We start from the raw sequence: 144,179 nt of genomic DNA on the forward strand, positions 1-144,179 counted from the left end.
GAGAGGCGGGGTATAAGAACAAATGCCGTCCCAGCAGCCTTCACTTTCTGTATGAAGCTGCTGGGTACAGTTCTAGCTGATTAAAGCCTATTGGTTATGACTCACCTTGTCTCGAGAGTAATTGATTGTGCATCAGGCATCAACCTTTCATTTGTGATAAACCTCCCTTTGTCCGATTGATGTATCTGTATATTTAGTGATCCAGGGAGTTCTCACTTTGGACGTCTTTTCCTCTTTTGAACGTGACTACTGCACACCGGAATTCTCTGCTCTGCTCTTTGTAGGAAACAGCTGCCGCTGGGACCAGTTGGGAACTGTTGATCTCAGGGATGATCTATTGGCTTCTTCCTGTTGTGAACAGCTGGACCCTGGTCGCCGCTGGTTGGCCCTTTCATGTGGTAAACATTTGACACCAGTTGTCACCTGGCAGCTTTTGCCGTCCCAGACAATGGACAGCGGTTGCTGCCACTTGAGCCAGAGTTATGGAATGGAAATATAGCCATCCTCCCTCAATCTGTTCATTCCCGAGCCCCTTGTGATCAGCATGATGATATGTCCTCAATTGTAAAAAAAACTAGTGAAAAAAACTGAGACACTGACTGCAGCTGTAAGTTTCGCATTGTTATTGGGATGTAAGAAAAAAAATATTATATTTATTATTTACACACTTAATAGATATTACACAACTTTCCAAAATTTACACATTTTCTGCCGAGCAATTTCATCTCGAACAAGCATCTTTGCGTTAAAGCAAAGGGACAGATTGAACTGGGAGAGAGAAGGGGGTGGGTGGGAGGAGAACGAACTAGGCGGGGGTGGGTGGGCGGTGCTTTGATAGAAAACGTGCATTCCAAATATTAGAACTATAAATATTCTGATTAGGTTCTGAAAATATTATCATTTAAGCATGCAGCAACCAAGCCAGATTAAACATTTGAGCCATTTTACTTTAGCTGACACGTTTCTGGCCATTTTTGCTGAAAGAAAAGCAGGCGACATGAATAGCTTAGAACCTGAAATCACCATGAATTGGGTAAACATGAGCATTGATTTTTTTTTTGTCTCAACACTCTTGTTTTAAAATTGTAGCAGGAGCCTTGCCAGATCTCTCTGATATCGGCCTCATGTCTGCTAAAGAAACAAACAATACTGCAGATGATGGGAATCTGAAACAAAAACAGAAAATGCCGCATGCAATCAGCTGGCCTGGCAGCATATGTGGGGTGAAACAAGTTAACGTTTCGAGTCTAAATTGCCTTTGTACAGCACTGTGTGTCTGTCTTATTCGCTCTGGTTAGTGTATGTGCGGATTTAAAATTAAGAAATAAGACCTGCTAATTATACACAGGAAATTACAGGAACAACAAATCCGATTATGATACTGATTATTCATATTGATGGCAGTGTTAATAGCCTCACTTTATTCATTGTATTCCGAGGAGTATCACTGACGGAGTGAAACTAGATTCTTCCAGTAATTGGCTGCTGAATGTAATTCACAGAAAGGGAAATATGTCGGAGTGGTTCCAAATATTCACAACGGGCGAACCTGCCCCCAGGATGCAGGGATATGGGGAGGATGCTAAAAGCGGTGGCGAGGAACGTAAGTGGTTCGAATATATGAATACACAAAATGCGAAATAGGTCGTTTGGCCCCTCCAGCCTACTCCATGGTTAAATCAGAGCATGGCTGACATGTCTGTGTTTCTAATTCCACGTTCCCATCCACCCATATCAATTCTGAGAATGTCATTCCAGGATTCTTTTTCCATAAAACGTGTGATTTTCTTAGTAATTTGATTTCATTTGGTGGGATACAGGTGCTAAAAGTTGCAGAAAGGTCAGGTAGCAGAACATGTTAACAGAACAAGGGCCAGTACTCTCTGAAAGCAAAACATGGTTTCCAACCGGAAACTATGGCTCAATCGCGAGATTGACTCCCTACTGAAGGACAGATCTGAGGCGTTCAAGTCAGACGACCCTGACCTATACAAGAAATCCAGGTACGACCTCCGCAAAGCCATCCGAGATGCCAAGAGAGAATATCAAACCAAGCTAGAGTCACAGACAGACTCTCGGCGGTTGTGGCAAGGACTAAACAACATAACGGGCTACAAAGTGAAGCCGAGCAGTATCTCCGGCAGCAGCGCACCCCTCCCGATGAACTCAATGCATTCTATGCTCGGTTCGAGCAGGGAACCAACAATCTGCTGTTGAGTGCCCCAGCAGCCCATAATTCACCCATACCCACCATCACAGCTTCCGAAGTCAGGTCGGCCTTCCAGAAAGTGAACCCTCGGAAGGCGACGGGCCCGGATGGGATCCCTGGTCGTGTACTCAGAGCCTGTGCGGACCAGCTGGCAGAGGTATTTGCGGACATCTTTAACCTGTCCCTACTCCTCCACTCCGAGGTCCCCACCTGCTTCAAGAAGACCTCCATTATACCGGTACCAAAGAAGAACCAGGCAACGTGCCTCAATGACTACCGACCAGTGGCCCTGACTTCAGTCGTAATGAAGTGCTTCGAGAGGTTGATCATGAAGCGCATCACCTCCATACTCCCAGAACACCTTGATCCACTGCAATTCGCATACCGCTGCAACGGGTCCACATCAGACACCATTTCCCTGGCCCTACACTCATCCCTAGAGCATCTCGACCACAAGGACTCCTACATCAGACTCCTATTTATTCACTACAGCTCCGCCTTCAACACCATAATCCCAGCCAAGCTCATATCAAAGCTCCAAAACCTAGGACTTGGCTCCCCACTCTGCAACCGGATTCTCGATTTTCTGACCAACAGACCTCAATCAGTAAGAATGAACAACAACACCTCCTCCACAATCGTCCTCAATACCGGGGCCCCACAAGGCTGCGTACTTAGCCCCCTACTCTACTCCCTGTACACACACGATTGCATGGCAAAATTTGGGAGTATGGAGTTGATGTGCCTCATGACCAACCTCTCGAAGCACTTCATTATGATCGATGTCAGGGTCACCAGACAGTAATCATTGAGGCACGTTGCCTGGTTCTTCTTTGGCACCGGTATGATGGTGGTCTTCTTGAAGCAGGTAGGGACCTTGGAACAGAGTAGAGAAAGGTTGAACATATCCGTGAACACATCTGCCAGCTGTGTGCGCGCCCAGGGACCCCGTCAGGACCTGTCGCCTTTCGAGGGTTCACTTTCAGGAAGGCCGATCTGACTTCGCAAGCTGTGACGGTGGGTATGGGTGTGTACGGGGCTGCTGTGGCAGTCGACAGTGGTTTGATGCTTTCCTGCTCGAACCAAGAATAGAATGTGTTGAGTTAATCGGGGAGTGGTGCACTGCTGCCGAGATTTTGAGAGTGGCTCAAATGTTATAGAATCATACCCTCCCTCAAGAATGCAGGTAAATGGCTCAATTCAATTGATGTAGCCACCTACATCCTGGCTTTCCGTCCATTCATCTATCATTCTCCCTTTTATCCACTCTCCATCTCAATCATTCATTCTCTCACTCCAGTTTCATTTCCTTATTTAAAATAAATTTAGAGTACCCAATTTTATTTTCCAATTAAGGAGCAATTTAGCATGGCCATTTCACCTACCCTGCACATCTTTTTGGGTTGTGGGGGTGAGACCCACGCAGACAGGGGGAGAATGTGCAAACTCCACATGGACAGCGACCCGGGGCACTGTGCCACCATGCTGTCCTGACCCAGTTTTATTTCCAAACTCTTTACCTGCATCACTATAGTCAAATGTACTTAAAAGCAATTCAAGAAATATTTGATGAATCGGATTGAAATATTCTCATTTTTAGACTGACGTAATGTCACGCCGAGCGCCAGGTTTAATAAACTGTACTGGTGAGTCAAGTATTGATTTGAATATTCAGTTAGACCTCAAGCTCAATAGGTGCTTGTTGGAAATAATTTGTTGTGGTCACAAATATAAAAGGATGATTTCAGTTACTGCATTGGGCCTTCGATCCAGGGGACATGTCAGGTGGCTATTTCCAGTAGTTTTTTAAAATTTCAAGATTCCTAACCACCACAGTATTTTGCTTTTGAGAATTTGCCTTGTATTGCTAAGTCCTGTATTAATTTGTTTTGAAATGTCTTTGTTCCACTGCATCATTACCCTTCAATAGGCGGTTAGTAACAGTGTAGGGCCTTGTCATTTACATAGCGTTGATATCTGAAGGCTGAAAAGAAACAATCTGTGCAAAATATGTGTTCGCGAAGAAAGTCGATAAGATTTAACGTAATGAAAGTTTATTGTTCATGTTCTAATTCTTTGAAATATATTTTTATTTGTTTTACAATTATTTACAGTAATATTGCTATGGATAACAATAATAGAAAATAAAAATGAAATCTACAAAATGGGTATACAAAAGGAAATGCAAACCTTTATACACAAATGCCCCCTGTACAGATATTGGGGGGTGGGGGCTGTTTTTGAGCCCCCGGGAGTGGGTTGCCAATCCATACTGTATTGTGTCCCTGCTGCCCTCCGATACCAGGAGGGTGTGTTTTATGTCAGCTGTACGTGCTGCCCCCATTACTGGAATATATCGTTGTGGGGGGGGATTTGGTGTCAGCCGTATGTGCTGCCCCTGTTACCAGTATATATCAGGGGGGATGTTTGGTGTCAGCCATATGTGCTGCCCCCGTTACCAGTATATATCAGGGGGGATGTTTGGTGTCAGCCATATGTGCTGCCCCCGTTACCAGTATATATCAGGAGTGTGTGTTTGGTGTCAGCGTGCATGCTTCGGATTTGCTCTTGTCGACACCCCCAGGTGCACTTTCGCCCTTTGGCTCCCCTGCCCTGCCCTGTGTTTTACCTTGGTGTCTTCACCTGCCTCTTACCCAGTATTATCTCTCCCTCCGTTGTCTGATCTGGTCCTCCCCCTTACTGATAGGTTGCTGGTCGCGAATAGGCAGGTGAATATCCTCCACGTGCTGCGGAAGCCTTCCTCCGATCCCCAAATGGCGTATTTTATTTCTGCCAATATGAGATACTCTGCCAAGTCAGACAGCCAGTGCGACAACAGCTTTGGCTGCTCAGAGACCCCGAAGTCCACTGCTAGAGGGCACGGCTCCATTCGTACCATCACAACCTTGGACATAGCCTACCCGACGAGTCTGGGGCAAGACCAGGGTCTCCCTGGCACCATACACATATGTCCTCCACCTCTGAGAAAAATCCACTCATTGGTGTTCTGGTTAAGTACGCCCTGGGCACCGCCTTTAGCTGAATAAGGCTCAGCCCTGCGCATGAGGAGCTGGACTTCACTCGGTGCAGTGTTTCGATCCAGAGTCCTTCCCTATCTCTATGCCTAACTCTTCCCACTTCTCCCACATCTCGTCCAGTGGTGATCGTATCTCCTCTAGTAGCCGCCCATACATGTCTGCAGTTTCAGTCCCCTCACTCGCCCACGGTCAGCATTCTATCCAGGACTGTTCTGGTAGCTGGGAGAACATCACTGTTTCCTTTAGGAGGATGTCCCTTATTTGTGTAGCTTGTTCCCTTTCAGGAGCTGGAGCTTATCCGTGAGTTCCCCCAGGATCACTACATTGCCGTATGTATGAGTCCCCGACTGTCAGTACTCCTTCGTCCTGTCTCCACCTATTCAAGGCGTCGATAGTCGCGGAGGGAGGGGGGTAATCTGATGCTTCTTGCAGATGGGGGCCATGATGGAAATTGTGGTCTGTTTGCTCCGTGCTCTCTGTGGCTACTACCACTGGGCATCCTTGGGGGAGAATGAGAGTGCTCAGAGGGATTTCTCCTCCATTTTAACCCATTCCATTCCCAGCACCCCGACCCATCCACGTACTCTTTCTGCAGTAGCTACCTGGTGGTAGACTAGCAGGTTCAGGAGGGCCACGTTCCTCTTTCTTTGTAGTACATTCTTTCTGATCCATGGGTTCTTCCCACACGCAACAGCAACTTCTCAAGTACTGGTCCTTTCCCCCCCCTTCCCCCCGTGGGTTCACGGTGAAGGTTTTGCACTTGTTCAGGTTAGGTTTGTAACATGAGAAGGCTCCGAACTCCCTTAGTAATAATAATAATCACTTATTGTCACAAGTCGGCTTCAATTAAGTTACTGTGACCCCCCACTCCCTCCTCCGACCACTCTCCCACCACCCGACCACTCTCCCCCCCCCCCTCCCACCTCCGTCCCCCCTGCCCCCTCCCCTCCTCCCCCCCTTGTCTCTCTCCTCCTCCTCCAACCTCTCTCGCCCCTCCGACCCCTCTCCCCCCCCTCCGTCCCCTCTCCGCCCCTCTCCCCCATCTGCTTCCTCCCCTCCTCTCCCCCCCCTCTCCGCCCCCTCCCCCTTCATCCCCTCTCCCCCTCCGTCCCCTCTCCCCCCCTGTCCCCTCTTCCCCCTCTGTCCCTTCTCCCCCCTCCGTCCCCTCTCCCCCTCTGCTCCCCCTCTCCCTCTCCGCCCCTCCCCCTCCGTTCCCTCTCCCCCTCCTTCCCTTCTTCACTCCCCCCCCGTCCCTTCTCCCCTCTCCGTCCCCTCTCCCCTCTCCGTCCCCTTTCCCCCCTTCTCCCTCCGTCCCCTCCCCCCTCTCCCCCCTCCGTCCCGTCTCCCCCTCTCCATCCACTCTCCCCCCTGTCCCCTCTCCCCCCTCCGTCCCCTCTCCACCCTCCGTCCCCTCTCCACCCTCCGTCCCCTCTCCATCCTCCGTCCCCTCTCCCCCTCCACCCACTCCCGCTCGGTCCCCTCTCCCCCCTCCATACCCTCTCCCCCCCTCCATCCCTTCTCCCCCCTCCGTCCCTTCTCCCCCCTCCGTCCCCTTTCCCCCCTCCGTCCCCTCCCCCCCTCCATCCCCTCTCCCCCCTCCGTCCCCCCCTCAACCCTCCGTCCCCTATCGCCCCTCCGTCCCCTCTTCCCCCTCCGTCCCCTTTCCCCCCTCCATCCCCTCTCCGTCCCCTCTCCGTCCCCTCCGTCCTCTATCCCCCCTCCGTCGCCTATCCCCCCTCCGTCGCCTATCCCCCCTCCGTCCCCTATGCCCCCTCCGTTCCCTATCCCCCCCGTCCCCTATCCCCCCTCCGTCCCCTATTCCCCCTCCGTCCCCTTTCCCCCTCCGTCCCCTCTCCCGCCTCCGTCCGTTCTACACCCTCTGTCCCCCTGCCCCCTCTGTGCCCCCTCCTCGCCCTCCGACCTCTCTCCCTGTCCGTCCCCTCTCCCCCCTCCATCCCCTCTCCCCCCTCCATCCCCCCCTCAACCCTCCGTCCCCTATCGCCCCTCCGTCCCCTCTCCCCCCTCTGTCCACTTTCCCCCCTCCATCCCCTCTCCCACCTCCGTCCCCTCTCCGTCCCCTCCGTCCCCTATCCCCCCTCCGTCCCCTATCCCCCCTCCGTCGCCTATCCCCCCTCCGTCCCCTATGCCCCCTCCGTTCCCTATCCCCCCCGTCCCCTATCCCCCCTCCGTCCCCTATTCCCCCTACGTCCCCTCTCCACCCTCCGTCCCCTCTCCATCCTCCGTCCCCTCTCCCCCTCCACCCACTCCCGCTCCGTCCCCTCTCCCCCCTCCATACCCTCTCCCCCCATCCATCCCTTCTCCCCCCTCCGTCCCTTCTCCCCCCTCCGTCCCCTTTCCCCCCTCCGTCCCCTCTCCCCCTCCATCCCCTCTCCGTCCCCCCCTCAACCCTCCGTCCCCTATCGCCCCTCCGTCCCCTCTCCCCCCTCCGTCGCCTTTCCCCCCTCCATCCCCTCTCCCTCCTCCGTCCCCTCTCCGTCCCCCCCATCCCCTATCCCCCCTCCGTCCCCTATTCCCCCTACGTCCCCTCTCCCCCTCCGTCCCCTCTCCCGCCTCCGTCCGTTCTACACCCTCTGTCCCCCTGCGCCCTCTCCGCCCCCTCCTCGCCCTCCGACCCCTCTCCCCCCCTCCGTCCCCTCTCCCCCCTCCGTCCCCTCTCTGCCCCCTCCCCACTCTGCCCCCTCTCCCCCATCTGCACCGTCCCCTCCTCCCCCCTCTCCCTCTCCGCCCCCTCCCCCTCCATCCCCTCTCCCCATCCGTCCCCTCTCCCCCCCTCCGTTCCCTCTCCCCCCCTCTCCCCCCTCCGTCCCCTCTTCCCCCTCCAACCCCTCTCCCCCATCCGTCCCCTCTACCCCCGCCATCCCCTATCCCCCCTCCGACCCCTCTCCCCCCTCCACCCCCTCTCCCCCCTCCGCCCCCTCTCCCCCTCCCGCCCCCTCTCCCCTCTTCCCCCTACGCCACCTCTTCCCCCTCTGTGCCCTCTTCCCCCTCCGCCCCCTCTTCCCCCTCCGCCCCCTCTCCCTCCTCCGCCTCTTCCCCCTCCGCCCCCTATTCCCCCTCCGGCCCCTCCCCCCCCCTCAGTCCCCTCTTCCACCTCCGTCCCCTTTCCCCCCTCTGCCCCTCTCCCCCTCTGCCCCCTTCCCTCTCTCCCTCTCCACCCCCTCCCCCTCTCCCCATCCATCCCCTCAAACCCCTCTTCCCCATCTCCACCCCCTCCTCCTCTCCCTCCCCCCCTCTCCCCCTCCGTCCCCTCTCCCCCTCCGTCCCCTCTCCCCCTCCGTCCCCTCTCCCACCTCCGCCCCCTCTTACCCCTCCGACCCCCCCTCCGCCCCTCCGACCCCTCTCCACCCCCTCTCCCCCCCTCCGTCCCCTCTCCCCCTCCGTCCTCTCTCCCACCTCCATCCCCTCTCCCCCCTCCGCCCCCTCCCCTCCTCCCCCCTCTCCCTCTCCGCCCCCTCCCCCTCTCCCCCTCCGTTCCCTCTTCCCCCTCCGTCTCTTCTCCCCCCTTTGTCACTTCTTCTCCCTCCGTCCCCTCTCCCCCCTCCGTCCCCTCTCCCCCCTCCGTCCCCTCTTCCCCCTCCGTCTCTTCTCCCCCCTTTGTCACTTCTTCTCCCTCCGTCCCCTCTCCCCCCTCCGTCCCCTCTCCCCCCTCTGTCCCCTCTCCCCCCTCCGTCCCCTCTCCCCCCTCCGGCCCCTCTCCCCCCTCCGTCCATTCTGCCCCCTCCTGCCCCTCTCCCCCCTCCGCCCCCTCTCCCCTCCTTCCCACTCCCCCCTCTCCCCCTCCGCCCCCTCCCCTCGCCGTCCCTTCTCCCCCTCCGTCCCCTCTCCAGCCTCCGTCCCGTCTGCCCCCTCCGTCCGTTCTCTTCCCTCCGTCCCCTCTCCCCCCTCCGTCCCCTCTTCCCCCCTCTGTCCCCCCCCAACTCCGTCCCTTCTCCCGTCTCCCACCTCCGTCCCCTCTCCCCCCTCCGCCCTCTGTCCCCTCTCCCCCCTCCGTCCCCTCTCCCCCCTCCGTCCCCTCTCCCCCCTCCGGCCCCTCTCCCCCCTCCGTCCATTCTGCCCCCTCCTGCCCCTCTCCCCCCTCCGTCCCCTCTCCCCTCCTCCCCAGTCCCCCCTCTCCCCCTCCGCCCCCTTCCCTCGCCGTCCCTTCTCCCCCTCCGTCCCCTCTCCAGCCTCCGTCCCGTCTGCCCCCTCCGTCCGTTCTCTTCCCTCCGTCCCCTCTCCCCCCTCCGTCCCCTCTCCCCCCTCTGTCCCCCCCCAACTCTGTCCCTTCTCCCGTCTCCCACCTCCGTCCCCTCTCCCCCCTCCGCCCTCTGTCCCCTTTCCCCCCTCCGTCCCCTCCCCCCTCCGTCCCCTATCCCCCCTCCGTCCCCTCTCCCCCCCTCCGTCCCCTCTCCCCCTCCGTCCCCTCTCCCCCCTCCGTCCCCTCTCCCCCCTCCGTCCCCTCTCCCCCTCCGCCCCCTCTCCCACCTCCGCCTCATCTTCCCCCTCCGCCCCCTCTGCCAGCTCTCCCCCTCTCCCTCCTCCGCCTCTTCCCCCTCCGCCCCTCTTCCCTCTCCGACCCCTCTCCCCCTCCGTCCCCTCCGCCCCCTCTTACCCCTCCGCCCCCTCTCCACCTCCGTCCCCTCTCCCCCTCCGTCCCCTCTCCCCCCTCCGACCCCTCTCCCACCTCCGTCCCCTCTCCCCCCTCCGTCACCTCCCCTCCTCCCCCCTCTCCCTCTCCGCCCGCTCCCCCTCCGCCCCCTCTCCCCTCCGCCCCCTTTCCCCCTCCGCCCCCTCTCCCCCTCTCCCCCCTCCGTCCCCTCCCCCCTCCGTCCCCTCCCCCCTCCGTCCCCTCTCTCCCCTCCCCTCCCCCTCCGCCCCCTCTCCGCCCTCCGCCCCCTCTTCCCCGTCCGCCCCCTGTCCCCCCTCCATGCTGGCCCGGGGTTTGAGACGTAGAGCAGCATGTCATCAGCATAGAGTGAGACTCTGTGCTCCATGTCTCTCCTCTTGGTGCCTCTCCACCCCTTCACTGATCGGAGAGAGATAGCTCGTGGCTCAATTGCCAGGGCAAATAGCAGCGGGGACAAAGGGCATCCTTGCCTTGTTCCTCTGCGCAGCTGGAAGCGTGAAGAGTTGGTGGTGTTTGTCTGTACGCTCGTAATGGGGGCGCTGTACATGAGTTTCACCCACGAGGCAAATCCTGGCCCAAACCGTTCCAGTACCTCCATTCAACTCAGTCGAAGGCCTTCTTTGCATTCACGGAGATGGTGACTTCTGGTGTCTCCTCCCCAGGTGGGATCTTGATCACAGTCAGCAGGCGCCTGATGTTCGCCGTTAGTTATCTGCCACTCCAAGATGACGGGTTGGCTCTTGGGGGCATAACAGCGTGCCTGGAACACCAGTGCGGAGATCGGAGACCGAGGTGGAGACCCGGTATAACGAGGGCCATGCTGCCACCTGTGCTGTCATTGAGCGCTGCATCCGATGCCTGGACCACTCTGGTGGTGCACTGATTTGTGGTGGTCTGCTGTGCCCTCCAGAACCTGGCATAACAGCAGGGCGACATTTCTGGAGGAGGAGGAGGGACATGTGACCTCATCTGAGGATGTGCCGGAGGACAAGCCCGGGGAATATAGGCGGGAGAAGCCAGAGCATGGAGGACAGGTGGCATCAAGAGGTGGGGACAGCCAGCTGTGGCCTATGGCCTTCAGTGCCCTTGGCTGACACGCTCTGGAGGACCCTGGATGAATTACGGGTGCCTCTGGCATCGCCATGCCATGCTATTCTGCCCTGGACCTTGAGCTGCACCGGAGTCAGAAGGTGTGGGATTTGAGTGAGGTGGAGACCCCTCGAGGTCAGCCTCCAGTGCTCCCTATTCCTAGATGGTGCCCACAGGGCACTGGGGGGTCTCCATGGGGAAGAAGGGCAGCTGCAGGGAGCTCCAGAGGCCTCTGCATCATCTGGCTCTGCCAGTCCTGGCGCATTCACATTGTCTGCACCATGGTGTTGACACCCTCAGCAATGCTCCTCAATGACCAAGACATGCTCCAGAGTGCCTTGGCAATGTCCACCTGCATTTGGGCCATGCTCTGCAGTGCATCAAAAAAGTCCTGCATCTAGATGTCCTTCTCTAGCCATCTGGGTTGGCCACTTACAACTAGGGACAGAGAAACTCGCAAAGCCTAGCGGGTAAAATGGACAAGCCAAGACTCAGGCAGGCTCAGAGCCTGAAATGCATATTTGTCAGCAAAAAGTCCAGACGGTATCGAAACTCCGTCCAATTAGCATTTTAATGGGTCCGATTAGCATTTGATGGCCCATCTTCACCAAGACAAAGAACTGGTACTCAAGCGACCGGGACAGTCCCAGACATTTTGGCGCCACTCCCTGTTCAAGAGAAACGCAAACAATGGGGTCAGTGACTGCCCACTTTGGACACGCCCAGCCATCCAGATCCCCGCCCACTTATTGGCTAAGGAATCGAACGGAGTGATCAGAGATCACCCAATTAGTAAGGCCCAAATTGAAGGACCGCCCAAAAGAGCGCGAACCCCCCCCCCCCCCCCCCGAGTATAAGAAGAAGAGTTTGCCATATGTTCGTCCTCTCTTGGACCTGGTGCCCAGTCACAGCCATCGCCAATTGCAGCAACACCAGAAGCGAGTCCAAGTTCAACGCCCGCTACCAGACGGATGAGCCCAGCTGAGCAGCAGTTACTCCTTCAAACCCGAGAGATCCAGAATTGAACAGCGGCCACTGTTTTCTGACCTAAGCCGGGTGCCCGAAGTTAAGTACAGGTTGTCTTAGTTGATAGGTGTAGTTAACTAGTGGAGTTTATGTTGTGTGACTAATTGTGTGTAAATAAAGTACCCTTGACCTTGAACTAACTAACTGGTGTTTGGCTCTTTGATCGCTAGCCGGTTGAAACTTGTGGTGGTATCATTCGATACCTGGCGACTCTAAGCATTCGAACATAGATGACATAAAAAGGGCAAACTCACTGATTGCCATAATTGGAACAGAGCCACTGAAAAGACTAGAATAAAAGAAACTCACAACAGTTATTGGCGACATCTAACGGGATTCGACCCAGAAGTGACCATGTCACTCCGAGAGAACCCACAAAAGCATTTGAATTAGAATCCAAATTGGCAAAGTAAAAGAAACCACAAGCGAAGCCAGTATCGATCAAACCTCCAGAATTCGGAAGTGTGTAATTTGCATGCGTACTAACAAAGGGATACAAGGTAAACTCGATAGATTTTGTTGCGTGAAACTTTCGGGAGTTGCGTAAACCGGAAAATAGCTTGAGCCGTACCCGTGTTTGCACCACCACTTTATTTCCAAATTTCCAGGAGTCAGAAGTATTTGTAGGGATGGCCATGAAGGCAATGGAACGCCTTATGCATCCACAAGAGCCCGAGGTCGCAGGAACCAGTAGATCAGAACAGTGTCCCGTATAGGAAGAAGAGATTAGGAGATACCTAAAGGGGAAAGGATGGCCCTTATGGTCTGAGTTTTGCGCGAATGAAGAGACAGGTCCTGGCAGCTAGGACAGACTTGGTGGGACAGCCTGACCGAGATCCATAAAAGGCGTTTGACTAAGGTTTGTAAGCCGATGGCAATCGTGTCCTGTCTGGCACAATTGCGAGGCACAGAGGAGGTCATGAGGACGATCCGCAAGCAGCTAGAGGAGAAGGAGAAAAGGTGAAAAATTAAAATTGCTTATTGTCACAAGTAGGCTTCAAATGAAGTTACTGTCAAAAGCACCTAGTCGCCACATTCCAGCGCCTGTTCGGGGAGGCTGGTACGGGAATCGAACCGTGCTGCTGGCCTGCCTTCGTCTGCCTTGGTCTGCTTTAAAAGCCAGCGATTTAGCCCAGTATGCTAAACCAGCCCCTCTGGCTGGCACAATTGCGAGGCACAGAGGAGGTCGTGAGGACGATCCGCAAGCAGCTAGAGCAGAAGGAAAGGGAGATTTAAGTGAAAGCGAGTGATTAAATGTACAGCTCCGGGAACAGTTAGCAGCGAAGGACAAGGAAATGGATGATGTCAAGAGGCTGTCTCGCCCACCTTAGCAGCTTCCAAATCCAATACGCTAAGGCCTACCAGTACACACAACGTGCTGTAATGGTAAGAGAAGAGACAGAGAATCAGGTACAGCAGTTAAAGAAACAGTGCGATGATCTACAAGCAGCCCTCCTAGCACTCCATAGTTCCACCACGGAACAGAGACAGAGTTGGTGGACCATGCCAAATGCAGGCAGCAAATTGCAAGGTTGCAATCCCTACTATCAGTTCAAAATGGGTTTAGAGACACCTTTGGCCCACAGCTAGACCAGGAAGACGACCCCGATTGGCAGGAACTCAGTGAAACGGCCCAACGGTACGTAAGCGAGACCAAGAATCAAAATAGAGCCCCCCAGGCCCCTAAAAGAAAAGCACCCACACCACCGACTGCACAGGCAGCATACAACCCAATGAACCCCATTACCACATAGCGCAGGGTTATCAGAGAAGACCAACCCGATTTTGTGTACACCACCCCATTATCTATCACCCAGCTATGAGATGCCCGCGAGAAGATAGATAATTTCCACCCCACATCAGACCCAATCACTTTTTCAAGTTAGTGAAACAACAAACCCTCATGTATGGTTTAGACTAGCCGGAACAGGTTAAGCTCATAGTTATGTGCTTAGACCCCTTAGTTAGTTCAGCCCTTCCCGACCCACAAAATGTAGGAGGAGGTAGCCTCCAAGAAATGAAAACGGCCATTTTAGACGCCATAGGATATAACAGAGGAGATCCGGTAGACGGATGCAACCGGTGCAGGCAGAAAAAGGGAGAGCATCCAACAGCGTTTGCTGGATGCCTTTAGATCCATTTTACTGCTGTATTTAATGAGTTAGCCCACGCCCATTTATCATCAGACAATACGGCCAAATGGACCCGTACATTGGTATCCCACGCCACAGAGGCAGGACAGAAGGCATGCGCTAGTTACGACCCCTCAGACCCAGCACACAACGAAGTGTGGGTTGTGAAACGATTGGTCTGTACAGAAAAAGACAGAGCATGAGAGAGTAGACGCCACAATGAATCCAGTAAGGGCACACCAAGACCCCGCATGGGTAAATGAAGGCAGAGTTACAGCGCAGCACCCCAAGACACAGGAATGCTATAATTGTGGACAGAAAGGACATTGCGCCCGAGAATGTCAAGCCCCCCCCGAAGCAGCAAAGGAATCAGTACCCAAACGCCATCCCCCCCCCCAGAAACAATATCCGACCCATTCACAGCGTTAGTGCCCGCCCAGATAATTTGGCCATGAGTGGCACCGATTGACGGTGTTCGGGCTCCACAACTTGGGTCTGCGATACCATTTGGGATAAGTCCGGAAGACCGGTAGTTGCAGGCACAGTCCGGGAACACCCTGTAGAGTTCCTTTGAGACACAGGAGGGTCCTGAACCACGTTAAACTCCTCCATCATGTACCAGAAGGAGATATGGCCCACTACGGATACCATTACCCTTAGTGGCTTTACAGGTCACCTCCAGCAGGGACACATCACAGCCCCTATGGACGTACAGCTCGGTAATATTAGGACAAAACATTTGGTTGTTTTAGTAGACTTGCCCCAGGCAGCAGAACACATCCTAGGCATCGATTTCATGAGCGCACACAACCTTTCATTCGACTCAGTCAACCGATGCATATGGAAAATGGCTAGAGCAGCGCGAGCTCCTGCCACGCTCACAGTAGGAGATTATGCCCATAGAATCAGCTCAGTAGGAAAGTACTGGTTTGATCCACAAACCATTACCACCGACAAAGCGGTTAGAGAGGTCTTGAAAAGACATAAAACAGCATTTGCCCAGCACAAGCACGACTGCGGCAAAATCCCAGGTATAGTAAACATTACAGGTCCCGATCCCAAGCCCCAGAAACAGTACGGCTTCCCCCAGCAAGCCGAGGAAGAGATAGCCAAAGTAATTCAAAGTTTATTGAATCAAGGCATGATTCGACCCATTGCATCGACAAATGGCCAGTAAGAAAACCCGATGGATCATGGCGACTGACCATCGACTACAGAGAATTGAACAAAGTGACTTCTCTAGCAGCCCCCACTGTTGCCACAAGTCCCGAGACCATGTTGAGACAGGGACTCCAGTCAAATATTTTTTGGGTATTCAATATCAGTAATGGCTTTTGGTTCATACCACTGGACAAAGCATGCCAGTATAAATTTGCGTTTACCTTCCAGGGACAGCAGTACACGTGGACGTGCCTTCCACAAGGCTTCCACAACTCCCCCTTCATTTTTCACAGACAATTGGCAAACAGATTATCTAAATTTTCTCGCCCTGAATGCCTTGTTCAGTATGTGGACGACTTGCTCCTACAGACTGACACCAAGGAAGAGCACATCTCACTTCTTTCTGAATTATTAGAACTCCTTACAATTATGCAAAATTAACCCCAAGAAAGCCCAATTCCTTCAGGAAAAAGTCACATATTTAGGTACGGTCATCACGCATGGGAAGCGTGAAATAGAACTCAAACACATTGATTCCATTGTAAATTTGGCCTTGCCCCAAAACGTTACAGCACTCTGGTCATTTATAGGACTGGTTGGATATTGTCGGAACCATATAGACGGATTCGCCACAAAAGCAGCCCCACTTTCCGAGCTACTAAAGAAACAGGCCCCATGGAAATGGCTTCCACAGCACACGGATGCCGTGGATGCATTGAAACGCGCCCTGAGCACAGCCCCCGCTTTGCAAGCTCCAGATCCCCACTCCCCACACGCGATAGAGGTAGCGACCACAGACCGAACCCTTTCGGCCGTACTCCTGCAGGAAAGGCACGATCGTCTAGGACCCGTAGCCCATGCCTCACGAGTCTTAGATCCGGTGGAACAAGGATTTTCAGCCTGCGAAAGGCACCTGTTCGCAGTTTTCTGGGCGGTACAGTACTTCTCGTACATAACTGGACTCAACCCAGTAACCATTTTGACCGAGCACACCCTGGCACAGCTTTTATTGGACGGCAGACTAAAAGAGGGCACAGTAAGCCAAATTCGAGCAGGGCGATGGACCCTACTCCTACAGGGACGCGACATCACTGTAAAACGGGCAAAAACGCACACGTTTCTGGCCGATAATTTGCATTAGGAATTCTTTGACGGTCCATGGGGGAATCGTTTTAAAAGATGGAATTTATGTACTCCCCACCCAGGACAGGAATGAGATAATTTGTAAATTCCTTGGGATTGAATCCACCCTTGCCCACCTCAGACCCCTCTGCTGGTGGCCTGATTTGAAAACCGACGTGTCCCATTACGTCGAAAACTGTTTAATTTGTGCTCAAAACAACCCCACTACGCCACACCGGTAAATGGCCCGTGGACAAACCTTCAACTGGATTATATTGGTCCCCTCCCCCCCCTGCAGAAATGGATACAAGTCTGTGTTAGTGGTGATAGACACATTTACGAAGCGTTTCCCTCGAGAACAAACGCAGCCAAGTCCACGGCGAAGATCTTAACAGAGCAAATGTTTACGAGATGGGGACTCCCCCGTAGTATTGAGTCGGACCAAGGTTCCCACTTTACGGGAAGGGTCATGAAAAATGTGATGACGATATTTGGGATTAAACAAAAGTTCCACATTGCCTATCACCCGCAGTCCTGCGGCAATGTGGAGCGCATGAATCGGACGCTAAAGGCCACACTTAGGAAAATGGTGCAGCAGCACCACACAACATGGGACACAGTGCTCCCATTCGCACTGATGTTTATTAGGAACACAGTGTGGAGCTCTACAGGATATACCCCCCATACCCTCATGACCGGACGACCCATGAAGGGTACCGAATACTTATTCGGACTTGATTTGGCCAGCCTCGCAGTCACCGCCCTGACCCATGAGGAAGCAGTCCAGCACATGGTAGAGAATATTAAAGCAGCACAGCTCGCTGCAGCTGTTCGACTAGGCGCTAAACAAAAGCAGAGTAAGGCCTGCTTTGATAGAACAGTACACCCGACAGAGTATACAGTCGGACAGCAAGTAATGATCACCTTATACAACCCTCGCTCATTCCTCTCCCCTAAATTTGCAGGACCCTATTCAATCTCGGACAAAGTAAGCCCCTCAGTTTATAAAATCACATTTCCAAATGGAAAATCAGGATGGTTCCATGTAAATCAGCTTAAGGTCTATGGAACGCAGTGCAGCCACTCGCACCACCTCTCATTGGCGATGACAGACAATGAGGACCCGCCCATTGACAACCCAATTTCGCCCTCCCCCAGCAGCAGCAGCACATCCACAGACACGACCTTGACCATGCCCCCAGAATCAAATTTCACCCTGACGCTTGATTCGGCTGCTAGCAACAGCGACAGCACTACTGAAGCCCCTGATAGACCCGAACAAAGATCCCACGAACCAGGCCCCAGTCACTACAGGCCCAGAGACCCTGACCACGATATGCTCAGCCTCTTTGAAACAATTTATTTGCCCACACCGGAACTTGACCCGCCACCCGACGATAGTGACCGCCCCCTTGCAACCTCCCGACGGAACATGAAGCACTGGCACCGTGACAATTCCTGTCGCCTGACGAGGAATGATGAAATGGACCCCACAACGGCACACGCCGCGTTAGCACGCAAACTCGATGAACGAGTTTGGCACCCGGGAGATGGTGACAACTCCGAGTCTGACTCCCACCATGGTAACCCCTTTGCAAATCTTTTTGAAATGGAATCTTGAGGTGTCCAGATGATGAGAGTCAGGAACCGATTGAGATTTACGGTGTCCTGTACGCTGATGGAACCTGCCCGTTTTTCTTTCTTTAATTTGTTATTTTTAAAATGTTGAATGTTTGTTATTTGTGCGACTATTTGTGTCGATCTCACTAAAATTTTTGATAGTTTATTCTTTCGGTCTCACACCAAAGTTCTTGATGCACTCATAATTACTCTTCCGACGCCACATGGCAGTTAGTGAAACAAGTTTGTCTGGAATCCATGTCGTTACAAATTCTTACCGCTCTTGGAAGGTCACTCAGGCAGTGGAGTAACGGCACTTATCCCCGCCCTGCCTGAGGACCCCCTATACATTTGGTCAGCCAAGCTCGGGTAGTGGAGCAACGGCACTGATCACAACCCCTTCCCGGGGATCCCACCCATTCGTGCCCTGCCATGGATCATACGCACCACCCCATTCGGATACTTGTTTTCTAAACTCTTTTGCTGTTCTTTTCTAGTCCTGTGGTTTAAAGAATGCTTTTTGCCACAACTTTTGCCCTTTCTGACAACCCTTCGGTTGCTATCCCCCACATACTATTTACATGTCAGAAACACTTGGTTGGAAAAACACGTTTGCAGAGGACGGAGAAGTAGTCCGCCCACTCAGCCAATCGACCACAGGCTGCGAGAGTGCTCGTGCTGTGACACAGAATTTTTTTTCTCGGATGTCTTGTCTCTGCAAATGGTGGTTTTAAAAAATAAAAATGAGGGAGTCACATATGGTGACGATTATAATGGGAAATTGACGTTAAGGAGAAACAGACAGACATACGAGATGTTAAACAACACGATTATAACAGATACTATGCTTGTTCCCCTAGGAAGATACTCGACGGCGAAGGAAAGCCCGAATAAGATGAAGACGACCCTGATGATCGTCATCATGATTGTCGCTGGAACAGTCCAGTTGCGCGCGTTACCCATCTCTACCCCCCTCGCCACACAGGCCCCAAACACGACCACCCAACACAACACCCCCAGCCCGGACACTACACCACACACACACACACAGCCACCGATACCCCCATATGGCGTGAGAACCTCGTCAAGTGGTATTCACTGTCCTACACAGTACTAGCGATAGCCATATTGTACAGTGTCATTCACACAATTAGATTGCGAAAATGGAGGAGGAGAGCCTCCCGCCCTCCAGTATACACATTTAGAGCCCCCTTCCTCGGACTCCAGCAAACCCCACACTCTTTCTGAACCTTTCTCCTTAATAAATGCCGCGGTTGTTGTTTTTGTTAATAAAGTTACTTCTCTGTATGTGAATGTTAATGATAGGAAGAAATGTGATGCTGCTGGCGGATTTTTTTTGTATTGTAAGATAAGTTTTTTGATTGTTAAATAGCAGCATGAGTGTAGTCTAGTTAGAGACAGTTAGAGGTTTCCCCTTTTTTACTGAATGTTAAATGGCCCCCTAGAAATTCTTAGACATGTGTTGTTTAGGGAAAATTAGGTAAATGTTTTTGGACCCATAGGACAGAGTAGAGTAGAACCTGTCCTTGGTTAAGGGTACCCGGCATTTCAGAGGACAAAGAAGACCCAGTATTGTGATCCTTCACGCTTCGCGTTGAGGATCAAGAGGACGGAGTGTAGTCATCTGGGATGGCCACTTCCAACTAGGTAGAGAGAAACACGCAAAGCCTGGCGGGTAAAATGGACAAGCCAAGACTCAGGCAGGCTCAGAGCCTGAAATGCATATTTGTCAGCAGAAAGTCCAGACGGTATCGAAACTCTGTCCAATTTGCATTTTAATGGGTCCAATTAACATTTGATGGCCCATCTTCACCAAGACAAAGGACTGGTACTCAAGCAACCGGGACAGTCCCAGACATTTCGGCGCCACTCCCGGTTCAAGAGAAACGCAAACAACGGGGTCAGTGACCGCTTGGGACACGCCCAGCCATCCAGATCCCCGCCCACTTATTGGCTAAGGAATCGAACGGAGTGATCAGGGATTACCCAATTAGTAAGGCCCAAATCGAAGCACCGCCCAAAAGAGCGCGACCCCCCCCCCCCCCGAGTATAAGAAGAAGAGTTATCCATATGTTCGCTCTCTCTTGGCCTTGGTACCCCGGTCACGGCCATCGCCAAGTGCAGCAACACCAGAAGCGAGTCCAAGTTCAACGCCCGCTACCAGGCAGATGAGCCCAGCTGAGCAGCAGTTACTCCTTCGAACCCGAGAGATCCAGATTTGAACAGCGGCTACTGTTTTCTGACCTACACCAGGTGCCCGAAGTTAAGTACAGGTTGTCTTAGTTAATAGGTGTAGTTAACTAGTAGTGTTTATGTTGCATGACTAATTGTGTGTAAATAAAGTATCCTTGACCTTGAACTAACTAACTGGTGTTTGGCTCTTTGATCGATAGCCGGTTAAAACTTGTGGTGGCATCATTCGATACCTGGCGACTCTAAGCATTCGGACATAGATGACATAAAAAGGGCAAACTCACTGATTGTCATAATTCGAACAGAACCATAGAAAAGACAGGGTAAAAGAAACTCACAACACTTCATCGACTGGGACATGTCGAGGCCCTCATTCATGGTCATCACTACTTGAGCCATGCCTTGGACACCACCACTCAAGCAGCTGACATTGTGCTTCAAGCTTTCCACTGCCATCGCCACCCGAAGCAGTTTTGGTCTTGGTGCTATGCATTGCCAGCCCCATCTCCAGCCTTTGGGACGCCTCCAGTCGGCTATGCACTCGCCGGAGTGTTGCTGATATCCCCTCATGAATTTCATTGCTGTGCCCTGTGGTCTGCATCAGCTCCGGTATAACCTTGCCCAGAGGCTCAGCATCTGACTGGGACTTAGCTGAGTCCAGGGATCCAGCAGACCTCCCTCTGCTGACTCCCTTGGATGTTCCTACCTCCACCTGACGTGCATCAGCATCTCCTGGTGCTCACCAGATTGTACCCCAAAAGCCTGTTCACTAGTGTCGCCCGCCAAGGTATGTGTCTATGTGGAGGGTGGGGATGACTGCTGTGATGCCTCGATGGTGGTTTCTTTGGAGCTCTCCTCCGAGGTGTTCTCTTACGTGGCATGGGAGGGTGGGAGAAAGCCAACCCACCCTGGATGGGCCCCTTCAAATGAAGATCTTGCGAGAGAACGGACAGGTGGTCTGTGAGAAGGATGGACATTTTCTCTGACATGAATAATTCACTGAGACAGGTCATCTGGGTGAAAGGGCAGTGGATCCTCCCCTCTGCAGTGCAGGCTAACCTCGCCGTCGGTAACTGCTCTCTCCTCGGACAACCCCACGATTCCAGGGCCTGGATATCTGGAACTCCGCCACCCGTCTGGGCCCTTTCATGCCTATTATGGACGACCTTTTACTCCGGGGTGCAGCTGGTGTATTGTGTGTGTGGGGGGGTCTATGGCAAGTGGCATGTGTGGGCACATGGACGGGTTGTACTGGTGGTTGTTAAGATGTGTTGGAGCACAAGCGCGGGAGGGTGGGGAGGGTGCGCGTTGCCAGCGGCTGACCTGTTTGGGGGGGTGTCAGGGGGAACTGATACCAGGGGGCTGGTGTTAACTTACCCTTGCAGCCCGGTGGAGGTTATTTGTCTTCTTCCTGCAATGGAAATGTGGAGCTTGTTCAAGGAACAGCTACTGCGTGTCCTTGATAAGTATGTACCTGTCAGGCAGGGAGGAAGTGGTCGAGCAAGGGAACCGTGGTTTACTAAAGCAGTCGAAACACTTGTCAAGAGGAAGCAGGATGCTTATGTAAAGATGAGACATGAAGGTTCAGTTAGGACGCTCGAGAGTTACAAGTTAGCTAGGAAGGACCTAAAGAGAGAGCTAAGAAGAGCCAGGAGGGTACATGAGAAGTCTTTGGCAGGTAGGATCAAGGATAACCCTAAAGCTTTCTATAGATATGTCAGGAATAAAAGAATGACTAGGGTAAGAGTAGGACCAGTCAAGGACAGTAGTGGGACGTTGTGCTTGGAGTCCGAAGAGATAGGAGAGGTGCTAAATTAATATTTTTCGTCAGTATTCACACAGGAAAAAGACAATGTTGTCGAGGAGAATACTGAGATTCAGGCTACTAGACTAGAAGGGCTTGAGGTTCATAAGGAGGAGGTGTTAGCAATTCTGGAAAGTGTGAAAGTAGATAAGTCCCCTGGGCCGGATGGGATTTATCCTAGGATTCTCTGGGAAGCTAGGGAGGAGATTGCTGAGCCTTTGGCTTTGATCTTTAAGTCATCTTTGTCTACAGGAATAGTGCCAGAAGACTGGAGGATAGCAAATGTTGTCCCCTTGTTCAAGAAGGGGAGTAGAGACAACCCCGGTAACTATAGATCAGTGAGCCTTACTTCTGTTGTGGGCAACATCTTGGAAAGGTTTATAAGAGATAGGGTGTATAATCATCTGGAAAGGAATAATTTGATTAGACATAGTCAACACGGTTTCGTGAAGGGTAGGTCGTGCCTCACAAACCTTATTGAGTTCTTTGAGAAGGTGACCAAACAGGTGGATGAGGGTAAAGCAGTTGATGTGGTGTATATGGATTTCAGTAAAGCGTTTGATAAGGTTCCCCACGGTAGGCTACTGCAGAAAATACAGAGGGATGGGATTCAGGGAGATGTAGCAGTTTGGATCAGAAATTGGCTAGCTGGAAGAAGACAAAGGGGGGTGGTTGATGGGAAGTGTTCAGACTGGAGTCCAGTTACGAGTGGTGTATCACAAGGATCTGTTTTGGGGCCACTGCTGTTTGTCATTTTTATAAATGACCTGGAGGAGGGCGTAGAAGGATGGGTGAGTAAATTTGCAGATGATACTAAAGTCGGTGGCATTGTGGACAGTGCGGAAGGATGTTACAAGTTACAGAGAGACATAGATAAGCTGCAGCGCTGGGCTGAGAGGTGGCAAATGGAGTTTAATGCAGAAAAGTGTGGGGTGATTCATTTTGGAAGGAATAAAAGGAAGACTGAGTACTGGGCTAATGGTAAGATCCTTGGCAGTGTGGATGAGCAGAGAGATCTCGGTGTCCATGTACATAGATCCCTGAAAGCTGCCACCCAGGTTGAGAGGGTTGTTAAGAAAGCGTACGGTGTGTTAGCTTTTATTGGTAGAGGGATTGAGTTTCGGAGCAATGAGGTCATGTTGCAGCTGTACAAAACTCTGGTGCGGCCGCATTTGGAGTATTGCTTGCAATTCTGGTTGCCGCATTATAGGAAGGATGTGGAAGCATTGGAAAGGGTGCAAAGGAGATTTACCAGAATGTTGCCTGGTATGGAGGGAATATCCTATGAGGAAAGGCTGAGGGACTTGAGGCTGTTTTCGTTAGAGAGAAGGTTAAGAGGTGACTTAATTGAGGCATACAAGATGATCAGAGGATTGGACAGTGAAAGCCTTTTTCCTCGGATGGTGATGACAAATCCCAAATTTCTTTACCCGTCAGTCTGGCCTCAATAAAAGTCGAGATGGATTTGCAGGTACAGCATTAGTTATTTTATTTGACTTGCAAGCCTGACTCAATTCACAGCAAGTACAAAACACATCTTGCTTCGTACACCTCTGGAATCAAGTGAGTCTGTAGAACAAAGGGATCTCTACTACTCACACAACTGGCATCAAGTTTCACATACACGATTCCCATAGGTCATCCTATACCCCTCCTGACCTATCCATACACTCTAATTGGCTCACTCCCAATCCCTTCCTCTGGCCCCTATTACCCAGCATCCTTTTCTCCTCCTCTGGTGGACACACCTCCTCCTTGCTTTGCCATGCGGTCTGAAATCCTTTGTCTGTGAACTCACCAGAATGAGACTGGCCTATCTCTACATTACAGTAACTAATATCTCTGAAGTAACTATTTTATATCACACCCGCGACAACGCAGAATCGCCGAGCAGAAACTTATAGCCAAGTTCCGCACACATGAGTGCGGCCTCAACCGGGACCTGGGATTCATGTCGCATTACATTCATCCCCCACCATCTGGCCTGCGAAATCCTACCAACTGTCCTGGCTTGATACAATTCACACCTCTTTAACCTGGGGTTACCCCATCTCTGGATCTGTAAAGATTTAATCACCTGCTAATGCTCGCATTCCTAGCATTGTTTGGCATCTTTGAATTTGTCTATATATATGTGTTTCTGGAACAGACCTCTTCATTCACCTGAGGAAGGAGCAGCGCTCCGAAAGCTAGTGACATCGAAACAAACCTGTTGGACTTTAACCTGGTGTTGTAAGACTTCGTACTGTGCTCACCCCAGTCCAACGCCGGCATCTCCACATCATGGCTACCATCGACACCGCAAACTGCCGGCTCAAAGTGGAGAGGATCTCCAGGAAGATCGCGCATATAGACACTGACATTAAGTTTCTACAAAGGTGCAAGAAAGCAGACAAGATCCCGAAAGGGCTACAGATCACAAACCCACTCAAGTCGACCTACAACACAGACTTCGCTGAGAGACTCTGCCGTCGCACCTCTCTCACACTCAACCACCTCGTCCGCCAGCTCTACAGCAGACGACGCAACCTGGAAACCAAGATAGAGGCCATTTTCTCAACTTGCGCTCAGGACGCAGCAGACCAGCTGCGGAACACCGCCAAACAGATGAGACAACAATACTATGCCACCTATATGCACACCAAGAACAGAAAGCTTGAGAAACTTGGCATCACCACCGGCAGCAACCAAGCCACCCCCGGTGTCACAGTAGAAAACAATACAGGGAAATCTATTGTCAACTTGTCGGACTATACCCTTCAACCAGACGAAATCGAAGTCCTCAGCAGAAGGCTCAATTTCTGCACCACCACCAAAATGGACCCCATCAGTCTCGCGGCAGACACGGAGGAATTTATCAGGCGAATGAGGCTCCGGGAATTCTTCCACAGACCCCAAGAGGCCAACAGCGAACCCAAGCAGACTACCAATGAACCGGAACAGCAGACCGAGAGATCTGCGGTGCGGCAACCGAAGAGGAAAGAGTCGAATTGGACCCCTCCGGAAGGCCGCTGCCTTAGACTCGACATGTATGCTCAAGCCGTCAGGAGTCGCGTCAATGCCAGATTCATCAGTCGCATTCACAAGACAGCCCCGAACGTCACCCAAGCACAACGCAATGCCATCCGCGCTCTCAAGACCAACCGCAGCATCGTCATCAAACCAGGAGACAAAGGGGGGGGGGGGGGGCCACTGTCGTACTGAACAGAACGGACTACTGCAAAGAAGTATACCGACAACTGAACAACCAAGAACACTACAGACAGTTACCCGCAGATCCGACCAAGGAACACATCCGCCAACTGAACAGACTGATCAAGACCTTGGATCCAGATCTTCAGAGCACCCTACGTGCTCTCATCCCACGTACTCCCCGCATTGGAGATCTCTACTGCCTCCCGAAAATACATAAGGCCAACACACCAGGCCGCCCTATCGTTTCAGGCAATGGGACCCTGTGTGAGAACCTCTCTGGCTACATCGATGGCATCTTGAAACCCATCGTACAAGGTACACCCAGCTTCTGTCGCGACACGACGGACTTCCTACAGAAACTCAGCACCCATGGACCAGTTGAACCAGGAACATTCCTCGTCACAATGGACGTCTCGGCACTCTACACCAGCATCCCCCATGACGACGGCATTGCTGCAACAGCCTCAGTACTCAACACCGACAATTGCCAATCTCCAGACGCAATTCTGCAACTCATCCGCTTCATTCTGGATCACAACGTCTTCACCTTCGACAACAAGTTCATCATCCAGACGCACGGAACAGCCATGGGGACCAAATTCGCACCCCAATACGCCAACATCTTCATGCACAAGTTTGAACAGGACCTACTCACCGCACAGGACCTTCAACCAACGTTATACACCAGATACATCGATGACATTTTTTTCCTTTGGATACACGGCGAAGAATCACTGAAACGACTACACAATGACATTAATAAGTTCCATCCAACCATCAGACTCACCATGGACTACTCTCCAAAATCAGTTGCATTCTTGGACACACTCGTCTCCATCAAGGACGGTCACCTCAGCATCTCGCTTTACCGCAAACCCACGGATAACCTCATGATGCTTCACTTTTCCAGCTTCCACCCTAAACACATTAAAGAAGCCATCCCCTATGGACAAGCGCTCCGTATACACAGGATCTGCTCAGACGAGGAGGAGCGTAACAGACATCTACAGACGTTGAAAGATGCCCTCGTACGAACGGGATATGGCACTTGACTCATCGATCGACAGTTCCAACGCGCCACATCGAAAAACCGGACCGACCTCCTCAGAAGACAAACATGGGATACAACCGACAGAATACCCTTCGTCGTCCAGTACTTCCCCGGGGCGGAGAAACTACGTCATCTTCTTCACAGCCTTCAACACGTCATTGATGACGATGAACATCTTGCCAAGGTCATCCCCACACCCCCACTACTTGCCTTCAAACAACCGCGCAACCTCAAACGAACTATTGTTTGCAGCAAACTCCCCAGTCTTCAGAACAGTGACCACGACACCACACAACCCTGTCATGGCAATCTCTGCAAGACGTGCCAGATCATCGACATGGATACCACTATTACACGTGAGAACACCACCCACCAGGTACGCGGTACATACTCGTGCGACTCGGCCAACATTGTCTACCTCATACGCTGCAGGAAAGGATGTCCCGAAGCGTGGTACATTGGCGAGACCATGCAGACGCTGCGACAATGAATGAACGGACATCGCGCAACAATCACCAGGCAGGAATGTTCCCTTCCAGTCGGGGAACACTTCAGCAGTCAAGGGCATTCAGCCTCTGATCTCCGGGTAAGCGTTCTCCAAGGCGGCCTTCAGGACCCGCGACAACGCAGAATCGCCGAGCAGAAACTTATAGCCAAGTTCCGCACACATGAGTGCGGCCTCAACCGGGACCTGGGATTCATGTCGCATTACATTCATCCCCCACCATCTGGCCTGCGAAATCCTACCAACTGTCCTGGCTTGATACAATTCACACCTCTTTAACCTGGGGTTACCCCATCTCTGGATCTGTAAAGATTTAATCACCTGCTAATGCTCGCATTCCTAGCATTGTTTGGCATCTTTGAATTTGTCTATATATATGTGTTTCTGGAACAGACCTCTTCATTCACCTGAGGAAGGAGCAGCGCTCCGAAAGCTAGTGACATCGAAACAAACCTGTTGGACTTTAACCTGGTGTTGTAAGACTTCGTACTGTATATCACATTCGTCAGTGATGTCTAGCATGATTGGACATAGCTTTAAATTGAGGGGAGATAGATATAAGACAGATGTCAGAGGTAGGTTCTTTACTCAGAGAGTAGTAAGGGCGTGGAATGCTCTGCCTGCAACAGTAGTGGACTCGCCAACACTAAGGGCATTGAAATGGTCATTGGATAGACATATGGACGATAAGGGAATAGTGTAGATGGGCTTTAGAGCGGTTTCACAGGTCGGCGCAACATCGAGGGCTGAAGGGCCTGTACTGCGCTGTAATGTTCTATGTTCTATATGGCGGTTCTCCTGGTCACACTGCCCAAATGGACAGCTGCTGGCACTGCCTCCCAGGTGGCAATGGCAGCCCTGCTGCTGGTCCTCTACTCTCCTCGAGGGAACAGGGTGTGCTGCCTCGCACAGTATCCAGAAACCAGGCCAGTTTGGCATCCCCAAACGTGGAGCAGGTTTGCTTGGTGTCATGCTTGTGTTCTGACTGGGAGTAGCATTTAAAAACAGCTTCTGATCATTACTGGGCGACTGCCGAGCACCAGTCTGGTGAATCAGCTCATGGGATAGCTAGTACCGGTGTGAAGCTCATGGGGATTATTTCGGCACTAAGTGCCGTGAAATATGGGCCGTGATCTCGCTGGCCCGGCTATCGGGAAACACCCAGGTAGTCGCATCCGATCTGACACTTAGAACCTTTTCCATTAAATTGCAGCTCAAGTATCAACATGTGCCCAAGGCAGAACCAGAAAGCAAGACTCGTTGTACACTAGTTAATTTCCCAATATTATTCTTCAACTTGTAGATTAGTTCCCGAGTTACTTGAACAAACTGTCTCCAGTCGTCTAAATGGTTAAAGTCTCAAATGGACATGATTAGAATTTAAGTTCAAATAATAGCAAGAACCGACACAGATACAAGACAAGCCTGTCCACTCTTTCCTCATAAAACAATCGACCCGTTCCAGGTATTAGTCTGGTAAACCTTCTCTGAGCAGCTTCCAATACATTTACATCCTACTGACAGTGCTGTTTGTGAGGGAGTTCCAGAATTTTGATCCAGTGACATATTTCCAAGTCAGGATGGTGAGTGGCTTGCAGGGAAACCTCCAGGTGGTCGTGGTCCCATGTGTCTGCTGCCCTCATCCTTCCAGATGGTAGTGTATAGTTGCTGTCTCGAGACTTGGCAAGTTCCTGCAGTGCATCTTGTAGATGGTACACACTACTGCCATTGTGCATTGGTGGTGAAGGAGTTAATGTTTATGGGGAGGAAGTTAATGTTTGTGGGTGGGATGCCAATCAAATGGACTGCTTTGTCCCTCATGGTGTCAAGTTTTGAGTGTTATTGAACTGCATTCATCCAGGCAAGTACAGACGTCTGCCTTGTAGGTGGTGGAAAGGCTTTGGAGAGTCAGCTGGCCAATTATTCACCACAGGATTCTTCGTATCTGAACTGTTATAGACTGTTATATTTGTATGATTAGTCCAGTTCAGTCTCTGGTCAATGGCAAGTCCAAAGATGTTGACGTTGGGTGATTCAGCGATGGTAATGCCATTGAATGTTGCGGGAAAATGGTCAGATTTTCACTTGTTGGAGATAGTGATTGCATGGCACAAATGTTACTTGCCACGTGTCAAGCCAAACGTGGATATTGTCCAGGTCTTGCTGCATTTGCACATGGACTGCTTCAGTATCTGAGGAGTCACGAATGGTACCGGAAGTTGTACAGTCATCAGCGAACATCCCCCAATTCTGAAGGAAGGTCATTGATGAAGAAGCATAAGATGTTTAGGCCTAGCCTACCCGGAGAAACTCCTGCAGTGATGTCTTGGAACTGAGATGATTGATCTCCAACAACCACAACGTATGATGCCAAGAGCCAAGGTCCGTAGGATGTTGGCCTCTGATACCCATGAGGAACTAGCTAGTTAATGGTTGTTGCCGGTTTTATTTTCCACTGTCGTCTTGACGAAGTGCTTGTACATGAGGGTTCTGTCAAGGATGACACCTCGATTAATAAGGTGGCATCGTCCTTCAGTCTCTGACCATCCAGGGTGGTGTTCAGTTCCGTCTTGGTGCTGACATTGTGAAGGTGGAATGTGCTAGTCTGTTTCACTGGTGAGCCAGCTTTGCAGTATCTGGACCCATATGCCACAGCAGATGAGGACATCTGTGTAGATAAACTACCAAGACCTGGCTGAAGGTTAGACTTTTGATGTACAAGTTGGGGCGAAGACATGGCGCAGTCCAGTTAAATGATGCATCCAGGCGCTGGCCTTGTCACCAATACGCACCTTGAACCATCTGACCCAGCACAGCAGTTCAATGGTATCAGTAAGCAGATTTATTATGACAAGTAGATTTAATGTGCCAGGAGGTATTGCAGGGTGCAATGAGGTGAAGGAGAGTTGCCCCGGCTTTGATATTCCTTTGAAAGTGTGTTGTATCTGATCACATGCTCTGCTTCTTTTTTGTCCAAACACTGCTTCATCGACTCTCACGATATCAGCCACTCGGGTAAAGACTTTCGATCAACGCCCACTTTCTATTGGCAGCAGAAAAGATGCCAAGTTTCGAGAAACGTCCCAAAAAACCGCTCCCGCCCCGCTCGCCGCGCGGAGGCGCGCTCGGGCTCCACGCGGATCGGCCGTTCAACCGCCTGTGCGCGGGACCGTCTGCTCCCATGAAACGTCACAGTCATTCGCATGCGCAGATGTGATGGGTGGCGGATAGGTCTTCGAAAGGGGGCGGGCTCGCAATGCGCGTGCGCTGGACTCGGTTCACCAGCGCGAGCGGTTCAGGGACGGGATCAGGAACGCGCAGAGCTGCTTCCGGCCGGAACCTTTGGTGTTTGCGAGTCGGATTGAGAGGGAAGGTAATTTAAAAAAATCATCAATGTCAATGTTTCAGTCTGAACAGAAAGACCTTTTACAGGATTTAATTAGTGAAGATCTATGAAATTACTGTTATAACATGAAGACAACATTGCTGACTGACGTTGGGCGAGAAAATGGAGCATTTCCGCTTTTCACCCAAAATAGAACCCGGGGAGGATGGAGCCAGTGAGATCAGACAGTGTGGAACCCGGGGAGGATGGAGTCAGTGAGATCAGACAGTGTGTAACCCGGGGAGGATGGAGACAGTGAGATCAGACAGTGTGTAACCCGGGGAGGATGGAGTCAGTGAGATCAGACAGTGTGTATCCCGGGGAGGATGGAGCCAGTGAGATCAGACAGTGTGTAACCCGGGGAGGATGGAGCCAGTGAGATCAGACAGTGTGTAACCCGGGGAGGATGGAGTCAGTGAGATCAGACAGTGTGTAACCCGGGGAGGATGGAGCCAGTGAGATCAGACAGTGTGTAACCCGGGGAGGATGGAGCCAGTGAGATCAGACAGTGTGTAACCCGGGGAGGATGGAGTCAGTGAGATCAGACAGTGTGTAACCCGGGGAGGATGGAGTCAGTGAGATCAGACAGTGTGTAACCCGGGGAGGATGGAGCCAGTGAGATCAGACAGTGTGTAACCCGGGGAGGATGGAGCCAGTGAGATCAGACAGTGTGTAACCCGGGGAGGATGGAGCCAGTGAGATCAGACAGTGTGTAACCCGGGGAGGATGGAGCCAGTGAGATCAGACAGTGTGTAACCCGGGGAGGATGGAGTCAGTGAGATCAGACAGTGTGTAACCCGGGGAGGATGGAGCCAGTGAGATCAGACAGTGTGTAACCCGGGGAGGATGGAGCCAGTGAGATCAGACAGTGTGTAACCCGGGGAGGATGGAGTCAGTGAGATCAGACAGTGTGTAACCCGGGGAGGATGGAGCCAGTGAGATCAGACAGTGTGTAACCCGGGGAGGATGGAGCCAGTGAGATCAGACAGTGTGTAACCCGGGGAGGATGGAGCCAGTGAGATCAGACAGTGTGTAACCCGGGGAGGATGGAGTCAGTGAGATCAGACAGTGTGTAACCCGGGGAGGATGGAGCCAGTGAGATCAGACAGTGTGTAACCCGGGGAGGATGGAGCCAGTGAGATCAGACAGTGTGTAACCCGGGGAGGATGGAGCCAGTGAGATCAGACAGTGTGTAACCCGGGGAGGATGGAGCCAGTGAGATCAGACAGTGTGTAACCCGGGGAGGATGGAGCCAGTGAGATCAGACAGTGTGTAACCCGGGGAGGATGGAGCCAGTGAGATCAGACAGTGTGTAACCCGGGGAGGATGGTGTCAGTGAGATCAGACAGTGTGTAACCCGGGGAGGATGGAGTCAGTGAGATCAGACAGTGTGTAACCCGGGGAGAATGGAGCCAGTGAGATCAGACAGTGTGTAACCCGGGGAGGATGGAGCCACTGAGATCAGACAGTGTGTAACCCGGGGAGGATGGAGTCAGTGAGATCAGACAGTGTGTAACCCGGGGAGGATGGAGCCAGTGAGATCAGACAGTGTGTAACCCGGGGAGGATGGAGCCAGTGAGATCAGACAGTGTGTAACCCGGGGAGGATGGAGCCAGTCAGATCAGACAGTGTGTAACCCGGGGAGGATGGAGCCAGTGAGATCAGACAGTGTGTAACCCGGGGAGGATGGAGCCAGTGAGATCAGACAGTGTGTAACCCGGGGAGGATGGAGCCAGTGAGATCAGACAGTGTGTATCCCGGGGAGGATGGAGCCAGTGAGATCAGACAGTGTGTAACCCGGGGAGGATGGAGTCAGTGAGATCAGACAGTGTGTAACCCGGGGAGGATGGAGCCAGTGAGATCAGACAGTGTGTAACCCGGGGAGGATGGAGCCAGTGAGTTCAGACAGTGTGTAACCCGGGGAGGATGGAGCCAGTGAGATCAGACAGTGTGTAACCTGGGGCGGATGGAGTCAGTGAGATCAGACAGTGTGTAACCCGGGGAGGATGGAGTCAGTGAGATCAGACAGTGTGTAACCCGGGGAGGATGGAGTCAGTGAGATCAGACAGTGTGTAACCCGGGGAGGATGGAGTCAGTGAGATCAGACAGTGTGTAACCCGGGGAGGATGGAGCCAGTGAGATCAGACAGTGTGTAACCCGGGGAGGATGGAGTCAGTGAGATCAGACAGTGTGTAACCCGGGGAGGATGGAGTCAGTGAGATCAGACAGTGTGTAACCCGGGGAGGATGGAGTCAGTGAGATCAGACAGTGTGTAACCCGGGGAGGATGGAGCCAGTGAGATCAGTGTGTAACCCGGGGAGGATGGAGTCAGTGAGATCAGACAGTGTGTAACCCGGGGAGGATGGAGCCAGTGAGATCAGACAGTGTGTAACCCGGGGAGGATGGAGCCAGTGAGATCAGAGTGTGTAACCCGGGGAGGATGGAGCCAGTGAGATCAGACAGTGTGTAACCCGGGGAGGATGGAGTCAGTGAGATCAGACAGTGTGTAACCCGGGGAGGATGGAGCCAGTGAGATCAGACAGTGTGTAACCCGGGGAGGATGGAGTCAGTGAGATCAGACAGTGTGTAACCCGGGGAGGATGGAGTCAGTGAGATCAGACAGTGTGTAACCCGGGGAGGATGGAGTCAGTGAGATCAGACAGTGTGTAACCCGGGGAGGATGGAGTCAGTGAGATCAGACAGTGTGTAACCCGGGGAGGATGGAGTCAGTGAGATCAGACAGTGTGTAACCCGGGAGGATGCAGTCAGTGAGATCAGACAGTGTGTAACCCGGGAGGATGCAGTCAGTGAGATCAGACAGTGTAACCCGGGGAGGATGGAGCCAGTGAGATCAGACAGTGTGTAACCCGGGAGGATGCAGTCAGTGAGATCAGACAGTGTGTAACCCGGGAGGATGCAGTCAGTGAGATCAGACAGTGTGTAACCCGGGGAGGATGGAGTCAGTGAGATCAGACAGTGTGTAACCCGGGGAGGATGGTGTCAGTGAGATCAGACAGTGTGTAACCCGGGGAGGATGGAGCCAGTGAGATCAGACAGTGTGTAACCCGGGGAGGATGGAGTCAGTGAGATCAGACAGTGTGTAACCCGGGGAGGATGGAGCCAGTGAGATCAGACAGTGTGTAACCCGGGGAGGATGGAGTCAGTGAGATCAGACAGTGTGTAACCCGGGGAGGATGGAGTCAGTGAGATCAGACAGTGTGTAACCCGGGAGGATGCAGTCAGTGAGATCAGACAGTGTGTAACCCGGGAGGATGCAGTCAGTGAGATCAGACAGTGTAACCCGGGGAGGATGGAGCCAGTGAGATCAGACAGTGTGTAACCCGGGAGGATGCAGTCAGTGAGATCAGACAGTGTGTAACCCGGGAGGATGCAGTCAGTGAGATCAGCCAGTGTGTAACCCGGGGAGGATGGAGTCAGTGAGATCAGACAGTGTGTAACCCGGGGAGGATGGAGTCCGTGAGATCAGACAGTGTGTAACCCGGGAGGATGCAGTCAGTGAGATCAGACAGTGTGTAACCCGGGGAGGATGGAGTCAGTGAGATCAGACAGTGTGTAACCCGGGAGGATGCAGTCAGTGAGATCAGACAGTGTGTAACCCGGGAGGATGCAGTCAGTGAGATCAGACAGTGTGTAACCCGGGAGGATGGAGCCAGTGAGATCAGACAGTGTGTAACCCGGGGAGGATGGAGTCAGTGAGATCAGACAGTGTGTAACCCGGGAGGATGGAGTCAGTGAGATCAGACAGTGTGTAACCCGGGAGGATGGAGCCAGTGAGATCAGACAGTGTGTAACCCGGGGAGGATGGAGTCAGTGAGATCAGACAGTGTGTAACCCGGGGAGGATGGAGTCAGTGAGATCAGACAGTGTGTAACCCGGGAGGATGGAGCCAGTGAGATCAGACAGTGTGTAACCCGGGGAGGATGGAGTCAGTGAGGTCAGACAGTGTGTAACCCGGGAGGATGCAGTCAGTGAGATCAGACAGTGTGTAACCCGGGAGGATGCAGTCAGTGAGATCAGACAGTGTGTAACCCGGGAGGATGGAGCCAGTGAGATCAGACAGTGTGTAACCCGGGAGGATGGAGCCAGTGAGATCAGACAGTGTGTAACCCGGGAGGATGGAGCCAGTGAGATCAGACAGTGTGTAACCCGGGGAGGATGGAGTCAGTGAGATCAGACAGTGTGTAACCCGGGGAGGATGGAGTCAGTGAGATCAGACAGTGTGTAACCCGGGGAGGATGGAGTCAGTGAGATCAGACAGTGTGTAACCCGGGGAGGATGGAGCCAGTGAGATCAGACAGTGTGTAACCCGGGGAGGATGGAGTCAGTGAGATCAGACAGTGTGTAACCCGGGGAGGATGGAGCCAGTGAGATCAGACAGTGTGTAACCCGGGGAGGATGGAGTCAGTGAGATCAGACAGTGTGTAACCCGGGGAGGATGGTGTCAGTGAGATCAGACAGTGTGTAACCCGGGGAGGATGGAGCCAGTGAGATCAGACAGTGTGTAACCCGGGGAGGATGGAGTCAGTGAGATCAGACAGTGTGTAACCCGGGGAGGATGGAGCCAGTGAGATCAGACAGTGTGTAACCCGGGGAGGATGGAGTCAGTGAGATCAGACAGTGTGTAACCCGGGGAGGATGGAGTCAGTGAGATCAGACAGTGTGTAACCCGGGGAGGATGGAGTCAGTGAGATCAGACAGTGTGTAACCCGGGAGGATGCAGTCAGTGAGATCAGACAGTGTGTAACCCGGGAGGATGCAGTCAGTGAGATCAGACAGTGTAACCCGGGGAGGATGGAGCCAGTGAGATCAGACAGTGTGTAACCCGAGAGGATGCAGTCAGTGAGATCAGACAGTGTGTAACCCGGGAGGATGCAGTCAGTGAGATCAGACAGTGTGTAACCCGGGGAGGATGGAGTCAGTGAGATCAGACAGTGTGTAACCCGGGGAGGATGGTGTCAGTGAGATCAGACAGTGTGTAACCCGGGGAGGATGGAGCCAGTGAGATCAGACAGTGTGTAACCCGGGGAGGATGGAGTAAGTGAGATCAGACAGTGTGTAACCCGGGGAGGATGGAGCCAGTGAGATCAGACAGTGTGTAACCCGGGGAGGATGGAGTCAGTGAGATCAGACAGTGTGTAACCCGGGGAGGATGGAGTCAGTGAGATCAGACAGTGTGTAACCCGGGGAGGATGGAGTCAGTGAGATCAGACAGTGTGTAACCCGGGAGGATGCAGTCAGTGAGATCAGACAGTGTGTAACCCGGGAGGATGCAGTCAGTGAGATCAGACAGTGTAACCCGGGGAGGATGGAGCCAGTGAGATCAGACAGTGTGTAACCCGGGAGGATGCAGTCAGTGAGATCAGACAGTGTGTAACCCGGGAGGATGCAGTCAGTGAGATCAGACAGTGTGTAACCCGGGGAGGATGGAGTCAGTGAGATCAGACAGTGTGTAACCCGGGGAGGATGGAGTCCGTGAGATCAGACAGTGTGTAACCCGGGAGGATGCAGTCAGTGAGATCAGACAGTGTGTAACCCGGGGAGGATGGAGTCAGTGAGATCAGACAGTGTGTAACCCGGGAAGATGCAGTCAGTGAGATCAGACAGTGTGTAACCCGGGAGGATGCAGTCAGTGAGATCAGACAGTGTGTAACCCGGGAGGATGGAGCCAGTGAGATCAGACAGTGTGTAACCCGGGGAGGATGGAGTCAGTGAGATCAGACAGTGTGTAACCCGGGGAGGATGGAGTCAGTGAGATCAGACAGTGTGTAACCCGGGAGGATGGAGCCAGTGAGATCAGACAGTGTGTAACCCGGGGAGGATGGAGTCAGTGAGGTCAGACAGTGTGTAACCCGGGAGGATGCAGTCAGTGAGATCAGACAGTGTGTAACCCGGGAGGATGCAGTCAGTGAGATCAGACAGTGTGTAACCCGGGAGGATGCAGTCAGTGAGATCAGACAGTGTGTAACCCGGGAGGATGGAGCCAGTGAGATCAGACAGTGTGTAACCCGGGGAGGATGGAGTCAGTGAGATCAGACAGTGTGTAACCCGGGGAGGATGGAGTCAGTGAGATCAGACAGTGTGTAACCCGGGAGGATGGAGCCAGTGAGATCAGACAGTGTGTAACGCGGGGAGGATGGAGTCAGTGAGGTCAGACAGTGTGTAACCCGGGAGGATGCAGTCAGTGAGATCAGACAGTGTGTAACCCGGGAGGATGCAGTCAGTGAGATCAGACAGTGTGTAACCCGGGAGGATGGAGCCAGTGAGATCAGACAGTGTGTAACCCGGGAGGATGGAGCCAGTGAGATCAGACAGTGTGTAACCCGGGAGGATGGAGCCAGTGAGATCAGACAGTGTGTAACCCGGGGAGGATGGAGTCAGTGAGATCAGACAGTGTGTAACCCGGGGAGGATGGAGCCAGTGAGATCAGACAGTGTGTAACCCGGGGGGGATGGAGCCAGTGAGATCAGACAGTGTGTAACCCGGGGAGGATGGAGCCAGTGAGATCAGACAGTGTGTAACCCGGGGAGGATGGAGCCAGTGAGATCAGACAGTGTGTAACCTGGGGAGGATGGAGTCAGTGAGATCAGACAGTGTGTAACCCGGGAGGATGGAGCCAGTGAGATCAGACAGTGTGTAACCCGGGGAGGATGGAGCCAGTGAGATCAGACAGTGTGTAACCCGGGGAGGATGGAGCCAGTGAGATCAGACAGTGTGTAACCCGGGGAGGATGGAGCCAGTGAGATCAGACAGTGTGTAACCCGGGGGGGATGGAGCCAGTGAGATCAGACAGTGTGTAACCCGGGGAGGATGGAGCCAGTGAGATCAGACAGTGTGTAACCCGGGGAGGATGGAGCCAGTGAGATCAGACAGTGTGTAACCCGGGGAGGATGGAGCCAGTGAGTTCAGACAGTGTGTAACCCGGGGTGGATGGAGTCAGTGAGATCAGACAGTGTGTAACCCCGGGAGGATGGAGTCAGTGAGATCAGACAGTGTGTAACCCGGGGAGGATGGAGCCAGTGAGATCAGACAGTGTGTAACCCGGGGAGGATGGAGCCAGTGAGATCAGACCGTGTGTAACCCGAGGAGGATGGAGCCAGTGAGATCACACAGTGTGTAACCCGGGGAGGATGGAGCCAGTGAGATCAGACAGTGTGTAACCCGGGGAGGATGGAGTCAGTGAGATCAGACAGTGTGTAACCCGGGGAGGATGGAGCCAGTGAGATCAGACAGTGTGTAACCCGGGGAGGATGGAGCCAGTGAGATCAGACAGTGTGTAACCCGGGGAGGATGGAGCCAGTGAGATCAGACAGTGTGTAACCCGGGGAGGATGGAGTCAGTGAGATCAGACAGTGTGTAACCCGGGGAGGATGGAGCCAGTGAGATCAGACAGTGTGTAACCCGGGGAGGATGGAGCCAGTGAGATCAGACAGTGTGTAACCCGGGGAGGATGGAGTAAGTGAGATCAGACAGTGTGTAACCCGGGGAGGATGGAGCCAGTGAGATCAGACAGTGTGTAACCCGGGGAGGATGGAGTCAGTGAGATCAGACAGTGTGTAACCCGGGGAGGATGGAGTCAGTGAGATCAGACAGTGTGTAACCCGGGGAGGATGGAGTCAGTGAGATCAGACAGTGTGTAACCCGGGAGGATGCAGTCAGTCAGATCAGACAGTGTGTAACCCGGGAGGATGCAGTCAGTGAGATCAGACAGTGTAACCCGGGGAGGATGGAGCCAGTGAGATCAGACAGTGTGTAACCCGGGAGGATGCAGTCAGTGAGATCAGACAGTGTGTAACCCGGGAGGATGCAGTCAGTGAGATCAGACAGTGTGTAACCCGGGGAGGATGGAGTCAGTGAGATCAGACAGTGTGTAACCCGGGGAGGATGGAGTCCGTGAGATCAGACAGTGTGTAACCCGGGGAGGATGGAGTCAGTGAGATCAGCCAGTGTGTAACCCGGGAGGATGCAGTCAGTGAGATCAGACAGTGTGTAACCCGGGAGGATGCAGTCAGTGAGATCAGACAGTGTGTAACCCGGGAGGATGCAGTCAGTGAGATCAGACAGTGTGTAACCCGGGAGGATGGAGCCAGTGAGATCAGACAGTGTGTAACCCGGGGAGGATGGAGTCAGTGAGATCAGACAGTGTGTAACCCGGGGAGGATGGAGTCAGTGAGATCAGACAGTGTGTAACCCGGGAGGATGGAGCCAGTGAGATCAGACAGTGTGTAACCCGGGGAGGATGGAGTCAGTGAGGTCAGACAGTGTGTAACCCGGGAGGATGCAGTCAGTGAGATCAGACAGTGTGTAACCCGGGAGGATGCAGTCAGTGAGATCAGACAGTGTGTAACCCGGGAGGATGGAGCCAGTGAGATCAGACAGTGTGTAACCCGGGAGGATGGAGCCAGTGAGATCAGACAGTGTGTAACCCGGGAGGATGGAGCCAGTGAGATCAGACAGTGTGTAACCCGGGGAGGATGGAGTCAGTGAGATCAGACAGTGTGTAACCCGGGGAGGATGGAGCCAGTGAGATCAGACAGTGTGTAACCCGGGGGGGATGGAGCCAGTGAGATCAGACAGTGTGTAACCCGGGGAGGATGGAGCCAGTGAGATCAGACAGTGTGTAACCCGGGGAGGATGGAGCCAGTGAGATCAGACAGTGTGTAACCCGGGGAGGATGGAGTCAGTGAGATCAGACAGTGTGTAACCCGGGAGGATGGAGCCAGTGAGATCAGACAGTGTGTAACCCGGGGAGGATGGAGCCAGTGAGATCAGACAGTGTGTAACCCGGGGAGGATGGAGCCAGTGAGATCAGACAGTGTGTAACCCGGGGAGGATGGAGCCAGTGAGATCAGACAGTGTGTAACCCGGGGGGGATGGAGCCAGTGAGATCAGACAGTGTGTAACCCGGGGAGGATGGAGCCAGTGAGATCAGACAGTGTGTAACCCGGGGAGGATGGAGCCAGTGAGATCAGACAGTGTGTAACCCGGGGAGGATGGAGCCAGTGAGTTCAGACAGTGTGTAACCCGGGGTGGATGGAGTCAGTGAGATCAGACAGTGTGTAACCCCGGGAGGATGGAGTCAGTGAGATCAGACAGTGTGTAACCCGGGGAGGATGGAGCCAGTGAGATCAGACAGTGTGTAACCCGGGGAGGATGGAGCCAGTGAGATCAGACCGTGTGTAACCCGAGGAGGATGGAGCCAGTGAGATCAGACAGTGTGTAACCCGGGGAGGATGGAGCCAGGAGATCAGACAGTGTGTAACCCGGGGAGGATGGAGTCAGTGAGATCAGACAGTGTGTAACCCGGGGAGGATGGAGTCAGTGAGATCAGACAGTGTGTAACCCGAGGAGGATGGAGCCAGTGAGATCAGACAGTGTGTAACCCGGCGGATGGAGCCAGTGAGATCAGACTGTGTGTAACCCGGGGAGGATGGAGCCAGTGAGATCAGACAGTGTGTAACCCGGGGAGGATGGAGTCAGTGAGATCAGACAGTGTGTAACCCGGGGAGGATGGAGTCAGTGAGATCAGACAGTGTGTAACCCGGGGAGGATGGAGCCAGTGAGATCAGACAGTGTGTAACCCGGGGAGGATGGAGCCAGTGAGATCAGACAGTGTGTAACCCGGGGAGGATGGAGCCAGTGAGATCAGACAGCGTGTAACCCGGGGAGGATGGAGCCAGTGAGATCAGACAGTGTGTAACCCGGGGAGGATGGAGCCAGTGAGATCAGACAGTGTGTAACCCGGGGAGGATGGAGTCAGTGAGATCAGACAGTGTCTAACCCGGGGAGGATGTAGCCAGTGAGATCAGACAGTGTGTAACCCGGGGAGGATGGAGCCAGTGAGATCAGACAGTGTGTAACCCGGGGAGGATGGAGCCAGTGAGATCAGACAGTGTGTAACCCGGGGAGGATGGAGCCAGTGAGATCAGACAGTGTGTAACCCGGGGAGGATGGAGCCAGTGAGATCAGACAGTGTGTAACCCGGGGAGGATGGAGCCAGTGAGATCAGAGGAGTGTGTAACCCGGGGAGGATGGAGCCAGTGAGATCAGACAGTGTGTAACCCGGGGAGGATGGAGTCAGTGAGATCAGACAGTGTGTAACCCGGGGAGGATGGAGCCAGTGAGATCAGACAGTGTGTAACCCGGTGAGGATGGAGCCAGTGAGATCAGACAGTGTGTAACCCGGGGAGGATGTAGCCAGTGAGATCAGACAGTGTGTAACCCGGGGAGGATGGAGTCAGTGAGATCAGACAGTGTGTAACCCGGGGAGGATGGAGCCAGTGAGATCAGACAGTGTGTAACCCGGGGAGGATGGTGTCAGTGAGATCAGACAGTGTGTAACCCGGGGAGGATGGAGCCAGTGAGATCAGACAGTGTGTAACTCGGGGAGGATGGAGCCAGTGAGGTCAGACAGTGTGTAACTCGGGGAGGATGGAGCCAGTGAGATCAGACAGTGTGTAACCCGGGGAGGATGGAGCCAGTGAGATCAGACAGTGTGTAACCCGGGGAGGATGGAGCCAGTGAGATCAGACAGTGTGTAACCCGGGGAGGATGGAGCCAGTGAGATCAGACAGTGTGTAACCCGGGGAGGATGGAGCCAGTGAGATCAGACAGTGTGTAACCCGGGGAGGATGGAGCCAGTGAGATCAGACAGTGTGTAACCAGGGGAGGATGGAGTCAGTGAGATCAGACAGTCTGTAACCCGGGCAGGATGGAGCCAGTGAGATCAGACGGTGTGTAACCCGGGGAGGATGGAGCCAGTGAGATCAGACAGTGTGTAACCCGGGGAGGATGGAGCCAGTGAGATCAGACAGTGTGTAACCCGGGGAGGATGGAGCCAGTGAGGTCAGACAGTGTGTAACTCGGGGAGGATGGAGCCAGTGAGATCAGACAGTGTGTAACCCGGGGAGGATGGAGCCAGTGAGATCAGACAGTGTGTAACCCGGGGAGGATGGAGCCAGTGAGATCAGATAGTGTGTAACCCGGGGAGGATGGAGCCAGTGAGATCAGACAGTGTGTATTCCGGGGAGGATGGAGCCAGTGAGATCAGACAGTGTGTAACCCGGGGAGGATGTAGCCAGTGAGATCAGACAGTGTGTAACCCGGGGAGGATGGAGCCAGTGAGATAAGACAGTGTGTAACCCGGGGAGGATGGAGCCAGTGAGATCAGACAGTGTGTAACCCGGGGAGGATGGAGTCAGTGAGATCAGACAGTGTGTAACCCGGGGAGGATGGAGCCAGTGAGATCAGACAGTGTGTTACCCGGGGAGAATGGAGCCAGTGAGATCAGACTGTGTAACCCGGGGAGGATGGAGCCAGTGAGATCAGACAGTGTGTAACCCGGGGAGGATGAAGCCAGTGAGATCAGACAGTGTGTAACCCGGGGAGGATGGAGTCAGTGAGATCAGACAGTGTGTAACCCGGGGCGGATGGAGCCAGTGAGATCAGACAGTGTGTAACCCGGGGAGGATGGAGCCAGTGAGATCAGACAGTGTGTAACCCGGGGAGGATGGAGCCAGTGAGATCAGACAGTGTGTAACCCGGGGAGGATGGAGCCAGTGAGATCAGACAGTGTGTAACCCGGGGAGGATGGAGTCAGTGAGATCAGACAGTGTGTAACCCGGGGAGGATGGAGTCAGTGAGATCAGACAGTGTGTAACCCGGGGAGGATGGAGTCAGTGAGATCAGACAGTGTGTAACCCGGGGAGAATGTAGTCAGTGAGATCAGACAGTGTGTAACCCGGGGAGGATGGAGACAGTGAGATCAGACAGTGTGTTACCCGGGGAGGATGGAGTCAGTGAGATCAGACAGTGTGTAACCCGGGGAGGATGGAGTCAGTGAGATCAGACAGTGTGTAACCCGGGGAGAATGTAGTCAGTGAGATCAGACAGTGTGTAACCCGGGGAGGATGGAGCCAGTGAGATCAGACAGTGTGTAACCCGGAGAGGATGGAGTCAGTGAGATCAGACAGTGTGTAACCCGGGGAGGATGGAGCCAGTGAGATCAGACAGTGTGTAACCCGGGGAGGATGGAGTCAGTGAGATCAGACAGTGTGTAACCCGGGGAGGATGGAGCCAGTGAGATCAGACAGTGTGTAATCCGGGGAGGATGGAGTCAGTGAGATCAGACAGTGTGTCACCCGGGGAGGATGGAGACAGTGAGATCAGACAGTGTGTAACCCGGGGAGGATGGAGTCAGTGAGATCAGACAGTGTGTAACCCGGGGAGGATGGAGCCAGTGAGATCAGACAGTGTGTAACCCGGGGAGGATGGAGTCAGTGAGATCAGACAGTGTGTAACCCGGGGAGGATAGAGTCAGTGAGATCAGACAGTGTGTAACCCGGGGAGGATGGAGTCAGTGAGATCAGACAGTGTGTAACCCGGGGAGGATGGAGCCAGTGAGATCAGACAGTGTGTAACCCGGGGAGGATGGAGCCAGTGAGATCAGACAGTGTGTAACCAGGGGAGGATGGAGTCAGTGAGATCAGACAGTCTGTAACCCGGGCAGGATGGAGCCAGTGAGATCAGACGGTGTGTAACCCGGGGAGGATGGAGCCAGTGAGATCAGACAGTGTGTAACCCGGGGAGGATGGAGCCAGTGAGATCAGACAGTGTGTAACCCGGGGAGGATGGAGCCAGTGAGGTCAGACAGTGTGTAACTCGGGGAGGATGGAGCCAGTGAGATCAGACAGTGTGTAACCCCGGGAGGATGGAGCCAGTGAGATCAGACAGTGTGTAACCCGGGGAGGATGGAGCCAGTGAGATCAGACAGTGCGTAACCCGGGGAGGATGGAGCCAGTGAGATCAGACAGTGTGTATTCCGGGGAGGATGGAGCCAGTGAGATCAGACAGTGTGTAACCCGGGGAGGATGGAGCCAGTGAGATCAGACAGTGTGTAACCCGGGGAGGATGGAGCCAGTGAGATCAGACAGTGTGTAACCCGGGGAGGATGGAGCCAGTGAGATCAGACAGTGTGTAACCCGGGGAGGATGGAGCCTGTGAGATCAGACAGTGTGTAACCCGGGGAGGATGGAGTCAGTGAGATCAGACAGTGTGTAACCCGGGGAGGATGGAGCCAGTGAGATCAGACAGTGTGTTACCCGGGGAGAATGGAGCCAGTGAGATCAGACTGTGTAACCCGGGGAGGATGGAGCCAGTGAGATCAGACAGTGTGTAACCCGGGGAGGATGGAGTCAGTGAGATCAGACAGTGTGTAACCCGGGGAGGATGGAGCCAGTGAGATCAGACAGTGTGTTACCCGGGGAGGATGGAGCCAGTGAGATCAGACAGTGTGTTACCCGGGGAGAATGGAGCCAGTGAGATCAGACGGTGTGTAACCCGGGGAGGATGGAGCCAGTGAGATCAGACAGTGTGTAACCCGGGGAGGATGGAGCCAGTGAGATCAGACAGTGTGTAACCCGGGGAGGATGGAGCCAGTGAGGTCAGACAGTGTGTAACTCGGGGAGGATGGAGCCAGTGAGATCAGACAGTGTGTAACCCCGGGAGGATGGAGCCAGTGAGATCAGACAGTGTGTAACCCGGGGAGGATGGAGCCAGTGAGATCAGACAGTGCGTAACCCGGGGAGGATGGAGCCAGTGAGATCAGACAGTGTGTATTCCGGGGAGGATGGAGCCAGTGAGATCAGACAGTGTGTAACCCGGGGAGGATGGAGCCAGTGAGATCAGACAGTGTGTAACCCGGGGAGGATGGAGCCAGTGAGATCAGACAGTGTGTAACCCGGGGAGGATGGAGCCAGTGAGATCAGACAGTGTGTAACCCGGGGAGGATGGAGCCTGTGAGATCAGACAGTGTGTAACCCGGGGAGGATGGAGTCAGTGAGATCAGACAGTGTGTAACCCGGGGAGGATGGAGCCAGTGAGATCAGACAGTGTGTTACCCGGTGAGAATGGAGCCAGTGAGATCAGACTGTGTAACCCGGGGAGGATGGAGCCAGTGAGATCAGACAGTGTGTAACCCGGGGAGGATGAAGCCAGTGAGATCAGACAGTGTGTAACCCGGGGAGGATGGAGTCAGTGAGATCAGACAGTGTGTAACCCGGGGAGGATGGAGCCAGTGAGATCAGACAGTGTGTAACCCGGGGAGGATGGAGCCAGTGAGATCAGACAGTGTGTAACCCGGGGAGGATGGAGCCAGTGAGATCAGACAGTGTGTAACCCGGGGAGGATGGAGCCAGTGAGATCAGACAGTGTGTAACCCGGGGAGGATGGAGTCAGTGAGATCAGACAGTGTGTAACCCGGGGAGGATGGAGTCAGTGAGATCAGACAGTGTGTTACCCGGGGAGGATGGAGTCAGTGAGATCAGACAGTGTGTAACCCGGGGAGGATGGAGTCAGTGAGATCAGACAGTGTGTAACCCGGGGAGAATGGAGTCAGTGAGATCAGACAGTGTGTAACCCGGTGAGGATGGAGCCAGTGAGATCAGACAGTGTGTAACCCGGAGAGGATGGAGTCAGTGAGATCAGACAGTGTGTAACCCGGGGAGGATGGAGTCAGTGAGATCAGACAGTGTGTAACCCGGGGAGGATGGAGTCGGTGAGATCAGACAGTGTGTAACCCGGGGAGGATAGAGTCTGTGTAACCCGGGGAGGATGGAGTCAGTGAGATCAGACAGTGTGGAACCCGGGGAGGATGGAGTCAGTGAGATCAGACAGTGTGTAACCCGGGGAGGATGGAGCCAGTGAGATCAGACAGTGTGTAACCCGGGGAGGATGGAGCCAGTGCGATCAGACAGTGTGTAACCTGGGGAGGATGGAGTCAGTGAGATCAGACAGTGTGTAACCCGGGGAGGATGGAGCCAGTGAGATCAGACAGTGTGTAACCCGGGGAGGATGGAGCCAGTGAGATCAGACAGTGTGGAACCCGGGGAGGATGGAGCCAGTGAGATGAGACAGTGTGTAACCCGGGGAGGATGGAGCCAGTGAGATCAGACAGTGTGTAACCCGGGGAGGATGGAGTCAGTGAGATCAGACAGTGTGTAACCCGGGGAGGATAGAGTCAGTGAGATCAGACAGTGTGTAACCCGGGGAGGATGGAGCCAGTGAGATCAGACAGTGTGTAACCCGGGGAGGATGGAGTCAGTGAGATCAGACAGTGTGTAACCCGGGGAGGATGGAGCCAGTGAGATCAGACAGTGTGTAACCCGGGGAGGATGGAGTCAGTGAGATCAGACAGTGTGTAACCCGGGGAGGATGGAGCCAGTGAGATCAGACAGTGTGTAACCCGGGAGGATGGAGCCAGTGAGATCAGACAGTGTGTAACCCGGGGAGGATGGAGCCAGTGAGATCAGACAGTGTGTAACCCGGGGAGGATGGAGTCAGTGAGATCAGACAGTGTGTAACCCGGGGAGGATGGAGCCAGTGAGATCAGACAGTGTGTAACCCGGAGAGGATGGAGCCAGTGAGATCAGACAGTGTGTAACCCGGGGACGATGGAGTCAGTGAGATCAGACAGTGTGTAACCCGGGGAGGATGGAGCCAGTGAGATCAGACAGTGTGTAACCCGGGGACGATGGAGTCAGTGAGATCAGACAGTGTGTAACCCGGGGAGGATGGAGCCAGTGAGATCAGACAGTGTGTAACCCGGAGAGGATGGAGCCAGTGAGATCAGACAGTGTGTAACCCGGGGACGATGGAGTCAGTGAGATCAGACAGTGTGTAACCCGGGAGGATGGAGCCAGTGAGATCAGACAGTGTGTAACCCGGGGAGGATGGAGTCATTGAGATCAGACAGTGTGTAACCTGGGGAGGATGGAGTCAGTGAGATCAGACAGTGTGTAACCCGGGAGGATGGAGCCAGTGAGATCAGACAGTGTGTAACCCGGGGAGGATGGAGCCAGTGAGATTAGACAGTGTGTAACCCGGAGAGGATGGAGCCAGTGAGATCAGACAGTGTGTAACCCGGGGAGGATGGAGCCAGTGAGATCAGACAGTGTGTAAACCGGGGAGGATGGAGCCAGTGAGATCAGACAGTGTGTAACCCGGGGAGGATGGAGCCAGTGAGATCAGACAGTGTGTAACCCGGGGAGGATGGAGCCAGTGAGATCAGACAGTGTGTAACGCGGGGAGGATGGAGTCAGTGAGATCAGACAGTGTGTAACGCGGGGAGAATGGAGCCAGTGAGATCAGACAGTGTGTAACCCGGGGAGGATGGAGCCAGTGAGATCAGACAGTGTGTAACCCGGGGAGGATGGAGTCAGTGAGATCAGACAGTGTGTAACCCGGGGAGGATGGAGCCAGTGAGATCAGACAGTGTGTAACCCGGGGAGGATGGAGCCAGTGAGATCAGACAGTGTGTAACCCGGGGAGGATGGAGTCAGTGAGATCAGACAGTGTGTAACGCGGGGAGAATGGAGCCAGTGAGATCAGACAGTGTGTAACCCGGGGAGGATGGAGCCAGTGAGATCAGACAGTGTGTAACCCGGGGAGGATGGAGTCAGTGAGATCAGACAGTGTGTAACCCGGGGAGGATGGAGCCAGTGAGATCAGACAGTGTGTAACCCGGGGAGGATGGAGCCAGTGAGATCAGACAGTGTGTAACCCGGGGAGGATGGAGCCAGTGAGATCAGACAGTGTGTAACCCGGGGAGGATGGAGCCAGTGAGATCAGACAGTGTGTAACCCGGGGAGGATGGAGCCAGTGAGATCAGACAGTGTGTAACCTGGGGAGGATGGAGCCAGTGAGATCAGACAGTGTGTGACCCGGGGAGGATGGAGTCAGTGAGATCAGACAGTGTGTAACCCGGGGAGGATGGAGCCAGTGAGATCAGACAGTGTGTAACCCGGGGAGGATGGAGTCAGTGAGATCAGACAGTGGGTAACCCGGGGAGGATGGAGTCAGTGAGATGAGACAGTGTGTGACCTGGGGAGGATGGAGCCAGTGAGATCAGACAGTTTGTGACCTGGGGAGGATGGAGCCAGTGAGATCAGACAGTGTGTAACCCGGGGAGGATGGAGTCAGTGAGATCAGACAGTGTGTAACCCGGGGAGGATGGAGTCAGTGAGATCGGACAGTGTGTAACCCGGGGAGGATGGAGCCAGTGAGATCAGACAGTGTGTAACCCGGGGAGGATGGAGTCAGTGAGACCAGACAGTGTGTAACCCGGGGAGGATGGAGCCAGTGAGATCAGACAGTGTGTAACCCGGGGAGGATGGAGCCAGTGAGATCAGACAGTGTGTAACCCGGGGAGGATGGAGCCAGTGAGATCAGACAGTGTGTAACCCGGGGAGGACGGAGCCAGTGAGATCAGACAGTGTGTAACCCGGGGAGGATGGAGTCAGTGAGATCAGACAGTGTGTAACGCGGGGAGAATGGAGCCAGTGAGGTCAGACAGTGTGTAACCGGGGGAGGATGGAGCCAGTGAGATCAGACAGTGTGTAACCCGGGGAGGATGGAGTCGGTGAGATAAGACAGTGTGTAACCCGGGGAGGATGGAGCCAGTGAGATCAGACAGTGTGTAACCCGGGGAGGATGGAGCCAGTGAGATCAGACAGTGTGTAACCCGGGGAGGATGGAGTCAGTGAGATCAGACAGTGTGTAACCCGGGGAGGATGGAGCCAGTGAGATCAGACAGTGTGTAACCCGGGGAGTATGGAGCCAGTGAGATCAGACAGTGTGTAACCCGGAGAGGATGGAGTCAGTGAGATCAGACAGTGTGTAACCCGGGGAGGATGGAGTCAGTGAGATCAGACAGTGTGTAACCCGGGGAGGATGGAGTCGGTGAGATCAGACAGTGTGTAACCCGGGGAGGATGGAGTCTGTGTAACCCGGGGAGGATGGAGTCAGTGAGATCAGACAGTGTGGAACCCGGGGAGGATGGAGTCAGTGAGATCAGACAGTGTGTAACCCGGGGAGGATGGAGCCAGTGAGATCAGACAGTGTGTAACCCGGGGAGGATGGAGCCAGTGCGATCAGACAGTGTGTAACCCGGGGAGGATGGAGTCAGTGAGATCAGACAGTGTGTAACCCGGGGAGGATGGAGTCAGTGAGATCAGACAGTGTGTAACCCGGGGAGGATGGAGCCAGTGAGATCAGACAGTGTGTAATCCGGGGAGGATGGAGCCAGTGAGATCAGACAGTGTGTAACTCGGGGAGGATGGAGTCAGTGAGATCAGACAGTGTGTAACCCGGGGAGGATGGAGCCAGTGAGATCAGACAGTGTGTAACCCGGGGAGGATGCAGTCAGTGAGATCAGACAGTGTGTAACTCGGGGAGGATGGAGTCAGTGAGATCAGACAGTGTGTAACTCGGGGAGGATGGAGTCAGTGAGATCAGACAGTGTGTAACCCGGGGAGGATGGAGCCAGTGAGATCAGACAGTGTGTAACCCGGGGAGTATGGAGCCAGTGAGATCAGACAGTGTGTAACCCGGGGAGGATGGAGCCAGTGAGATCAGACAGTGTGTAACCCGGGGAGGATGGAGCCAGTGAGATCAGACAGTGTGTTACCCGGGGAGTATGGAGCCAGTGAGATCAGACTGTGTGTAACCCGGGGAGGATGGAGTCAGTGAGATCAGACAGTGTGTAACCCGGGGAGGATGGAGCCAGTGAGATCAGACAGTGTGTAACCCGGGGAGGATGGAGCCAGTGAGATCAGACAGTGTGTAACTCGGGGAGGATGGAGTCAGTGAGATCAGACAGTGTGTAACCCGGGGAGGATGGAGCCAGTGAGATCAGACAGTGTGTAACCCGGGGAGGATGGAGTCAGTGAGATCAGACAGTGTGTAACTCGGGGAGGATGGAGTCAGTGAGATCAGACAGTGTGTAACTCGGGGAGGATGGAGTCAGTGAGATCAGACAGTGTGTAAGCCGGGGAGGATGGAGCCAGTGAGATCAGACAGTGTGTAACCCGGGGAGTATGGAGCCAGTGAGATCAGACAGTGTGTAACCCGGGGAGGATGGAGCCAGTGAGATCAGACAGTGTGTAACCCGGGGAGGATGGAGCCAGTGAGATCAGACAGTGTGTAACCCGGGGAGGATGGAGCCAGTGAGATCAGACAGTGTGTAACCCGGGGAGTATGGAGCCAGTGAGATCAGACAGTGTGTAACCCGGGGAGGATGGAGTCAGTGAGATCAGACAGTGTGTAACCCGGGGAGTATGGAGCCAGTGAGATCAGACAGTGTGTAACCCGGGGAGGATAGAGCCAGTGAGATCAGACAGTGTGTAACCCGGGGAGGATGGAGCCAGTGAGATCAGACAGTGTGTAACCCGGGGAGGATGGAGCCAGTGAGATCAGACAATGTGTAACCCGGGGAGGATGGAGCCAGTGAGATCAGACAGTGTGTAACCCGGGGAGGATGGAGCCAGTGAGATCAGACAGTGTGTAACCCGGGGAGTATGGAGCCAGTGAGATCAGACAGTGTGTAACCCGGGGAGGATGGAGTCAGTGAGATCAGACAGTGTGTAACCCGGGGAGGATGGAGTCAGTGAGATCAGACAGTGTGTAACCCGGGGAGGATGGAGCCAGTGAGGTCAGACAGTGTGTAACCCGTGGAGGATGGAGTCAGTGAGATCAGACAGTGTGTAACCCGGGGAGGATGGAGCCAGTGAGATCAGACAGTGTGTAACCCGGGGAGGATGGAGTCAGTGAGATCAGACAGTGTGTAACCCGGGGAGGATGGAGCCAGTGAGATCAGACAGTGTGTAACCCGGGGAGGATGGAGCCAGTGCGATCAGACACTGTGTAACCCGGGGAGGATGGAGCCAGTGAGATCAGACAGTGTGTAACCCGGGGAGGATGGAGTCAGTGAGATCAGACAGTGTATAACCCGGGGAGGATGGTTCCAGTGAGATCAGACAGTGTATAACCCGGGGAGGATGGAGCCAGTGAGATCAGACAGTGTATAACCCGGGGAGGATGGAGCCAGTGAGATCAGACAGTGTGTAACCCGGGGAGGATGGAGTCAGTGAGATCAGACAGTGTGTAACCCGGGGAGGATGGAGCCAGTGAGATCAGACAGTGTGTAACCCGGGGAGGATGGAGCCAGTGAGATCAGACAGAGTGTAACCCGGGGAGGATGGAGCCAGTGAGGTCAGACAGTGTGTAACCCGGGGAGGATGGAGCCAGTGAGATCAGACAGTGTGTAACCCGGGGAGGATGGAGTCAGTAAGATCAGACAGTGTGTAACCCGGGGAAGAAGGAGTCAGTGAGATCAGACAGTGTGTAACCCGGGGAGGATGGAGTCAGTGAGATCATACAGAGTGTAACCCGGGGAGGATGGAGCCAGTGAGATCAGGCAGTGTGTAACCCGGGGAGGATGGAGTCAGTGAGATCAGACAGAGTGTAACCCGGGGAGGATGGAGCCAGTGAGATCAGACAGAGTGTAACCCGGGGAGGATGGAGCCAGTGAGGTCAGACAGTGTGTAACCCGGGGAGGATGGAGCCAGTGAGATCAGACAGTGTATAACCCGGGGAGGATGGAGTCAGTGAGATCAGACAGTGTGTAACCCGGGGAGGATGGAGCCAGTGAGATCAGACAGTGTGTAACCCGGGGAGGATGGAGTCAGTGAGATCAGACAGTGTGTAAACCGGGTCGGATGGAGTCAGTGAGATCAGACAGTGTGTAACCCGGGGAAGATGGAGTCAGTGAGATCAGACAGTGTGTAACCCGGGGAGGATGGAGTCAGTGAGATCAGACAGTGTGTAACCCGGGGAGGATGGAGTCAGTGAGATCAGACAGTGTGTAACCCGGGGAGGATGGAGCCAGTGAGATCAGACAGTGTGTAACCCGGGGAGGATGGAGTCAGTGAGATCAGACAGAGTGTAACCCGGGGAGGATGGAGCCAGTGAGATCAGACAGTGTGTAACCCGGGGAGGATGGAGCCAGTGAGATCAGACAGTGTGTAACCCGGGGAGGATGGAGCCAGTGAGATCAGACAGTGTGTAACCCGGGGAGGATGGAGTCAGTGAGATCAGACAGTGTGTAACTCGGGGAGGATGGAGTCAGTGAGATCAGACAGTGTGTAACCCGGGGAGGATGGAGTCAGTGAGATCAGACAGTGTGTAACCCGGGGAGGATGGAGTCAGTCAGATCAGACAGTGTGTAACCCGGGGAGGATGGAGTCAGTGAGATCACACAGTGTGTAACCCGGGGAGGATGGAGCCAGTGAGATCAGACAGTGTGTAACCCGGGGAGGATGGAGTCAGTGAGATCAGACAGTGTGTAACCCGGGGAGGATGGAGCCAGTGAGATCAGACAGTGTGTAACCCGGGGAGGATGGAGCCAGTGAGATCAGACAGTGTGTAACTCGGGGAGGATGGAGTCAGTGAGATCAGACAGTGTGTAACTCGGGGAGGATGGAGTCAGTGAGATCAGACAGTGTGTAACCCGGGGAGAATGGAGCCAGTGAGATCAGACAGTGTGTAACCCGGGGAGTATGGAGCCAGTGAGATCAGACAGTGTGTAACCCGGGGAGGATGGAGCCAGCGAGATCAGACAGTGTGTAACCCGGGGAGGATGGAGCCAGTGAGATCAGACAGTGTGTAACCCGGGGAGGATGGAGCCAGTGAGATCAGACAGTGTGTAACCCGGGGAGTATGGAGCCAGTGAGATCAGACAGTGTGTAACCCGGGGAGGATGGAGTCAGTGAGATCAGACAGTGTGTAACCCGGGGAGTATGGAGCCAGTGAGATCAGACAGTGTGTAACTCGGGGAGGATGGAGTCAGTGAGATCAGACAGTGTGTAACTCGGGGAGGATGGAGTCAGTGAGATCAGACAGTGTGTAACCCGGGGAGGATGGAGCCAGTGAGATCAGACAGTGTGTAACCCGGGGAGTATGGAGCCAGTGAGATCAGACAGTGTGTAACCCGGGGAGGATGGAGCCAGTGAGATCAGACAGTGTGTAACCCGGGGAGGATGGAGCCAGTGAGATCAGACAGTGTGTAACCCGGGGAGGATGGAGCCAGTGAGATCAGACAGTGTGTAACCCGGGGAGTATGGAGCCAGTGAGATCAGACAGTGTGTAACCCGGGGAGGATGGAGTCAGTGAGATCAGACAGTGTGTAACCCGGGGAGTATGGAGCCAGTGAGATCAGACAGTGTGTAACCCGGGGAGGATGGAGCCAGTGAGATCAGACAGTGTGTAACCCGGGGAGGATGGAGCCAGTGAGATCAGACAGTGTGTAACCCGGGGAGGATGGAGCCAGTGAGATCAGACAATGTGTAACCCGGGGAGGATGGAGCCAGTGAGATCAGACAGTGTGTAACCCTGGGAGGATGGAGCCAGTGAGATCAGACAGTGTGTAACCCGGGGAGTATGGAGCCAGTGAGATCAGACAGTGTGTAACCCGGGGAGGATGGAGTCAGTGAGATCAGACAGTGTGTAACCCGGGGAGGATGGAGTCAGTGAGATCAGACAGTGTGTAACCCGGGGAGGATGGAGCCAGTGAGGTCAGACAGTGTGTAACCCGTGGAGGATGGAGTCAGTGAGATCAGACAGTGTGTAACCCGGGGAGGATGGAGCCAGTGAGATCAGACAGTGTGTAACCCGGGGAGGATGGAGCTAGTGAGATCAGACAGTGTATAACCCGGGGAGGCTGGAGCCAGTGTGATCAGACTGTGTGTATCCCGGGGAGGATGGAGCCAGTGAGATCAGACAGTGTGTAACCTGGGGGGATGGAGCCAGTGAGATCAGACAGTGTGTAACTCGGGGAGGATGGAGCCAGTGAGATCAGACAGTGTGTAACCCGGGAGGATGGAGCCAGTGAGATCAGACAGTCTGTAACCCGGGCAGGATGGAGCCAGTGAGATCAGACAGTCTGTAACCCGGGGAGGATGGAGCCAGTGAGATCAGACAGTGTGTAACCCGGGAGGATGGAGCCAGTGAGATCAGACAGTGTGTAACCCGGGGAGGATGGAGTCAGTGAGATCAGACAGTGTGTAACCCGGGCAGGATGGAGCCAATGAGCTCAGACAGTCTGTAATCCGGGGAGGATGGAGACAGTGAGATCAGACAGGGTGTAACCCGGGGAGGATGGAGCCAGTGAGATCAGACAGTGTGTAACCCGGGAGGATGGAGCCAGTGAGATCAGACAGTGTGTAACCCGGGGAGGATGGAGCCAGTGAGATCAGACAGTGTGTAACCCGGGGAGGATGGAGACAGTGAGATCAGACAGTGTGTAACCCGGGGAGGATGGAGCCAGTGCGATCAGACAGTGTGTAACCCGGGGAGGATGGAGTCAGTGAGATCAGACAGTGTGTAACCCGGGGAGGATGGAGCCAGTGAGATCAGACAGTGTGTAACCCGGGGAGGATGGAGCCAGTGAGATCAGACAGTGTGGAACCCGGGGAGGATGGAGCCAGTGAGATCAGACAGTGTGTAACCCGGGGAGGATGGAGCCAGTGAGATCAGACAGTGTGTAACCCGGGGAGGATGGAGTCAGTGAGATCAGACAGTGTGTAACCCGGGGAGGATGGAGCCAGTGAGATCAGACAGTGTGTAACCCGGGGAGGATGGAGCCAGTGAGATCAGACAGTGTGTAACCCGGGGAGGATGGAGTCAGTGAGATCAGACAGAGTGTAACCCGGGGAGGATGGAGCCAGTGAGATCAGACAGTGTGTAACCCGGGGAGGATGGAGCCAGTGAGATCAGACAGTGTGTAACCCGGGGAGGATGGAGCCAGTGAGATCAGACAGTGTGTTACCCGGGGAGGATGGAGCCAGTGAGATCAGACAGTGTGTAACTCGGGGAGGATGGAGTCAGTGAGATCAGACAGTGTGTAACCCGGGGAGGATGGAGCCAGTGAGATCAGACAGTGTGTAACCCGGGGAGGATGGAGTCAGTGAGATCAGACAGTGTGTAACTCGGGGAGGATGGAGTCAGTGAGATCAGACAGTGTGTAACTCGGTGAGGATGGAGTCAGTGAGATCAGACAGTGTGTAACCCGGGGAGGATGGAGCCAGTGAGATCAGACAGTGTGTAACCCGGGGAGTATGGAGCCAGTGAGATCAGACAGTGTGTAACCCGGGGAGGATGGAGCCAGTGAGATCAGACAGTGTGTAACCCGGGGAGGATGGAGCCAGTGAGATCAGACAGTGTGTAACCCGGGGAGGATGGAGCCAGTGAGATCAGACAGTGTGTAACCCGGGGAGTATGGAGCCAGTGAGATCAGACAGTGTGTAACCCGGGGAGGATGGAGTCAGTGAGATCAGACAATGTGTAACCCGGGGAGTATGGAGCCAGTGAGATCAGACAGTGTGTAACCCGGGGAGGATGGAGCCAGTGAGATCAGACAGTGTGTAACCCGGGGAGGATGGAGCCAGTGAGATCAGACAGTGTGTAACCCGGGGAGGATGGAGCCAGTGAGATCAGACAGTGTGTAACCCGGGGAGGATGGAGCCAGTGAGATCAGACAGTGTGTAACCCGGGGAGGATGGAGCCAGTGAGATCAGACAGTGTGTAACCCGGGGAGGATGGAGCCAGTGAGATCAGACAGTGTGTAACCCGGGGAGTATGGAGCCAGTGAGATCAGACAGTGTGTAACCCGGGGAGGATGGAGTCAGTGAGATCAGACAGTGTGTAACCCGGGGAGGATGGAGTCAGTGAGATCAGACAGTGTGTAACCCGGGGAGGATGGAGCCAGTGAGGTCAGACAGTGTGTAACCCGTGGAGGATGGAGTCAGTGAGATCAGACAGTGTGTAACCCGGGGAGGATGGAGCCAGTGAGATCAGACAGTGTGTAACCCGGGGAGGATGGAGTCAGTGAGATCAGACAGTGTGTAACCCGGGGAGGATGGAGCCAGTGAGATCAGACAGTGTGTAACCCGGGGAGGATGGAGCCAGTGAGATCAGACACTGTGTAACCCGGGGAGGATGGAGCCAGTGAGATCAGACAGTGTGTAACCCGGGGAGGATGGAGTCAGTGAGATCAGACAGTGTATAACCCGGGGAGGATGGTTCCAGTGAGATCAGACAGTGTATAACCCGGGGAGGATGGAGCCAGTGAGATCAGACAGTGTATAACCCGGGGAGGATGGAGCCAGTGAGATCAGACAGTGTGTAACCCGGGGAGGATGGAGTCAGTGAGATCAGACAGTGTGTAACCCGGGGAGGATGGAGCCAGTGAGATCAGACAGTGTGTAACCCGGGGAGGATGGAGTCAGTGAGATCAGACAGAGTGTAACCCGGGGAGGATGGAGCCAGTGAGATCAGACAGAGTGTAACCCGGGGAGGATGGAGCCAGTGAGGTCAGACAGTGTGTAACCCGGGGAGGATGGAGCCAGTGAGATCAGACAGTGTATAACCCGGGGAGGATGGAGTCAGTGAGATCAGACAGTGTGTAACCCGGGGAGGATGGAGCCAGTGAGATCAGACAGTGTGTAACCCGGGGAGGATGGAGTCAGTGAGATCAGACAGTGTGTAACCCGGGTCGGATGGAGTCAGTGAGATCAGACAGTGTGTAACCCGGGGAGGATGGAGTCAGTGAGATCAGACAGTGTGTAACCCGGGGAGGATGGAGTCAGTGAGATCAGACAGTGTGTAACCCGGGGAGGATGGAGTCAGTGAGATCAGACAGTGTGTAACCCGGGGAGGATGGAGCCAGTGAGATCAGACAGTGTGTAACCCGGGGAGGATGGAGTCAGTGAGATCAGACAGAGTGTAACCCGGGGAGGATGGAGCCAGTGAGATCAGACAGTGTGTAACCCGGGGAGGATGGAGCCAGTGAGATCAGACAGTGTGTAACCCGGGGAGGATGGAGCCAGTGAGATCAGACAGTGTGTAACCCGGGGAGGATGGAGTCAGTGAGATCAGACAGTGTGTAACTCGGGGAGGATGGAGTCAGTGAGATCAGACAGTGTGTAACCCGGGGAGGATGGAGTCAGTGAGATCAGACAGTGTGTAACCCGGGGAGGATGGAGTCAGTGAGATCAGACAGTGTGTAACCCGGGGAGGATGGAGTCAGTGAGATCAGACAGTGTGTAACCCGGGGAGAATGGAGCCAGTGAGATCAGACAGTGTGTAACCCGGGGAGGATGGAGTCAGTGAGATCAGACAGTGTGTAACCCGGGGAGGATGGAGCCAGTGAGATCAGACAGTGTGTAACCCGGGGAGGATGGAGCCAGTGAGATCAGACAGTGTGTAACTCGGGGAGGATGTAGTCAGTGAGATCAGACAGTGTGTAACCCGGGGAGGATGTAGCCAGTGAGATCAGACAGTGTGTAACCCGGGGAGGATGGAGTCAGTGAGATCAGACATTGTGTAACTCGGGGAGGATGGAGTCAGTGAGATCAGACAGTGTGTAACTCGGGGAGGATGGAGCCAGTGAGATCAGACAGTGTGTAACCCGGGGAGGATGGAGCCAGTGAGATCAGACAGTGTGTAACCCGGGGAGGATGGAGTCAGTGAGATCAGACAGTGTGTAACCCGGGGAGAATGGAGCCAGTGAGATCAGACAGTGTGTAACCCGGGGAGTATGGAGCCAGTGAGATCAGACAGTGTGTAACCCGGGGAGGATGGAGCCAGTGAGATCAGACAGTGTGTAACCCGGGGAGGATGGAGCCAGTGAGATCAGACAGTGTGTAACCCGGGGAGGATGGAGCCAGTGAGATCAGACAGTGTGTAACCCGGGGAGTATGGAGCCAGTGAGATCAGACAGTGTGTAACCCGGGGAGGATGGAGCCAGTGAGGTCAGACAGTGTGTAACCCGTGGAGGATGGAGTCAGTGAGATCAGACAGTGTGTAACCCGGGGAGGATGGAGCCAGTGAGATCAGACAGTGTGTAACCCGGGGAGGATGGAGCTAGTGAGATCAGACAGTGTATAACCCGGGGAGGCTGGAGCCAGTGTGATCAGACAGTGTGTATCCCGGGGAGGATGGAGCCAGTGAGATCAGACAGTGTGTAACCTGGGGGGACGGAGCCAGTGAGATCAGACAGTGTGTAACTCGGGGAGGATGGAGCCAGTGAGATCAGACAGTGTGTAACCCGGGAGGATGGAGCCAGTGAGATCAGACAGTCTGTAACCCGGGCAGGATGGAGCCAGTGAGATCAGACAGTCTGTTACCCGGGGAGGATGGAGACAGTGAGATCAGACAGTGTGTAACCCGGGGAGGATGGAGCCAGTGAGATCAGACAGTGTGGAGCCCGGGGAGGATGGAGACAGTGAGATCAGACAGTGTGTAACCCGGGAGGATGGAGCCAGTGAGATCAGACAGTCTGTAATCCGGGGAGGATGGAGACAGTGAGATCAGACAGGGTGTAACCCGGGGAGGATGGAGCCAGTGAGATCAGACAGTGTGTAACCCGGGAGGATGGAGCCAGTGAGATCAGACAGTGTGTAACCCGGGGAGGATGGAGTCAGTGAGATCAGACAGTGTGTAACCCGGGCAGGATGGAGCCAGTGAGCTCAGACAGTCTGTAATCCGGGGAGGATGGAGACAGTGAGATCAGACAGGGTGTAACCCGGGGAGGATGGAGCCAGTGAGATCAGACAGTGTGTAACCCGGGAGGATGGAGCCAGTGAGATCAGACAGTGTGTAACCCGGGGAGGATGGAGCCAGTGAGATCAGACAGTGTGTAACCCGGGGAGGATGGAGACAGTGAGATCAGACAGTGTGTAACCCGGGGAGGATGGAGTCAGTGAGATAAGACAGTGTGTAACGCGGGGAGGATGGAGCCAGTGAGATCAGACGGTGTAACCCGGGAGGATGGAGCCAGTGAAATCAGACAGTGTGTAACCCGGGAGGATGGAGCCAGTGAGATCAGACAGTGTGTATCCCGGGACAATGGAGCCAGTGAGATTAGACAGTGTGTAACCCGGGGAGGATGGAGCCAGTGAGATCAGACAGTGTGTAACCCGGGGAGGATGGAGCCAATGAGATCAGACAGTGTGTAACCCGGAGAGGATGGAGCCAGTGAGATCAGACAGTGTGTAACCCGGGGAGGATGGAGCCAGTGAGATCAGACAGTGTGTAACCTTGGGAGGATGGAGTCAGTGAGATCAGACAGTGTGTAACCCGGGAGAATGGAGTCAGTGAGATCAGACAGTGTGTAGCCCGGGAGGATGGAGCCAGTGAGATCAGACAGTGTGTCACCCGGGGAGGATGGAGCCAGTGAGATCAGACAGTGTGTAACCCGGGAAGGATGGAGCCAGTGAGATCAGACAGTGTGTAACCCGGGGAGGATGGAGCCAGTGGGATCAGACAGTGTGTAACCCGGGAGGATGGAGCTAGTGAGATCGGAGAGTGTGTAACCCGGGCGGATGGAGCGGGTGAGATCAGACAGTGTGTAACCCGGGAGGATGGAGCCAGTTAGATCAGACAGTCTTTAACCCGGGGAGGATGGAGCCAGTGAGATCAGACAGTGTGTAACCCGGGGAGGATGGAGCCAGTGAGATCAGACAGTGTGTATCCCGGGGAGGATGGAGCCAGTGAGATCAGACAGTGTGTAACCCGGGAGGATGGAGCCAGTGAGATCAGACAGTGTGTAACCCGGGGAGGATGGAGACAGTGAGATCAGACAGTGTGTAACCCGGGGAGGATGGAGTCAGTGAGATCAGACAGTGTGTAACCCGGGGAGGATGGAGTCAGTCAGATCAGACAGTGTGTAACCCGGGGAGGATGGAGCCAGTGGGATCAGACAGTGTGTAACCCGGGAGGATGGAGCCAGTGAGATCAGACAGTGCGTAACGCGGGGAGGATGGAGCCAGTGAGATCAGACTGTGTAACCCGGGAAGATGGAGCCAGTGAGATCAGACAGTGTGTAACCCGGGAGGATGGAGCCAGTGAGATCAGACAGTGTGTAACCCGGGGAGGATGGAGCCTGTGAGATCAGACAGTGTGTAACCCGGGGAGGATGGAGCCAGTGATATAAGACAGTGTGTAACCTGGGAAGGATGGAGCCAGTGAGATCAGACAGTGTGTAACCCGGGGAGGATGGAGCCAGTGAGATCGGACAGTGTGTAACCCGGGGAGGATGGAGCCAGTGAGATCAGACAGTGTGTAACCCGGGGAGAATGGAGCCAGTGAGATCAGACAGTGTGTAACCCGGGGAAGATGGAGTCAGTGAGATCAGACAGTGTGTAACCCGGGGAAGATGGAGTCAGTGAGATCAGACAGTGTGTAACCCGGGGAGGATGGAGTCAGTGAGATCAGACAGTGTGTAACCCGGGGAGGATGGAGTCAGTGAGATCAGACAGTGTGTAACCCGGGGAGGATGGAGCCAGTGAGATCAGACAGTGTGTAACCCGGAGAGGATGGAGCCAGTGAGATCAGACAGTGTGTAACCCGGGAGGATGGAGCCAGTGAGATCAGACAGTCTGTAACCCAGGGAGGATGAAGCCAGTGAGATCAGACAGTGTGTAACCCGGGGAGGTTGGAGCCAGTGAGATCAGACAATGTGTAACCCGGGGAGGATAGAGCCAGTGAGATCAGACAGTGTGTAACACTCCCCGATCTGCCAGTGTGCCCCGCTCTCATGCTATCCTCCCGATGCCGCATTTGCCCCGATCCACACTCCCATTGTCCACACTCGCCCCGATCTACACTCTGTCACCCGCACGCACCCCGATCCACAATCCTGTAGCCTGCACTTGCCCCGAACCACACTCCCACCACCCACACTCGCCCCGCTCCACTCCCGTAGCCCCCACTCGCCCCGATCCACACTCCTGTAGCCCTCGAGCGCCGTGATCCACACTCCTGCACGCGCCCCGATCCACACTCCCGCCGCCCGCTCGCGCCCCGATCCACAATCCCGCTGCCCGCATGCGCCCCGATCCACACTCCCGCCGCCCGCACGCGCCCCGATCCACACTCTCGCCACCCGCACGCGCCCTGATCCACACTCCCGCTGCCCGCATGCGCCCCGATCCACACTTCCGTATCCCTCACGCGCCCCGATCCACACTCCCGCCGCCCGCCCGTGCCCCGATCCACAATCCCGCTGCCCGCATGCGCCCCGATCCACAATCCCGCTGCCCGCATGCGCCCCGATCCACACTTCCGTAGCCCTCACGCGCCCCGATCCACACTTCCTAGCCCTCACGCGCCCCGATCCACAATCCCGCTGCCCGCATGCGCCCCGATCCACAATCTCGCCGACCGCACTCGCCCCGATCCACACTCCAGCCGCCCGCACGCGCCCAGATCCACACTCCCGCCGCCCGCACGCGCCCCGATCCACAATCCCGCTGCCCGCATGCGCCCCGATCCACACTCCTGCCGCCCGCACGCGCCCCAATCCACACGCCCGCACGTGCCCCGATCCACCCTCCCGCAGCCCGCACGCGCCCCGATCCACCCTCCCGCAACCCGCACGTGCCCCGATCCACACTCCTGCACGCGCCCTGATCCACACTCCCGCAGCCCGCACGTGCCCCGTTCCGCAGCCCGCACGTTCCCCGATCCACACTCCTGCACGCGCCCCGATCCACACTCCTGCACGCGCCCCGATCCACACTCCCGCAGCCCGCACGTGCCCCGATCCACACTCCTGCACGCGCCCCGATGCACACTCCTGCACGCGCCCCGATCCACACTCCCGCAGCCCGCACGTGCCCCGATCCACACTTCCGTAGCCCTCACGTGCCCCGATCCACACTCCCACAGCCCGCACGTGCCCCGATCCACACTCCTGCACGCGCCCTGATCCACACTCCCGCAGTCCGCACGTGCCCCGATCCACACTTCCGTAGCCCTCACGCGCCCTGATCCACACGCCCGCAGCCCGCACGTGCCCCGATCCACACTCCTGCACGTGCCCCGATCCACACTCCTGCACACGCCCTGGTCCACACTCCCGCAGCCCGCACGTGCCCCGATCCACACTCCCACAGCCCGCACGTGCCCCGATCCACACTCCTGCACGCGCCCTGATCCACACTCCCGCAGTCCGCACGTGCCCCGATCCACACTTCCGTAGCCCTCACGCTCCCTGATCCACACTCCTGCACGCGCCCTGATCCACACGCCCGCAGCCCGCACGTGCCCCGATCCACACTCCTGCACGTGCCCCGATCCACACTCCTGCACACGCCCTGGTCCACACTCCCGCAGCCCGCACGTGCCCCGATCCACACTCCCGCAGCCCGCACGTGCCCCGATCCACACTCCTGCACGCGCCCTGATCCACACTCCGGCAGCCCGCACGTGCCCCGATCCACACTCCTGCACGCGCCCTGATCCACACTCCCGCAGCCCGCACGTGCCCCGATCCACACTCCCGCACGCGCCCCGATCCACACTCCTGCACGGGCCCCGATCCACACTCCCGCAGCCCGCACGTGCCCCGATCCACACTCCTGCACGTGACCCGATCCACACTCCTGCACGCGCCCCGATCCACACTCCCGCCGCCCGCTCGCGCCCCGATCCACAATCCCGCTGCCCGCATGCGCCCCGATCCACACTCCCGCCGCCCACACGCGCCCCGATCCACACTCCTGCACGCGCCCTGATCCACACTCCCGCAGCCCGCACGTGCCCCGATCCACACTCCTGCACGCGCCCTGATCCACACTCCGGCAGCCCGCACGTGCCCCGATCCACACTCCTGCATGCGCCCTGATCCACACTCCCGCAGCCCGCACGTGCCCCGATCCACACTCCTGCACGCGCCCTGATCCACACTCCCGCAGCCCGCACGTGCCCCGATCCACACTCCTGCACGCGCCCTGATCCACACTCCCGCAGCCCGCACGTGCCCCGATCCACACTCCTGCACGGGCCCCGATCCACACTCCTGCACGCGCCCCGATCCACACTCCTGCACGTGCCCCGATCCACACTTCCATAGCCCTCACGCGCCATGATCCACACTCCTGTACGCGCCCTGATCCACACTCCCGCAGCCCGCACGTGCCCCGATCCACACTCCTGCACGCGCCCCGATCCACACTCCTGCACGGGCCCCGATCCACACTCCTGCACGCGCCCCGATCCACACTCCTGCACGTGCCCCGATCCACACTTCCATAGCCCTCACGCGCCATGATCCACACTCCTGTACGCGCCCTGATCCACACTCCCGCAGCCCGCACGTGACCCGATCCACACTCCCGCCGCCCACACGCGCCCCGATCCACACTCCTGCACGCGCCCTGATCCACACTCCCGCAGCCCGCACGTGCCCCGATCCACACTCCAGCACGCGCCCTGATCCACACTCCCACAGCCCGCACGTGCCCCGATCCACACTCCTGCACGCGCCCCGATCCACACTCCCGCAGCCCGCACGTGCCCCGATCCACACTTCCGAAGCCCTCACGCGCCATGATCCACACTCCTGCACGCGCCCTGATCCACACTCCCGCAGCCCGCACGTGCCCTGATCCACACTCCGGCACGTGCCCCGATCCACACTCCCGCAGTCTGCACGTGCCCCGATCCACACTCCTGCACGTGCCCCGATCCACACTCCTGCACACGCCCCGATCCACACTCCCGCAGCCCGCACGTGCCCCGATCCACACTCCTGCACGCGCCCTGATCCACACTCCGGCAGCCCGCACGTGCCCCGATCCACACTCCTGCATGCGCCCTGATCCACACTCCCACAGCCCGCACGTGCCCCGATCCACACTCCTGCACGCGCCCCGATCCACACTCCCGCCACCCGCTCGCGCCCCGATCCACAATCCCGCTGCCCGCATGCCCCCCGATCCACACTACGCTGCCCGCACGCGCCCCGATCCACTCTCCTGCACGCGCCCTGATCCACACTCCCGCAGCCCGCACGTGCCCCGATCCACACTCCTGCACGTGCCCCGATCCACACTCCTGCACACGCCCTGATCCACACACCCGCAGCCCGCACGTGCCCCGATCCACACTCCTGCACGCGCCCTGATCCACACTCCCGCAGCCCGCACGTGCCCCGATCCACACTCCTGCACGCGCCCTGATCCACACTCCCGCAGCCTGCACGTGCCCCGATCCACACTCCTGCACGCGCCCCGATCCACGCTCCTGCACGCGCCCTGATCCACACTCCTGCACGCGCCCTGATCCACACTCCCGCAGCCCGCACGTGCCCCGATCCACACTCCTGCACGTGCCCCGATCCACACTCCTGCACACGCCCTGATCCACACACCCGCAGCCCGCACGTGCCCCGATCCACACTCCTGCACGCGCCCTGATCCACACTCCCGCAGCCCGCACGTGCCCCGATCCACACTCCTGCACGCGCCCTGATCCACACTCCCGCAGCCTGCACGTGCCCCGATCCACACTCCTGCACGCGCCCTGATCCACCCTCCCGCAGCCTGCACGTGCCCCGATCCACACTCCTGCACGCGCCCCGATCCACGCTCCTGCACGCGCCCTGATCCACACTCCCGCAGCCCGCACGTGCCCCGATCCACACTCCTGCACGCGCCCTGATCCACACTCCCGCAGCCCGCACGTGCCCCGATCCACACTCCTGCACGCGCCCTGATCCACACTCCCGCAGCCTGCACGTGCCCCGATCCACACTCCTGCACGTGCCCCGATCCACACTCCTGCACGCGCCCTGAGCCACCCTCCCGCAGCCTGCACGTGCCCCGATCCACACTCCTGCACGCGCCCCGATCCACGCTCCTGCACGCGCCCCGATCCACACTCCCACAGCCCGCACGTGCCCCGATCCACACTCCCGCACGCGCCCTGATCCACACTCCCGCAGCCCGCACGTGCCCCGATCCGCCCTCCCGCAGCCCGCACGTGCCCCGATCCACACTCCTGCACGCGCCCTGATCCACACTCCCACAGCCCGCACGTGCCCCGATCCACACTCCTGCACGCGCCCTGATCCACACTCCCGCAGCCCGCACGTGCCCCGATCCACACTCCTGCACGCGCCCTGATCCACACTCCCGCAGCCCGCACGTGTCCGGATCCACACTCCTGCACGCGCCCTGATCCACACTCCCGCAGCCCGCACGTGCCCCGATCCACACTCCTGCACGTGCCCTGATCCACACTACCGCAGCCCGCAAGTGCCCCGATCCACACTCCTGCACGCGCCTGATCCACACTCCCGCAGCCCGCACGCGCCCCCATCCACACTCCCGCCGCCCCCATGCGCCCCGATCCACACCCCGTCTCCCGCACGCTCCCCGATCCACACTCCCGCCGCCCCCATGCGCCCCTTCCACACCCAGTCTCCCGCATGTCAGCACAGTTGCTTCACTCTCCAGAGTCCCAGGCTCGATTTGCAGCTTGGGTCACTGAGCTTTAGTCCGCACGTTCTCCCCGTGTCTGCATGGGTTTCCTCTGGGTGCTCCGGATTCCTCCCACAGCCCGGAGATGTGCGGGTTAGGTGGATTGATCATGCTAAATTGCCCTTAGTGTCCAAAATGGTTAGGTAGGGTTTCTGGGTTCCGGGGTAGGGTGGAGGCATAGGCTTAAGTAGGGTGCTCTTTCCAAAGGGCAGACTTGATCGGCCGAATGGCATCGCTCTGCATTGTAAATTCTATGAAAACCCTATCATAATGTGAGAAATAATTACATGTCCCGATTCCACCTGCCCGTCCCAAACTCGCCCTCATTTGTCCCGCCCTCGCCCCGATTCCACCCGCATCTCATGCCCCTGACCCAATCTACCAGCGTGCCCCGCCCTCCTCCAATCCTCACGACGCCCGCACTTGCCCCGATCCACACACCTGTCGCCCGCCCCCTTCAAGATCCTCCCATCCCGCCTGCACCCCGATTCCACCCCCCTCGCCTAGATTCCACCTACCTCACGCCTCCACCCCAATCAACCTGCGTGCCCCTCCCTCATCCAATCCTCCCTACGCCCGCACTCGCCCTGCTCCACAATCTGTTGCCCCCTACTCGCCTCGATCCACACTCCCGCAGCCCACACGCGCCCTGATCCACACTCCTGTAGCCTGCACTAGCCCCTATCCATACTCCCGTAACCCGCACCTGCCCCGATTCGCACATCCATAGCCCGCACTCGCCCCGAAGCCCACACTCGCCCCAATCCACACTCCCGTAGCCCCCACTCGCCCCGATAACAACTGCACTCGCCCCGATTCCAACTGCACTCGCCCCGAAGCCCACACTCGCCCCAATCCACACTCCCGTAGCCCCCACTCGCCCCGATAACAACTGCACTCGCCCCGATAACAACTGCACTCGCCCCGATTCCAACTGCACTCGCCCCGATTCCAACTGCACTCGCCTCGATAACAACTGCACTCGCCCCGATAACAACAGCACTCGCCCCGATACCAACTGCACTCGCCCCGATACCAACTGCACTCGCCCCGATACCAACTGCACTCGCCCCGATACCAACTGCACTCGCCCCGATAACAACAGCACTCGCCCCGATAACAACAGCACTCGCCCCGATAACAACAGCACTCGCCCCGATTCCAACTGCACTCGCCCCGATAACAACAGCACTCGCCCCGATAACAACTGCACTCGCCCCGATAACAACAGCACTCGCCCCGATTCCAACTGCACTCGCCCCGATAACAACAGCACTCGCCCCGATAACAACTGCAGTCGCCCCGATAACAACTGCACTCGCCCGATTCCAACTGCACTCGCCCCGATAACAACAGCACTCGCCCCGATTCCAACTGCACTCGCCCCGATAACAACAGCACTCGCCCCGATTCCAACAGCACTCGCCCCGATAACAACAGCACTCGCCCCGATAACAACAGCACTCGCCCCGATAACAACAGCACTCGCCCCGATAACAACAGCACTCGCCCCGATAACAACTGCACTCGCCCCGATAGCAACTGCACTCGCCCCGATAGCAACTGCACTCGCCCCGATAGCAACTGCACTCGCCCCGATAGCAACTGCACTCGCCCCGATAGCAACTGCACTCGCCCCGATAGCAACTGCACTCGCCCCGATAGCAACTGCACTCGCCCCGATAGCAACTGCACTCGCCCCGATAGCAACTGCACTCGCCCCGATAGCAACTGCACTCGCCCCGATAGCAACTGCACTCGCCCCGATAGCAACTGCACTCGCCCCGATTGCAACTGCACTCGCCCCGATACCAACTGCACTCGCCCCGATTGCAACTGCACTCGCCCCGATAGCAACTGCACTCGCCCCGATAGCAACTGCACTCGCCCCGATAGCAACTGCACTCGCCCCGATTGCAACTGCACTCGCCCCGATTGCAACTGCACTCGCCCCGATTGCAACTGCACTCGCCCCGATTGCAACTGCACTCGCCCCGATTGCAACTGCACTCGCCCCGATTGCAACTGCACTCGCCCCGATTGCAACTGCACTCGCCCCGATTGCAACTGCACTCGCCCCGATTGCAACTACAGTCGCCCCGATACCAACTGCACTCGCCCCGATAACAACAGCACTCGCCCCGATTCCAACTGCACTCGCCCCGATAACAACTGCACTCGCCCCGATAACAACAGCACTCGCCCCGATACCAACTGCACTCGCCCCGATAACAACAGCACTCGCCCCGATAACAACAGCACTCGCCCCGATAACAACAGCACTCGCCCCGATAACAACAGCACTCGCCCCGATTCCAACTGCACTCGCCCCGATAACAACAGCACTCGCCCCGATAACAACTGCACTCGCCCCGATAACAACAGCACTCGCCCCGATTCCAACTGCACTCGCCCCGATAACAACAGCACTCGCCCCGATAACAACTGCAGTCGCCCCGATAACAACTGCACTCCCCCGATTCCAACTGCACTCGCCCCGATAACAACAGCACTCGCCCTGATTCCAACTGCACTCGCCCCGATAACAACAGCACTCGCCCCGATTCCAACAGCACTCGCCCCGATAACAACAGCACTCGCCCCGATAACAACAGCACTCGCCCCGATAACAACAGCACTCGCCCCGATAACAACTGCACTCGCCCCGATAACAACTGCACTCGCCCGGATAACAACTGCACTCGCCCCGATAACAACTGCACTCGCCCCGATAGCAACTGCAGTCGCCCCGATAGCAACTGCACTCGCCCCGATAGCAACTGCACTCGCACCGATAGCAACTGCACTCGCCCCGATAGCAACTGCACTCGCCCCGATAGCAACTGCACTCGCCCCGATAGCAACTGCACTCGCCCCGATTGCAACTGCACTCGCCCCGATAGCAACTGCGCTCGCGCCGATAGCAACTGCGCTCGCCCCGATTGCAACTGCGCTCGCCCCGATTGCAACTGCGCTCGCCCCGATTGCAACTGCGCTCGCCCCGATACCAACTGCACTCTCCCCGATAGCAACTGCACTCGCCCCGATACCAACTGCACTCGCCCCGATACCAACTGCACTCGCCCCGATACCAACTGCACTCGCCCCGATAACAACTGCACTCGCCCCGATAACAACTGCACTCGCCCCGATACCAACTGCACTCGCCCCGATACCAACTGCACTCGCCCCGATTCCAACTGCACTCGCCCCGATAACAACTGCACTCGCCCCGATACCAACTGCACTCGCCCCGATACCAACTGCACTCGCCCCGATACCAACTGCACTCGCCCCGATACCAACTGCACTCGCCCCGATACCAACTGCACTCGCCCCGATACCAACTGCACTCGCCCCGATACCAACTGCACTCGCCCCGATTCCAACTGCACTCGCCCCGATAACAACTGCACTCGCCCCGATAACAACTGCACTCGCCCCGATAACAACTGCACTCGCCCCGATAACAACAGCACTCGCCCCGATTCCAACTGCACTCGCCCCGATTCCAACTGCACTCGCCCCGATTCCAACTGCACACGCCCCGATTCCAACTGCACTCGCCCCGATTCCAACTGCACTCGCCCCGATTCCAACTGCACTCGCCCCGATTCCAACTGCACTCGCCCCGATTCCAACTGCAATCGCCCCGATTACAACAGCACTCGCCCCGATAACAACAGCACTCGCCCCGATAGCAACAGCACTCGCCCCGATTCCAACTGCACTCGCCTCGATAACAACAGCACTCGCCCCGATTACAACAGCACTCGCCTCGATAACAACAGCACTCGCCCCGATAACAACAGCATTCGCCCCGATTCCAACTGCACTCGCCCCGATAACAACTGCACTCGCCCGATTCCAACTGCACTCGCCCCGATAACAACAGCACTCGCCCCGATTCCAACTGCACTCGCCCCGATAACAACAGCACTCGCCCCGATAACAACAGCACTCGCCCCGATAACAACAGCACTCGCCCCGATAACAACAGCACTCGCCCCGATAACAACTGCACACGCCCCGATAGCAACTGCAGTCGCCCCGATAGCAACTGCACTCGCCCCGATAGCAACTGCACTCGCACCGATAGCAACTGCACTCGCCCCGATAGCAACTGCACTCGCCCCGATAGCAACTGCACTCGCCCCGATAGCAACTGCGCTCGCCCCGATTGCAACTGCGCTCGCCCCGATAGCAACTGCGCTCGCCCCGATAGCAACTGCTCTCGCCCCGATAGCAACTGCACTCGCCCCGATAGCAACTGCACTCGCCCCGATAGCAACTGCACTCGCCCCGATTGCAACTGCACTCGCCCCGATTGCAACTGCACTCGCCCCGATAGCAACTGCACTCGCCCCGATAGCAACTGCACTCGCCCCGATAGCAACTGCACTCGCCCCGATTGCAACTGCACTCGCCCCGATAGCAACTGCACTCGCCCCGATAGCAACTGCACTCGCCCCGATAGCAACTGCACTCGCCCCGATAGCAACTGCACTCGCCCCGATAGCAACTGCACTCGCCCCGATAGCAACTGCACTCGCCCCGATAGCAACTGCACTCGCCCCGATAGCAACTGCACTCGCCCCGATAGCAACTGCACTCGCCCCGATAGCAACTGCACTCGCCCCGATTGCAACTGCACTCGCCCCGATTGCAACTGCACTCGCCCCGATACCAACTGCACTCGCCCCGATAGCAACTGCACTCGCCCCGATAGCAACTGCACTCGCCCCGATAGCAACTGCACTCGCCCCGATTGCAACTGCACTCGCCCCGATTGCAACTGCACTCGCCCCGATTGCAACTGCACTCGCCCCGATTGCAACTGCAGTCGCCCCGATACCAACTGCACTCGCCCCGATAACAACAGCACTCGCCCCGATTCCAACTGCACTCGCCTCGATAACAACTGCACTCGCCCCGATAACAACAGCACTCGCCCCGATACCAACTGCACTCGCCCCGATACCAACTGCACTCGCCCCGATAACAACAGCACTCGCCCCGATAACAACAGCACTCGCCCCGATAACAACAGCACTCGCCCCGATTCCAACTGCACTCGCCCCGATAACAACAGCACTCGCCCCGATAACAACTGCACTCGCCCCGATAACAACAGCACTCGCCCCGATTCCAACTGCACTCGCCCCGATAACAACAGCACTCGCCCCGATAACAACTGCAGTCGCCCCGATAACAACTGCACTCGCCCGATTCCAACTGCACTCGCCCCGATAACAACAGCACTGGCCCGATTCCAACTGCACTCGCCCCGATAACAACAGCACTCGCCCCGATTCCAACAGCACTCGCCCCGATAACAACAGCACTCGCCCCGATAACAACAGCACTCGCCCCGATAACAACAGCACTCGCCCCGATAACAACTGCACTCGCCCCGATAACAACTGCAGTCGCCCGGATAACAACTGCACTCGCCCCGATAGCAACTGCACTCGCCCCGATAGCAACTGCACTCGCCCCGATAGCAACTGCACTCGCCCCGATAGCAACTGCACTCGCCCCGATAGCAACTGCACTCGCCCCGATAGCAACTGCACTCGCCCCGATAGCAACTGCACTCGCCCCGATAGCAACTGCACTCGCCCCGATAGCAACTGCACTCGCCCCGATAGCAACTGCACTCGCCCCGATTGCAACTGCACTCGCCCCGATAGCAACTGCACTCGCCCCGATAGCAACTGCACTCGCCCCGATAGCAACTGCACTCGCCCCGATTGCAATTGCACTCGCCCCGATAGCAACTGCACTCGCCCCGATTGCAACTGCACTCGCCCCGATAGCAACTGCACTCGCCCCGATTGCAACTGCACTCGCCTCGATAGCAACTGCACTCGCCCCGATAGCAACTGCACTCGCCCCGATAGCAACTGCACTCGCCCCGATAGCAACTGCACTCGCCCCGATAGCAACTGCACTCGCCCCGATAGCAACTGCACTCGCCCCGATAGCAACTGCACTCGCCCCGATAGCAACTGCACTCGCCCCGATAGCAACTGCACTCGCCCCGATTGCAACTGCACTCGCCCCGATTGCAACTGCACTCGCCCCGATACCAACTGCACTCTCCCCGATAGCAACTGCACTCGCCCCGATACCAACTGCACTCGCCCCGATACCAACTGCACTCGCCCCGATACCAACTGCACTCGCCCCGATAACAACTGCACTCGCCCCGATAACAACTGCACTCGCCCCGATACCAACTGCACTCGCCCCGATACCAACTGCACTCGCCCCGATTCCAACTGCACTCGCCCCGATAACAACTGCACTCGCCCCGATACCAACTGCACTCGCCCCGATACCAACTGCACTCGCCCCGATACCAACTGCACTCGCCCCGATACCAACTGCACTCGCCCCGATTCCAACTGCACTCGCCCCGATAACAACTGCACTCGCCCCGATAACAACTGCACTCGCCCCGATAACAACTGCACTCGCCCCGATAACAACAGCACTCGCCCCGATTCCAACTGCACTCGCCCCGATTCCAACTGCACTCGCCCCGATTCCAACTGCACACGCCCCGAATCCAACTGCACTCGCCCCGATTCCAACTGCACTCGCCCCGATTCCAACTGCACTCGCCCCGATTCCAACTGCAATCGCCCCGATTACAACAGCACTCGCCCCGATAACAACAGCACTCGCCCCGATAGCAACAGCACTCGCCCCGATTCCAACTGCACTCGCCTCGATAACAACAGCACTCGCCCCGATTACAACAGCACTCGCCTCGATAACAACAGCACTCGCCCCGATAACAACAGCATTCGCCCCGATTCCAACTGCACTCGCCCCGATTCCAACTGCACTCGCCCCGATTCCAACTGCACTCGCCTCGATAACAACAGCACTCGCCCCGATAGCAACTGCACTCGCCCCGATAGCAACTGCACTCGCCCCGATAGCAACTGCACTCGCCCCGATAGCAACTGCACTCGCCCCGATACCAACTGCACTCGCCCCGATACCAACTGCACTCGCCCCGATAGCAACTGCACTCGCCCCGATTGCAACTGCACTCGCCCCGATTGCAACTGCACTCGCCCCGATTGCAACTGCACTCGCCCCGATACCAACTGCACTCGCCCCGATAGCAACTGCACTCGCCCCGATTGCAACTGCACTCGCCCCGATACCAACTGCACTCGCCCCGATACCAACTGCACTCGCCCCGATTGCAACTGCACTCGCCCCGATTGCAACTGCACTCGGTAAGATCCACTTGCCCATCCCACTCTCCCCGATTCCACCCTACGACGCCCGGATTCCATGCGCGCCCCCCGCTCATCTTGCACGCCACACCCTCCATGCTCCTCCCATGCGACCCGCCCTCCCCGCTCCACCTACGCGCCCCGACAACCCCGTTCCACCTGCACGCCTCGCCCACCCCGCCTCACCTGAACAACTCGCCCTCCCACGCACCACCTGCACGCATCGCCCTCCCCGCTCCAACCTCACGCCTCGCCCTCCCCGCTCCAACCTCACGCCTCGCCCTCCCCGCTCCACCTGCACGCCTCGCCCACCCCGCTCCACCTGCACGCCTCGCCCTCCTCGCTCCACCTGCACGCCTCGCCCTCCCCGCTCCACCTGCACGCCTCGCCCTCCCCGCTCCACCTGCACGCCCCACCCTCCCCGCTCCACCTGCACGCCTCGCCCTCCCGCTCCACCTGCACGCCTCGCCCTCCCCGCTCCACCTGCACGCCTCGCCCTCCCCGCTCCACCTGCACGCCCCGGCCTCCCCGCTCCACCTGCACACCTCGCCCTCCCCGCTCCACCTGCACGCCTCGCCCTCCCCGTTCCACCCCCACGCCCCTTCCTCCCCGCTCCAACCCCACGCCCCTTCCTCCCCGCTCCACCCCCACGTCCCGGCCTCCCCGTTGCACCTGCACGCCTCACCCTCCCGGCTCTACCTGCACGCCTCGCCATTCCCGCTCCACCTGCACGACCTGCCCTCCCCGCTCCACACTCAATCCTCGCCCTCCTGCTCCACCCTCACCCTCCCGCTCCACCCTCAAGCCTCGCCCTCCCCACTCCACCTGCACACCCCGCCCTCCCCGCTCACCCTCCCCGCTCCACCTGCACGCCCCACCCTCCCCGCTCCACCAGCACGCCCCACCCTCCCCGCTCCACCTGCACGCCCCACCATCCCCACTCCACCTGCACGCCCCACCCTCCCCGCTCCACCTGCACGCCTTGCGCTCCCCACTCCACCAGCACGCCCCACCCTCCCCGCTCCACCTGCACGCCTCGCCCTCCCCGCTCCACCTGCACGCCTCGCCCTCCCCGCTCCACCTGCACGCCCCACCATCCCCGCTCCACCTGCACGCCTCGCCCTCCCCGCTCCACCTGCTCGCCTCACCGCCCCGTTCCACCCCCACGTCCCGGCCTCCCCGTTGCACCTGCACGCCTCACCCTCCCGGCTCTACCTGCACGCCTCGCCATTCCCGCTCCACCTGCACGACCTGCCCTCCCCGCTCCACACTCAATCCTCGCCCTCCTGCTCCACCCTCACCCTCCCGCTCCACCCTCACGCCTCGCCCTCCCCACTCCACCTGCACACCCCGCCCTCCCCGCTCCACCCTCCCCGCTCCACCTGCACGCCTCGAACCCCACTCCACCTGCACGCCGCACCCTCCCCGCTCCACCCCCACGTCCCGGCCTCTCCGCTCCACCTGCACGCCCCACCCTCCCCACTCCACCCTCACGTCTCGCCCTCCTGCTCCACCCTCACGCTCCACCTGCACGCCACGCCTTCCCCGCTCCACCTGCATGCCTCACCCTCCCCGCTCCACCTGCACCCTCACCCTCCCAGTTCCACCTGCACGCCCCACCCTCCCCGCTCCATCTGCACCCTCACCCTCCCAGTTCCACCTGCACGCCTCGCCCTCCCCGCTCCACCTGCACCCTCACCCTCCCAGTTCCACCTGCACGCCCCACCTTCCCCGCTCCACCTGTACGCCCCACCCTCCCCGCTCCACCTGCACGCCCCACCCTCCCTGCTCCACCTGCACGCCCCACCCTCCCCGCTCCACCGGCGCGCCCACCCTCCCCTCTCCACCCCCACGTCCCGGCCTCCCCGTTCCACCTGTACGCCCCACCCACCCCGCTCCACCTGCACGCCCCACCTTCCCCGCTCCACCTGCACGCCCCACCCCCCCGCTCCACCTGCTCGCCTCACCGCCCCGTTCCACCCCCACGTCCCGGCCTCCCCGTTCCACCTGTACGCCCCACCCTCCCCGCTCCACCTGCACGCCCCACCTTCCCCGCTCCACCTGCACACCCCACCCCCCCGCTCCACCTGCACGCCCCACCCTCCCCGCTCCACCCGCACGCCCCACCTTCCCCACTCCACCTGCACACCCCTCCCTCCCCGCGCCACATGCACACCCCACCCTCCCCGCTCCACCTGCACACCCCACCCTCCCCGCTCCACCTGCACGCCCCACCCTCCCCGCTCCACCTGCACGCCCCACCCTCCCCGCTCCACCTGCACGCCTCGCGCTCCCCACTCCACCAGCACTCCACACCATCCCCGCTCCACCTGCACGCCCCACCCTCCCCGCTCCACCTGCACGCCCCACCCACCCCGCTCCACCCTCAAGCCTCACCCTCCCCGCCCCACCTGCACGCTTCGCCCACCCCGCTCCACCCTCAAGCCTCGCGCTCCCCGCTCCACCTGCACGCCTCGCCCTCCCCGCTCCACCTGCACGCCTCGCCCTCCCCGCTCCACCTGCACGCCTCGCCCTCCCCGCTCCACCTGCACGCCTCGCCCTCCCCGCTCCACCCTCCCCGCTCCACCTGCACGCCCCATCCTCCCCTCTCCACCTGCACGCCCCGCCCTCCCCGCTCCACCTGCACGCCCCATCCTCCCCTCTCCACCTGCACGCCCCGCCCTCCCCGCTCCACCCTCCCGCTCCACCCCCATGCCCCACCCCCATGCCCCACCCTCCCTGCTCCACCTGCACGCCCCACCCTCCCCGCTCCACCTGCACGCCCCACCTTCCCCACTCCACCTGCACACCCCACCCTCCCCGCTCCACCTGCACACCCCACCCTCCCCGCTCCACCTGCACACCCCACCCTCCCCGCTCCACCTGCACACCCCACCCTCCCCGCTCCACCTGCACGCCCCACCCTCCCCGCTCCACCAGCACGCCCCACCCTCCCCGCTCCACCTGCACGCCCCACCATCCCCACTCCACCTGCACGCCCCACCCTCCCCGCTCCACCTACACGCCCCACCCTCCCCTCTCCACCTGCACGCCTCGCGCTCCCCACTCCACCAGCACGCCCCACCATCCCCGCTCCACCTGCACGCCTCGCCCTCCCCGCTCCACCTGCACGCCCCACCCTCCCCACTCCACCAGCACGCCCCACCATCCCCGCTCCACCTGCACGCCCCACCCTCCCCGCTCCACCTGCACGCCCCACCATCCCCGCTCCACCTGCACGCCTCGCCCTCCCCGCTCCACCTGCTCGCCTCACCGCCCCGTTCCACCCCCACGTCCCGGCCTCCCCGTTGCACCTGCACGCCTCACCCTCCCAGCTCTACCTGCACGCCTCGCCATTCCCGCTCCACCTGCACGACCTGCCCTCCCCGCTCCACACTCAATCCTCGCCCTCCCGCTCCACCCTCACGCCTCGCCCTCCCCACTCCACCTGCACACCCCGCCCTCCCCGCTCCACCCTCCCCGCTCCACCTGCACGCCTCGAACCCCACTCCACCTGCACGCCGCACCCTCCCCGCTCCACCCCCACGTCCCGGCCTCTCCGCTCCACCTGCACGCCCCACCCTCCCCACTCCACCCTCACGTCTCGCCCTCCTGCTCCACCCTCACGCTCCACCTGCACGCCACGCCTTCCCCGCTCCACCTGCATGCCTCGCCCTCCCCGCTCCACCTGCACCCTCACCCTCCCAGTTCCACCTGCACGCCCCACCCTCCCCGTTCCACCTGCACCCTCACCCTCCCAGTTCCACCTGCACGCCTCGCCCTCCCCGCTCCACCTGCACCCTCACCCTCCCAGTTCCACCTGCACGCCCCGCCCTCCCCGTTCCACCTGCACGCCCCACCTTCCCCGCTCCACCTGTACGCCCCACCCTCCCCGCTCCACCTGCAAGCCCCACCCTCCCCGCTCCACCTGCACGCCCCACCCTCCCCGCTCCACCGGCGCGCCCACCCTCCCCTCTCCACCCCCACGTCCCGGCCTCCCCGTTCCACCTGCACGCCCCACCTTCCCCGCTCCACCTGCACGCCCCACCCCCCCGCTCCACCTGCATGCCCCACCCTCCCCGCTCCACCCGCACACCCCGCCCTCTTCTCTCCACCTGCACGCCCCACCCCCCCGCTCCACCTGCACACCCCACCCTCCCCAATCCACCTACACGCCCCACCTTCCCCACTCCACCTGCACACCCCACCCTCCCCGCTCCACCTGCACACCCCACCCTCCCCGCTCCACCTGCACACCCCACCCTCCCCGCTCCACCTGCACGCACCACCCTCCCCGCTCCACCTGCACGCCCCACCTTCCCCACTCCACCTGCACACCCCACCCTCCCCGCTCCACCTGCACACCCCACCCTCCCCGCTCCACCTGCACACCCCACCCTCCCCGCTCCACCTGCACACCCCACCCTCCCCGCTCCACCTGCACGCACCACCCTCCCCGCTCCACCTGCACGCCCCACCCTCACCGCTCCACCTGCACCCTCACCCTCCCAGTTCCACCTGCACGCCTCGCCCTCCCCGCTCCACCTGCACCGTCACCCTCCCAGTTCCACCTGCACGCCCCGCCCTCCCCGTTCCTCCTGCACGCCCCACCTTCCCCGCTCCACCTGTACGCCCCACCCTCCCCGCTCCACCTGCACGTCCCACCCTCCCCGCTCCACCTGCACGCCCCACCCTCCCCGCTCCAGCGGCGCGCCCACCCTCCCCTTTCCACCCCCACGTCCCGGCCTCCCCGTTCCACCTGCACGCCCCAACTTCCCCGCTCCACCTGTACGCCCCACCCTCCCCGCTCCACCTGCACGCCCCACCCTCCCCGCTCCACCTGCACGCCCCACCCTCCCCGCTCCAGCGGCGCGCCCACCCTCCCCTTTCCACCCCCACGTCCCGGCCTCCCCGTTCCACCTGCACGCCCCACCTTCCCCGCTCCACCTGCACGCCCCACCCCCCCCGCTCCACCTGCATGCCCCACCCTCCCCGCTCCACCTGCACACCCCGCCCTCTTCTCTCCACCTGCACGCCCCACCCCCCCGCTCCACCTGCACGCCCCACCCTCCCCAATCCACCTGCACGCCCCACCTTCCCCACTCCACCTGCACACCCCACCCTCCCCGCTCCACCTGCACACCCCATCCTCCCCGCTCCACCTGCACACCCCACCCTCCCCGCTCCACCTGCACGCACCACCCTCCCCGCTCCACCTGCACGCCCCACCCTCCCTGCTCCACCTGCACGCCCCACCCTCCCCGCTCCACCTGCACGCCTCGCGCTCCCCACTCCACCAGCACGCCCCAGCATCCCCGCTCCACCTGCGCGCCCCACCCTCCCCGCTCCACCTGCACGCCCCACCCACCCCGCTCCACCCTCAAGCCTCACCCTCCCCGCCCCACCTGCTCGCTTCGCCCACCCCGCTCCACCCTCAAGCCTCGCGCTCCCCGCTCCACCTGCACGCCCCGCCCTCCCCGCTCCACCTGCACGCCTCGCCCTCCCCGCTCCACCTGCACGCCTCGCCCTCCCCGCTCCACCTGCACGCCTCGCCCTCCCCGCTCCATCCTCCCCGCTCCACCTGCACGCCCCATCCTCCCCTCTCCACCTGCACGCCCCGCCCTCCCCGCTCCACCTGCACGCCCCATCCTCCCCTCTCCACCTGCACGCCCCGCCCTCCCCGCTCCACCTGCACGCCCCACCTTCCCCGCTCCACCTGTACGCCCCACCCTCCCCACTCCACCTGCACGCCCCACCCTCCCCGCTCCACCTGCACGCCTCACCCTCCCTGCTCCACCTGCACGCCCCACCCTCCCCGCTCCACCGGCACGCCCCACCCTCCCCGCTCCACCTGCACGCCCCACCCCCCCCGCTCCACCTGCACGCCCCACCCTCCCCAATCCACCTACACGCCCCACCTTCCCCACTCCACCTGCACACCCCACCCTCCCCGCTCCACCTGCACACCCCACCCTCCCCGCTCCACCTGCACACCCCACCCTCCCCGCTCCACCTGCACGCCCCACCCTCCCCGCTCCACCTGCACGCCTCGCGCTCCACCTGCACGCCCCGCCCTCCCCGCTCCACCTGCACGCCTCGCGCTCCACCTGCACGCCCCGCGCTCCACCTGCACGCCCCACCCTCCCCGCTCCACCTGCAAGCCCCACCCTCCCCGCTCCACCTGCACGCCCCACCCTCCCCGCTCCACCTGCACGCCCCACCCTCCCCGCTCCACCTGCACGCCCCACCCTCGCCTCTCCACACCCATGCCCCACCCTCCCCGCTCCACCTGCACGCCCCACCCTCCCCTCTCCACCCCCACGCCCCACCCTCACCGCTCCACATCCCGCTCCACCCCCATGCCCTACCCTCCCCGCTCCACCTGCACGCCCCACCCTCCCCTCTCCACCCCCACGCCCCACCCTCCCCGCTCCACATCCCGCTCCACCCTCCCGCTCCACCCCCATGCCCTACCCTCCCCGCTCCACCTGCACGCCCCACCCTCCCTGCTCCACCTGCACGCCCCACCCTCCCCGTTCCACCTGCACGCCCCACCCTCCCCTCTCCACCTGCACGCCTCACCCTCCCCACTCCACCTGCACGCCCCACCCTCCCCGCTCCACCTGCACGCCCCACCCTCCCCGCTCCACCTGCACGCCCCACCCTCCCCGCTCCACCTGCACGCCCCACCCTCCCCGCTCCACCTGTACGCCCCACCCTCCCCACTCCACCCTCAAGCCTCACCCTCCCCGCCCCACCTGCACGCCCCACCCTCCCCGCTCCACCTGCACGCCCCACCCCCCCGCTCCACCTGCACACCCCACCCCCCCCGCTCCACCTGTACGCCCCACCCTCCCCACTCCACCTGCACGCCCCACCCTCCCCGCTCCACCTGCACGCCCCACCCTTCCCGCTCCACCTGCACGCCTCACCCTCCCCGCTCCACCCCCATGCCCCACCGTCACCGCTCCACCCCCATGCCCCACCCTCCCCGCTCCACCTGCATGCCCCACCCTCCCCGCTCCACCTGCACGCCCCACCCTCCCCGCTCCACCTGCACGCCCAACCCTCCCCACTCCACCAGTGCGCTCCACGCTCCACCTGCACGCTTCGCCCACCCCGCTCCACCCTCAAGCCTCGCGCTCCCCACTCCACCTGCACGCCTCACCCTCCCCGCTCCACCCTCACGCCCCGCCCTCCCCGCTCCACCCTCATGCCCCGCCCTCCCCGCTCTACCCTCATACCCCACCCTCCCCGCTCCACCTGCACGCCCCACCTTCCCCCTGATCCACCGGCGCACCCCACCCTCCCCGCTCCACCGGCGCGCTCCAACCTCCCCGCTCCACCGGCGCGCTCCACCCTCCCCGCTCGACCGGCGCGCTCCACCCTCCCCGCTCCACTGGTGCGACCCGCCCTCCCCGCTCCACCCTCATGCCCCGCCCTCCCCGCTCCACCCTCATACCCCACCCTCCCCGCTCCACCTGAACGCCCCACCTTCCCCCTGATCCACCGGCGCACCCCACCCTCCCCGCTCCACCGGCGCGCTCCACCCTCCCCGCTCCACCGGCGCGCTCCACCCTCCCCGCTCCACCGGCGCGCTCCACCCTCCCCGCTCCACTGGTGCGACCCACCCTACCAGCTCCACCCTCACGCCCCACCCTCCCCGCTCCACCCTCATACCCCACCCTCCCCGCTCCACCTGCACGCCCCACCTTCCCCCTGATCCACCAGTGCGCCCCACCCTCCCCGCTCCACCAGTGCGCCCCACCCTCTCCGCTCCACCGGCGCGCCCGACCCTCCCCGCTCCACCTGCACGCCCCACCCTCCCCGCTCCACCCCCACGCCGCAGCCTCCTCGCTCCACGCCCCACCTTCCCCACTCCACCGGCGCGACCCACCCTCCCCGCTCCACCTGCACGCCCCACCCCCCCCGCTCCACCCCCACACCCAAGCCTCGCTGCTCCACCCCCACGCCCCACCCTCCCCGCTCCACCCCCACGCCGCAGCCTCCTCGCTCCACCCCCACGTCCCGGCCTCCCCGCTCCACCTGCACGCCCCACCTTCCCCACTCCACCGGCGCGACCCACCCACCCCGCTCCACCTGCACGCCCCACCTTCCCCATTCCACCGGCGCGACCCACCCTCCCCGCTCCACCGGTGCGCCCCACCCTCCCCGCTCCACCTGCACGTCCCACCCTCCCCGCTGCACCGGCGCTCCACACGCTCCCCGCTGCACCTGCGCACCCCGCCCTCTCCACTCCACCTGCACGCCCCACCCTCCCCACTCCACCTGCACGCCTCACCCTCCCTGCTCCACCTGCACGCCCCACCCTCCCCGCTCCACCTGCACGCCTCACCCTCCCCGCTCCACCTGCACGCCCCACCCTCCCCGTTCCACCTGCACGCCTCACCCTCCCCGCTCCACCTGCACGCCCCACCCTCCCCACTCCACCTGCACGCCTCACCCTCCCCGCTCCACCTGCACGCCCCACCCTCCCCGCTCCACCTGCACGCCTCACCCTCCCCACTCCACCTGCACGCCCCACCCTCCCCGTTCCACCTGCACGCCCCACCCTCCCCGTTCCACCTGCACGCCCCACCCTCCCCTCTCCACCTGCACGCCTCACCCTCCCCACTCCACCTGCACGCCCCACCCTCCCCGCTCCACCTGCACGCCTCACCCTCCCCGCTCCACCTGCACGCCCCACCCTCCCCGCTCCACCTGCAAGCCCCACCCTCCCCGCTCCACCTGTACGCCCCACCCTCCCCACTCCACCCTCAACCCTCACCCTCCCCGCCCCACCTGCACGCCCCACCCTCCCCGCTCCACCTGCACGCCCCACACCCCCCGCTCCACCTGCACACCCCACCCCCCCGCTCCACCTGTACGCCCCACCCTCCCCACTCCACCTGCACGCCCCACCCTCCCCGCTCCACCTGCACGCCCCACCCTCCCCGCTCCACCTGCACGCCTCACCCTCCCCGCTCCACGCCCATGCCCCACCGTCACCGCTCCACCCCCATGCCCCACCCTCCCCGCCCCACCTGCATGCCCCACCCTCCCCGCTCCACCTGCACGCCCCACCCTCCCCGCTCCACCTGCACGCCCCACTCCCCACTCCACCAGTGCGCTCCACGCTCCACCTGCACGCTTCGCCCACCCCGCTCCACCCTCAAGCCTCGCGCTCCCCACTCCACCTGCACGCCTCACCCTCCCCGCTCCACCCTCACGCCCCGCCCTCCCCGCTCCACCCTCATGCCCCGCCCTCCCCGCTCCACCCTCATACCCCACTCTCCCCGCTCCACCTGCACGCCCCACCTTCCCCCTGATCCACCGGCGCACCCCACCCTCCCCGCTCCACCGGCGCGCTCCACCCTCCCCGCTCCACCGGCGCGCTCCACCCTCCCCGCTCCACCGGCGCGCTCCACCCTCCCCGCTCCACTGGTGCGACCCACCCTACCAGCTCCACCCTCACGCCCCACCCTCCCCGCTCCACCCTCATACCCCACCCTCCCCGCTCCACCTGCACGCCCCACCTTCCCCCTGATCCACCAGTGCGCCCCACCCTCCCCGCTCCACCAGTGCGCCCCACCCTCTCCGCTCCACCGGTGCGCCCGACCCTCCCCGCTCCACCGGCGCGCCCCACCCTCCCCGCTCCACCGGCGCGCCCCACCCTCCCCGCTCCACCGGCGCAACCCGCCCTCCCACTCCACCGGCGCGCCCCGCCCTCCCCGCTCCACCGGCGCGCCCCGCCCTCCCCGCTCCACCGGCGCAACCCGCCCTCCCCGCTCCACCGGCGCGCCCCACACTCCCCGCTCCACCGGCGCGCCCCACCCTCCCCGCTCCACCGGCGCGCCCCACCCTCCCCGCTCCACCGGCGCGTCCCACCCTCCCCGCTCCACCCTCACGCCCCGCCCTCCCCGCTCCACCCTCGCGCCTCGCCCTCCACGCTCCACCCTCGCGCCTCGCCCTCCCCGCTCCACCCTCACCCTCCCCACTCCATCCTCACGCCTCACCCTCCCCGCTCAACCCTCGCGCCCCGCCCTCCCCGCTCCACCCTCGCGCCTCGCCCTCCACGCTCCACCCTCGCGCCTCGCCCTCCCCACTCCACCCTCACCCTCCCCACTCCATCCTCAAGCCTCTCCCTCCCCGCTCCACCTGCACGCCTCACCCTCCCCGCTCCACCTGCACGCCCCACCCTCCCCGCTCCACCTGCACGCCCCACCTTCCCCACTCCACCTGCACGCCCCACCCTCCCCGCTCCACCTGCACGCCCCACCCTCCCCGCTCCACCTGCACGCCCCACCCTCCCCGCTCCACCTGCACGCCCCACCCTCCCCGCTCCACCAGCACGCTCCACCCTCAAGCCTCGCCCTCCCCGCTCCACCTGCACGCACCACCCTCCCCGCTCCACCTGCACGCCCCACCCTCCCCGCTCCACCTGCACGCCCCACCCTCCCCGCTCCACCTGCACGCTCCACCCACCCCGCTCCACCCTCAAGCCTCGCGCTCCCCACTCCAACTGCACGCCTCTCCCTCCCCGCTCCACCGTCACGCCCCGCCCTCCCCGCTCCACCCTCGCGCCCCCCCCCTCCCCGCTCCACCCTCATACCCCACCCTCCCAGCTCCACCTGCACGCCCCACCTTCCCCCTGATCCACCGGCGCACCCCACCCTCCCCGCTCCACCGGCGCGCTCCACCCTCCCCACTCCAACTGCACGCCTCACCCTCCCCGCTCCACCGTCACGCCCCGCCCTCCCGCTCCACCCTCACGCCCCGCCCTCCCCGCTCCACCCTCACGCCTCACCCTCCCCGCTCCACCCTCGCGCCCCCCCCTCCCCGCTCCACCCTCATACCCCACCCTCCCAGCTCCACCAGCACGCCCCACCTTCCCCCTGATCCACCGGCGCACCCCACCTTCCCCGCTCCACCGGCGCGCTCCACCCTCCCCGCTCAACCGGCGCGCTCCACCCTCCCCGCTCCACCGGCGCGCTCCACCCTCCCCGCTCCACCGGCGCGCTCCACCCTCCCCGCTCCACCGGCGCGCTCCACCCTCCCCGATCCACTGGTGCGACCCACCCTACCAGCTCCACCCTCACGCCCCACCCTCCCCGCTCCACCCTCATACCCCACCCTCCCCGCTCCACCTGCACGCCCCACCTTCCCCCTGATCCACTAGTGCGCCCCACCCTCCCCGCTCCACCGGTGCGCCCCACCCTCTCCGCTCCACCGGCGCGCCCCACCCTCCCCACTCCACCGGCGCAACCCGCCCTCCCACTCCACCGGCACGCCCCACCCTCCCCGCTCCACAGGCGCAACCCGCCCTCCCACTCCACCGGCACGCCCCACCCTCCCCGCTCCACAGGCGCAACCCGCCCTCCCACTCCACCGGCGCGCTCCACCCTCCCCGCTCCACCGGCGCGCTCCACCCTCCCCGCTCCACTGGTGCGACCCACCCTACCAGCTCCACCCTCACGCCCCACCCTCCCCGCTCCACCCTCATACCCCACCCTCCCCGCTCCACCTGCACGCCCCACCTTCCCCCTGATCCACCAGTGCACCCCACCCTCCCCGCTCCACCGGTGCGCCCCACCCTCCCCGCTCCACCGGTGCGCCCCACCCTCCCCGCTCCACCGGCGCAACCCGCCCTCCCACTCCACCGGCACGCCCCACCCTCCCCGCTCCACAGGCGCAACCCGCCCTCCCACTCCACCGACACGCCCCACCCTCCCCGCTCCACCGGCGCAACCCGCCCTCCCACTCCACCGGCGCGCCCCACCCTCCCCGCTCCACCGGCGCGCCCTACCCTCCCCGCTCCACCGGTGCGCCCCACCCTCCCCGCTCCACCGGCGCAACCCGCCCTCCAGCTCCACTGGCGCGCCCCACCCTCCCCGCTCCACCCTCGCGCCTCGCCCTCCCCGCTCAACCCTCGCGCCCCGCCCTCCCCGCCCCGCTCCACCCTCACCCTCCCCACTCCATCCTCAAGCTTCACCCTCCCCGCTCCACCTGCACGCCCCATGCTCCCTGCTCCACCGGCGCGCCCCACCCTCCCCGCTCCACCGGCGCACCCCGCCCTCCCCGCTCCACACTCACGCCCCGCCCTCCCCGCTCCACCCTCGTCCCTCGCCCTCCCCGCTCCACCCTCACCCTCCCCGCTCCACCCTCACCCTCCCCACTCCATCCTCAAGCCTCACCCTCCCCGCTCCACCTGCACGCCCCACCCTCCCCGCTCCACCTGCACGCCCCACCCTCCCCGCTCCACCTGCACGCCCCACCCTCCCCACTCCACCTGCACGCCCCACCTTCCCCACTCCACCTGCACGCCCCACCTTCCCCACTCCACCTGCACGCCCCACCCTCTCCGCTCCACCTCCACGCCCCACCCTCCCCACTCCACCTGCACGCCCCACCCTCCCCGCTCCACCCTCAAGCCTTGCGCTCCCCACTCCACCTGCACACCTCGCGCTCCCCACTCCACCTGTACGCCCCACCTTCCCCACTCCACCTGCACACCTCGCGCTCCCCACTCCACCAGCACGCCCCACCCTCCCCACTCCACCTGCACGCCCCACCCTCCCCACTCCACCTGCACGCCCCACCCTCCCCGCTCCACCAGCACGCCCCACCCTCCCCACTCCACCCTCAAGCCTCGCGCTCCCCACTCCACCTGCACACCCCACCTCCCCACTCCGCCTGCACGCCCCACCCTCCCCGCTCCACCAGCACGCCCCACCCTCTCCACTCCACCTGCACGCCCCACCCTCTCCACTCCACCTGCACACCCCACCCTCCCCGTTCCACCTGCACGCCCCACCCTCCCCGCTCCACCAGCACGCCCCACCCTCTCCACTCCACCTGCACGCCCCACCCTCTCCACTCCACCTGCACACCCCACCCTCCCCGTTCCACCAGCACGCCCCACCCTCCCCACTCCACCCTCAAGCCTCGCGCTCCCCACTCCACCTGCACACCCCACCTCCCCACTCCGCCTGCACGCCCCACCCTCCCCGCTCCACCAGCACGCCCCACCCTCTCCACTCCACCTGCACGCCCCACCCTCCCCGCACCACCTGCACGCCCCACCCTCCCCGCTCCACCTGCACACCCCACCCTCCCCGTTCCACCTGCACGCCTCACCCTCCCCGCTCCACCCTCACGCCCCGCCTTCCCCGCTCCACCCTCGCGCCTCGCCCTCCCCGCTCCACCCTCACCCTCCCCACTCCTCCCTCACACCCCGCCCTCCCCGCTCCACCCTCACGCCTCACCCTCCCCGCTCCACCCTCACGCCGCGCCCTCCCCGCTCCACCGGTGCGCTCCACCCTCCCCGCTCCACTGGCGCGCCCCACCCTCCCTGCTCCACTGGTGCGCCGCACCCTCCCCGCTCCACTGGTGCGCCCCACCCTCCCCGCTCCACCGGTGCGCTCCACCCTCCCTGTTCCACCTGCACGCCCCACCCTCCCCGCTCCACTGGTGCGCCGCACCCTCCCCGCTCCACTGGTGCGCCCCACCCTCCCCGCTCCACCGGTGCGCCCCACCCTCCCTGCTCCACCGGTGCGCTCCACCCTCCCCGCTCCACCCTCACGCCGCGCCCTCCCCGCTCCACCGGTGCGCCCCACCCTCCCCGCTCCACCGGCGCACCCCGCCCTCCCCGCTCCACCAGTGCGCCCCACCCTCCCCGCTCCACCAGTGCGCCCCACCCTCCCCGCTCCACCTGTGCGCCCCACCCTCTCCGCTCCACCGGCGCGCTCCCCGCTCCACTGGTGCGACCCACCCTCCCCGCTCCACCTGCACGCCCCACCCTCCCTGCTCCACCCTCATACCCCACCCTCCCCGCTCCACCTGCACGCCCCACCCTCCCCACTCCACCTGCACGCCCCACACCCCCCGCTCCACCTGCACACCCCACCCCCCCGCTCCACCTGTACGCCCCACCCTCCCCACTCCACCTGCACGCCCCACCCTCCCCGCTCCACCTGCACGCCCCACCCTCCCCGCTCCACCTGCACGCCTCACCCTCCCCGCTCCACGCCCATGCCCCACCGTCACCGCTCCACCCCCATGCCCCACCCTCCCCGCCCCACCTGCATGCCCCACCCTCCCCGCTCCACCTGCACGCCCCACCCTCCCCGCTCCACCTGCACGCCCCACCCTCCCCACTCCACCAGTGCGCTCCACGCTCCACCTGCACGCTTCGCCCACCCCGCTCCACCCTCAAGCCTCGCGCTCCCCACTCCACCTGCACGCCTCACCCTCCCCGCTCCACCCTCACGCCCCGCCCTCCCCGCTCCACCCTCATGCCCCGCCCTCCCCGCTCCACCCTCATACCCCACTCTCCCCGCTCCACCTGCACGCCCCACCTTCCCCCTGATCCACCGGCGCACCCCACCCTCCCCGCTCCACCGGCGCGCTCCACCCTCCCCGCTCCACCGGCGCGCTCCACCCTCCCCGCTCCACCGGCGCGCTCCACCCTCCCCGCTCCACTGGTGCGACCCACCCTACCAGCTCCACCCTCACGCCCCACCCTCCCCGCTCCACCCTCATACCCCACCCTCCCCGCTCCACCTGCACGCCCCACCTTCCCCCTGATCCACCAGTGCGCCCCACCCTCCCCGCTCCACCAGTGCGCCCCACCCTCCCCGCTCCACCGGCGCGCCCCACCCTCCCCGCTCCACCGGCGCAACCCGCCCTCCCACTCCACCGGCGCGCCCCACCCTCCCCGCTCCACCGGCGCGCCCCGCCCTCCCCGCTCCACCGGCGCAACCCGCCCTCCCCGCTCCACCGGCGCGCCCCACACTCCCCGCTCCACCGGCGCGCCCCACCCTCCCCGCTCCACCGGCGCGCCCCACCCTCCCCGCTCCACCGGCGCGTCCCACCCTCCCCGCTCCACCCTCACGCCCCGCCCTCCCCGCTCCACCCTCGCGCCTCGCCCTCCACGCTCCACCCTCGCGCCTCGCCCTCCCCGCTCCACCCTCACCCTCCCCACTCCATCCTCACGCCTCACCCTCCCCGCTCAACCCTCGCGCCCCGCCCTCCCCGCTCCACCCTCGCGCCTCGCCCTCCACGCTCCACCCTCGCGCCTCGCCCTCCCCGCTCCACCCTCACCCTCCCCACTCCATCCTCAAGCCTCTCCCTCCCCGCTCCACCTGCACGCCTCACCCTCCCCGCTCCACCTGCACGCCCCACCCTCCCCGCTCCACCTGCACGCCCCACCTTCCCCACTCCACCTGCACGCCCCACCCTCCCCGCTCCACCTGCACGCCCCACCCTCCCCGCTCCACCTGCACGCCCCACCCTCCCCGCTCCACCTGCACGCCCCACCCTCCCCGCTCCACCAGCACGCTCCACCCTCAAGCCTCGCCCTCCCCGCTCCACCTGCACGCACCACCCTCCCCGCTCCACCTGCACGCCCCACCCTCCCCGCTCCACCTGCACGCCCCACCCTCCCCGCTCCACCTGCACGCTCCACCCACCCCGCTCCACCCTCAAGCCTCGCGCTCCCCACTCCAACTGCACGCCTCTCCCTCCCCGCTCCACCGTCACGCCCCGCCCTCCCCGCTCCACCCTCGCGCCCCCCCCTCCCCGCTCCACCCTCATACCCCACCCTCCCAGCTCCACCTGCACGCCCCACCTTCCCCCTGATCCACCGGCGCACCCCACCCTCCCCGCTCCACCGGCGCGCTCCACCCTCCCCACTCCAACTGCACGCCTCACCCTCCCCGCTCCACCGTCACGCCCCGCCCTCCCGCTCCACCCTCACGCCCCGCCCTCCCCGCTCCACCCTCACGCCTCACCCTCCCCGCTCCACCCTCGCGCCCCCCCCTCCCCGCTCCACCCTCATACCCCACCCTCCCAGCTCCACCAGCACGCCCCACCTTCCCCCTGATCCACCGGCGCACCCCACCCTCCCCGCTCCACCGGCGCGCTCCACCCTCCCCGCTCAACCGGCGCGCTCCACCCTCCCCGCTCCACCGGCGCGCTCCACCCTCCCCGCTCCACCGGCGCGCTCCACCCTCCCCGCTCCACCGGCGCGCTCCACCCTCCCCGATCCACTGGTGCGACCCACCCTACCAACTCCACCCTCACGCCCCACCCTCCCCGCTCCACCCTCATACCCCACCCTCCCCGCTCCACCTGCACGCCCCACCTTCCCCCTGATCCACTAGTGCGCCCCACCCTCCCCGCTCCACCGGTGCGCCCCACCCTCTCCGCTCCACCGGCGCGCCCCACCCTCCCCACTCCACCGGCGCAACCCGCCCTCCCACTCCACCGGCACGCCCCACCCTCCCCGCTCCACAGGCGCAACCCGCCCTCCCACTCCACCGGCACGCCCCACCCTCCCCGCTCCACAGGCGCAACCCGCCCTCCCACTCCACCGGTGCGCTCCACCCTCCCCGCTCCACCGGCGCGCTCCACCCTCCCCGCTCCACTGGTGCGACCCACCCTACCAGCTCCACCCTCACGCCCCACCCTCCCCGCTCCACCCTCATACCCCACCCTCCCCGCTCCACCTGCACGCCCCACCTTCCCCCTGATCCACCAGTGCGCCCCACCCTCCCCGCTCCACCGGTGGGCCCCACCCTCCCCGCTCCACCGGTGCGCCCCACCCTCCCCGCTCCACCAGTGCGCCCCACCCTCCCCGCTCCACCAGTGCGCCCCACCCTCCCCGCTCCACCTGTGCGCCCCACCCTCTCCGCTCCACCGGCGCGCTCCCCGCTCCACTGGTGCGACCCACCCTCCCCGCTCCACCTGCACGCCCCACCCTCCCTGCTCCACCCTCATACCCCACCGTCCCCGCTCCACCTGCACGCCCCACCCTCCCCACTCCACCTGCACGCCCCACACCCCCCGCTCCACCTGCACACCCCACCCCCCCGCTCCACCTGTACGCCCCACCCTCCCCACTCCACCTGCACGCCCCACCCTCCCCGCTCCACCTGCACGCCCCACCCTCCCCGCTCCACCTGCACGCCTCACCCTCCCCGCTCCACGCCCATGCCCCACCGTCACCGCTCCACCCCCATGCCCCACCCTCCCCGCCCCACCTGCATGCCCCACCCTCCCCGCTCCACCTGCACGCCCCACCCTCCCCGCTCCACCTGCACGCCCCACCCTCCCCACTCCACCAGTGCGCTCCACGCTCCACCTGCACGCTTCGCCCACCCCGCTCCACCCTCAAGCCTCGCGCTCCCCACTCCACCTGCACGCCTCACCCTCCCCGCTCCACCCTCACGCCCCGCCCTCCCCGCTCCACCCTCATGCCCCGCCCTCCCCGCTCCACCCTCATACCCCACTCTCCCCGCTCCACCTGCACGCCCCACCTTCCCCCTGATCCACCGGCGCACCCCACCCTCCCCGCTCCACCGGCGCGCTCCACCCTCCCCGCTCCACCGGCGCGCTCCACCCTCCCCGCTCCACCGGCGCGCTCCACCCTCCCCGCTCCACTGGTGCGACCCACCCTACCAGCTCCACCCTCACGCCCCACCCTCCCCGCTCCACCCTCATACCCCACCCTCCCCGCTCCACCTGCACGCCCCACCTTCCCCCTGATCCACCAGTGCGCCCCACCCTCCCCGCTCCACCAGTGCGCCCCACCCTCCCCGCTCCACCGGCGCGCCCCACCCTCCCCGCTCCACCGGCGCAACCCGCCCTCCCACTCCACCGGCGCGCCCCACCCTCCCCGCTCCACCGGCGCGCCCCGCCCTCCCCGCTCCACCGGCGCAAACCGCCCTCCCCGCTCCACCGGCGCGCCCCACACTCCCCGCTCCACCGGAGCGCCCCACCCTCCCCGCTCCACCGGCGCGCCCCACCCTCCCCGCTCCACCGGCGCGTCCCACCCTCCCCGCTCCACCCTCACGCCCCGCCCTCCCCGCTCCACCCTCGCGCCTCGCCCTCCACGCTCCACCCTCGCGCCTCGCCCTCCCCGCTCCACCCTCACCCTCCCCACTCCATCCTCACGCCTCACCCTCCCCGCTCAACCCTCGCGCCCCGCCCTCCCCGCTCCACCCTCGCGCCTCGCCCTCCACGCTCCACCCTCGCGCCTCGCCCTCCCCGCTCCACCCTCACCCTCCCCACTCCATCCTCAAGCCTCTCCCTCCCCGCTCCACCTGCACGCCTCACCCTCCCCGCTCCACCTGCACGCCCCACCCTCCCCGCTCCACCTGCACGCCCCACCTTCCCCACTCCACCTGCACGCCCCACCCTCCCCGCTCCACCTGCACGCCCCACCCTCCCCGCTCCACCTGCACGCCCCACCCTCCCCGCTCCACCTGCACGCCCCACCCTCCCCGCTCCACCAGCACGCTCCACCCTCAAGCCTCGCCCTCCCCGCTCCACCTGCACGCACCACCCTCCCCGCTCCACCTGCACGCCCCACCCTCCCCGCTCCACCTGCACGCCCCACCCTCCCCGCTCCACCTGCATGCCCCACCCTCCCCGCTCCACCTGCACGCTCCACCCACCCCGCTCCACCCTCAAGCCTCGCGCTCCCCACTCCAACTGCACGCCTCTCCCTCCCCGCTCCACCGTCACGCCCCGCCCTCCCCGCTCCACCCTCGCGCCCCCCCCCTCCCCGCTCCACCCTCATACCCCACCCTCCCAGCTCCACCTGCACGCCCCACCTTCCCCCTGATCCACCGGCGCACCCCACCCTCCCCGCTCCACCGGCGCGCTCCACCCTCCCCACTCCAACTGCACGCCTCACCCTCCCCGCTCCACCGTCACGCCCCGCCCTCCCGCTCCACCCTCACGCCCCGCCCTCCCCGCTCCACCCTCACGCCTCACCCTCCCCGCTCCACCCTCGCGCCCCCCCCTCCCCGCTCCACCCTCATACCCCACCCTCCCAGCTCCACCAGCACGCCCCACCTTCCCCCTGATCCACCGGCGCACCCCACCCTCCCCGCTCCACCGGCGCGCTCCACCCTCCCCGCTCAACCGGCGCGCTCCACCCTCCCCGCTCCACCGGCGCGCTCCACCCTCCCCGCTCCACCGGCGCGCTCCACCCTCCCCGCTCCACCGGCGCGCTCCACCCTCCCCGATCCACTGGTGCGACCCACCCTACCAGCTCCACCCTCACGCCCCACCCTCCCCGCTCCACCCTCATACCCCACCCTCCCCGCTCCACCTGCACGCCCCACCTTCCCCCTGATCCACTAGTGCGCCCCACCCTCCCCGCTCCACCGGCGCGCCCCACCCTCTCCGCTCCACCGGCGCGCCCCACCCTCCCCACTCCACCGGCGCAACCCGCCCTCCCACTCCACCGGCACGCCCCACCCTCCCCGCTCCACAGGCGCAACCCGCCCTCCCACTCCACCGGCACGCCCCACCCTCCCCGCTCCACAGGCGCAACCCGCCCTCCCACTCCACCGGCGCGCTCCACCCTCCCCGCTCCACCGGCGCGCTCCACCCTCCCCGCTCCACTGGTGCGACCCACCCTACCAGCTCCACCCTCACGCCCCACCCTCCCCGCTCCACCCTCATACCCCACCCTCCCCGCTCCACCTGCACGCCCCACCTTCCCCCTGATCCACCAGTGCGCCCCACCCTCCCCGCTCCACCGGTGCGCCCCACCCTCCCCGCTCCACCGGTGCGCCCCACCCTCCCCGCTCCACCGGCGCAACCCGCCCTCCCACTCCACCGGCACGCCCCACCCTCCCCGCTCCACAGGCGCAACCCGCCCTCCCACTCCACCGACACGCCCCACCCTCCCCGCTCCACCGGCGCAACCCGCCCTCCCACTCCACCGGCGCGCCCCACCCTCCCCGCTCCACCGGCGCGCCCTACCCTCCCCGCTCCACCGGTGCGCCCCACCCTCCCCGCTCCACCGGCGCAACCCGCCCTCCAGCTCCACTGGCGCGCCCCACCCTCCCCGCTCCACCCTCGCGCCTCGCCCTCCCCGCTCATCCCTCGCGCCCCGCCCTCCCCGCCCCGCTCCACCCTCACCCTCCCCACTCCATCCTCAAGCTTCACCCTCCCCGCTCCACCTGCACGCCCCATGCTCCCTGCTCCACCGGCGCGCCCCACCCTCCCCGCTCCACCGGCGCACCCCGCCCTCCCCGCTCCACACTCACGCCCCGCCCTCCCCGCTCCACCCTCGCGCCTCGCCCTCCCCGCTCCACCCTCACCCTCCCCACTCCATCCTCAAGCCTCACCCTCCCCGCTCCACCTGCACGCCCCACCCTCCCCGCTCCACCTGCACGCCCCACCCTCCCCGCTCCACCTGCACGCCCCACCCTCCCCACTCCACCTGCACGCCCCACCTTCCCCACTCCACCTGCACGCCCCACCTTCCCCACTCCACCTGCACGCCCCACCCTCTCCGCTCCACCTCCACGCCCCACCCTCCCCACTCCACCTGCACGCCCCACCCTCCCCGCTCCACCCTCAAGCCTTGCGCTCCCCACTCCACCTGCACACCTCGCGCTCCCCACTCCACCTGTACGCCCCACCTTCCCCACTCCACCTGCACACCTCGCGCTCCCCACTCCACCAGCACGCCCCACCCTCCCCACTCCACCTGCACGCCCCACCCTCCCCACTCCACCTGCACGCCCCACCCTCCCCGCTCCACCAGCACGCCCCACCCTCCCCACTCCACCCTCAAGCCTCGCGCTCCCCACTCCACCTGCACACCCCACCCTCCCCGCTCCACCAGCACGCCCCACCCTACCCGCTCCACCAGCACGCCCCACCCTCTCCACTCCACCTGCACGCCCCACCCTCTCCACTCCACCTGCACACCCCACCCTCCCCGTTCCACCTGCACGCCCCACCCTCCCCGCTCCACCAGCACGCCCCACCCTCTCCACTCCACCTGCACGCCCCACCCTCTCCACTCCACCTGCACACCCCACCCTCCCCGTTCCACCAGCACGCCCCACCCTCCCCACTCCACCCTCAAGCCTCGCGCTCCCCACTCCACCTGCACACCCCACCTCCCCACTCCGCCTGCACGCCCCACCCTCCCCGCTCCACCAGCACGCCCCACCCTCTCCACTCCACCTGCACGCCCCACCCTCCCCGCACCACCTGCACGCCCCACCCTCCCCGCTCCACCTGCACACCCCACCCTCCCCGTTCCACCTGCACGCCTCACCCTCCCCGCTCCACCCTCACGCCCCGCCTTCCCCGCTCCACCCTCGCGCCTCGCCCTCCCCGCTCCACCCTCACCCTCCCCACTCCTCCCTCACACCCCGCCCTCCCCGCTCCACCCTCACGCCTCACCCTCCCCGCTCCACCCTCACGCCGCGCCCTCCCCGCTCCACCGGTGCGCTCCACCCTCCCCGCTCCACTGGCGCGCCCCACCCTCCCCGCTCCACTGGTGCGCCGCACCCTCCCCGCTCCACTGGTGCGCCCCACCCTCCCCGCTCCACTGGTGCGCCCCACCCTCCCCGCTCCACCGGTGCGCTCCACCCTCCCCGTTCCACCTGCACGCCCCACCCTCCCCGCTCCACTGGTGCGCCGCACCCTCCCCGCTCCACTGGTGCGCCCCACCCTCCCCGCTCCACCGGTGCGCCCCACCCTCCCTGCTCCACCGGTGCGCTCCACCCTCCCCGCTCCACCCTCACGCCGCGCCCTCCCCGCTCCACCGGTGCGCCCCACCCTCCCCGCTCCACCGGCGCACCCCGCCCTCCCCGCTCCACCAGTGCGCCCCACCCTCCCCGCTCCACCAGTGCGCCCCACCCTCCCCGCTCCACCTGTGCGCCCCACCCTCTCCGCTCCACCGGCGCGCTCCCCGCTCCACTGGTGCGACCCACCCTCCCCGCTCCACCTGCACGCCCCACCCTCCCTGCTCCACCCTCATACCCCACCCTCCCCGCTCCACCTGCACGCCCCACCTTCCCCCTGATCCAACGGCGCACCCCACCCTCCCCGCTCCACCGGCGCGCTCCACCCTCCCCGCTCCACCGGCGCGCTCCACCCTCCCCGCTCCACCTGCGCGCTCCACCCTCCCCGCTCCACTGGAGCGACCTACCCTACTAGCTCCACCCTCATGCCCCACCCTCCCCGCTCCACCCTCATACCCCACCCTCCCCGCTCCACCTGCACGCCCCACCTGCACGCCCCACCCTCCCCGCTCCACCTGTACGCCCCACCCTCCCCGCTCCACCTGCACGCCCCACCCTCCCCGCTCCACCTGCACGCCCCACCCTCCCCGCTCCACCTGCACGCCCCACCCCCCGCTCCACCTGCACGCCCCACCCTCCCCGTTCCACCTGCACGCCCCACCCTCCCCGCTCCACCCTCACGCCCAGCCCTTCCCGCTCCACCCTCGCGCCTCGCCCTCCCCGCTCCACCCTCACCCTCCCACTCCACCCTCACGCCCTGCCCTCCCCGCTCCATCCTCACGCCTCACCCTCCCCGCTCCACCCTCACGCCCCGCCCTCCCCGCTCCACCCTCACGCCTCACCCTCCCCGCTCCACCCTCACGCCGCGCCCTCCCCGCTCCACCGGTGCGCCCCACCCTCCCCGCTCCACCGGCGCGCCCCACCCTCCCCGCTCCACCTGTGTGCCCCACCCTCTCCGCTCCACCCTCCCCGCTCCACCGGTGCGCCCCACCCTCCCCGCTCCACCGGTGCGCCCCACCCTCCCCGCTCCACCGGCGCGCTCCACCCACCCCGCTCCACTGGTGCGACCCACCCTCACAGCTCCACCCTCACGCCCCATCCTCCCCGCTCCACCCTCACGCCCCGCCCTCCCCGCTCCACCCTCATACCCCACCCTCCCCGCTCCACCTGCACGCCCCACCTTCCCCCTGATCCACCGGCGCACCCCACCCTCCCCGCTCCACCGGCGCGCTCCACCCTCCCAGCTCCACCGGCGCGCTCCACCCTCCCCGCTCCACTGGCGCGCTCCACCCTCCCCGCTCCACTGGTGCGACCCACCCTACCAGCTCCACCCTCACTCCCCACCCTCCCCGCTCCACCCTCATACCCCACCCTCCCCGCTCCACCTGCACGCCCCACCTTCCCCCTGATCCACCAGTGCGCCCCACTCTCCCCGCTCCACCGGCGCACCCACCCTCCCCGCTCCACCGGCGCACCCACCCTCCCCGCTCCACCGGCGCACCCCGCCCTCCCCACTCCACCGGCGCGCCCCACCCTCCCCGCTCCACCTGCACGCTCCACCCTCCCCGCTCCACCTGCACGCCCCACCCTCCCCGCTCCACCTGCACGCCCCACCCTCCCCGCTCCACCTGCACGCCCCACCCCCCGCTCCACCTGCACGCCCCACCCTCCCCATTCCACCTGCACGCCCCACCCTCCCCGCTCCACCGTCACGCCCCGCCCTCCCCGCTCCACCCTCGCGCCTCGCCCTCCCCGCTCCACCCTCACCCTCCCCACTCCACCCTCACGCCCTGCCCTCCTCGCTCCATCCTCACGCCTCACCCTCCCCGCTCCACCCTCACGCCCCGCCCTCCCCGCTCCACCCTCACGCCTCACCCTCCCCGCTCCACCCTCACGCCGCGCCCTCCCCGCTCCACCGGTGCGCCCCACCCTCCCCGCTCCACCGGCGCGCCCCACCCTCCCCGCTCCACCAGTGCGCCCCACCCTCCCCGCTCCACTTGTGCGCCCCACCCTCTCCGCTCCACCGGCGCGCTCCCCGCTCCACTGGTGCGACCCACCCTCCCCGCTCCACCTGCACCCCCCACCCTCCCTGCTCCACCCTCATACCCCACCCTCCCCGCTCCACCTGCACGCCCCACCTTCCCCCTGATCCAACGGCGCACCCCACCCTCCCCGCTCCACCGGCGCGCTCCACTCTCCCCGCTCCACCGGCGCGCTCCACCCTCCCCGCTCCACCTGCGCGCTCCACCCTCCCCGCTCCACCTGCGCGCTCCACCCTCCCCGCTCCACTGGAGCGACCTACCCTCCCTGCTCCACCCTCATGCCCCACCCTCCCCGCTCCACCCTCATACCCCACCCTCCCCGCTCCACCTGCACGCCCCACCTGCACGCCCCACCCTCCCCGCTCCACCTGTACGCCCCACCCTCCCCGCTCCACCTGCACGCCCCATCCTCCCCGCTCCACCCTCACGCCCCGCCCTCCCCGCTCCACCCTCATACCCCACCCTCCCCGCTCCACCTGCACGCCCCACCTTCCCCCTGATCCACCGGCGCACCCCACCCTCCCCGCTCCACCGGCGCGCTCCACCCTCCCCGCTCCACCGGCGCGCTCCACCCTCCCCGCTCCACCGGCGCGCTCCACCCTCCCCGCTCCACTGGTGCGACCCACCCTACCAGCTCCACCCTCACGCCCCACCCTCCCCGCTCCACCCTCATACCCCACCCTCCCCGCTCCACCTGCACGCCCCACCTTCCCCCTGATCCACCAGCACGCCCCACCCTCCCCACTCCACCTGCACGCCCCACCCTCCCCACTCCACCTGCACGCCCCACCCTCCCCGCTCCACCAGCACGCCCCACCCTCCCCACTCCACCCTCAAGCCTCGCGCTCCCCACTCCACCTGCACACCCCACCTCCCCACTCCGCCTGCACGCCCCACCCTCCCCGCTCCACCAGCACGCCCCACCCTCTCCACTCCACCTGCACGCCCCACCCTCTCCACTCCACCTGCACACCCCACCCTCCCCGTTCCACCTGCACGCCCCACCCTCCCCGCTCCACCAGCACGCCCCACCCTCTCCACTCCACCTGCACGCCCCACCCTCTCCACTCCACCTGCACACCCCACCCTCCCCGTTCCACCAGCACGCCCCACCCTCCCCACTCCACCCTCAAGCCTCGCGCTCCCCACTCCACCTGCACACCCCACCTCCCCACTCCGCCTGCACGCCCCACCCTCCCCGCTCCACCAGCACGCCCCACCCTCTCCACTCCACCTGCACGCCCCACCCTCCCCGCACCACCTGCACGCCCCACCCTCCCCGCTCCACCTGCACACCCCACCCTCCCCGTTCCACCTGCACGCCTCACCCTCCCCGCTCCACCCTCACGCCCCGCCTTCCCCGCTCCACCCTCGCGCCTCGCCCTCCCCGCTCCACCCTCACCCTCCCCACTCCTCCCTCACACCCCGCCCTCCCCGCTCCACCCTCACGCCTCACCCTCCCCGCTCCACCCTCACGCCGCGCCCTCCCCGCTCCACCGGTGCGCTCCACCCTCCCCGCTCCACTGGCGCGCCCCACCCTCCCCGCTCCACTGGTGCGCCGCACCCTCCCCGCTCCACTGGTGCGCCCCACCCTCCCCGCTCCACTGGTGCGCCCCACCCTCCCCGCTCCACCGGTGCGCTCCACCCTCCCCGTTCCACCTGCACGCCCCACCCTCCCCGCTCCACTGGTGCGCCGCACCCTCCCCGCTCCACTGGTGCGCCCCACCCTCCCCGCTCCACCGGTGCGCCCCACCCTCCCTGCTCCACCGGTGCGCTCCACCCTCCCCGCTCCACCCTCACGCCGCGCCCTCCCCGCTCCACCGGTGCGCCCCACCCTCCCCGCTCCACCGGCGCACCCCGCCCTCCCCGCTCCACCAGTGCGCCCCACCCTCCCCGCTCCACCAGTGCGCCCCACCCTCCCCGCTCCACCTGTGCGCCCCACCCTCTCCGCTCCACCGGCGCGCTCCCCGCTCCACTGGTGCGACCCACCCTCCCCGCTCCACCTGCACGCCCCACCCTCCCTGCTCCACCCTCATACCCCACCCTCCCCGCTCCACCTGCACGCCCCACCTTCCCCCTGATCCAACGGCGCACCCCACCCTCCCCGCTCCACCGGCGCGCTCCACCCTCCCCGCTCCACCGGCGCGCTCCACCCTCCCCGCTCCACCTGCGCGCTCCACCCTCCCCGCTCCACTGGAGCGACCTACCCTACTAGCTCCACCCTCATGCCCCACCCTCCCCGCTCCACCCTCATACCCCACCCTCCCCGCTCCACCTGCACGCCCCACCTGCACGCCCCACCCTCCCCGCTCCACCTGTACGCCCCACCCTCCCCGCTCCACCTGCACGCCCCACCCTCCCCGCTCCACCTGCACGCCCCACCCTCCCCGCTCCACCTGCACGCCCCACCCCCCGCTCCACCTGCACGCCCCACCCTCCCCGTTCCACCTGCACGCCCCACCCTCCCCGCTCCACCCTCACGCCCAGCCCTTCCCGCTCCACCCTCGCGCCTCGCCCTCCCCGCTCCACCCTCACCCTCCCACTCCACCCTCACGCCCTGCCCTCCCCGCTCCATCCTCACGCCCCACCCTCCCCGCTCCACCCTCACGCCCCGCCCTCCCCGCTCCACCCTCACGCCTCACCCTCCCCGCTCCACCCTCACGCCGCGCCCTCCCCGCTCCACCTGTGTGCCCCACCCTCTCCGCTCCACCCTCCCCGCTCCACCGGTGCGCCCCACCCTCCCCGCTCCACCGGTGCGCCCCACCCTCCCCGCTCCACCGGCGCGCTCCACCCACCCCGCTCCACTGGTGCGACCCACCCTCACAGCTCCACCCTCACGCCCCATCCTCCCCGCTCCACCCTCACGCCCCGCCCTCCCCGCTCCACCCTCATACACCACCCTCCCCGCTCCACCTGCACGCCCCACCTTCCCCCTGATCCACCGGCGCACCCCACCCTCCCCGCTCCACCGGCGCGCTCCACCCTCCCAGCTCCACCGGCGCGCTCCACCCTCCCCGCTCCACTGGCGCGCTCCACCCTCCCCGCTCCACTGGTGCGACCCACCCTACCAGCTCCACCCTCACTCCCCACCCTCCCCGCTCCACCCTCATACCCCACCCTCCCCGCTCCACCTGCACGCCCCACCTTCCCCCTGATCCACCAGTGCGCCCCACCCTCCCCGCTCCACCGGCGCACCCACCCTCCCCGCTCCACCGGCGCACCCCGCCCTCCCCACTCCACCGGCGCGCCCCACCCTCCCCGCTCCACCTGCACGCTCCACCCTCCCCGCTCCACCTGCACGCCCCACCCTCCCCGCTCCACCTGCACGCCCCACCCTCCCCGCTCCACCTGCACGCCCCACCCCCCGCTCCACCTGCACGCCCCACCCTCCCCATTCCACCTGCACGCCCCACCCTCCCCGCTCCACCGTCACGCCCCGCCCTCCCCGCTCCACCCTCGCGCCTCGCCCTCCCCGCTCCACCCTCACCCTCCCCACTCCACCCTCACGCCCTGCCCTCCTCGCTCCATCCTCACGCCTCACCCTCCCCGCTCCACCCTCACGCCCCGCCCTCCCCGCTCCACCCTCACGCCTCACCCTCCCCGCTCCACCCTCACGCCGCGCCCTCCCCGCTCCACCGGTGCGCCCCACCCTCCCCGCTCCACCGGCGCACCCCGCCCTCCGCGCTCCACCAGTGCGCCCCACCCTCCCCGCTCCACCAGTGCGCCCCACCCTCCCCGCTCCACTTGTGCGCCCCACCCTCTCCGCTCCACCGGCGCGCTCCCCGCTCCACTGGTGCGACCCACCCTCCCCGCTCCACCTGCACCCCCCACCCTCCCTGCTCCACCCTCATACCCCACCCTCCCCGCTCCACCTGCACGCCCCACCTTCCCCCTGATCCAACGGCGCACCCCACCCTCCCCGCTCCACCGGCGCGCTCCACTCTCCCCGCTCCACCGGCGCGCTCCACCCTCCCCGCTCCACCTGCGCGCTCCACCCTCCCCGCTCCACCTGCGCGCTCCACCCTCCCCGCTCCACTGGAGCGACCTACCCTCCCTGCTCCACCCTCATGCCCCACCCTCCCCGCTCCACCCTCATACCCCACCCTCCCCGCTCCACCTGCACGCCCCACCTGCATGCCCCACCCTCCCCGCTCCACCTGTACGCCCCACCCTCCCCGCTCCACCTGCACGCCCCACCCTCCCCGCTCCACCTGCACGCCCCACCCTCCCCGCTCCACCTGCACGCCCCACCCCCCGCTCCACCTGCACGCCCCACCCTCCCCGTTCCACCTGCACGCCCCACCCTCCCCGCTCCACCCTCACGCCCAGCCCTTCCCGCTCCACCCTCGGGCCTCGCCCTCCCCGCTCCACCCTCACCCTCCCACTCCACCCTCACGCCCTGCCCTCCCCGCTCCATCCTCACGCCTCACCCTCCCCGCTCCACCCTCACGCCCCGCCCTCCCCGCTCCACCCTCACGCCTCACCCTCCCCGCTCCACCCTCACGCCCCATCCTCCCCGCTCCACCCTCACGCCCGGCCCTCCCCGCTCCACCCTCATACCCCACCCTCCCCGCTCCACCTGCACGCCCCACCTTCCCCCTGATCCACCGGCGCACCCCACCCTCCCCGCTCCACCGGCGCGCTCCACCCTCCCCGCTCCACCGGCGCGCTCCACCCTCCCCGCTCCACTGGCGCGCTCCACCCTCCCCGCTCCACTGGCGCGCTCCACCCTCCCCGCTCCACTGGTGCGACCCACCCTACCAGCTCCACCCTCACGCCCCACCCTCCCCGCTCCACCCTCATACCCCACCCTCCCCGCTCCACCTGCACGCCCCACCTTCCCCCTGATCCACCAGTGCGCCCCACTCTCCCCGCTCCACCGGCGCGCCCCACCCTCCCCGCTCCACCGGCGCACCCCGCCCTCCCCACTCCACCGGCGCGCCCCACCCTCCCCGCTCCACCTGCACGCTCCACCCTCCCCGCTCCACCTGCACGCCCCACCCTCCCCGCTCCACCTGCACGCCCCACCCTCCCCGCTCCACCTGCACGCCCCACCCTCCCCGCTCCACCTGCACGCCCCACCCCCCGCTCCACCTGCACGCCCCACCCTCCCCGTTCCACCTGCACGCCCCACCCTCCCCGCTCCACCGTCACGCCCCGCCCTCCCCGCTCCACCCTCACGCCTCACCCTCCCCGCTCCACCCTCACGCCCCGCCCTCCCCGCTCCACCCTCACGCCTCACCCTCCCCGCTCCACCCTCACGCCGCGCCCTCCCCGCTCCACCGGTGCGCCCCACCCTCCCCGCTCCACCGGCGCGCCCCACCCTCCCCGTTCCACCTGTGCGTCCCACCCTCTCCGCTCCACCCTCCCCGCTCCACCGGTGCGCCCCACCCTCCCCGCTCCACCGGCGCGCTCCACCCTCCCCGCTCCACTGGTGCGACCCACCCTCCCAGCTCCACCCTCACGCCCCATCCTCCCCGCTCCACCCTCACGCCCCGCCCTCCCCGCTCCACCCTCATACCCCACCCTCCCCGCTCCACCTGCACGCCCCACCTTCCCCCTGATCCAGCGGCGCACCCCACCCTCCCCGCTCCACCGGCGCGCTCCACCCTCCCCGCTCCACCGGCGCGCTCCACCCTCCCCGCTCCACCGGCGCGCTCCACCCTCCCCGCTCCACTGGTGCGACCCACCCTACCAGCTCCACCCTCACGCCCCACCCTCCCCGCTCCACCCTCATACCCCACCCTCCCCGCTCCACCTGCACGCCCCACCTTCCCCCTGATCCACCAGTGCGCCCCACTCTCCCCGCTCCACCGGCGCGCCCCACCCTCCCCGCTCCACCGGCGCACCCCGCCCTCGCCACTCCACCGGCGCGCCCCACCCTCCCCGCTCCACCGGCGCACCCCACCCTCCCCGCTCCACCGGCGCACCCCGCCCTCCCCACTCCACCGGCGCGCCCCACCCTCCCCGCTCCACCGGCGCGCCCCACCCTCCCGCTCCAACGGCGCGCCCCACCCTCCCCGCTCCACCGGCGCGCCCCACCCTCCCGCTCCACCGGCGCGCCCCACCCTCCCCGCTCCACCGGTGCGCCGCACCCTCCCCGCTCCACCGTCGCACCCCACCCTCCCCGCTCCACCGTCGCACCCCACCCTCCCCGCTCCACAGGCGCACCCCACCCTCCCCGCTCCACCGGTGCGCCGCACCCTCCCCGCTCCACTGGCGCGTCTCACCCTCCCCGCTCCACCGGTGCGCCTCACCCTCCCCGCTCCACCGGCGCGCCGCACCCTCCCCGCTCCACCGTCGCACCCCACCCTCCCCGCTCCACAGGCGCACCCCGCCCTCCCCGCTCCACCGGCGCACCCTGCCCTCCCCGCTCCACCGGCGCACCCCGCTCTCCCCGCTCCACCGGCGCTCCCCGCCCTCCCCACTCCACCGGCGCACCCCGCCCTCCCCGCTCCACCGGCGCGCCCCACCCTCCCCGCTCCAACGGTGCGCCTCACCCTCCCCGCTCCACCCCACCCTCTCCGTGATCCACCCGCACGCCCCACCCTCTCCCTGATTCACCCGCGCATCCTGCACTCGCACCGATCCAACCCATCCTGTCCCGTACTCGCCTATAGTCCATCTGCACTCGTCCCTGGCCACCCTCATTCACTCCAGTTATGACTGTTTTTAAAAACATTTTTATTGCATATTTTTTGAATGAAACAAAACAAAACCGCAATTTCCGCCCCCCCCAAAACAGCTGACGATGACTAGCTCTTTAAAACACCTTAATGTATACTTAATTTTCACAAGGTGCAAAACGCCAAAGAATCCCAATGCCATACCAACGCATTCGGTGGAGGAACTGACCTCCACTCTGACAGCATCGCCTAAGAGCATTCAGCGAGGCGAAAACTAATACATCCTCTCCCCGCACCCGTCTGCAGATCCGGCAGGTTTGACACTCCAAATATGGCCAGATGCGGACTGGGCTCCAATTCTATGTTTAGAATTGCCGTCATGGTGCTGAAGAAGGAAACCTAAAATCTTACCAGCTCAGGACATGCCCAGAACATACGTACATGATTTACCGGGCCCCTCCCACAATGCTCACACTATCTCCACCCCCTCAAACAACCGATTCATCCTAGCTCTAGTTAAGTACCACCTTCAACTTAGCCCCAGTCTCGCACACAACAAAGTAGCATTCACCCGACATCAGGCCTCACACCACACTGCAGTTATGAATGAGTAGAAATATATTACATCCTTTCGAGCATATAAAAATCAAGGAGCTGATGCCTCAATGTTGGAGCAGTGGTGAATTTCAATCAATATGTTTCTGCTCTATTCCAACCTGGAATGTTTTGATTTTCAGATGACACGTTAACTGAGATGGGGCAATTATCTTGCAAAGCCTGCTGCAATTGGAGAAGCTCAAATGAACAGGAGCATTATAGTCTGGTCTCAGGAAACCAGATTGATGGAGTGGACTGGACAGATACTGAGGAGACATCTCAAAAAACCGGAACCATGAACAGTAGTCTGACTGCAGGAATTAGTACCAGTGAACACAGTCAGATTCAATACCCTGCCCCTGGGGAAGGTGATCAGACTACAGGAACTGGCACCAGTGAACACAGTCAGATTCAAGCTCCTGCCCCTGGGGAAGATGATCAGACCACAGGAACTGGTACCAGTGAACACAGTCAGATTCAAGATCCTGAGGAAGGTGATCAGACCACAGGAACTGGTACCAGTGAACACAGTGAGATTCAATACCCTGCCCCTGGGGAAGGTGATCAGACCACAGGAACTGGTACCAGTGCACACAGTCAGATTCAAGCTCCTGAGGAAGGTGATCAGAGCACAGAATCTGGTACCAGTGAACACAGTCAGATTCCAGCTCCTGCTCCTGGGGAAGGTGATCAGAGCACAGAATCTGGTACCAGTGAACACAGTCAGATTCAATACCCTGTCCCTGGGGAACGGGATCAGACTACAGGAACTGGTACCAATGAACACAGTCAGATTCAAGCTCCTGCTCCTGGGGAAGGTGATCAGACCACAGGAACTGGCACCAGTGAACACAGTCAGATTCAAGCTCCTGGGGAAGATGATCGGACCACAGGAACTGGTACCAGTGAACACAGTCAGATTCAAGCTCCTGGGGAAGGTGATCAGACCACAGGAACTGGCACCAGTGAACACAGTCAGATTCAAGCTCCTACTCCTGGGGAAGGTGATCAGACCACAGGAACTGGCACCAGTGAACACAGTCAGATTCAAGCTCCTGGGGAAGATGATCGGACCACAGGAACTGGTACCAGTGAACACAGTCAGATTCAAGCTCCTGCTCCTGGGGAAGGTCATCAGACCACAGGAACCGGCTCAGGGAAAGAAAATCCTTCTGGAGATATGTTACTTGTGAATGCCGCAAGCTATGATGGAAAAACAGGTTAGTAGAATTAAGTTAATTTTAATATTTCAGAAAAGAATGATTGATTCAACCAGTACACCAAATCTCTGTTGATTCACTAAACAATCAGCATGAAATAGTCGTACAGTTGGAAATAGGGAACTGCTGTTCACGGCTCTCCTTGATGCATTTTCCAGTTTCTCCTCTGCAGACGTAGATTTTAACAGTTCCGTGTTTTTAGAGAAAAATGAATGGGATAGAAATTTAGTCTGCAGAATGGACACACCGTTGAACCTGCACCCAAACACATGACTGAAAAGAGCTGCAAATGTTGCCTTCCTTTCAGTGAAAGAAGCAGGACGTCATTGTCACCTTCACTGCTCATTGGCAGCACACAGATGGTGGCCATCATTTCACTGTTGCTGACGTGATACAATGGCAATGTGACCTCTAAATACATTTTGGCTGTAGACAGTTCCGAGTGATAACACTCAAGGGCCTCATAGTTTGTGGACATAGCATTAGAGGTCTTGTAAGAGGATTACCTCAGAAATAAGGTCATCTTCAATCTATTAGGCAACTGGGTGATATGCAGGCCAGCAGTGAGTGGGCAGAGGTGGTGGAAATATAGTTTCAGAATATGGCTACAGAGAAAAGAAGTCATTGTTCTTGCACATAGACCTAAGATAATCCTTATCCAGGGGCTGGTTTAGCACTGCGCTAATTCGCTGGCTTTTAAAGCAGACCAAGGCAGGCCAGCAGCACTGTTCAGTTCCCGTACCAACCTCCCCGAACAGGTGCCGGAATGTGGTGACTAGGGGCTTTTCACAGTAACTTCATTTGAAACCTACTTGTGACAATAAGCATTTTTCATTTTCATTTCATTTTATCCTACAAACTCATTCATACCATACCCTCTACTTAGCCTTGCCTCTGAGTCACAAGATTTCAGCCTCACGTCTCCTACTGGGCTTGAGCACAATAATCAAGGCTGGCTGAGGTAGTGCTGCATTGTCAGAGGTGCCATCAAAGAAGAGCAGGGGAGTTATGCTGGATATGCATAGAGGGGATTTGAAGAAAAGTTCTTTCACCCAGAGGATGATGGGAATATGAAATTCACTGCCTAAAAGGGTGGCAGAGGCAGAAACCCTTACCACATTTAAGAAGCATATGGATGAGCCATTGAAACACCAGAGCATACAAGGCTCCGGACGAAGTGCTGGAAAATGGGATTAAAATAGATAGGAGCTTGATGGCCGGCACAGACATGATGGGCGGAAGGGCTTCTTTTTGTGCTGTAAAACTCGATGGTGTGACCTCTGTCTTAATCCAGCTCCTCTTAAAGTCAGCAGCCGAAAGCGAATTCCTCCGGTGCACAATTCCCTGGGGAAAAGGGACTACTGACTATTGAGTTTAAGCATGTGTTCAGTGGTCCTCATCAAACCTATAACCTGGATCAGTGGTGACTCTTCCCACTATTCCATTATTTAATAGACCTCCATTTTCTTATCTCTCAGTATTGTTTCCTTGCGCATTATACTTGTATTCTGTGTTGCTCTGAGCACCATGCGTAACACTACATTTACACTTCCTGAGCACAGCCATACCCGTATGACTTCAGTTTGATTGCCCTCTTCTACCATCTTAATACCCAAATTTGTGCAGATGTTGGTGTTATCTGCAAATTTGCTTGCCATACTTCCAAAACTACTGTCAGCTCACTATTTCAGACCATGAGCAATAGCGGACCATGTTCTAGGTCATTGTAAGAAATCATCAAGTTGAACCACATCCGTTAATTATCGAATTTTGGCTGTGGGATTGAAGACTGTTCGGAATCCCAAGTTTCAGATTTCCTCTGATGCAACAAGATTCCAGTGAATAATGTAACTTAAGTTTGGGGAACCTTTTCAAAGGTTTTCTGAAACTATAGGTGGACAAATGTCCACTGGATTTCCCTCGTCTACCCTCTGCAGAAACTACCAAATTTTGTTTTTTTTCAAAACTGTTGTGAATTTCTCGTAGCTTTAACTCTATCCCAGTCATCAGGAAGGAGAATAAGAGTTATCCTTTTAGCACTCCAAACACCCCACCAATTTATATGTCCTTCAAATTCAAGAAGGCAGCTCACCACCAGCTTCTCTCGAATAATTAGCGATGGGCAATAAATGCTGACCTAGCCATGTCCCCTGACAGAATAATAACATTGGTATATTGGGTTTGCTGCTTCACACTGCATTCATCTTTCATTGACACCAAATGCAATTTGGATGATTTGGACATTTCGGTTCAGTCTGCAGGTTTAAGCCTGAACTTTGTCAATAGTCATTTTAATTCTCCACTGCATTTCAACTCTGATCTTTCTGCCTTGAGTCTTCTATTCTAATGAAGCTCAATTTAAGCTCAAAGGACAATACTTCATCTTTTGATTAGGCAGCCTCAGCATTGAGTCCAACAATTTTCAGAGCATAATCCCTGTCCCCATTTTTTGGACTGTTGGTGTGATGATGTTGTTATTCTCATTAACACACTAGACTTTTATTTTGTTCCTCCACTGTCCCATTATCTCTGAATTGTAATCAATTCTCCTCTCCTCTCCTCCCCGCCACTCGCCCTCTCGTCCCCGCCACTTGCCCTCTCCTCCCCGGACTCGCCCGCCCCCATTCCCAGCACTCGCCCTCTCCTCCCCGGCACTCACCCTCCTCCATCCCCGGCACTCACCCTCCCCCATCCCCGGCACTCACCATCTCCTCCCCGGCACTCCCCCTCCCCCATCCCCGGCACTCACCCTCCCCCATTCCTGGCACTCGCCCTCTCCTCCCCGGCACTCGCCCTCAACTCCCCGCAACTCGCCCTCTCCTCCCCAGCACTCGCCCTCTCATCCCCAGCACTCGCCCGCTTATCCCCAGCACTCGCCCCTCCTCCTCGCCTCTCGCCCTCACATCCCCAGCACTCGCCCTCTCATCCCCAGCACTCGCCCCTCCTCCTCGCCACTCTCCCTCTCCTCCCTCCACTCGCCCTCTCCACCCCGGCACTCGCCCCCTCCTCCCCGGCATTCGCCATTACCCTTTTCTCTTTTACTCCCTCCCACTCTATCATAGATCTTCACTTTAGTTCTTAGCCCCTTCCCCCGGTCACTGCCTCTGTACTTGCTAAATACTAATTACATCTCCGATTCTGAAGAAAGGCCATTGTCCTGAAATGTTCAATCTTTCTCTCTTTGCAGACTTTGCCTGGTATGCTAAGCATTTCATACATTTTCTGCTTTTATTTCAGATTTCCAGCTTCCACAATATTTGGTACCTTATATTAGCTTCCTGATTCACCTCAAAATGTTAGTAATTAGGTGGTTATAGAAGTGCAAGTCATACCCAAATATTCTGCCCAAGTCATAAAACAAAAGCAATTTAACTCCTGTCCGTCCACAGTCTCTCTCGCTCTCTCTTGCTCCCTCCCAGTGCACATTATAGACCAGATAACTTGCCTAACAGTCCAATGACAGTAGGACTTCTGTTCCGAGATTGGAGGAAGTTGCAGGGCATAGGCCCAAGAAAGTTGAAGGTATGGTCGCCAGTGTTGAAAACTGAGATCACACTGAGTCAGAACTGACGGAACACTGAAATCTTGGAGGTTTTAAATCAGCAGTAAATTTTTTAAAAGAGTGAGGTGAATCCACAAAATGATTATCAAACAATAACTAGACTTTTAAAATGGATATGTTACTGGAACGGAGTCATTGTTGGTCATCAAGCAGAAGGGTAAATGGGACTTGGTACTATTTACAATATGCTTGCAGAATGTTGGATAAGTACAGCTTCACAGTTGATTCAAGGGGAGGCCAATAGTTGGGCTAGTTGAATCTGCATAAGAACAAAAAATAGGCACAAGCATAGGGGACCATACAATGTGTTGAGCCTGATGGATGATTAAGTAGGATTGAACTTCAACTCCACATTGCCACCGCTCCCCATATCTCTTGATTCCCTGAGAGACCCAATGCCTCAGCCTGACATGTACTTAATGACGGAGAACCCACAACCATTTGAGGCGGAGAATTCTAAAGACTCCTAATTCTTTGAATGAAGACATTTTGGGGCGGCACGATGCTCCAGTGGTTAGCACTGCTGCATCACGGTGCCGAAGACCCATGTTCAATCATGGCTTCGGGTCACTGTCCATGTGGAGTTTGCGCATTCTCCCCCATGTCTGTGTGGGTCTCAGCCCCACAACCCAAAGATGTGCAGGGCAGCTGGATTGATCAGATTCAATTGACCCTTAATTGGAAATAAAGAATTGGCACTTTAAATTTATATTTTAAAAAATGAAGACATTTCTCATCTCAGTCCTTAAACTTTGACTCTAGCCTCGTTCTAGATTCCCCAGTCAGGAAAACAATCTGTGTCTACCCTGTCTTTCCCCTTCAGAATTTTGATTTTTTTTCAATTAGATCATCTCTCATTCTTCCCAACTCCAAAGATTATAACCCCATTTTATTGAGCCTTTCCTCATGGTCCAAACATCTCAAATCTAATGAGCTGTGGCTTGTTTTGTCTCCCATGTTCGGGATAATAATCTTTATTATTGTCACAAGTAGGCTTACATTAACACTGCAATGAAGTTACTGTGAAAATCCCCCCGTTTCCACACTACGGCGCCTGTTCGGGTACACTGAGGGAGAATTCAGAATGTCCAATTCAACTAACAAGCATGTCTTTCAGGATTGTGGGAGGAAACCTGAGCACCCAGAGGAATCCCACGCAGACACGGGGAGATTGTGCAGACTCCGCACAGACAATGACCCAAGCCAGGAATCAAAACTGGGATCCTGGCACTGTGAAGCAACAGTGCTAACCACTGCTACCGTGCCACCCAAGTATATCCTTCCTTTAAATATGAAGACCAGAACTGCACACAGTATTCTGTGTGTGGTCACACTAAACAATTGTAGCAAGATTTCAGTATTCTTGTTCTCCAATCTCCTTGCATTAAAGGCCAACAGCAATGTTCGTTCCTTCCTTACGACTTGCCATACTTGCACACTAACTTTCTGTGCCAATTGTAAGAGTAGACCCAAGTCCATCTGACCATCAACATTTCCAAGTTCCAAGTGTTTTGGAAAGTATTTTGCTTCTCTATTCTTATGAAAGTGAATAAACTCGTACTTCCCATTTTACGCCATCTGTTAACTGATTGCACTCCGAATTCCCCAGTCTATATCTTTTTGCAGCCTTTTCATGTCCTCCCACAGCTTGCATTCCCACCTAGCTTATATCATCAGTAATCTTGGACCCATTACTCTCTATCTCTTTGTTGAAGTCATTATTCTGGATTGTAAATAGCTGAGGACCCAGCATTGATCCTTGTAGCACTCCACTAGTCATAGCTGTCAACTTGAAAATGCCCATTTATCCCTACTCATTGTTTTCTGTCTGTTAACCAATTCTCTGTCTCTGCTAATTATTACACCAATTTAATGCCTTTGGATTGCTTATGAACTTTGTGTGGCACCTTATTGAATTTTTTTTAGAAATCCAAGTATATTACATCTATTAGTTCCTGTTTATATGCAGTTACATCCTCAAAAATCTCTTCAGAAATTTATCAAATTCTTGAGTTTTGAAAACCACTGATGAAGGTTTCAGCAACAAATGAGATCAGGCAAGACAGATGATATTATGGAGGTGGGTGCAGGCAGTCCTTGTGATGGTGAGGTTATAGAGGGAGAAGCTTGGTTATAGGTCAGACACGATGCTGAGTGGAACTTCTAATATGTAATCTGTTCCTCACCCAATGCTACACAATAACCCAGGTAACCTGCCTAAGGCTTACTGAAATAACAGTGGGATTCCTGATGTTCACAGTCTGTCTCTGGATCATTGATATTCAATGTCCTACTTCCCAATTCTGCAGAAGATGAGCATTGCTGACAGTTTCACAGATCGATCAAATAGAACAGTGACTGAATAACCTGCATCATGTGAGGATTTGTACATTTATAGCACATGACACTTGGGTAGTAACCTTTACAGGGATTATATCTTAGTAGACATCTCAATTTCAGTCTTTTTTTATTCGCTCTTGGGATGAGGGTGTCCACCCCTATTGGGGATGGGGTTCCTGTTAGTGAACCAGATGAGTTTATAGAACAAATTAGACTTTTAAATCCAGATTTTCATAGAATTCAAATTTCACCACCTGCCATGGTGGGATTCAATCCTGGGAGACCAGAGCATTACCCTGGGTGTCTGGATTACGAGTCCAGTGACAATACCACTGTGCCACCATCACCCTATGTTAGAATCAAGTGAGAATTGAAACTTCTCTTGGTCATTGTTCACTTTGAAGCAAGTTTTTAGTCTCTACACATATGTATTGAAACTGAAAATTAAATCTATCAATCAGTAAAATAGTATTAAGAAGTTGTTTTTATGTCAATAAAACTAACCATACGAACCACTTTCTATCTTTTCTTATTAAAGATATTCAGCGGAAACACAAGGAGACACTCTGGGCACAAACTGAAACACTGAGAGTGAACCCTATCCTAATAAAGGAGAAGGTGAAGACTTTCCAGCTGGTTGCTCGATACACTGAGCTGACGGTCATTTCAACTGTTCGAGATCGGACACTTGTAGAACATGAACTGCTGGCGAGAGGCCGAGACCATGAAGAGTGGAGAGAGAAACATCTCCGGAGAGAATTGGAAAAAATCCGACCTGATCAATTGTTCCAGAGCAGCTTTTCCGAGAGAAATTCCAAATCTGGGAGTTCAGCCGCAGTGAGTGGAGTCCCAGGAATTGGAAAAACAACAATGGTACAAAAGATGGTTTATGACTGGGCCACTGGGAAAATATATTCAAACTTTCAATTTGTTTTCAGTTTTAAATTCCAGGATTTGAACAGTATTAACTGTAGAATAAACCTGAAGAATCTGATACTGGATCAGTATCCTTACTTTGGGAATGTTCTGGGAGAGCTCTGGAAGAACCCAGAGGGATTGCTGTTTATATTCGATGGTTTGGATGAATTCAAGGACAGGATTGATTTTGCTGACAATCGGAGAAATACAGAACCTCTGTCCATGTGCACAGATCCCGAATGCTGGTGTGAAGTGTCTGACATTGTGTACAGTTTAATACAGCACAAGCTGCTCCCAGGATGTTCAGTGCTAGTGACCAGCCGCCCCACTGAATTACATTTATTGGAAAAGGCTGAGATCAGTGTCTGTGCTGAAATCCTGGGATTTGTTGGTGATGAACGGAAGGAATATTTCAACAAGTTTTTTGAAGATCAGACAGTGGCAGCAGCTGTTTTCAAACATGTGGAGGAGAACGAGATCCTTTACACCATATGCTACAACCCTTCCTACTGCTGGATCCTCGGTCTATCACTGGGTCCCTTCTTTACACAAAGAGACAGGAAACAGCAGCAAGTTCCCAAGACCATCACCCAACTATATTCCTACTATATTTACAACATTCTGAAAAACCATGGCCGAGAGATTGAAAACCTCCGCGATGTGTTACTGAAGCTTGGTGAGATGGCCTTCACAGGAGTCTCCGAGAAGAAGATTGTGTTTAGAAATGCAGATCTGATCAAGTACAATCTGCAACCTTCCCAGTTCCTGTCTGGGTTCCTGATGGAACTTTTGGAGAGAGATGATTCTGTCCAGAGTGTGGTTTACACATTCCCACACCTCACCATCCAGGAGTTTGTAGCTGCACTCGCACAATTCCTGACTCCAGATCCTGGGGATATTGGGAAACTCCTCAGTGAAGCCCACAGCAAGGGAGATGGGAGATTTGAGATATTTCTCCGTTTTGTTTCTGGTCTCTCCTCCCCACAGGCAGCTCAGCCCCTGGAGGAGTTTCTGGGTCCATTTTCTCATCAGATAGCCTATGGAGTGATTGACTGGGTGAAAGAGAAGGTTGAAAGTCAGATTGGAAAGACAGAGAGTGAAACTGCTAAAAGGAACCTGCTGAACACATTTCACTACCTGTTTGAGTCTCAGAATAAAGAAGTGGCTCAGGCCACAGTTGGGTCTGTGGATATACTTATACTTTGTGGATTGACCCTGAAGCCAGTTGACTGCACGGTCCTGTCTCATGTGATTGGACTGTGTAATATAATAAAAGAACTTAACCTGGAGTCCTGCAGCATTCATTGTGACGGGTTCCAGCAGCTGAGATCTACAATTCATAAATGCCAAGTGTTGAGGTAATTTCTCTTTAACCATTGGGCAAATTGTGGAAGAGTCTTTCATTGTATTGTTGCTCTGCAATGAAAGAAATAAACAGTTCAGTTAAACCAGAGAAACTGATTCAAGACACAAATGTTAAGAGGATCAGTTAGTAATTCCCTCAGAAATGTAAAATGGATCCTGTGAACAAGTCGGATTTTACAAACAGTTTTGGATCATTCAATACAGGTCAGAGAAAGGGTCTGGTAACTTCATTGTAATAATAATTGTCAGGCCGTTGCACCCTCTCTTGAGGTGTTGCAGTAAGCTGCAGTTACCAGATTGTACATACGTATTTGTAAGGGAAGCAGGGACACCAAATATTGAGTTACAGGCAGCAAAGAACAGTTTCGGGGCAGTGAACTGAGAGCTGAGATTTCACCACTGGGTGTTGTTGGGTCACCCAATTAAATAGAAATTACACGACACTAAGTCAAGACTAACTAATTCACTCCGAACTCTCCCTGCTCTATCAGAAGGCGGCAGAGTCAGGCAGGCTCCTCACGAGTATCCAAGTCAAAGCTTCAATGAACTTGGAAGCTAAAATGGATTGTGCACTGTCCTCAGAGTACAGACACACAGGTCAGCAGGGGGGCTTTGCACAGACTGGACGATTCCAGATAAATCAGGACAGTAAAATTAGAAATTTCCAATAATCCACATCCTGGGTGGAATTCTCCGGTCCCCTGGCCATGTGTTTCTCTGCGACGCGCGGTTCACTGGCGGCAGCATTCATTCCTGCTGCTTGTCAATGGGATTTCCCATTGAAGCCACCCTACGCCACCGGGAAACACAGTTGCACTGCAGGCAGGTAAATAGAATCCAAACGGCTGGAGAATTCCAACCACATGCTCAGGAAGGACCTTCCAAATATTCCCTAAAACCTGTTGTGTCTTTTATTTAAATGTAGAGCCAATTGAATGGGGGATATAATGAAAGATTCCCCATCAATAATAAATGCCAACTATATATAAAACTTCTAATGGATAGGATAATCTCTCTTTGTTACATAAATTCCTTGGAGATGGCATTTATATCAGTGAAAAGTACGTGGTAACACTGCTCTATCACTTAATTTGGGAAAAATCACCCCTTTCCTTTAAAATCCGAGACTTGGGAATTAGCAGTATGATGCACATTTTCCCAAATAGGATGAGGCTGATCAGAGACCTCGGGGAGGATAATTCTGATCCTCGGGGAATTAGATAATAGAATCATAGAATTTCTAGTGCAGAAAGAGGCCATTCGGCCCATCGAGTCTGCCCCGACCCTCTGAAAGGGCACTCTACCGAGGCCCACACCCCTGTCCTGTCCCCGTAATTCCACCTAACCTTCACATTTTTGGACACTAAGGGGCAATCTTTGGACTGTGGGAGGAAACCAGAGCTCCCGGAGGAAACCCATGCAGACACGGGAAGAATGTGCAAACTCCGCAGTCACCCAAGACTGGAATTCAACCCGGGTCCCTGGCGCTGTGAGACATCAGTGCTAACCACAGTGCCACCATGCCACCCAAAAAAAACAAAAGTGCCCAACGTGGAGCTCGAACCCACGATCCTGAGTTCAAGAAAGAGTCTGACGCTCTTATCAACTAAACTAGCTGGGCACAGAAACGTGACCGGACTGAGGGGCATTTGAAATCTTTACACAGACACTATTTAGAAGCACATTTACTGATGTGGAGCAGAACAGACTGTGATATTCACTATCAGTTAGAGAAACTCTTGATTTTTTTAAAAAAGAGTACCCAATTCTTTTTTTTCCAATTAAGGGGCAATTTGCCGTGGCCAATTCCCCTACCCTGCAGATCTTTTTGGGTTGTGGGGGTGAGACACACGCAGACACGGGGAGAATGTGCAAACTCCTCACCAACAGTGACCCACGTCCTCGGCGCCGTGAGGCAGCAGTGCTAACCACTGTGCTACCGTGCTGCCCCGAAAATCTCAATATTAATTTCCTGATTTTTTTTTCCCCAGTGTTTTAATTCCAGAGAAAAATCTATTTGATCCGGGGTTTGATTCAGTTTGTTTCTCAATCTGTATGTGTTTGTCTTTAGACTGAAGAACAATAAACTGGGAGATTCAGGAGTGAAAGAACTACTGTTTGCAGCACTGAGGAAACCAGACTGTAAAATACAGAAACTGGAGTAAGTCTGAGATTGTCCTTACGAAGTTGGATGTTGAATACATGTCAGCAATTCTGGGAGACGATTTACAGCCCATGTTCGCAGTCAGAGAGATTGGCGGCGCCGCTGAACATATGTTGAGATCGCATTTCCCGATCTTCCACATGCGCTCGCTGGTGATGTCACACGGTTCAGACCCACAAAGGGCGAGAACCTAATTTGTTTTTCTGAATACATTTCATTCCAGTTACCCAGCCCCCCCATCCGTCACTGAATATTCAAACTGATTTGAAGCAGGCATCAGTCGAGAGTATCTCCCCAGGGGCGCAAAGATAAATATAGCCCCGGAGGAGGGGGGGGGACATGCCTGCCCTGTGGCACTGCCCCTTCGTACAGGTTGGCAAAGCCAGGTTGGCAGTGCCGAGGGGCAGTGCTGGGGCATGCCCTCTAGGGAGGCACATTGTGGAGGGGTTCCCATTATGTGTAGTGGGAGTGGGAGAGCTTTGAGGGGGGAACTTGCAGTTGGGAGGGACTGGGCAGTGAGGGGCTGGGAGGAATGCTGGCGATACTTGTGCGGTTGGGCACGTGGGGGGGGGGGGGGGAGGAGATGAGAGCTCGATCATTTTGGGTGGGGGGGGAATGGGGAAGAGAGCCCGATGATTGTGCGGGAGAAGGGGGAGAGCTCCCGCCCAATACCTCCATGGTGTGAGGAGGGATTGTTGAACTTCAATGCTGATTGGGGCGCCTTTTAAAGCTGGCATCCGATCTCTGTGGAGCTGGCAGGCCCTACCCTGCCTGGCTGACAGTGAAAATCCACCCACTTCTTTTCCCCTCTTAAGTGCCTGGAAATCTGGACTAAAAAACTAGGCTGTGCATCTGGGGAGCACAGTTTTCAGTCAGAGCCTGACACTTTGGAAAAATGTGGGAAAATCTGCCCTCGGTGTTTAATTAATATTAACAATGAACTCAACCCTGTTATTTCTCTTTCTGATCACCAGTCTATGGGCTGCTGATCTCACAGACTCGTGTGCTGAGGATCTTGCTTCTGCTCTCAATACAAACTGGTCACTAACATCTCTAAACCTAGGATCAAATGCATTCACAGATCAATCTATCCCTGATATTCGCCGCCTCATACTGAATTGCAGATGTCTGGATGTGATCTGGTTAGTGTCAGTCTACTATTTAAAGTAAAGGTAGAATATAAAGTGCACGCGACTGGTATGAGTAATTATTCTTGATGTGTTAACCCCAGTCTTCTGTACAATATGTTTTTCAATCTGTTTATTTTCTGTTTGATCTTTAATGTATTTCAGGCTGGTGGAGAATCAGTTCAGTTTGAATGGAACAAATCAGCTAATGTCATTACAAGGCACAAGAAGTGGACTGAGTGTGAAACTGAGCATTTCGATTTATTAGCACCCCGCTCTCATTCTGTGAACATTTTTCTCTGATTTTCTGACCCTCCCCTTTAACCGGCCGGGCTCCAGGTTGAAATCCTATTGGCCGTTTCCCAGTTTCCAGCTGGAGCTGAGTGAATGTCATCTCCCATTGTGACATCAGAGGCCCAGCAACAGTGTCACCAGACTCCGCCTCCCGACACCACAGCACTGCTTCTGCAGGAGATCCGGGGCTGAATGTTCCCCAATGGGGCACTGGGAAAATGCATAATGGTAGTAATAATGTTATTTTATTCAAGAAACTGTTATGGGCGAGGCGTTTTCAGAACCCCAAAATGTATCATGGAGTTCAACCAACCTCTCCCTTTAATGGATTTGTTGCTTTTCCTAGCGCACGGCTTGTTCCCTGGGTGTGGGATTACAATTATGGACACGTGGGCTTTTAAACACAAAACACTGTTTATTCCATGAACTCAATTTAATATCTTAAATAAACATTGGATATCTTAACACCCCTTACTTCAAAGATAACTCAGAAAATATTGCAACAGTAAATAACTCCGAAAAATGTTCCTTCAGATTTCCAAGAGACCTAACACCTTTAAACAGTATCGCATCAGGTTAAAGGATATATATATTTTCTGTAGAATGGCAGAGATATATTAGATTGGTTGACTTCAGCTCCAGCACCTAGCTTTCTTCCTGCAGCTCTCTGGACACACACAGACCTACACAAACTGCTTTTTCCAACTGCAAAACTAAACTGCAAAATGGCTGACCTGACCTCAGCTCCACCCACTCTCTGACATCACTGTTTTCTTAAAGGTACATTGCTTAAACATCCATGTCTTAAAGGTACTCTCACATGACACCTCCCCCCCCCCAAAAAAATAAACCATCAACTTCAAGATGGTTTTATTTTTCACTTTTGCACCATCCACTAAGAAATGTACACAGTAAATATACCTTTTTGTTTTTAAAAAAAAAACAACACATGCAAACAGGTATAATAATATAGCCAATGTTTTTTTTGTTCTTCTTCCTCCAACCGAAATCCTTCTCGATTGACAGTCTCGTTGAACAAAGTCTCTGCACGATCCATCCATTTCTCTACTCCTCGGCATTTCTCTTCAGAATCAGATAATTTAGTTCAATCTGACCACAGAGTCCCTTGCCATTCCCTAATACAGGAACATTGGTGATCACAGATTTCAGGCAGTCAAATGCCTGTTGAAAGTCCACTGTCCATTGAAATTGTTGCCGTTTCTTTAGCAAGTCCATCAGTGGAGTAATCACGCCACAAAACTTTTGCACAAATGTTCGATCAAATCCACTCATGCTAAGAAATCGCATTACTTCCCTTCGTCTTGAGGATAACGGAAACTCCGCAAGGAAAGTGATTCGGGCTTCTCCAAATTCACTTTCGGCTAGTTTATCACCAAACCCGCCTCCTGAAGTCGATCGAAGAACTCCATACGATGTTTTAAATGTTCTTTCCATGTCTGGAAGTTGGAATAAAAGCAGATTTGTCCCACTTTCTCCATGCAATCCTTCAATGGTGGGACAGGATAAGAGTCCATTCTTGTGACTGCATTCACCTTTCTAAACTCCACACACAACCGTTGGGTACCATCTGGTTTAGGTACCATCACTATGGGTGAGCTCCACTGGCTGCAACCCACTTCAATTATGCCATTCTTCAGCATACTCTCAATCTCTCTGTTAACCTGTGCCAATTTTAAAGGATTAAGTCTATATGAATGTTGTTTGATAGGAACAGCATTTCCCACATGGACATCATGTCTAGCCATTTTAGTACTTCCCAATTTATTTCCACAAACTTGCCCGTGTGATATCAATAACTCTTTCAGGACAGTTCGTTTTTCCTCCGGAAGGTAACAACAATTCATCCCAATTTTTGAGAACATCCTCATTGTCCAATTTAATTTGAGGTATGTCAAATTCACAGTCATCTGGATTTGGTTCGTCACTTTGAGTTAGAATCATTAAAACCTCCTTTTTCTCTCCTTCCCTTTAAAAGTACCTTTTAAGCATATTCACATGACACACTCGGTGAGTCTTCCTTCTATCTGGTGTTTTTACCACATAATTCACCTCACTTAATTTCCTTTCAATCTGATACGGTCCACAAAACCTAGCTTTTAAAGGCTCCCCTACCACTGGTAACAACACTAAAACTTTATCCCCACTGGCAAAACTACGAACTTTGGATTTTTTGTCCGCTACCCGTTTCATCACATGTTGTGCAACTTTCAAATACTGTCTAGCCAATTCACCTGCTCTATTTAATCGTTCCCTAAAATTTGACACTTAATCCAATAGTGTAATTTCTGATTTCTCACCCACAATTTTTCCTTAATCAGTTTAAGTGGTCCTCTTACCTCATGACCAAAAATTAGTTCAAAAGGACTAAATTTGGTAGACTCATTAGACGCATCCCTAATTGCAAACAATACGAATGGGATTTCTTTATCCCAATCCTCTGGATAATCTTGACAATACGCCCTCAACATTGTCTTTAATGTCTGATGCCACCTTTCTAACGTTCCCTGCGATTCTGGATGGTATGCAGTTGATTTAAATTGTTTTATTCCTAAGCTATCCATAACTTCTTTGAGTAACTTTGAAGTAAAATTTGATCCTTGATCCGATTGAATTTCTGTGGGTAGTCAATATCTAGTAAAGAATTTAAGTAACTCCTCCACAATCCTTTTAGCTGTAATATTACGTACTGGAATGGCCTCTGGAAACCTAGTAGACACATCCATTATAGTCAAAAGATATTGATTCCCACTTTTTGTTTTAGGAAGCGGTCCTACACAATCGATTAGGACCCTTGTAAAAGATTCCTCAAATGCTGGAATGGGTATAAAGGGCGCTGGTTTTATCCGTGCTTGAGGTTTCCCTATCATTTCACATGGGTGACATATATTGACAAAATGTAACTACATCTTTATGTAGTCCAGGCCAATAAAAATGTTTCTGGATTTTAGCTTGAGTTTTCCTTATTGGATTGGATTTTATTGTCATGTGTACCGAGGTACAGTGAAAAGTATTTTCCCAAATGACCTCCCACTGGTACCTCATGTGCAACTCGCAACACCTCCTTTCTATACCCTATCGGCAATACTACTTGATGAACTTCTGCCCACTTTTCATCCACCGGCATATGTACAGGTCTCCGTTTTCTCATCAAGACATCATTTTTAAGGTAATAACACACTGGTATACTCTCATTCCTCTTCCGTATATGCTTTCTGATATATCCGTTTTATTTCTACATCTTTCTGTTGTAACTCCGCCAATTTTCCTGAACTAAAAATATCCGCCTCATCCTCCACCTGTTCTTGTTCTTTTTCAACCATCTGATCAAAAATTGTTTCTGATAATTGCACTTCAACTTCATCTTCACGCTTTGATTTCTCCTCTTGTCTTAACCTGTGACTTTGCGACCTTGTTACTACACAATCCGGAAAAATCCCAGGATATTCGTCCTTCAACACTTCAGTTGACTGATTTTCCACCTGCTTATCAACCACAGTAGGCATCACTCCCACCTGCGATCCAGCTATACCATTCCCCAAGATAAACTGTATTCCTGGACAAGATAGTTTATCTATTACTCCTACTACCACTTCACTCTTCACTGGACTTTCCAACCTTACCTTATATAATGGAACGCTACTCCTCTCACCCTGAATTCCACATATCACCACCTTTTCTGGCAACATTCTTCCCAAATTACATAATTCCTCATCTCTTACCATTAAAGATTGACTAGCCCCTGTATCTTTTAAAATTGTGACTTCTTTACCTGCTCCTCCTGATACACATGAGTAAACTATACCCACACAAGTAAATTCTTTAAATACATCTGGCACGTTCATAACAATTACTTCTTGAACAGGCTGTACAATCGTTTGCACCTCCTTCGCTTTGGCTTTCCTTTACCACTCTTAACAAACCCCACTGTCTTATCCTGTTTTACCACATCAGCCTTCCCAGTGCTTTCCTTCAACCACCAACACTGTGACTTTACATGGCCTAGTTTATTACAGTGAAAACATCTGAAACTTTTCATTTCTTTTCCACCCTCCTGGATTTCTTTTTTAATCTGAGGTACACTCTCTTTAGTGTCTCCCATCAGATCACCTTCACCATTACCACTTGAGTATTTCTCATGTCCCCAGTTTCTATCCCTCACCGGCTGAAACTGATGTCGGAAACCAATCTTTGATTTATGAACTAATTCATAATCATCTGCCATTTCCGCTGCTAATCTTGCAGTTTTAACCCTCTGTTCTTCCACATGAGTTCTCACTACATCAGGAATTGAATTTTCAAACTCCTCCAAAAGTATAATTTCTCTGAGAGCTTCATATGTTTGGTCTATTTTCAAAGCCCTTATCCACCTATCAAAATTACTCTGTTTGAGCCTTTCAAACTCCATGTATGTTTGACCAAATTCTTTCCTTAAATTTCTAAACCTTTGTCTGTAAGCTTCAGGCACGAGCTCATATGCACTTAAGATGGATTTCTTCACCTCCTCATGCGTTCCATATACCTCCTTCAGTAGTGATGCAAACACTTCACTCGCTCTACCTACCAGCTTTGTTTGAATCAGTAACACCCACATGTCCTGTGGCCATTTCATTTGTTTAGCTACATTCTCAAATGAAACGAAAAAGGCTTCCACTTCCTTCTTGTCAAACCTCGGCAATGCTTGGACATATTTAAATAGATTCCCACCAAGCCTTCGACTATGACGCTCTTTCGCACTATCCTCATCACTATCATCCAACTGTATGTTTCCCTTTACGTCTGCCAATTTTAACTGATTGTCATGTTTCATGGCCATTTTCTGAAGTTCAAACTCCCTCTCATTATCTTTTTCCCTGATCTGTATCTCCCTTTTTCTTTTTGTTCTGCTAGGGCTATTCTTTCTTTTCTCCTTCTCCTTTTCTTTTTCCTCTCTCTCTCTCTTTCTCTTTCCTCTCTCTCACTCTCGTATTCAAGCCGCTTTAATTCTTTCTCATGTTCCATTTGTTTAATTTGCAACTGAATTTTTGCCATTTCCAATTAGTCAAACTGTATCTCAGGCAACTTTAAATGCTTAACCACCGCCATAATTACCTCATCTTTTCGCATTTTGTCAGGTAATGTTAACTGCAATGATCTTGCCAAATCTAACAGTCTGCTTTTCGTTTCTGTCCGTAAAGTACTACGTGTGACATTCGCCACCCCCAAAAACTTCTGAGCCTCTGAAAGAGCCATTGTTCACAACACTCTCCCCACTTAAACTAAAGTACCACACCGGAAAAGCAACAATCTTTCACTGTCTTTAAGTTCACAAAAGCTAATCCAATAGATAGACTTTTATCCCCCTTGAGCCCCCAATTATTACGGGCGAGGCTTTTCAGAACCCCAAAATGTATCATGGAGTTCAACCAACCTCTCCCTTTAATGGATTTGTTGCTTTTCCTAGCACACGGCTTTTTCCATTGGTGTGGGATTACAATTATGGACACGTGGGCTTTTAAACACAAAACACTGTTTATTCCATGAACTCAACTTAACATCTTAAATAAACATTGGATATCATAACATCCCTTATTTCAAAGATAACTCAGAAAATATTGCAACAGTAAATATCTCCTTAAAATGTTCCTTCAAACTTCCAAGAGACTTAACACCTTTAAACAGTATCACATCAGGTTAAAGGATATATATATTTTCTGTAGAATGGCAGAGATATATTAGCTTGGTTGACTTCAGCTCCAGCACCTTGCTTTCTTCCTGCAGCTCTCTGGACACACACAGACACACAACTTTTTCCAACTGCAAAACTAAACTGCAAAATGGCTGACCTGACCTCAGCTCCACACACTCTCTGACATCACTGTTTTCTTAAAGGTACATTGCTTAAACATCCATGTCTTAAAGGTACTCTCACATGACAAAACATAATTGCTGCTCAAAGCAGGTGTAACTTGCATCAAAAATTAATGCATAAACCAAATAAATTATATAAAATAATAGAAATGTGACAATCATGTAAGAACATAGCATCAATCTCTCCCTTAACAACAGCAAAACTAAGGAGCTGGTCATTGACTTCAGGAAGCGAAGTATCGTACACACCCCTGTCTATCAATGGTGCCAAGGTGGAGATGGTTGACAGTTTCAAATTCCAAAGTGTGCACATCACCAACAATCTGTCCTGGTCCACCCTCGTCAATGCTACAACCAAGAAAGCACAACAACACTTATACTTCCTCAGGAAACTTAAGAAAATTTGGCATGTCCACATTGACTCCAACCAATTTTTAGAGACGTACCATAAAAAGCATCCTATCTGGCTGCATCGCAGCTTGGTACGGTAACTGCTGGGCCCAAGACTAAGAAACTATAGAGAGTCGTGAACACAGTCCAGTCTATCATGCGAACCCGCCTTCCATCCATTGACTGTCTACACCTCCCGCTGGCTTGGTAAAGTGGGCAACGTAATCAAAAGACCCCTCCCTCCCCAGTTATTCTCTCTTCCATTGGGCAGGAGATACGAAAGTCTGAGAACACGCACTAACATATTCAAAAACAGCTTCTTCCCTGCTGTTACCAGACTCCTGAATGACCCTTATGGACTTATCTCTCCATGCATCTTCTGTACTGAGTAGCACCACACTCCATATGCTTCACCCGATGTCTATGTATTTACATTGTGTATTTCTCATATTTCCTGTGTTTTTCATGTATGGAACAATCTGTCTGGACTACACAGAACAATACTTTTTTACTGTAGCTTGGTACACGTGGCAATCAATCCAAATCCACTCTACACAAAAACAGACAAGCAAATTAAGCAGGATAGTGAAAAGAAATATTAAATTCGAATCAGATTAAAATTGCAAATCAGTACAATTCCTGTATAACTGGCACTGAAGTGTGTATAGATTTTGTCATTTCAATACTTCATTGAGGACCCAAATTATGTAACAAATAGGGCCAGATCGGTATCTTTCTGCCCTACATCTTACAAGGCTGAACGTTTTAAGTTGCTTTGGGCCCCCAACGTTTGGGGCTCTCAAAATAAATATTATCTTTTTTTTATTAACATACTGCCCACTTTGTCGTCCCAATTCAAGTTAGCCTGACTGTATATACCCAATATATATCGAATCCCTACAGTGCAGAAGGAGGCCATTTGGCCCATTGAGTCTGCCCCTGCCCTTGCTCCGATAGAGGATGCTACCTAAGCCCAATCCCCCCCGCCCCCCGCTTCCATCCCCGTAACCCCACCTAACCTTTTTGGGCAATATTAGAATAGCCAATTCACCTAACCTTTTAGTAACCCCATATCTTTTGGTCTGTGGGAGGAAACCGGAGCACCCATAGGAAACCCACGCAGACACGTGCATAATGCGTAAACTCCACACCTTTTGGACTCCCTGCTCATGATCTGTTGTTGAACTACACAGGCTACATCTGTCTCATGGTCAAATACGTCATGCGTGGGTGGCACCCAGGCCTCAAACGGGTATAAACTGCCCACAGCCCGATGATACAGAAGTGTGCACTGAAATTAATCTTTGACCTCAGTCCGATAACACTGTCCTTTATGTCACACAGCTTGAAAATGTATGAACCAGTTATATTGGTTACATTTGGAAAGTCCCTTCTGCAAGCTACCCAATTTAAGAACTACTTACTATCAGTAGACAAGTCACCTGAGGTCGGAATCGAACCCAGGTCCCTGGCGTGCCACTGTGCCACTTTCACCTCCCTCAGGGTGTAACTGCCTAACTTTAAGTCAAAGGCCATTTGTTCATGTCGACCAAAATTTACTCGCATGGCATTCTATTTGGTAGCATTGAGCTGAATACTGCTTTCCTCGCATCATTCAGTGAGTTGAGAATTTTCTGACCCTCACTGGCCGCGCAAGGGTGTCCAACACAGAGGGATTGGTGAGGAGGAAAAAGTTGCAGGGGCAGTGTGACAGGTTGGCAACGGGGAGGGCGGTAGGCCAACTGCGACGGGCAAGAGGGGTGCTATATGAGTATGTGGAGAAGGCGAGCCGCATACTGGCATACCAGCTGCGGAGGCAGGTCGCTTCCAAGGAAATATTGAAGATACCGATTGGGGCTGAGGATGTGGTGTCGGAGCCGGGGCAGATAAAAGAGGCATTTAGGGAGTACTACCAGGGACTGTACGAGGCTGAACCGAGGGGCGAGGAGGGGGACATGGGGAGGTTTCTGGATGAGCTGGAATTTCCCCAGGTGGAAGAAGCAAAGAGGCAGACCCTGGGGCTGAGGGAGATGCTGGATAGTATGAGGAGTATGAAGTTGGGGAAGGCCCCAGGGCGGATGGGTGCCCGGCAGAATTTTATAAGGAATTTGCGACGGACTTGACACCACATCTGTCGGGGGAGTTTAAAGAAGTGCTGGAGAAGGGGAATTTGCCGGAGACGATGATACAGGTAGTAATCACGCTAATCCCCAAAAACGGGAAAGACTGGGTGGAATATGGGTCGTATAGACCCATATTACTATTGAACACAGATGTGAAAGTATTGGCTAAGTTAGGCGGGGAGGGTGGAGGATTGTGTCCTGGGGGTGGTTGCAGAAGATCAAACAGACTTCGTGAAGGAGAGGCAGCTTGTGGGTAATATAATGAATGTAGTGATGAATCCATCGGGGGCTCTGGTACCAGAGGTGATGGCGTCCATGGATGCGGAGAAGACCTTTGATCGGGTGGAGTGGTGGTACTTGTTTGAGGTTTTGGGAAGGTTTGGGTTTGGGCTGAGATTTGTGGCATGGGTGTGCTTGTTATATGTGGCACAAAGGGCTTGTGAGGACGAATAATATGAGTTTGCAAAGTTAAGGTGGAAATTAACTCCACATGGACAGTGACCCAGGGCTGGGATTGAACCCTGCTCCTTGCCGCTGTGAGGCAGCAGTGCTAACCCCTATACCTCCGTGCTGCCCATTGTTTTTTTTTAAACAAACAATTTTATTGAGGTATTTTTTGGCATTGTAAACAGTTACAGATAACAGAAATGTGCAAACATCAATATAAAACCAATACTTCAATCAAACCATACTGCACATGCCCGCTCCTCTCCCCTAGACACTACCCGCCAATTTATCCCTCCTACTCTACTCTAATCCCCCCCCCTTCCTCCCCCCCGCCCCTGCTGACGTTCACTCTCCCGCGAAGAAGTCGATGAATGGTTGCCACCTTCAGGCGAACCCCAGTACAGATTTCTCAAGGCGAACTTAATTTTTTCCATACCCAGAAAACTTGACATGTCCGAAAACCATAGTTCGGTCTTCGGGGGTTTTGAATCCCTCCATGCCAGCAGTATTCGCTGCTGGGCTATTAGCGAAGCAAGGAGCGGTTGAATAAACTTGGTTTGTTCTCACTGGAACGAAGGAGGTTGAGGGGAGACCTGATAGAGGTCTACAAAATTATGAGGGGCATAGACAGAGTGGATAGTCAGCGGCTTTTCCCCAGAGTAGAGGGGTCAATTACTAGGGGGCATAGGTTTACGGTGAGAGGGGCAAGGTTTAGAGTAGATGTACGAGGCAAGTTTTTTACGCAGAGGGTAGTGGGTGCCTGGAACTCGCTACCGGAGGAGGTGGTGGAAGCAGGGACGATAGTGACATTTAAGGGGCATCTTGACAAATACATGAATAGGATGGGAATAGAGGGATATGGATCCAGGAAGTGTAGAAGATTGTAGTTTAGTCGGGCAGCATGGTCGGCACGGGCTTGGAGGGCCGAAGGGCCTGTTCCTGTGCTGTACATTTCTTTGTTCTTTGTTCAAAGGCCAGAACATCTGCCTCTTTCTCCCCCTGGACTCCCGGGTCTTCCGAAACCCCGAAAATTGCCACTCCTGGACTCATCACCACCCTTGTTTTCAGCACCCGGGACATGACCCCCGCAAATTCCTCCCAGTACCCCCTAAGCTTAGGGCATGCCCAAAACATGTGAACATGGTTCGCTGGTCCTCCCGCGCATCTAGCGCACTTGTCCTCTACCCAAAGAATTTGCTCCTCCGAACTACTGTCATGTGGGCCCGGTGAACCTTAAATTGAATCAGGCCAAGCCTGGCACATGTTGCGGTTGAGTTAACCTACTCAGAGCTTCCGCCTACAGCCCGTCCTCCATCTGCCCGCTAAACTCCTCCTCCCATTTGAGTTTCAGTTCCTCCGTCTGGGACTCTTCCCCCTTCATGAGCACCTTGTAGATATCCGAGACTCTACCCTCTCCTCCTTCTCCTCACGAGACTATTCTGTCCTGGATCCCTATTGGCGGGAGGCGTGGGAAGGATGGGACCTGTCTGTGTATAAAGTCCCGCATTTGTAAGTACCTGAAGTCATTTCCCCTTACCAGCCCAAATTTCTCTTCCAAGCCCCTCAAACTCGCAAAGCTCCCCTCCAGGAACATATCGCCCACCCTACCCACCCCCGCCCGCCGCCATGTTCGAAACCCTCCATCCATGTTCCCGGGGGCGAATCGATGGTTATCAGATATTGGAGCCCAGACAGACGCAGCCCCCCCCCCACATGCTTCCTCCACTGGCCCCATATCCGCAGGGCCGCCCCCACTATCGGGCTGGTGGAGTACCTGACTGGCAACAGCGGTAGGGGAGCCGTGACCAGGGCTGCCAAACTGGTGCCCGTGCACGAAGCCGCCTCCACTCGCTCCCAGATAGACCCCGTACCCACCATCCACTTCCTTATCATGGCTATGTTAGCCACCCAGTAGCAGTTGATCAGACTCGGCAATGCCAGTCCCCCCTCGCTGCGGCTCCTTTCAAGCATCGCTTCTTCACCCGCAGGGATTTTCCCGCCCAGACAAAGCTCATGATGATTTTGCCAGTCCTTTTGAAGAAAGGACTGTGGGATAAAGATCGGGGGTACTGGAAGATGAACAGAAATCTCGAGAGGATTGTCATCTTTACAGCGGGAGTGCATCCCATCTCCGAAACTCCCTCTTCATTTGTTCCACCACCCTAGTCTAATTTAACTTATGCAACCTGCCCCAGTCTCGTGCCACCTGTATCCCCAAGTACCGGAAACTTCTCTTCACCAGCCTAAATGGCAGCTCCTTCAGTCTATTCTCCTGGCCCCTTGCCTGCACTACAAACATCTCACTCTTGGCCATATTTAATTTGTACCCTGAAAACCGGCCGAACTTCCTCAATGTTTCCATCCCGGCCAGTGGGTCCGACATGTACTGGAGCAGGTCGTCCGCATAGAGAGAGAGACCCTATGTTCCCCCCCCCCCCCTCCCCCCAGTCATTCCCTTCCACCCCTTCACAGCTCTCAACGCCATCGCCAACGGCTCTATGGCCAGTGCGAACAGCAACGGGGAGAGTGGGCACCCCTGTCTGGTCCCGTGGTGTAGTCTGAAATAATCTGACATCCTGTTCGTCCTAACGCTAGCTTTTGGGGCCTGGTACAATAGTCTGACCCAATTAACCAGTCCCTCCCCGAACCTAAATCGTCCAAGCACCTCCCACAAATAGCCCCACTCCACCCAGTCGAAGGCTTTCTCAGCGTCCATTGCCACCACTACCTCCACCTCCTTGCCCGTCGGGGGCATCATGATCACATTAAGCAATCTTCACAAGTTAGCTGTCAGCTGCCTGCCTTCCACAAACCCTGTCTGATCGTCCCCAATCACCTCCATTACGCAGTCCTCAATTCTATTCGCCAGAACCTTGACGAGGAGCTTGGCATCCACATTGATCAGGGAGATTGGCCTGTATGACCCGCAGGATTCCGGGTCCTTGTCCCGCTTCAGTATCAGCGAGATGGTAACTTGCGATATCGTCTGTTGCAGGGTCCCTCTGTCCCTTGCCTCATTAAAAACCCTTGTCAGGACCGGTCCCACTATCTCAGAGAACTTCTTGTAAAACTCTACTGGGTATCCATCTGGTCCCGGGGCTTTCCCCGACTGCATGGCCCCCCAATATCTCCTCTCCAATCGGGGCCCCCAGCCCGTCCACTAGTCCCCTGCCTACTTTTGGGAAAGTTAGTCCATCCAGGAACCTTTTCATCTCCTCCGGCTCTTCCGGGGGTTCTGAAGTGTACAGTCTTACTATAGAAGTCCCAAAATACCTTATTCAGTCCTGCCGGGTCCTCCACTCTGCTCCCCTCCCCATCAACCACTCTACTTATTTCCCTGGCCGCCTCCATCTTCCCGAGTTGCTGCGCTAGCAATCTACTGGCTTTCTCCCCATGCTCATACACCACTCCCCTCGCCTTCCTAAGTTGTTCCACGGCCCTACTTGTGGATAGCACCCCAGTTCCGCCTGCAATCTCCGTCTCTCCCTGAGTAGGTCCTCCCCCGGGGACCCCGCATGCTTCTCGTCTATCCGGTGAATTTCCCGAACCAATCTGCCCATTTCTGCTCTGTCCGCCCTGACCCCGTGAGTCCGAATTGAGATCAGCTCCCCCCTCACTACTGCCTTCAGCGCCTCCCACAGGGTCGCTGCTGAAACCTCCCCCATATCGTTCACCTGCAAGTAATTTTGCATACACTTCCAAAGTCTCTCACATATCCCCTCCTCCGACAACAGTCCTACGTCTAACCTCCATTGCGGGCGTTGGTAATTCACCCCCCCCCCGACCTGCAGGTCCACCCAGTGCGTGGCATGGTCCGAGATAGTGATTGCCGAGTATGCCGTATTCTTTACCTCCCCTACACAGTCCCTGCTCACGATAAAAAAATCAATCCTAGAATATAGTTTATGAACATGCAAATAAAACGAGTAGCCCCTTCCCGTCGGCTGTCTGGCGCTCCATGGGTCCACAGCTCCCATTTGCTCCATGAACCCTTTCAGCTCCCTTGCCATTGCTGGGAGTCTGCCCGTTCTGGGACATGACCGGTCCAGCCCCGGGTCAAGGACTGTATTAAAGTCCCCCCCCCCAATTATCAACTTACGTGAGTCTCAGTCCGGGATCTTCCCCAGCACTCTTTTGATAAAGTCAACGTCGTCCCAGTTTGGCGCATATATGTTCACCAGCACCACTCTTCTCCCCTCCAGCTTGCCCCTTACCATAAGGAATCTGCCCCTGCCGTCTGCGACTACGCCCTCCGCCTCAAATTGAACCCGCTTATTGATCATAATTGTTACCCCCCTGGACTTAGAATCCAAGTCCGAGTGGAAGACCTGGCTGACCCAGCCCTTCCTTAGCCTAGTCTGGTCAGACACTTTCAGATAAGAGGGAAATCAGGAGGGCAAAAAGGGGACATGAAATTGCTTTGGCAAATAATGCAAGGGAGAATCCAAAGAGATTCTACAAATACATAAAGGGGAAAAGAGTAACTAGGGACAGAGTAGGGCCTCTTAAGGATCAACAAGGGCATCTATGTGCAGAGCCACAAGAGTTGGGTGAGATCCTGAATGAATATTTCTCATCGGTATTCACGGTGGAGAAAGGCATGGATGTTAGGAAACTAAGGGAAATAAATAGTGATGTCTTGAGAAGTGTGCATATTACAGAGGAGGAGGTGCTGGAAGTCTTAAAGCGCATCAAGGTAGATAAATCCCCGGGACCTGATGAAATGTATCCCAGGATGTTGTGGGAGGCTAGGGAGGAAATTGCAGGTCCCCTAACAGAGATATTTGAATCATCGGTAGCCACAGGTGAGGTGCCTGAAGATTGGAGAGTGGCGAATGTTGTGCCCTTGTTTAAGAAGGGCAGCAGGGAAAAGCCTGGGAACTACAGACCGGTGAGCCTAACGTCTGTAATAGGTAAGTTGCTAGAAGGTATTCTGAGAGACAGGATCTACAAGCATTTAGAGAGGCAAGGACTGATTCGGGTCAGTCAGCATGGCTTTGTGCGTGGAAAATCATGTCTCACAAATTTGATTTGAGTTTTTTGAGGGGGTGACCAAGAAGGTAGATGAGAGGGCAGTGCAGTAGACGTTGTCTACATGGACTTTAGCAAAGCCTTTGACAAGGTACCGCATGGTAGGTTGTTGCAGAAGATTAAAGCTCACGGGATCCAGGGTGAGGTTGCCAATTGGATTCAAAATTGGCTGGACGACAGAAGGCAGAGGGTGGTTGTAGAGGGTTGTTTTTCAAACTGGAGGCCTATGACCAGTGGTGTGCCTCAGGGATCGGTGCTGGGTCCACTGTTATTTGTGATTTATATTAATGATTTGGATGAGAATTTAGGAGGCATGGTTAGTAAGTTTGCAGATGACACCAAGATTGGTGGCACAGTGGATAGTGAAGAAGGTTATCTAGGATTGCAACGGGATCTTGATCAATTAGGCCAGTGGGCCGACGAATGGCAGATGGAGTTTAATTTAGATAAATGTGAGGTGATGCATTTTGGCAGATCGAATCAGGCCAGGACCTACTCAGTTAATGGTATGGCGTTGGGGAGAGTTATAGAACAAAGAGATCTAGGAGTACAGGTTCATAGCTCCTTGAAGGTGGAGTCGCAGGTGGACAGGGTGGTGAAGAAGGCATTCGGCATGCTTGGTTTCATTGGTCAGAACATTGAATACAGGAGTTGGGACGTCTTGTTGAAGTTGTACAAGACATTGGTACGGCCACACTTGGAATACTGTGTGCTGTTCTGGTCACCCTATTATAGAAAGGATATTATTAAACTGGAAGAGTGCAGAAAAGATTTACTAGGATGTTGCCGGGACTTGATGGTTTGAGTTACAAGGAGAGGCTGGATAGACTGGGACCTTTTTCCCTGGAGCGTAGGAGGCTTAGGGGTGATCTTATAGAGGTCTATAAAATAATGAGGGGCATAGATAAGGTAGATAGTCAACATCTTTTCCCAAAGGTAGGGGAGTCTAAAACTAGAGGGCATAGGTTTAAGGTGAGAGGGGAGAGATTCAGAAGGGCCCAGAGGGGCAATTTCTTCACTCAGAGGGTAGTGAGTGTCTGGAATGGGCTGCCAGAGGTAGTAGTAGAGGCGGGTACAATTGTGTCTTTTAAAAAGCATTTAGATAGTTACATGGGTAAGATGGGTATAGAGGGTTATGGGCCAAGTGCGGGCAACTGGGACTAGCTTAATGGTAAAAACTGGGCGGCATGGACTGGTTGGGCCGAAGGGCCTGTTTCCATGCTGTAAACTTCTATGATTCTATGTGTCTCCTACAACATAATTACGTCCGCCTTTAGAGCCCGCAAATGCATGAACACACGTGCCCTTTTAACTGGCCCATTTAGTCCCCTGACATTCCAGTGATCAGCCTGGTTGGGGGGCACAACCCCCCCCCCCACCCCTCCCACCGGTCAGCCATAACCTTTCTCGGGCCCGCCCCCGGCCCATGCGCCGTGCCATTCTTGGCTCGCCTCTTGGCTGCCTCCACCCCCGACCTCCTTTCCATTACCTACTTCAGATCCCCCCCCATGTCAGCAAAATAACTCCCCCCCCCACCCCCCAGCAACATCCCCCGATAACCCCACCCCTGCCATTCACTGGCTGTATCCCCCCCCCCACCTGACTCCCTTGAGTAGCCAATCCGCTAGCCCGGTGACCCCTTGTCTCACTTCCATTGTTTCCCCGACCTCATCTCCCCACTCCCCAGCACACCATCCCCCACTCCGACCCACTGGAGCGGTCTCACTAAGATGGGAAAGATCAAACAAGATGTAAACATCAAACAGCAACGCAAGGCTGCCCCCGCGGACGCACCTGTCTCGTCTGTACTCTGTGTGCCCCCTCCAGCTCCGGCGGTCGGGGACAGGCTTCAGCTCCCATCAGCTGCATCAACAGGTCCGCCACGAACGCTGTGGCATCAGCTCCCTCCGCCCCCTCCGGGAGGCCGATGATCCTCAGATTTTGTCTACGGGCTCTATTTTCCAGCTCCTCTACTCTGTCCAGAAGTCTTCTCGGTCTCTCCTTCAACCCGTCGACTTCTATCGCAGCAATCGTCTGCGCGTCCGCCTGCTCCTCCACCGCCTCTCCCAGCTCCTTAACTCTTTCGTCCTGGGCATCCAGTCTCTGGTTCAGCTGATCCACTGCCTTCTGAAGAGGGTCCAAGTTATCCCGCTTCAACAACTCAAAACTGCTCTTTATCACCTGCAGAATGTTTTCCAGCTCCTGCTGGATCGCCGGGTCCGAGGTCTGCCATTTTGCTCCCGGGTCAGCTTCCCCTGGACCTTGCCTTTGTCTCTTCCTCTCCCGTTTTCGCTGCTTTCTGCTCTCCCGCAGTTCCATGCAGCTCTGCTCGCTCCTTAGCCCCCCGTGGCCGTCCTTTCAGTGCTCCACAGTCCCGCAAAACCGGGGAACCAGGTCCTCAAATCCCGCCGGAGTGAGAGCCCCCGAATGTGCGGCTCACTCACTCATTGCCGCCACCGGAAGTCCGTTGTTGTTTATTTTTAATTACTTTTCGAAACATTATCCACTTTTTAAAAAAAAAGAGTACCCAATTTTTTTTTAACCAATTAGGAGACAATTTAGCGTGGCCAATCCACCTACCTGCACATCTTCGGGTTGTTAGGGTGAGACCCACGCAGACACGGGAGAATGTGCAAACTCCACACGGCCAGTGACCTGTTATCCACTATTGATGCAGTTAGTAGGAAAAGGCTTTCTCGTACTGTTCTCTACATTTGATACATGGAAACACTGAATCTGAAGGATTCTCTCTGGTTGGGGCTCTCACAATCCTGTGCTGGTTCAACTGCTGTTGTTCCTCCTACACTACACTCCCTGTTTACTTTCAGTTCAAGATCTTTTTCAGCACTTCATCATTCACTGTGAGATCAGGACAAAAATAAGAACAATACTGATTGTTTCAGGAAAAATGTAATAGTGTAGGTATGCTCTTTAATGTTTACTAATAAATGGGACATATTTAAGTGAATTAAATATTTAAATGAATAAATGCATTGCTGCAGTTCACTTTCTAAGGCATGGCCACAACATGTGTTAACTTCATTCTTCAGTGGCTGGTTAGAGACAAATCATTCCCACTGTCTCCATCTTCAGTCCACTGTTCGAGACAGTTCATATTTCAATCTGTTCAGTCCATTCCCTGGAATTTCTATCCCAGATAGTTTAGTCCATTTCCTGGGGTTTCTGTCCTGGAATTTGCATGTTACACCGTAAATTCCCTCCCTGTTGTATCTACAATATTGGAGCTGACTAGTCGCTCTGTCAGAGCCGTGTCCTGAATACAGCCAAGTTCACTCAGTAACATTACTCTGGATTCATCTACTTCAAGGGACGGGATAACATGCACCATATGAAATTGTTTACCCACTCTAGAAATCTATCTTTGTGACTTTGTAACTTTCAACTCCAATTTCTGCAACTTGTATCTCCCCGAAATGAACACAATCTTCAAAGCTTTGAAGACCCAGTGTAGATGATACTTTGGTAACAATAGTTGTCACATCACATGCCACTGGTAAAGAGTGAGTACTTGGGTTGATTTAGAAGATTTGTGAAATGAAGCCACAGGGAGGCTGTGGATCTGATTGTGAGGGAAATGTGGCGTAGAGGGAGAATTACCAAAGGAGGAAATGCAAAAAAAATAAAGTTATGGGGATGGATTCTCCGTTTCTGAGAGTAAGTGTTGATGGCGAAGCAGAATTCATGGACTTCCACGACAGCAAAACTGCGCCGCATCTGGACCAATTCTGCTGCTGTCAAGGGGCTAGCACCATGTGGACACAATCGATTCTAATGAGAAATGGTCTGGGATTCGCTGAGTCAGGGATTGACACTCAGGAGGCTGACAAGCTGCAGCCGCATATACACACTTCACTCCTCACACACACCATCCCAGCCAACAAGATGGCAGCAAGACACGCAGCCTCATGCTTCACGGATGTCTAGATAGAGACCCTCCTGAACACCGTGGAGGAGAGGCGGATGACCATGTACCCCTGCCAGGAAGGAGGCTGCCAACCGCTGTCATTCACCATGCCTGGACGCAGGTGGCACTGGTGGTCAGCGCCCCAGTAACACCGTTCGGACCAGACAGCAGTGCCGCAAAAAATGTACAGCCTCCTCAGGGCAGCCAGGGGAGTAGGCAACACTGTGCCCCTGGCACCAACCCCCGCCCCACACACCCGGAACCCCACCCCACCCGGAGGGGCGCTGATATCCATCCTGCACCACATGCCGGTACCCATAAAGGTGGCCATGGCCGGGTGCACTGGTCACTGAGGCCACCAGGCACCCACCCCCTGGACTGCATTTGTTGGACTATCTAACACTGTCATTTTCTGTTTGCATACACCCCCAGGAGAAGGCTGCCCTCAACCGCCGGGAGCGGGAGAAGACCGGAGGGGGACCGCCGATTCTGCAGCCCCTCACCATGGCAGAGCAGAGGGCTCTGGATGTGGTCAGCAGCCCAAAGGAAAGGGAGGTTGCCTGGGTGGAGTTCCGCCGTGGGCGAGGAAATGAGACCCTGCTGACTTAAGAATTTTTTTTTTTTTAAATGGGCAATTTAGGGAGCCAATTCACCTGCCTTGCACATCTTTTTGTATGGTGGGGTTGAGACACACAGACAGTGACCCGGGGCTGGGATCGAACCAGAGTCCTCAGCGCCGTGAGGCCCCAGTGCTAACCACTGTGCCATCATGCTGTCCCTTTGCTGAGTTGCGGTTCCCCGTGACTTGTATGTCAACCCTCTCCCCCTCAACACCACCCCTGTACCACCCTCTGCCCCACCCTCCCCCCGTGAGCCGAGCAGCGAGGCTGAGAGCAGCTCGGACTCCAGCACTCCACCTGAGACGCAAGACACCCCGGAGCTCGAGTCTGAGGATGACACTGACTTCCTGTCACAGCTATCTTTCACACCCTCTACCATCCCAGAGATTCTCATGTCGGATGAGCATTTTAGTGAAAAAGCTCCTGGGATACTATCTGGTGCGCACCTCACAGCTGATCTGGTACAGCAGGTGGAGATAGGAACACCCGAGGGGGGGGGGCGGATGGTCAGAGGGTGGACCGACCCCGGGTTAGCTGCCGTCCAGATGGGTTTCGGGCTTCTGGAACGTGCTACCATGGGCAGGAGTCAGGCGTTTTCAAATGATGTGGAGCACTAGAGCTCAATCGCAGAACGGGTTGTCATCATCCTCCATCCCATGGAACTGACCCGGTGTTACTGCAACCCAGGGCCCGCACTCCATAGTACAGGAGGCCGAAGCACCGCTCAATCACGCTTCTGGTTGCTTCATGGGCATCGTTGTAGCGGGTCTTCACGTAGGTCTGTGGCCTCCGGATAGGTGTCATCAGCCACGACCGCAGTGGATAACCCCTGTTGCCCAGAAGCCAAGCCCCCCAAGTCGGGGGGTGGGGGGGGGGGACTCGAACATGTCAGGAATTGTCGAGTGTGCCAGGATGAAAGCGTCGTGCACACTGCCAGTGTATCCGGCGCAGGCGTGTAGGATGCACATCTAATGGTCACATATCATCGAGTGGAACCCCTTTCGGTTTGTGTAGAGCGGCCTGTCATCTGCAGGTGCAGACAAATTTTGACAAAGCAGCTTAACATCAGCTCCACACTCCTGCTTGAAGAAAACATTCTGTCCAATTCAAACCACCAGTTGCATCATTTTCATCAATACGCGGGGAACTTGTGCACAGAGTTTACGCTGTCCCCTCACATCCTGACCAGTGTATATTGCCAATCGGAATTGCTTTTCAGAGGACTTCCCAATTATATAGATTGGAACAAAGCTCATTCAAAGCACCAAAAGAAAACGTGCTGTAAAAATGTTATTTTATTCCAATCTGTTTGATGAGACCATCCATTCCCACGAAACCAGGAGTAGAAGTAAACTGTGGCTTTAATCAACTAGAACAGTGCCTGCCTGCGACTGATCTGTTAGTGGGAGCCACCTACAGGGCGACTGCTCCTTATACCTCCCGTCAAGGGATGGAGCCAGGGGCGGAGCCCACACAGGCCCAAACATGCTTACAATGGTTCATAGGTGGAGCCCACATGGGCAACAGCGTAATACAGATATGCACATGGTGAATTGTTACAGCAATACATTCACCACACTGTTGCAAGTGAAGCATGTTAAAAAAACTGCCAATGTCAGAATAAGTTGCTCACTGTCAGGCAAACCCGTGACTGTGAGGAGCTTCTAGCTTCACAGCTGAAGGCTATTGCTAATGAGGAATTGGCCTTGTTAGTTGTGAGAGCACCTCCCAGCTGCAGGTTGTGTTTGCTTCTTGCTCCTGTTGGTGACTGAGAATAGCTGGAGGCTGCCGAAGTTGAGAAAGAAGGGAAGGAAGATGGGTGGTTGCCTTTCAGTCTCTTTTACCTGTTGTGCGGCGAGGGGAGGATTTTGGCGGGCCTACTACCGGGCTGAGGATGTAGGAGGATTTGCTCGAGCAGTGTGTGGATATTTTTAAATATCTGTTTTGTGCGTTGACTGTGTATTCTGTTATGGACTTGTGGGTTACCTGTTAATGCCCTCTGTGTTCCTGTTGGCTGGTCCTTGGACAGGGTGGTGAAGGAAGATCAGATGCTGATATTACAGTAGAGGAGGGGTGGTGGCCGGGTTCGACTGCGCAGCCCGGAAGTTGCGTCAGGACTACCGGTGACTTGATATGTTCAGTGGCCATCTACTGCTCCTGTTATGGGAGCTATGCAGGTCACTGGTGTTCCTCATTTTCCTTTTGTACTGTGTTTGTCAGGGTGAGTTGGACGAATTGTACGATGGATACCATGTAACTGCGGATTATCTTTTTGCCAATTGCAACCCCTCCTGCCCCTGTAGCCTGGGAGTCGCTGGAAGATGCTGCCTATGCTGGAGAGGTGGAGATTGTTTTTGTTCTCTCTCCCTCCACTACTATGCTCCAGGTTGGTGAGACCTTCTGGTGGTCGGTTTACCAAGCGGCTTTCGACTGATGCAAGTCCACTGTAGGTGCTGCGGGGTGACGGGGTGGGGGAGTCATTTCTGCATCGTTGGCAGTGTATTGATCTTTTGCCCAGCGGCTGTGTTTGTCTGCTGCAACCCCTCTCGCTGCTTTGACTCGGCAAATTACCAGCGCTGGAGAAGAGGTGGGGTGTTCTCTCTCCTTCCGCTGTGCTCAATGTCAGCGTGCTCTTTTCCGATGGTCTGTGCTGCTCGCTTTGGTTTGAGTGGCTTCTTAGCACCCTCCCACAGTTGTAGTTCTGATGCTGGGGTCGAGGGGTGGTGTACACTGCCTCGGCAGCTGGTGGCATTGTTCATTTATTCTTTTTTTTGGTTTTCGTCCTTGGTACGCTCTGTGGAACTCGCTGCCCCATAGCGCAGGGAATTGTTCAGGGAGTCATTAAATTGTTTCAAGGAGCAGCAAGGTGGTGCAGTGGTTAGCACTGCTGCCTCACACCGCTGAGGATGATGGTTCAATCCCAGTCCCGGGCCACTGTCCGTGTGGGGTTTGCACATTCTCCCAGTGTTTGCATGGGTTTCACCCCACAATCCAAAAAATGGGCAGGGTAGGTGGATTGGCCACACTAAATTGCCCCTTAATTGGAAAAAAAAGAATTGGGTACTTAAATTTAAAAAAATATAATGGTTTCAAGAAGGAGATCGATATATTTTGGATTTTAAAAATGGGTGAAAGGGATATGGGCAACAGCAGGATTTGAGACCAGGAATGATCTGATAAAATGTCGGAACAGCTTGGAAGAACTGAATTGCTTACTTCTGTTCCTATGTTTCTACCTATGGCTGGTGTCTTCATTGTCTTCCTGCCTGTTTTGTGATTTCCTTCAGTGGTTGCTCTGTATTTGGTTTTATTTATAATACTCTAGTCCTGTTCTTGACTGAACTGTGCCCCTCTTGGGAGGGTTGGAATGGTTTTCTCCCTCTCATCCGCTGTGCTGTGTTGGAGTGTCCTTTTCCAGTGGGCGAGCTGGTGAGTCTTTGTTCTTAGGGCCAAGTGATTGGTATCCTCATTGTATTGTCTTTTCTATTTTGACATTTGCAGGTTATCTGCTGGTGGCTGCAAATTGCAGTTTTCTTACTTTTCTGTTTCAGAAGGAAAGACCATTTTTTCCATGATACCTGGGTCCTGGAACACCGGGCTCAGGGGATGTATGTGCACGGGCAGTACGGTAGCATTGTGGACAGCACAATTGCTTCACAGCTCCAGGGTCCCAGGTTCGATTCCGGCTTGGGAGGAGGATCTCCTAGTGAACCTCCTCCTGGGCCTGGCAAAAACTTTCCATGAACAGGTTCAGGCAGTGGGCGATCAAGGCCGTCCAGTCCGGCTTCTGGGGCACGATCTATTGAGCACCACATGGTTGCTGATGCACATCAGGTGGAGGCAGGAACATCCAATGGAGTCAGGAATCGGATGTCTGCTGGACACCCGGACTCGCCGAGCCTCTGAACAAGGTCATCCCAGAGCTGATGCAGATGATGGGACACAGCTATGAGATTCAGGAGGGGATGTCAACGACACTCCAGTGAGTGCATAGCCGATTGAAGGAGTCCCAGAGGCTACGGGCACTATGTGAGGCCAAAACTGCAAGGTGGGTGACCGCAGTGAAAAACCTGGAGCACAATGTCAGCATCTTAAGTGGCAGTGAACAAGGCATGGCTGAGGGCCTTGGCATGTCCCAGTCGCTGAGATGTCCCAGATGCAGGTGAACATCCCCAAGGCACTGCAAAGCATGACCCAGTCACGAAGGACCATCGCCGAGGGAGTCGACATCATAGCGCAGTCAATGGGGACTGTCAGGACTGGCCAAGCCAGATGACTCAGAGGCCTCTGAAGCTCACTCCAGCTGCCCCATAATCCCGTATAATGCCCCATGGCCCTCCAGACCGTCAGGGAGGAGGAAGCACTGGAGGCCAACTTGGAACTTGCCACCAAAGAGATGGTGGTGGTCTTCAGTTCTTCTGAATCATCCTCTCCTGACACCAGTTCATCTCAAGAGCAGGAAGCAGAACAGCGACCCCTGTGACACCAGAAGTCAGCCAGGGCCAGCTCTGGGCTATCCAGCGGACATCCGCCAAGGGCAACAAAGGCCACAGGGCATGGAAAGCAACAGGCTGCCTCCACTTCTGATGAGCACCCTGGGGACAGACCTAGATGTAGCAGTGGACCACGAAAGATCAAGGAGAGGATCAATTGGGGGACTGGGGGGAGCACTATCTGTATAGCGAGGGGCATGGAAATGTCAAACGTTCACAAATAAAACATATTACACCTGATACATGTGAAGCCTTTGTCACCTTAATCTTCACAGCGGGCCTGCCTGCACCAAACCCCTGTTGCCCTCAGTTCCTCCCATCCCCTCCGGGCACAATGGATCAAGATCAAACGCCCCCAATGCAGACCTCATTCAGAGGATGGGTGTGAGCGCACAGTCAGCAGAAAAACAGGACTCCGACTTTGGCATAAACTGAGGAGCACTAGAGCTAACCTCACAGCAAGTTATCATCACTCACCTGCCTAGTATATTGACCCACTGACTGTGCCGACACAAGCTCATCACCCTGGGGTGATGTTACACAGACCCTTGGACAGTGGATCAGCGGAGTTGGGGAGGGGGGCTTTGGGGCAGAAGGAAGGAAATGGGGAGGGGAAAAGAGGGATTGGCGCAAGGAGGAAAATGGGGAGGGACGATTGGGGCGGGGGGTGAGCTGACGGACGAAGACTTGTCCTATGAGAATCGGGTCACCTCCCTGGTCCTCCAGGCATGCCGCATCAATGCTGCTGCCTGTCCACCATCCTCCTGGGCTGTTGTCAAAGGCACAGGAAAGGATGAGATCTTCACCATCCTCAACATAATTAGCAGCAGCGCCAGGGATAAAGTCAAGATTGACACTGAGCATAGAATAATGTATTATCCAGGCAAAGGCTACGGGAAATAGATCCGTATGCATCACCCAGATTCCAGCATCCAGAAGCACCTCATGGCTTATGGCAGAAAGACAATCCCCACCAAAGGTGCAGCAATCCTCCACTGCACACAGGGAAATTTCAAGTTCCATAGAGTTAATCAGAATGTAAAGCCACTACTAGGGCTTCGGAACAGCATTGCATCGAGTCTCATTCAGCTTGGTGCAGAAGTACATGCTCTACAACTCCTAGCCTCAGAGACAACAGCATATAGAGACCTCTTCAACTGTGATATCATTGGTAACCTACCAGTTGTGTACCATGAGACTAGATGACTCCGAGGAGAGTACCAGTAACCACGAAGCAGAAAATTATTAATGTGCTGCATCGGTTAACACAGTAGGTTTCATAACTCTATAGACGAGGCCATGGAATGGTTTTCAGCATGGTTGCCGCAGTAAGAAAAGATGGCACAGTCAGGATATGTAGTGCCGCATAAAAGACTAATCCAGGTGGTGAGATCAGAATCACACAATACTAGAGTACAGAAAAGGCCCTTCGGCCCATCGAGTCTGCATCGACGCATGAAAGGCCCTGATCTGCCCACTTAATCCCACTTGCCAGCACTTGGCCCATAGCCTTGAAGGTTACGACATGCCTAGTACTCATCCAGTTACTTTTTTAAAAAAGGATGTGAGGTATTCCGCCTCTACCACCCTCCCAGGCAGTACATTCCAGACCGTCACCACTCTCTGGGTAAAAATGTTTTTCCTCAAATCCCCCCAAAACCTCCAACCCTACAAGGTGTCCCCTCGTAACTGACCCTTCAACTAAGGAGAACAGCTGCTCCCTATCCACTCTGTCCATGTCCCTCATAATCTTGTACACCTCAATCAGGTCACCCCTCAGTCTTCTCTGCTCTAGCGAAAACAACCCAAGCCTATCCAACCTCTCTCTCTTACTTAAATGTTCCATCCCAGGCAACATTCTGGTGAATTGCCTCTGCACTCACTCCAGTGCAATCACATTGTTCCTATAAAGCAGTGATCAGAATTTCACACAGTACTCTAGCTGTGGCCTCACCAAAGTTCTGTACAACTCCAACATGACCTCCCTGCTTTTGTAATCCATGCCTCTATTAATAAAGGCAAGTGTGCCATTGATAAAGGCAGTGTCCCATAAATCTTTTTCACCACCCTATTAACCTGCCCTCTGCCTTCAAAGATCTGTGGACAAACATTTCAAGGTCCCCTTGTTCCTTGGAACTTCCCAGTGTCAGGCCATTTGTTCAGTACTTCCTTGTCACATTACTCCTTCCAAAATGTATCACCTCACACTTTTCAGGGTTAAATTCCATCAGCCACTTTTCTGTCCATTTGACCATCATGTCTATATCTTCCTGTAACCTCACTGTTAATCACCCGGCCAATCTTTGTGTCATCTGTTAACTTACTGATCCTACTCCCCACATAGTCATCTTTGTTGTTTATATAACTGACAAACAATAGAGGGCCCAGCACAGATCCCTGTGGTACGCCACTGGACACTGGCTTCCAGTCACTAAAGCAGCCTTCTGACAGCCTGCCATCACCCTCTGACAGCTAAACCAATTTTGAATCCACCTTATCAAGTTACCCTGTATCCTATGTGCATTTGCCTTCTTAATAAGTCTTCCAAGTGGGACCTTGTGTAAGGCTTTGCTGAAATCCTTGCCTCTATTCAGGCCGCTAAGTCTGCGCCGATCACGTGTCCTATCTAGACCAACCGCCTGTATCCTCTATACCCCTTCTGTTCATGTGCCTATCCAGATAAGTCTTAAAGGTCGTTAACGTATCTGCCTCAACCACCTCTCTTGGCAATGCAATCCAGGCCACTACCACCCTCGGTGTAGAAAAGAACTTCCCTCACACATCCCCACTGAACCTTTCCCGCCTCACCTTGAAATTGTCATTTCCACCCTGGGAAAAAGCCTCCAACTGTTCACCCTATCCATACCCCTAATAATTTTATAAACTTCTATTAGGTCAGCCCTCAGCCTGCGTCTCTCTAGGGAGAACAATCCCAGTTTATTCAATCTCTCCTCATAGCGAATACCCTCCATACCAGGCAACCCTTTCTGCACTCTCTCCAAAGAATCCGCGTCCTTTTGGTAGTGCAGTGACCAGAATTGGACACAGTATTTCAAATGTGGCCTAATGAACGTTCCGTACAATTGTAACATAATTTTCGAGCTTTTGTACTCGATACCCCGTCCGAAGAAGGCAAGCATGCCAAATGCTTTCTTTACTACCATTTCCACCTGTGCTGCCACTTTTAAGGATCTGTGGTCCTGCACACCCAGATCTCTCGGTGTCGCTATGCTCCTGCCATTTATTTTATAACTCTCACCTGAATTGGATCTACCAAAATGCATCACCTCGCATTTGTCCGGGTTAAATTCCATCTGCCATTTCTCTGTCCAATTTTGCAGCCTATCTATATTCTGTTGTATTCTCTGACAATCTTCATCACTATCCACAACTCCTGCATTCTTTTATTTATTTATTTATTTTTTATAAATTTAGAGTACCCAATTAATTTTTTCCAATTAAGGGGCAATTTAGCGTGGCCAATCCACCTAGCTTGCACATTTTTGAGTTGTGGGGGCGAAACCCACGCAAACACGGGGAGAATGTGCAAACTCCACACGGACAGTGACCCAGAGCCGGGATCGAACCTGGGACCTCGGCGCCGTGAGGCCGCAGTGCTAACCCACTGCACCACCGTGCTGCCCTAACTCCTGCAATCTTAGTATTATCCGCAAACTTGCAAATCAGACCAGTCATTTATATATATTTATAAATCAGTCATTTATATATATCACAAAGAGAAGTCATGAAACTTCTGACAGCCGAAGACTAAAACGAGAAGTTCCTTTTCAATCGGTGCATAGGGAGTCTTGGTGTCAGCGAGGGCTCTTGAAGCTAAGGCCATTGCTCTGCCATTCCGGATGCAGACTGAACCAAGTCTGTGCTGGGATATGTCTGCTGATATGAGCATTGCTCGAACATCAAAGTATTGTAAGACCGGTGGGGCCGTGAGCACTTGTTCAGGTCTACTGAAGGCAGATGTGTGGTGCTCTTGCCAGCACCATTCAACGTCCTTGTGGAGAAGTTGGCAAAGAGGTCCAGTGACCTCAAAATAACACAGGTTAAACTAAGAAAGATAATTTGTCATACCAAGCAAATGTTGTAAAAAACGTGCTTGTCCACAGGAATGGCCACCTGTTGTGTAGCCCTTGTTTTGTCTGGATCAAGTTTTATACCACCTGCTGTGCGTAAATGACCCAAGTAAGGAAATGGTTGACCCTGAGCCTACATTTTGCAGGGTTAAGCTTTAATTGGATGGTCTCGATTCTTCCAGGACAGGACAAAGCTGTGCATCATGGTCTTGCATAGTGACCCCAAACAAGAATGTCACCAATGATCTCGCAACGTTGGCCTGTAAAGAGTTGCTCCATGCACCAGTGGAAAACTTCACTGACAAACGAGATCCTATAAGGCATACAACAAAATAATATCTGCCTACTGGAGAGATGAATGTGGTTAGTTTCAAGGATTCCTCATCTAACAGAATCGGGCAGAACCTGCATTTTGCATTGAGACTGCTGATCACTTTGGCATTTAGTATGTCTGCTATCACCTGTTCCACTGTCTTCATAGGGTGATGTGGTCTGAGCAGCACCTTGTTTAAGTGAAATGGGTCATGGGAACATAAGAATTGGAGCAGAGTTGGGCAATTCAGCTCTTCAAGCCTGCTCCGTCATTCAATCAGATCATGGCTGATCTCTTCCTAGTCTCAAATGCACCTCCCCACTTGTTGCCCATATCCCACTTTTAACTTCAGAAATATATCTATCTCCTTCTTGAAACCATAAAATACTGCACAAGTTCCCACAAATTCACCCCTCTCTGCGAGAAGTAGTTTCTCCTCATCCCAGTTCTAAATCTATGGCCTCTCAACCTATATCTGTGACCTCTCGTTCTAGATTTCCCACAAAGGGGAACATTTTGTGTAAGTTTACTTTATAAATCTCTTTTAGTATGAACAAAGGTTGGATAGGCTTGGGTTGTTTCCGCTGGAGCAGAGAAGACGGAGGGGTGGCCCGATTGAGGTGTACAATATTATGAGGGGCATGGACACAGTGGATAGAGAGCAACTGTTCCCCTTAGTTGAAGGGTCAGTTACAAGAGGACACAAGTTCAAGGTGAGGGGCAGGGGGATTTGAGGAATAACCAGAGGGTGGGGGGGGGGGGATGTTGTGGAATGCACTGCCTGGGAGGGTGGTAGAGGTGGGTTGCCTCACATCCTTTAAGAATTGATTGATTGATTTTTATTGTCACATGTACCAAAGTACAGTGAAAAGTATTTTTCTGCGGCCAAGGGAACGTACACAGTACGTACAGAATAGACAAAAGAATAATCAACAGAGTACATTGACAGTGGTGCATCAACAAATAGTACCTGGTGATCACTTGGCACGTCTTAACATTCAAGGCTACTGACCAAATGCTGGCAAATGGGATTAGGTAGACATGTTAGGTGTTTTTCATGCAGATTTGATGGGCCAAAGGGCCTCTTCTGCCCTGTATTATTCTCGGATTCTGTGAAGTCAAAGATGCCTTACAAGCGAACATTACATCCAGACAACTGCACAACGTCATCTTGAGGGGCTGGCCAGAATCCCCATGGGAGCTTCACTACAAGCTCCACACATTCTTCGCCATCAATGATGAACTGACCAGACAGGATAGACTAATACTGTCTGGCCTGCGATTCGTCAACTATACTATACACACAACTGCACCAAAGACACCACAGGTTGGAAGCAACCATATACACGGCCAATAAATCACTGTACTGGCCCTCCATGTACGCAGACATGGAAAGGAAAATGTCCAAATGCGCATTGTGCAATGCACTCAAGCTGCATCAACCAAAG

General features: G+C 57.3%; 2 protein-coding genes across 2 annotated transcripts; one reads left to right on the plus strand and one right to left on the minus strand.

The window, feature by feature from the left end:
* Positions 1–4,317: 4,317 nt before the first annotated feature.
* On the minus strand, positions 4,318–10,472 carry LOC140411362 (uncharacterized). Its single transcript, XM_072500483.1, has 5 exons — positions 9,825–10,472; positions 8,908–8,988; positions 8,350–8,403; positions 7,544–7,619; positions 4,318–4,331 (listed from the first exon to the last, which is right to left on the minus strand). Exons 1-5 carry the CDS (start codon positions 10,470–10,472, stop codon positions 4,318–4,320), a joined length of 873 nt encoding a protein of 290 aa, XP_072356584.1.
* A 19,599-nt stretch (positions 10,473–30,071) lies between these two features.
* On the plus strand, positions 30,072–115,895 carry LOC140410251 (NACHT, LRR and PYD domains-containing protein 3-like). The gene is made up of 6 exons (XM_072498217.1): positions 30,072–30,166; positions 102,581–103,660; positions 110,101–111,838; positions 113,917–114,006; positions 114,984–115,151; positions 115,302–115,895. Exons 2-6 carry the CDS (start codon positions 102,598–102,600, stop codon positions 115,402–115,404), a joined length of 3,162 nt encoding a protein of 1,053 aa, XP_072354318.1. The 5' UTR covers positions 30,072–30,166; positions 102,581–102,597; the 3' UTR covers positions 115,405–115,895.
* Positions 115,896–144,179: the final 28,284 nt, after the last annotated feature.

The sequence above is a fragment of the Scyliorhinus torazame genome, chromosome 4 (assembly GCF_047496885.1).
Source record: "Scyliorhinus torazame isolate Kashiwa2021f chromosome 4, sScyTor2.1, whole genome shotgun sequence".
Taxonomy (NCBI): Eukaryota; Metazoa; Chordata; class Chondrichthyes; order Carcharhiniformes; family Scyliorhinidae; genus Scyliorhinus; species Scyliorhinus torazame.

Bases quoted from the DNA above. Each gene is read 5' to 3' on its own strand.
- LOC140411362 (XM_072500483.1), bottom strand. From the start codon at position 10,472: ATGGAGGTACTGGAACGGTTTGGGCCAGGATTTGCCTCGTGGGTGAAA. The intron at 8,404-8,907 runs AGGGGACGGAGG...GGAGAGAGGGAA, and splicing joins AGAGGGGACAGAGGGGGGAG to GGGGGCAGAGGGGGAGAGGG. The intron at 7,620-8,349 runs GGACTGAGGGGG...ATGGAGGGGGAG, and splicing joins GGGGACGGAGGTGGAAGAGG to AGGGGACGGAGGGGGGAAAG.
- LOC140410251 (XM_072498217.1), top strand. From the start codon at position 102,598: ATGGGGCAATTATCTTGCAAAGCCTGCTGCAATTGGAGAAGCTCAAAT. The intron at 111,839-113,916 runs GTAATTTCTCTT...GTTTGTCTTTAG, and splicing joins CATAAATGCCAAGTGTTGAG to ACTGAAGAACAATAAACTGG. The intron at 115,152-115,301 runs GTTAGTGTCAGT...AATGTATTTCAG, and splicing joins AGATGTCTGGATGTGATCTG to GCTGGTGGAGAATCAGTTCA.